The following is a 129,151-nucleotide window of genomic DNA, read 5'->3' on the forward strand; positions in this document are numbered from 1 at the left end:
TACTATCTTCTTATTTCTTTACAGTGCAGCTTAAATGTTTCTTTATTGATATACAGTTGGGGTTATCAGAATGTCAGCTGTCCTCTTCACTGTGCTGCTGACTCTCTCGTCCTGTCATCCTGTCTTGTTTATTTATGTTTTCCTTCTTGCATCTCCTGCTTGACATTTTTCCTTAATCTTGACTGTTCAGTATTTGACAGATCTAAGCTTTGTTGTTTTCATGTATGGTTTTTCTTGGTGTTCCACTTTTCTGCTCTTCCATGCATCCTGTACTTTGTGTTGCTTTGTACGTTTATGCTTTGTCATAATGTTTAACACGCGTCATTTTAATGTACTTTCTAACATCTGGACAGAGACAACTGAAAAGATGTGTCATTTAAATCTTAGGTAGCTCCAACTCGTTTGCATTTTTATGGTTCATTAATGGTCACTGTCCCCCATAAACGAGCTGAGAAATTGGAATAAATCGTGTTCAAATATGGAATTCTTCTCTAGCAAATAAAATTATTTTCCTGGCAGTCTGTCCTTGTTTCGTATGTTCTTTGTAAATGATAATGGGATAAGAGCACTTTAAAGTAAGAGCAATTTCACCATCAATCAACTAAGAAACAAAACAATCTACAAACGTATTCAGAAAGTCTTTTGCATGTGTAGTCAGTGCCGCCTGTTTTAAATGTTCTACCCTCACGGGTGCTGTCTTGACTGGTCGAACATTAAACAGGCTATTTTTTATGAGTCACATTTTTCTTTTATGATTTGTGGTTATAATTTTTTCTCACATTTTTTGTGCTCATAGATCCCTGCTTTCCCTTCCCCCAGGGCCAAATTAAGTTAGGTTTCAAGTACAGCACACCACTTATAGAAAAACAGAATTTTAGACACCACTCTGTGTTTTAAAACTGGATTCTGAAATACTGGATTTCAGAACTTCGTCAGAGAAAGGCTGCGGTATAGTGAATGGTGAGCTGATGTGCCTGCATTTTGACATTGTGATGCACACGCTGACTCCTAAGGCATAAATATTATTCTCCCGCATGCTTTTGAACTAACCCCTCCAGTCGCCCCGGGCATAGCATTCATCTGTTTGCGACTGAGCTGCCTCTCTCCTTGTGCGAGAAAAATTGTCCTTGTGAGTATGCATGACTCGCCTGTACCCACCTGGAAAACAAAGGACTCGACACACCTGACATGTTGCTTCTCTACCCCTCAACATGAAGTATTAAGGCGTAAGGCCGCTTCTGGATGCCCTGGCACTGTTTTTTTTTGTTTTTTTTTGTTAGTTTGTTTGTGATGTTACAGTCAATAACTACCAAAGAATATGACTGAAGTTTGGTTTTGGTGAGTGTCATGATTCTCAACTGTTGTCCAGTTGCTGCATTGCATTCTGCCTTCTTCGTCATATGTTTTCCACCATACGAGTGTGGATTGTTTGCAAAGCAAATGGAAGCTCTAGCATCAATCCCTGACACTTCAGCTGTGACACCTGTTGAAAACTAGAGACATTTCTTTGTATAAGTAAGTGGTCTCTACACAGAGTGCCATTAACAGTGTTACACTGTACTGTATGTGTGCTGGTTTCTGTTCCAAACACTACATTTGATTTCAGTGACTGGCACCTTTAACTCAAAAAGAGTGGAAGTGGTGGCTGTACCTACAGGACGGCTGGGATTGCTGCATTAAATTGCAAAATTGATTTACATTTACCCGACCCTCTTTTAGACCTGCACTGGTCACTTGTTATTCTCTGTGGTATATTTTTATACAGTTTAATGGTTGAACTTTGTGTTTAAACTTACAGCAGTGCTGTTGTTTGCATTCAAAATGTCCTAGAAATGTATTTAGTATACTTCTATCTAGACCTTGATAAGAAACTCCTTTTAATGCTGCAGGTCATTTAAGAGGCTGCTGTGCAACTTCACAGCAAACGTGATGTCAACTTTATGTACGGAGGACTTAAAACGCATAGAGTGGAACACATTGCCAGACGACTTCAGTAAGCAGATAAAAGTAAACCATAATAAAAATATATACATATATATACCGTATATATAACAGAACAGACACAAGGATGGTAAGGGAACCAAAGGGAAAGACAAAGAACTGATGATACAGTATTGATCTCCGTTGTATTTAAAGGCCAAGGAGAAGAGATGGGTTTTCAGCCAAGATTTAAAAATGTCAATAGAGGCAGCAAATGTATATGGAGGGACAGACCGCTCCATAATATCACACAGGTACTACAGGACTTAAATGACCAATGATATCATAGAAATTGTTACTTTTTGTATTTCCATAATGTAGCACGGTTTTAAGGAGACATATTCACAAATACTTGGGAGCTGTTTGCATGAACATTATAGAAACGTTACTTGATGTTTCTACTACATATCTGGCTCCTCTGGAAGAGGAAACCTTCATTCTCTTCCTTGTGTTTTTTCTGACAAAAGGACTGAGGGCGTCATACTGTACAGACTGTAAAGGTCTCTGAGGCCAAATTGTCATATGTCATTTTGTCACATAGATAAAATTGGCTTGACTTGAAACATTGAGGTGAGGAGGTTTGGCTGACTCTATTGCAAGGCATGATGCTCCTGTTCACACTCTGGTACCGGTGAAAACAAAATGAAGCTGACTATATAATAACATTATATATATTTTATATAAAGTGTAAAAAATCAAATATATGTAATATGATGATTTTTACAGAATGTTTGAAAACCCTAATTATCCCTCAACGGCTGATGTGTAATCCTTTTATCTCACATTCATTTCTTAAATCAATTTGACATTAAAGGGGCATTTCACTAATTTTATGATATGAAGAACAGTTTACTATTCATGACTGCTTACTGTGTGGAAAAAAGGGTATAATGATATCTGTGGCTCTGGGGAAGCTTTGCAAAGTGTGAGAAAATGACTCTGATACTCTGATGTCAATCAGGTTGCATCATGGGAAATGGGATCCAGTGTTTTTGGAGTAGTAGGGACTAAAAACTCAAAGTATTTCGGCTTCTGCTGCTTCAATTTTGACCATTCTTTTCCCAATCTGCCTCTCACATGTCCCCTAACTTTATGGAGGGATGACTGATGACGAAGTTGCTGATGTGACTTTGGACGAAAATGCCTTTGGAATAAAACTAATTTCTCCTTTTCTCACCTGTATTGGTGAGGCTTATGTTGCATTTGAGGAGTTGACTGTTACTGCCATCAGGACAAAAACATTTTATTTCTTTACATTTCTTTACTGGTTCACAAGGTGCTCAGGCAATATAGAAACTACAGGCTGTGGAGGTAGCTTTAATGAACTAGAATTAATTCATTGAGTGAGGAATGCAAGATCAACCTCAAACTCTGTAGCTTATTAAGCTTTTAAATAGCCTATTCAGCACTTAGGGAACTTTGCCACTGCCTCTTTTTCATTCATTAATTTTCTCGAGCCTCATAAAAGTCCTCCTCTCTGCTCTTAACCTTATGTCATCTTTGTAAATAGCTTATCTTTATGAGAATTTACTCATTGATTTTAAAGGAAATTCCGGGAAAATGTAACACCTGATAATTTCAGAATTTCCCCAAAGACCAACTCTTAGCCCCGAGAAGAACGATGCCTCTATTAGAATGATATTGGGGTTTTTTTACGATATAGACACTAAAGTGCGGATCATCAGTGAAATATTACAAAAGCCCATTTTTGATGAGTTGTCAGAGAAGGCAGAGGAGAAGGACAGAGCATAGTCGGAAGACATAAATCCTCCGCTCCTTTTCATGTATGATGCGTGTGCCCTTGGTTACCTAGTAACTCTCTCTTCTCCATCTCCAATCGGCGCTCCCGAACATCCAGCCGTGGTCGCGCCGCACGCTCCCGCGAATCTCGTGTTGAGCCCAAGAGTCAAGGCAAAAGCATCCAGACGCACCAGGACCAGGAGGAGAGCTTCCCGCTGGGGAAAAAAAAAGAAAAGAAAACATAATAACATGGGAGAAATGCAGTGAAATGACAGCGGAGCGAGGATAATGAGAGCCGTTATCGCTTCAAAGGAAGGTCATTCCCGAAAAACATAAGCAGTGCGCAGACTATATACGGATATTTGGAGTACATGCGAGACTGCAAGTGAAGACCCCGAAACAGTGAAACATTGCCCCGGCTTTTTATTTTCAGAAAACAAGGCATGGGGGGAATTACATCTCGACAAGGCAGGTGAGTCATTTCATGATACTTGACGAGCTGCTGGGGGGGAAATCTTAAGGCTGTCTGCGTGGTGAGTGACTTAGGAGGTTGAAGGAGAAATGGGCACATCGGGCTACTTGGATTAAAATTGTAAGACTTCTATTTCTATTTTTTCTTAGTGTTTTTTTTTTCTTCTTTTTTTGTGCTACATCGACGCAGCGCTGTAAACCGGCACCAAGCACGTATACTTCTAAAAACGCATTTAGATTTTGTGACTTGAGCGGACTACCTCGAGTCTTAATAGAGGCAGGGATTTGGATGCTGGATAACTGTGTGTGTGTGTGTGTGTGTGTGTGTGTGTGTTTTGTCCACACTGGCATATGTAACATGTCACAGCACCGCTGCGCTGCAAACGTCAATGCAGACAAATAAAATCCTATGATAATTGTTCAGGGCACTTGTTACTTGGGTATAAAGACGTATTGTGTGCGTGATGGAGCAATGACGCGCAAGCTCTCTCTCTCTCTCCCTCCCTCCCTCCCTCCCTCTCTCTCTCTCTCTCTCTCTCTCTTTGCTCTCCAAATCAAAAATGAAATAGCCCGGTGACTTGCTTGTGGGCAAATGAAATGGCAGGCATTAAAGTTTAACGGGAATTAAAGGACGAATTGTTGAATCAAATCGGCCAGGATGACACCAGATCCTAGATTTTTTTTTTCTAATGAGAGTGGGATCTGCAACCAGTTTGTAGCAATATATACCTCCATCTGTTGTGACGAGGAGCAGCATAACCTGCCACAGACATACGTGGGGATCCCGATTTAACAATTCCCTTTTGAAGTTTTGCTAATTAATAGATTTTTATTCTTTTATTTTTGCTGAAGTTTCTAGATGAAACAATGGCTTGCTCGTAAATGCCTCATTATAATGCATGAGCTTCAATGAGAGTTTGCCTGGTTACTTGCGGATATTGCTTTCTGTCATTTAAAGTGACAAAAAAGAGTGACCTCAAAAGAGTGAATGTTGGTATTATTCCCATGTGAGTCACTGAAATTCTTCCTGATGTAACAGCCTGTCTTTTCATTACATGATGGCGTTGATCTTTCAGACTTATTCCATGACTCTGCTAAAAAAAAAAAATTAGCAGTAAACAGCCTCATTTGTCCATCTTTATAAATCCTGTGAAAGCTGTAGAAACTATATACAGAAGTCTAATTAAATTTAAATCTCAGTGTAATGACCCTGCAGGCCTCTCCTGTCTGCTTCCTCACATTGTGAAACTCCTGGACACATGGCGTAAAGCTTGCAGAGCTAGTCTCATTGTGGTCAATTGTAGGAAGAATAATTAACTGTGAGGGTTGAATTCAAAAAAGGGAAGAGGGAGTGAAAATGTCAAGCAAGAGTTGTCATGGTGATTGGTTGAATAAGCAATGTGTCCCTGAAACCTAAGCATTTAGAAAATGATCCAGCCTTTTATGTGGTATGCATGCCACACTATTGATGAAAGAAGTCCCTTAATGGGACATAATAACACAGACACATAGAATTCCTAGTTTTTGTCGCACCCATTTAAAACCCTATGAAATTTGATTAGGACTCCTTGATTTGATTTGCAGGCAAATTGTGTTCATTTATATTGTATGTGCGTCTTCAATATCATGCGAAGGATTATGCATGCTGCTGCTGCTGTTGCTGCTGCTTGAGAATCCTCTCTCAGGCCCTTCGGTGTTTGTATCCTAGTCCAGCAAAGTGCCATTTTTCAAATTCCCTGCTGTTTTAATATCCATTCTTCACTTTTTTTTTCTTTTTTTTTGTGGGAGGGGGGGTTGAATTTTTCTGGGTTGTGCCTGAGCTGTGGAGCAATCATTGCAATTTACGATTAAAATAAATAAATAAATAAATAAAAAACACTGTTGAAGAATAACCACAGAGAATGCTGCTCCGCCGAATGTCTTCATTTGCAACTACAGATTAGACTGGAAGGGGTTGGGCCATTGAGAAGTGGTCAAGACATGATCGCCGACAGGCACCGCACACTAACACACACTCCTGAACACACACACACACACACATTTGGCAAGTGCGGCATTGAGTCTGTTGTTTACCCTGTGAGTCTCAGGACTGCTCAAGAAAAGCTCCATGAGACTCCCTGTCTGCTGCAAAGGTCAGCAAGGCTTCTTCCTGACCTAACGTGAATACACCTGAGTAAGTCTTGGCCTGACTTAACATGGATGAGCCACTCATTGGTCTCCGGCCCAAGAGGCCTCGTGTTTTTTAGCCTTCGGTTTCTCTTCTCTGCGTGCTCTTGCTCGTTATTGCTCTCACATCCAGACGCATGCATGGGCCGAGAGGTGTGTGTGAGAGCGTGCTTCTCTGTGTATACGCAGAGGTGTGTTGTTGCACATATGAGAAAAGCTTCTGGAAGGTTATTTGTGTTTTCTAATATTCTTCATTGTGTTTGACGTGTTGTCTTGAAGCAGCAGGAGCAGGAGCTGAATAATTTCCCAAATGGATACCTCTGACCTTCTGAAAATATGTCCTATCATTGCCTATCCCACAGCCGAGGAAAAGCCTGTCATTGTTCTAGCACTGTTTTCACAACTTTGCAATGTCATACGCACAAAAAGAAAAAGGCAGTTGTGGAGAATTTGGATTTAATGCAGATTAGTTTTCACCACATTACCAAGCAAACAAGATAATTATGCTGGCCTTGACAGCTGACGTTCATATAAAATACACAGTTTAGAAACGTCTTACCAAACAGACATATAGTTCACTTCATTTATGCTATTACTGCCTCTGTTGGTACCAGAGATTCATTTAGGAAGAGAATTCAGTTTTTATGTTATTACCACTTACAATGTAAATGATTTAAAGTCCCTCAGGTTTTCAATTGCCCTACACAATAGCAGCAGTGTAGAGAGCTCTGAAAACTGATGAGGCAACAAACAGCAAAATCTTTTAAACCCAAGTCAAACCGTGCATCATGACGTGTCAACTGAGCCCTTTGATAATCTAGCCTTCCACAGACATAGCTGTACAGTGACTAATGAAGGAGGATAAACTTGTCTCTTAGTATTTGCTCAGGAGGATGCGCTTTCATCATCATTAAATCACACCTTTTGTGACAGAATTGCCAAAAAACACCCTGATTGTGTGCTTTTCTGGATTATAACTCGAGACGAGACGACAACTCACCAGATACACTTGTGTCATATTCGTTTTAATAATGAATAAGACATATTTGTTAAATCTGTGAAAAGATGAAAGTGTCTTTGTTTGACTAACAAAACGGTTTTGGCCTGAGGCACAAAGATACGCCTCAAGTCTAGTGCACATAACATATTTAACAGAGATTTTACATTGTTCATGGCCCAAAAACATCTCCCCTGACTAACAGGTTTCCCTGCCAAAGACCAATGTCTGCTTAGTAAACAAGATTCTTTTGGACATCGCCATTCTAACTACAAAGCAGATGTCACACAGTATGTCTCCACTCACTCTCTGCCAGAAGTTATCTATTTATTATTTATTTATTAATTAGACCATTTACACTCAATAACACACAGGCCGAGGACGAAGCCGACTGAGTTTAAATCAGGGATGTAACCAAATATGCGGCAGCAGTGCTGAGCTATTTTTGATTGTTTTTCCCTTTTTTAAAGGAGACTTTTTAAAAATGCATCACATGGAGAGAAACAGTGAGCGATGGGGGTGGGAGACTGTCATGATCGGAAGAGAGAGCGTCTCTCAGATGTAAAGCTGTACTTTAGACTTACATAAGCTTAGACTGGGATAAAACTAAATGCGTATGTGGGACATGCAAATGACACAAATGACCTTTTTAACTCCGGCATACAAGAATCAATTCACTCAGGCAGCGAATGCAAGCCGTTTTTTTTTTTTTTTTTTTTTTTTTTTTACATTTAATTGATTATACTTTGTGAAACTGTGGCAGATATTTGCAGACGGCGGCTATGATTTGCATACTGTGGTGTTATTTGCTTTCCACTTGCACAAACTAAGTCTCAAATTTATATGTAGATTTCAGTGGATTTGACCGGGTCCTGTACTTTCTGTCCTCTAAAAGTCCACATTTGTAGCTTGCCAGCTCATTTAAATTTTAAAATGTCTGTCAAAAAATATTCAAGGAAAGTCTGAAATGAACAAAGGAACAGTCATTCTGTCTTTACTTTGTGGCTGACAGGGGTGAAACCTTGCCTGTTTGTTTCTGGAAAGTTCACCTTAATCTGTGTGATTCAAATAGCATTTTCTTTCCGCTTAATCCATCCGGAAAACATACAGACAAGTGACAGGGAATCAACACTTTTTTAAATCCACAGGGGATGAACGTTACTGTCCAGGTAAAGTTGATGTGGCAGAGTGTGCCTTTCGCCCGTCAATTCCCTAGCTTCTTATCCAACTAAGCAATCACTAAGCCCCTTTCTCTCCTCATTTTCTTAACATGGAGACAGTATTGTGTGGGTCTGGCAGGACAGAGAAGCGAGGGCCCGTCTAATTCATGGGGTAAATTAGTGGAGATAAGGCCTGAGTCAGTACCTCCAGCCCACCATAGATCCCCTGGGGCAGGCTCTTAAGGAGCTTAGTAAAAGCCTGTCGTATGAAGACATGACATGGAGCTGGCTAAATGGGCTACGTTGGAGTGTCTTCCATCAACCTAATATTCATATATGGGTCACTGTCGTTCAGGTTTTAATCCCATTCAATTTATTCATTCTTGGTTATTAATTCAGAGTTTTAGGAAAATATGGTACCATGTGTAAGAAAAGTGAAAGAGGGTGAATTAGTGCAGCTCTAACGCAGCTGTGCACCAATCTGACACAACACTTAAGTCCCACTCATAAGACCGTGTTGTGTAAGACTATGAGTCCGTGCCACCAAATCAATAATGAATGCTGGTTTATCCATAGTAGAAGAACAAGGAAGAACTCCTCCTCCAGAGTCACTGGGTCACATACACTGGGGAAACAATTAGGAGCTTTCTCGTGCTTCACAGTGCCCACCGCTTTTTTTTTTTCTTTTTTTTTTTCAGCTGCACGCATTTCCCGTAATTTTTCTCCTGGGTCCAAGCAGCATGTCTCTGCCGCTGCTGAGAAATTACAGACACCGGCCCGCAAAGTCTCCTCCAGCCAGAACGACAAAAGGCCATGTCAGGTCCCTGTGATATATGCGGGGGCCATGTGGAAGTGGAAAGCATGGTGAATGATAGTCAGACTAGTTAGACACCAGTCTTGCGGTGTGGGGGGGTGTTAACCTCATAATGCTGACAGATTACAGATTTAAATATTTTAAATCTCACAGAGCACATGCTACTGGTGGTGAAGAGAGTGAAAATGAGTGCAGTAATGCAAGAGATTAGTAGAGATCCTTCCCCTCTCTCTCTCACTCACTCACACACACACACACACAAAAAATAAACCTCGTCACTGCCACCAGTTGGCCACCGTACTTTCATAGACCCCTGTGACACAAGTACACCCTTGTCTTGAACTACAGTTGCTCCCTTTTGCATGGTCCCTTCTTTCCTTTATCTTCTTCTTTTCTCTCTGCCTATGCCTGTGTGTATTTTGGGAAAACACACGCACACAAATCTGCTACCCTGGTAAACAAATATTGAAGTTTTTTTTTTTTTTTTTAAATATTTTGGATTTTGCCAAATCAGTGCTGACATTGAGTCCAGCATCAGTACCATGCTGCTTCTTCTTTCTTTCTATCCCAAGGCAAGTTGTAAATAATGTAGAAGCGTTTATTTATATCCTTTTTGTAAAAATCAGTTTTTAGGTAGGATGGCACCACATTTTTTTTACCTGTATTTGTGAAGAAGTGTAAAAAGATAAGGCATTAGGCACAGATGTGACTTGTTCAAAGCTCTGGATGACCAAGATATTGCCTATCTAGCATTTATTTTTCATTTTACCATTCTGGCTACAGAGGATCCTGGAGACCAAATAAAATATTATGTGTATCATAAATGTAAAGTACAAGAATGTGATGGCTCAGTCATTTTACCTCATAGCAAAAGGGCCTGTGGTTTGTCCCTGTGTGGATTATGTTGTTTCTTACTCTGGGCTGTAGCCAGAAATACTGCAGCCCCACTCCCCTAAGACGTTTTTGACTAGACTCCCAAAAAGTGAATAATGTGGGTTTTATTCCTGCATTCTCTTTATTCATTAAAGTGTTAATAATACAGTACATACATTTTCTGTAAATTAATCTCTTTAAATGTTTGTTTCAGAGCACTCTACCCAGTGCCAGAGATACAGTTCCTGCAGACAAATATTAAATCCTCTCATTTTAGCTTTTATTTTTTGGCCTAAAACAGTGAATTGTTAGAATATCAATTCTAAAAAAAATACTACTCTGTCTTAAAAAACTCAAATGTGTCATTTATGTGTAACTGTAGAGTGTAAACACCTCCTCAGGACATTTAAAAAAGCCCAGATTCCTAAAAACAATAGTGCGGACATGTCCTTGGTGTCTTTAGTGGTAGCTGCTGCGGCTCCGTCTTTACTAGCGCTCGCATTTCCTCCCACATTCCACATACATGCAAATCAGGTTGACTGGAGACTCAGAATTGCCGCTAGGTATGAATGTGAGAGTGAGTGGATGTCTGCATGTTAGCCCTTTGATGGGTGTCCACTGTGTCCTGTTACAGCAGTAGTATCCAATAACCTGAATAGGAATGTGCTACATACATACATTAAACAATATATGGATCACTAAATTCACTAAATAGCAGGCAACCAAATCTAATGAGATTCTCTTAACAGCGCTGCTGTGTTTTACAGTGTGGATGCTTTTTAAATGTGCCTTAATGACATTGTAAACCCTCTGCCATAACAGGATAGTACCTGCTTTGGGATTGGTTTATTTTGGTGCTTACATGTAGACCTGCTCCTGACTGTAATCTATTTATATCTCTTGCCAGCTTGGCAAAGTTTCCCGATAGCCTTTGGGGACAGAGAAATACCTCCATCAAACTTGGGGCCCATCTGTGCCCAGATTCTTCCCAAAAGGAGCCATCCTCCACAATTATAGCTTTCGTCCAATGATACCATCATCATGCCATCACTCTGTGTAAGAACAGGCTCCAGGAAATTGACTTGATATTAATCTGACAAAATTACGAAGAAAGGAAATTAGACTGGGGAATTTTCCCTGGCATTGATTTGGTTTTAAAGGTGGGATGCACACTTACACTCGGCTGTTGGAGCTTAAATAATAGAACATTTCGTTTATTGATTGTTTCAAATATTCTATGACAGAACACATCAAGCTTTAAGACCCATGCAAAATAGTTTATTTGACCCAATATGTTCTCTTGCTGCAGCTCATTACATTGATACAGATCCAGCATCACCTGAAAATCTGGGTCATTACAGAAATAGCCTTGTGGCTTACTCTCCCAAGATGGCAGCTCTGATGAATTGGTGGCTGTGGGTCACTATGACAATGGCTTGAGTAAAAAAGAAAAAATACACAAAAAAAACGTGGGCATGAAGGGAGGAGTGCAGGGTTTTGATGAGTTTCCTTGTTGGTTTGAGGTTTTTAATCTAGAGAAAGTTTTGATGTGGTGATGTGGGTGAATGCATAAGACTAGAGGGATCCTCTGGGCACTTTTCTGATCCTTTAAGTAGTGCAGATTTGAGGGTTTTGCTAAAACTGCCCAAATTACGTGCCCAAAATCCATAATCATATATTATTTGTGGAATGCTGTAACTATGTGGGATGCTATTTGGACCATGATTATTAATATGCTGTATTTTCATGGCCTAAAAGTGACATTTTGAACACAACTTTATTGTGTTTCTTATCCAGTTGAAACTTGGAGTTTTTTGTCTCTCGAGTCTCAACAACAGGAAGGTAGATTTGGGCTGAGAGACTACGGAGTTGTAGTTTCTCTCACAGGTCCTTTTGGCCCGCAACCACTGTGAATTTCAAGCGGATTTTAAGAACAAGTGTTGAATGACATAATAGTAGTGGGCAGTTCAGTCCTGAAGCTGAAGAGTGAAATGATACTGTTAGATAGAAATGGTTCTCTGAGAGTACCAGGAACGGAGAAGGGATCAGAGAGGATAAGAGCAAGGACAGAAGGAAGAGGTGAGATTGAAAAGAAACAAGAGGAAAATGGTTAGGTTGGAGAAAGGTAAGCCTGGATAAGCCTTTTGACAAGTGAGCTCTAGGTTGGAGAGAGCCAGTCAAACAAAAATCTGCCAAGTTTGTTTTATTCATGCTGTGGACAACTACAGCTTTACTATCTATCTTTTTTGTTGTTTTTTTTTTTTTGTTTTTTTTTTTACAGTGATACACAAACAACAAGCAGAATATAAATGCTACTGAATCGTATCCTGGAGTTTTTCCGCGCTCCCTCTTTTATGTGAAGATTTTTGATTGAGGCAGATCTCCCTGCCATGTTGAAAATTACTAAATGATTCAACGTTTTCTGACACCCCAGAATTTACTGGCATTCTCATCTCTTATTCCCTTTAATCACATCCTCTTCCAATCCAAACCTGCTTCACACACATTTCATGCATTTAAAATTCTACAGAAGCCCCCAACTCTGAAGCAAACAGTGACAATAAGCATTTATTGTTGAAGCTTTTTGGTAGCCTGGCACCCTGTAATATGTTAACTAATGGGATGTTGAATGGAGTTATTTGTAATTGCTGCTGAAGAATAACAATTCACCAAACAGGATATTGAATCTACATTCTTGGAGCCTCCTCTTGATTCGTACAACCATGCTATCTCCCAAAGTCTACATCTAAAATAAATTATTGAAAGGAAGAAGTATTGTGTACTTTGCACCCCATAAAGCATCAGAACTGTAAAATACAGTGCATTCAAGCGGTACTGTTAAACTGCTACACTACATGTTATTTGATTGGCTGTTGAAAAAGGAAAGTCATTAGCCAGCCTACACACTCACTTTCGCGCTGCACCCGAAGACTCCTCGGGGTTGATTCTAATGATACCCATGTGACTTATCCAGCAGATCCATGATCAGTGTGTGAAAAAAGGAATCCAGAACTGACCTAATAAGCCATATCTTTGCCTTTGTTTCCAACTGTGCTTTTTGAAAGAAGACGTTAGGAAGCACGAATGAGGAAACCTTATCACAAAAGACGTTGGAAATGTGACATATTTCCTCAGGGATAATTGTGCTTTGTGTCTCGGTGGCCCACTTTTCCTTCATATTGATGCTTTGCTGCACACGAATGACAAACAGCTGCATCACATGTAAAGGTCTTTCTAGTCAAATCCATTAGCAAAGGTCCAGAGCAGAGGACTTGAGAGCAGAGCATTCTCCATTGAGGAAATGTTTACTCTTTGCCTTTAATTGTTGAGTGCAGTGTGAAAGGACTTGTCAAATTGGGTTAAATGAGGATCCTCGTTTTCCCTTTTAATCTGAGACTTGCACCCCATACCCACGCAAAAACAAAACGCAGCTGAAGATAAAAAGCAGCCAAAACAAAACAGTAGAGCTTGGATGTAGTGGTGAATGGCTCATAGAGGATATTTATGTAATCTTGGGGCACCAGGGCTGACTCAAACCCGACTCAGAGCCGCTGTTGCAGAGAGAGGCCCAAGGACAGTAGCAAATTTTCTAAATCCCTGGTAGACACAGAAAGTTAAGACAAGCAGTGTTGCAATAAAACAAAGCCCAACCCATTTATCTGAGCATCCCACACAACCCCTGGCCCAGATTTACAGCCCCGGGCATCGAGAGCTACCAAATCTTCTGGCAGCCACCGCCGCAGATATTGATAGGAAGAGCAAGAATCCCACCAAGGAATTCTGAGCTGGAGGGGCTAACTTCCCAAAACATGAGCTGTCCTTTAATGGCTCAGAATCAACACACCAAAAGAGTATGATATAAAACATTATATCCTATAATCACGTTGTAAATTGGAATAAATTGTTCCTCATTGATTTTTGCTCTTTCTCTGAACTTGTCCAGCAAGTATCACATGCTATGTGGCATTAAGGGTTTATGGATTGTTTGACAAAGCTAGGTCTTTGATGAGCATTTGTACCCTCCGGAGAGAGAACACAGCCGCTATTCCATCAAGAGCAAAATGCCTGTTTGAAAACAAATAAAAAACAGGCCCTCTCTCATCATTAGATCTAAAGCACTTAATCCTGCACAGAAGCGGCTCTCCTCTTCTGCTAAAAACCTTTTCTTTGTATCCATTGCATATGGATTTCCTTGGTGGAGGATGTCTGCATACCAAGTTTGCTGATGCTAACCTCAGGGCAACCCTCGCCATCATGGCCCTCTTTAGGTTGTCCCAAGGGTGCGGCTACAAATACTTTTTAAAATTATTCAGAAGATAAAAAAAAGTGGCTTATGGATTACAGCGGTGAAAAGGAGTCTAGCGCTGAGATAGAAAAAAAGTATTAGTTATTGAAACAAATGCTTTTGTTCCTGAAAACTTAAAGCGCTGCACTTTGGTGCTGTCATATGTAGAATCTTTGAATAAAAGCTGCTGAGTGAAAGTTTTCTCTTGATTTATCGCTCCATTTTTTCTCTGCCAGCTCATAAAACACAGAAAAGGATAATAAAAATCACCTACACACACACAAATACAATCTGAGACACACCTACACAGGCCAGCATTTATGCCAGCTGGTGTTTCTGTTCACCACAGGGGTAAATGTTGGTCATAGGTGACGCACCATGTTGGCTCAGAGGGCTCCGCTTTTAGTGTCTGTGAAAATTGCGGGAAGGCCCTTGTAGTCACATGAAATTTTACAGCAGGCATGGAGGCACTTTCATTGTTGTGTTCGCTCCGCGCAGAAGCTCCAAGGCTCCTCAGCTAGAAAACAACAATGGCCTCGTTGTTCTGTCTCTACATTCATGCCTGGTAAAAGGAACGTAAAACTCTCTCTACCCCCCCACCCACCCCCACCCCTGCGAACCCCTGCTAGTTGCACTCGTATCGGCACAGTTCAGACACAGAGGAATAGTTTTCAAAGTGTCACCGTTTAGGGCATGGTTTGGATGTCAGCAGTTAAATGAATAAATAATGTGCCCTCAAGTTGCATTTGATGTAGCGGGATCTGATCTGATATGACTATTCACTAAAGCTAGCTAACATCCAGATGTTAGAGGAAAACCCTTTTTTTTCCCCCTCAGGTTGTTAATGAAACATGGAACAGGGAGGATGTTTGTAGCAGCTCCACCGACAAAAACATTAAGGACGGGGTTGAAAAAAGGCAGTTGAGAGCGAATTTGATTTGCGAATGTTGCGTCGTGTGCATGTGCAGACGCATGATCACACAGCGGAGTATGAGTGTACATACAGTATCTATCTACAGTATGTGTTGTCATTGCTCTGGGCTTCTTTAGTTCAAAGTAGGCACGGAATAGGAAGACAGATACAGTAGTAGCTCGCTATGCATGTTGTGTGCGGTTTTTGAGGAAGTGCAGACAACCCGAGGCCAAATTTGCCTGCAAGTGTTTGGACATGGCCTACTTTTAAGTGTGCAGTCATTAATGTGGTCTTCTACTCTGTTTTAAAAGCACACAAATGGGATTTTAATTCATACCCAGAGTTCCATACGCAGAGTGTCTGTGCTGGTTCTTTTCATTCCTTTAAATTCAGTGCTGTAGTTCAAGATAGTGTGTATGTATATAATCTGGATAAAAATATTATGGATTTCAGAAACAGTGACATCCTGTATGTGTGGCGCCTCGCTCTATGACCTTGAATACTCAGAGTAAGCTGCAGTGTCTGAGGATGTGCGTGTTTGGAACCGTAGTGGCCTACTCATGTCTCATGGACTTTGTAGTGCCTGTGTTTGAATAATGTCCTGCAGGAGACACTCTAAGTGCAACGTCTAGGACTCAGGCGTCAGCAGTAATATCAGGGCAACCTCTCCTCTCCTCTCCTCTGTGTGCAATGGCATGGGGGATATTACAGCATTAGAACGCATGAATTATAGCCCATATTGTTAGCTCAATGTCAGGGGACATAGACGTGTTTCTGGTACCACCATGGCATCAGTCAAAAGCTAGAATAGGAGAAACGGAGATTATGAAATGTGTTTTAAGTGTATCCCCGTGCACACTGTTTTGGGGCTGTGTTGATAAATTTAAGCCAATTTCACTGAATAATGCTGTATTGAATTAGGATGCCACATTTGTCACAAACTGTTGTGAGCTTAAGGCAGCTCCCCTGTTTGATCTGAAGGCTGCTGTGCTATCATAGAGCCAGGTACGACTGAGCGTTCAGTATCATAGTAAATGGATCTGTGCATTTCCCAAAGACCAGGGTGGTGGGTGGGAGATGGTGGTGGTGGTGGTGGTGGGGGAGAGAGAAAAAAAAACAACCGGTGCAATAACAAAGGATGCATTACCTAATAGATTTGGCAGAAATACAGAGTTCAGGGCGGTCTGATAAAGCTGGGTTACAGTACTTTAATCAATCACTAAGAACACGAGCCAATTTAGGAAGAAGCCTGACATTCAAGATAGGCTTTCAGACAGGATTAGAAATAGTGAATGGAGAGTAGGCATATCTGCCAGGGCGAGCCGAAAGGACTGTTGTCAGGGGACAGTGTTCCCTCCTCCATGTGTGATATTGAGGCATGTCTCTGCCTCACCCACACACCCAACCAATCCCCCATCCTCCCCCGCCCCCTCTTTTATATTTGAAAAGTCACATTCTGTCTTCTCAGCCTTGCCCCTCAGTTACACTTGTTTTTTTCCAGGAATGCAGATGAGTATTAGTAACAAGACAGCGTTGGTCGCCTCTGTTGTTTACTCTCTCCCTTCAAGAAAGGGCACTGTCATTTAAAATGTCCCTCAGAGCTCATCATCAGCTGGATTCTCTGGCCTGACTAATAATATCTGGAATATCAATGTGAACATGCAATGAGTGGAGCAGAGACGACTGCTTTTCTAAACAGACAACTGGGAGAGACACTGGAGGAAAAACAGCTGCTTTCTTTCCCTCCAGGAAATCTTTCTGGTGTCTCTTTTACCTAGTCACACACAATCTAGCTTGTTTATCTAGTCTGTAGCACTTTCAAATAACCGGACAGCAGGATCTCAGTTGAATTTCAGATTAGATGTTTTCAGACTGTGAGGCTAAAGCTGACCCTGTCCTCAAATTTTGAAATAAAATTAGCAATTTTCCAAAGCTTAAGGATCCCCTGAGGGGAAATCCTAGCCTTTAGCTTCAGCCCCAGCCCTATAGCCTGTGCTGGATCAATGGGGGAAAGCCGCCAGGGACTGCGATGGTGCTGGATAAGGGGATGGTTCAGCTGTGGTGATTGATATCACCTCACTAATCCCTCTACATCTCTTCTAAATCCACCTGGCTGTAGCTCTGAATGAGCCTGTAATGCGATGAATTAAGATTTAAATGCTCAAAACCACATTTACATTTCTGTCATATTTTTAAATTTCAACATAATGAATGTACAATGTAATTCAGGAAGGAAGTCTTTTTTTTAATGATATTTTGTAGGTTTTTATTTACATTTATAGATCTGTATTAAAGCTCTCCTGATGCTGAGTGCAATGCATTTTCTTTTCAATATGTGAATGCATTCCCCAGTAAAGCAGGCTTTCTCTGAAATGTCAAAGACCAGTATGTCATATTATTCATCTGAATATGACAGTACTATTAATTTCTTAAACACCTCTTATTAATGGCAGATAGAGGCCATGTGGTGCAGCATGTGTTTATTTGGTCTTTGTTTACTCTGAAGATGAAGGTCACCCCCTCATTAGTGCAGCAGCATCTTTTTTGATGTTGTGATATACATAGTAATCAAGTGTGGCTCACATCGCTGTTTAGTGTTGACCTTTAGTTAAAAGCACATCACTGTTGGGTCGGTTTGAAACTTAATTATGCTCCCATGAAACTCCAGGCACCATGTACAGTGGACAGACCTCATTTATTCTGTTGTTATTAGGCTACAGTAACCCTGTGCTCCCTCTGTAAATAGGGCCCACACCATAATGCTTATGAATCCATTATGTAGTAAATAAAATAGATGCTGCGGGTTTTGCTGTGTCAAGCGCACTTGCGTACATCTCGGGCTTTCAGCTATGTATTCAGAAATCCTGCTTGTCACACAACAATACACTCTGGCACCTCTCACTTCTCCGCAACTACCAGGCATTTGCATGTCAATAGCATCATTCTACCACTGTGCGTTTGGCATTTGTGAATACCCTGCAAGGAAGCCAAGTAGTCAGGGCCTTTGAAAAAGAAACATCAGAACAATGTGCAATGCTGCGTTCATTAACACGTTACTTTCTCAAAATCCATCGCGGCTTAATTGATCATCAATCACAATTAAGGACTCTTAAACGTACATTTCAGGGGCCGTTTTAAAAGTATGTGCAACATTTCAGCGCGTGCCTCAAGGGAAAAGGTGAAGCTAAAAAACTGCTGTATACGACACAATAAAGTTCTTTTAAAGGAAAGACACAGTGTGATACTTTTAGATCAGAACAAATTAATTAATTTGTGTTCTTACATGAAGTCTAGAGTCTAACACCATATTTTACCTGAACGTGGAATATCTCTGTTTGCACATTAGTATAACAGCTAAGGCACCTAATGCATTATTAGCTCATTAATTTTACAGGCAGCATCTGGGTCATGTCTCTGCTTGGTATATGTATGCTTCTGTGGAGCCCTTTCACACCGAATGATAAAGCTGATCTTTCAATTTTCAATGGGAACTGCAGCCTACTTACCTTAAATTAAATATGTTATTTAGCTTATTAGGCCATGGAAAGATTCATTTTCTCAGCATACTTACAGAATGTGTTTTACATGCCCACACATACAGCGCATGCACATGCACAGAGCTATTACATTTCACAGTACAGCCCAAACAGCTTTCATTTTTATTGTAATAAATTAAATTAATTTCACATTCTTCTGGACAAGTTGATCTGAATTTTTAATCTTTGTCTGCAGAAAAATATAATTCCCATTGCAGTGGATGAAAGTGGTGAATTACATGTACTCAGTGCAGGGCTCTGCTGCTTTTTAAAATGATGCATAGCTAAGTGTTGTCCTCAGGATGATCAGCTCTTCAAAGGTCTTGGCTTTGTATGGTTTATGAGGATGCCTGTGTTTGTGTTTTAGTTTCTGTAATAGGGGGTGGTGTGTGGCAAGGACATTACAACTGCAAGAATTAATTTTCTCTGTTCCTCCCAGGAAATGTCCAAGAAATTGTCGACATTACTGCATCGTAAATTACCCACATAATCCCAGTTTTAGATGTATATTATATACTATTCATTGTAAACACAATCTAAATCATGTTATCATGAGAACCATTCTTAAGGCCCAGAGGAGCTGTTTTGTTCATTTTAAATAATTGCTCACCAGTGTGGGTTACTCTTACTTGCATATCTGTGTTTGATGCTGGCTCTGCAAATGCTTATTGAGGCCAAGGACAACTGCATGGTCTCTTTAACCCAGAGTAAAAGTAAAAGAGTCAATACTAGCCATAGGAGCTGATCCATCTAAGATTTTATAATGCAGTGCCAATGAACTTGGAACCCAGAGTGTGAGAGATCAAATCCCCATTGTAATTACTAGCCAGACCTCAATTAACTCACAGCAAACCCTCAGTTCAATTCTATATGTTTGTGAGGTGTTAATGGCTGCTTAAAGAAAAATGTTTCCCCCGCTCCCATCCCTGTCAATTCTTTGGTATTTGTGATCCACTTGGATCAATGTTAAATGCACTGCATATTGTTAGATACATTACTTAAAATGACATACTTTAAGCATTCAATACAGAGCTTAAATTGGAAATAACCCATTTATCCCAAAGATATCCTCATTAATCTCAAACTATAATCGATCGGTGTAAATGTGAGTGAGTCTCTTTTCAGGCAGTAACTCTGATAACTGGCAGGGAACTCCATGACAAGCAGCGTTTAGACCAAAGAGTGGAGCAGGAGTAATACACAGCAGTTCACGTTTGAAGTGATTGTCATAAACTTTGATTTGCTTTATATACGTAGTGCCATGCCAGCGCTGTTCAGGTTCCTTGCACTTGCCTGAATTTTATTAGGGATGCATCCCAGAAGGCAAAAAATCCATCCTCCTATCCACTGTAAGCCAGAAATTGATGTTAGTGCTGCCATGTTATATGTGCTGTCCTCACAGTGGAGGAGATGAGAGGAGCTGCTTGAAATATTTACTGAATTCTCCTTGGTAGGCTCGAGTGTATCCTCTCTGGGAATTCAATCATGTTTCACATGTGCCCACTGAGTCCAATCAAATGTGTTCCCACTTCACAGATGTAGGATGATTTGACCATCAAGTAGGAAACACGGCATTCAGAAAGGTATCAGTATAGTAGTCCATACATTGACGATCTGATTCTGCTGATAATTGACACTTGTGTGATAATACATCTGATGAAAATGCTCTTGTAGTGGATACTTATGCAGTACTGATGCTGATTATGTGAAAGCCTTAGAAATTCTTTTTATTTATCCTCTCCTCAACTTTCTCATGAGCAGTGTTTTGAAGTCTACAGCCATGCTAGTAGCTCTGTGAGGCTATACTTAAGCATGTTGGTGCCTTAAGATAAAAATAAAATCAGAAAGCTAACATGCTAGTGATGACAATGTTACTATGTTGCACCATCTTCTTTAAGTGTTACTATGTGCTTGCTAATTAGCTGGTAGAAAGTCAGAGAGTAGAGAGTCATTGGGATTCATTCATTCATTCACCACTGATGGCTTTACCAAACACAGTCCATACAATAACTGTCTTGACATGAAATCATAAAAAGACAAGAAAGCCAACCTAGTGGTAAAAGTCAAAAATCAATTAATCATCAATGAGTGATGAGTTATAATTATTAGATTCAAAGAATTCAGAATTTATCTACTTCTATTTAAAAATGGATATTCAACCTTTTTAACTATTGATGAAAATGTGTATTCATTTGAGGATGTTGTGAAAGGTGGTCTGCAATGTCATACATTCTGGAAACCGGAAAGACCCTCAGACACTGCTGCAATGGCAACTAGATAGCCAAAAACATTAGGTGAATAAAGCATGGTGTACAGGAGAAGAGACATGCAACGTGTTTTAAAGTCAAGGAAAATTAATGGCTGGACAAAATTTCATGGCAATCCATCCAGTGGTTGTTAAGATATACCAATCCAGACTGACCAACAGGCCAACAGACAGACAGAGAGCGCTATCCTTAGGTTAGCAATTCTCCAAAATTCATAATATATTCATGTATAATGCTACTATATGGTTGAGAACTCCAATAATGTAACATCATAGACATCCAGTAGGAAATATTGTAATGGATAATGTAAAATGTGTAATATAAACAAAATCATCAATTATATCTGGCCTTGTTTTTGGCCAATGATTTGGCCAATTCTGAAGACAGACACCCTCATCATCTTGTTGCTCTTTGGTTAACAGCAGTTTGGAGCTGTGCTGGCAGGGTGATAGAAATTACACACCAAACACTTCGTCAAGAGAACAGATCCCACCCTGCAAACGGCATCTGTGGGAGCTTGGATAATGAGTATGCCATGTGTAAAGCCTTAATGTGTTTACATACAGCTAGATTAGAGACGGACCCAATACTTGCCCCTGCGGTTTCTCAAAGAATCCCTGTGGGCTACTTGAGTGATTAGCTACTTTGAGTTTTTTCAGTAGAAGTGTCTAGTGGGACTCTGCAGTGGATCAATAGGAGTTTGGATGATGAACTGTTGGGGAAATTTCTTTATTTATCATTTTTTAAATGTAAGCTCCTCAGTATTTTTCCATCTAATTGAGTCAGTTAGCTTTGATTAATATCCCTGTGCCCCCACATATTGTTGCACATATCGTATTACTGCCTTAACTGTATCTGACATTCAGAGGCGTGCACACCCAGTCAAGAGAATGAGAGGCAATATAGATGTAGGAACAGGCCCACTGCCTCGACTTTCAGCTTTAGGACTTCTAGATCAAATCTGTCCCTATCATTTTAGTCACGAAGAGCAAACAGTTGTTTCAAGCACCGTCAGCAGTTAGCAGAATGGTCATTATTTATTTGCTGTGCAGACACAGTATCCATCTCAACATGTGCTCACCTGGAATCTGTCTTTATTTGGCCTGCCAAGCTCACCCCTCCATGTTTCCTTGGCCGTTTGGCTGATAATGATACTCATGGCAGCCTTTATCCGGCAGCCAGGAGAAGGGGTGGAGACACAGCTTAGCAGGCAGCCACAGCAGCAGTGCCGTCATTCCTCACCATCTCCCTTTTGCTTCTTTAAAAATATGTCAGCATCACCGTGGTGATTAGCAGTCAGAATGTACTGCGTCTTTGTCCTTGATTTAATGCCAAATCTCCTAAGTAATAATGACTGCACAGGCTCCGACTCTGACGGAAAAGGCAAAGGAATGGAAGAGTGGGCCCTCATCCCTCACTGTTATAGTGGCACTGGTTCCCAGCAGGAGCCTTATGAAGCTGCAGTTTGGTTTTGACATTTTGTGAATGTTGTTTCTGAAACATGCCAATCTCCTTGATTTAATATGGCATGCTGTTGTTCGTCAAGCCCAGGAGCTTATATAAAGAGTGTGCCTGCATGGGGAGACGTGCAGTATGTGTGTGTACATTCATTATTGATTTTGCTGTGTGTTGAAATCCATGTTTGCCAATCAGAAATAAACATGTGTAAACAGACAATTTACACATATATTTTCCACATTATTGACACAAAGGCCAGAGAGCAAGCCTACCATAAGTGTAGCTTGTCTCAAAATGGAGCCTTCACACATGTAGATTGGTGTCTTGCTGGAGCACAAATGGAAGGCGAAGACACTAAATTAACTTCTTGTATTTGCCTCTCACATTTTAATGAGTTCAGCTGAGGTAACCGCCTGAGTACATAGGTTTCTGTCTTCTGGTTCCTGTCTTGTTGCCTGTCTCTTATCATTTCTATAATGGCACGTTCAGCCTTGGTTATAATGTAACAGCACTAGAAGCATTTGTAATCAGTGATTGCACTCTTTCAGGTCAGGATGGCTCACTTCATTTGAAGTTAGATGTTCTAGAGGACTAATGCAGCTTTGTGAATGCCTTTGTTGCAGACTGGCTACTATAATAACAGAGCGGGGACAGTCAGAAGCCCCATCTACTCAGAACTCTTATTGGTTCCTTTTTTATCAGAGTCCATTCAGCGTCTCTCTAAGGGATGTCGGGGCGTAGGAGTACATTTGGCTCTGTGCTCAGACTTTTATTGCGATGCAGAGATCTCTCTGCTGTAGGAGAACAAAGGGTCTTCTACAGTAAGTGTACACGGCTGTGGGCTCGGACCAAAATGAAGAGGAACAAAGTCTGTGTATTTCCTTCTAAATATGGGATTTGTATGGGGGCAACTCACATGTTGTACCATTGGGGGTGCTTTTGAATAATGATGAATAGGGATTGGACATCCGGAATTTAACATGTCCTATTAATCAGGGACCAGAGAATTGGGTAGGAGGGTGTTTAACAGCGTGTACTTGGTGGAGTGCCGTCTTGCATTAAGGGCTAATAACCTCCCTTAGAGTCAGCACAGCACCCATACCACGCTCCCTCCCCCCACCGCCCCCTCCTCCTCCTCCTCTCCTCCCCTCCCTGCCTCCATCGCCCCAGTTGTATTTATTACGGGCTGCAAGGCCACGGTGATGAGACGATCAATATTTCTGGGATGATGAGGGAGAACTCATGCAATCTCTCTCTCTGTTCCTCCCTTGGCAGCGCTTCAGCAGGTAGAGAGATCAAAGCAGAGAGGACCTCTGAGATGGTGTTGGAGGGGAGACTGATGAAGTCCTCTGTGCTGTGTGTCCTCTAAACACACACACTCCATCACACTGTCCTATGTCCTTGCTATGTCCTGATTAAAAAGTTTGACCTGATGTATTTTATCTCGAGTAGAATTAGTGTTTTCACATTTATTCTGCTGCCGTGTGCACAGATCTAAACAGAAATAACTCCAGTTAAAATAGAAATGGAAAATCATGTGTCTGTGCATCAGTGTCTACTGGGAACTGTAAGGTGCCCTTTTGAAAACCTCCTTTCGGACAGACATCTTTCTCTGCTCAGGGGATCAATTTGCAGAACTCTTCACCCACAGAACTCATAATGGATCATAAATGTGGTCAATTTGAATTCAAGTTGTAACTGTTTTTTGTGAAGGATGTGGGCAATCAGGTGCCTTTTTATTAGATTTTAATGGTTCTTTTACAATCACCCAGTTAAAATTAATGCAGTCCAATACCACAGTTTTGCAACATATCCTGCCTTTATCAAGGTTAGGTCAGTTTTTGCTAAATATAATAATAATAATAATGATAATAATAATTGATAACTGATATACAGCATTATAAAGGGGGTGGTATGAATAAGGTGGGGAGTATAACACAATACAGTTCAACAGCATCACAAACCACATTCTCTAAAAAGAGTATAAAGTTGAATCAGTGCCTACCAGTTTCAAGTAAACTGAACATTATAGCCTTCATGATAGTAATATACAGTGCAGGGCTGTAGTATTAAAGTGAGGTAGTTTGTGATGAGTATATTGTATTACTGGTTGTGTTTTGTGTCTGTGGGTGTTTTCTTGTTGAGCTGCATGGATTCTTATAGATTAAGGTCCATATAGATTCAAGTGAGTAACACATTTGTGAGTGCTATGTACTCGTCTTTTATAAAATCAGAAATGAAATGAAATACTATTGTTCGTTATAAGAGTATATGGCAGTAATGTGTGCTAAGTTTCCTGTCTATGCTAAAGGGATCCTGGTGAGCAAGGAAGGGACTTTGTCAGAGTGACTTTTCTAGCATTTTGAAGCCTTTGCCAGCCCTTGGCCCCCAGCAATGCATGCCTTTTAGTCCCCAGATTGGATATGGATGGCTTTTCATGTATTATCACTTAGCAGGTGCTCAGCATGCCAGAGTCCCTGAGCAGAATTGTCCACTGCACATGTTCCCATTTACACATGTATTGGCAAAGGTGGGCTCATATTGCAGTATTTACAAAATGTATGTACGTGTTTTTTTTATATGAAGCGAGGGCTTCCGAGTACATGTCTGGCTTCCATTGGCAGGCTTTCCACTGATCCACCACTGTAGCAGATGGGAATAGCTGCCTAGCGATAACAGCACCTCCAGGAAAATCAGGATTGCTTTCTCTCAGTGGTTAGTGGCCCTCCAATGGCTGCTGATACATTATAAATCATTTACACAGTCATTTTGGATTGCAATATCCTCCTCTAAATGCTGGCTTTTCTTCTCCATTGTTATTAGAACGAACTCTGCAGTAGGCGCACAAGGCTGAGGGGGACCCTAAGCCACAGAAATTGAAAATTGATCAGGCAGTGTGGGAAGGTGTTGTTGCTGGTGCCACTGGCTCACCCTGGGACTGCTGATTAGCATTTGCAGCACTGGCACTGGAGCTGCCTGTAACTACATCATCCTCTGCCCCTTCTTGTGTTCATCCCCCCAAACAAGTGATCTCTTGTAAGCGCAAACAACAGAATTGAAATTTAAATTCTTTGTTCATATCTCTTGCAAAGGAAGATGCTGTATGACATTAAGCAGGACATTAAACTTTTATCATGTTATTATGTTCCTGTGTATGACTCTTGCTGCTGTTTTAGCAAATGCCATTATTAATTTATTTATTAATTTAACGTTGGAGAGTAATTACCCACCTGACAGTTGATGCCTTTCACATTTCAATTGTCCTATTAGCATTATTAGGCACATCTTGACAAGTTGTCCAACAGTTAATTGCAATATCCAAGTCAAAGGCAGGTTCTTGATTATGTGGATTGATGATAGCACTAAGAGCTCTGTCATGTTTATGTGGGCTGCTTTATGTCATGTCAGAAAAGGACTCCACAAGTCAATAAAAATGACGGACTAAAAATGGAAGTAAACTGGTGTGCTGTCAGGGAACTGTCATTAATTTTCCTGTCTTCTTGTGTTGCAGCACGGGCTAGAAGATCTGACGAGCAGAAAGAGGACATTGAATAAGGACCTTGCTGCGGAGAGGAACTGCATAACTGTGACCGTTTCTCCTCGCCTGTAAGCCGGCGGGCTCCAGTATCACAGCTGATGACTGTCCCTCAGGTGGCTGGACTGCAGGGCTGAGCGGGAAGCCTGTGTGTTTCGCTGAGGGGGGGGGGCCGCCCCGGCTTGTATGTTGGTCACTTGCAGTTGCACTCGCTCACAAGGACCATGTGGTTTTCTCCAAGGAGAAGTTGTCTCCCCTCGCAGAACTGGAAAGGTGCCCACAGTTGCACCAATTTCAGGGTGTCCTTGTGGGTATTAAGTTTTTGTTGGTGCTTCGCGGCCGTGAGAGGTCAGAACTACCACCCCACTGTGAACACACAGTATGGGAAACTCCGAGGGGTGAGGGTGCCACTGCCTAGTGAGATTCTGGGGCCGGTGGACCAGTATCTGGGGGTCCCATATGCCGCCTCCCCAGTGGGCGAAAAACGCTTCATGCCCCCCGAGCCTCCTTCTTCCTGGTCAGGGATCAAGAATGCCACCCATTTTGCTCCTGTCTGTCCTCAAAATATTCACAATGCTGTGCCAGAGATCATGATGCCAATATGGTTCACCTTCAACCTGGATATAGTTACCACGTATATACAGGATCAACACGAGGATTGTCTTTATTTAAACATCTATGTTCCAACAGAGGATGGTGAGTGTGTCGAGTATCCAGGACGAACCAAACCTCTCCTCTGTCTCTACCTCCTTCTCTTTCTGTCTCTTCTCTAAAATCTTGTGTCACCTCTGTATTTTGCGCGGAGCATGACCTGTTGTCTGGCGCATGCTGTGTCCGTGTCCATCATCTCAACCTCCCATCTTGACTTGATCTTTCATTTAGTCTTTTCATCAACTCTCCCCTTCCATGCCACTGTTAGAGGTTCCTCTTTTGATGACTAAATGACTTATTGATATGACTGAATAAAAAAAAGAAAGAAAAAGAAATCTAATCATACAAGAAACAGATTGGAAATACTTGGTGCACCTTCCTACCCTCACTGTCTTGACTGTTCTGGGGATTTTTAGCCATTAAGTGATTAGTAGCCTGCCTCATAAGTGAATGATCTACTGTAGGGTTGGTGAAATATTCTATCTGGTACACGAGAGGCCTGTGGCATCAGCCTGACCTATGTAAGACCCTTTACTCTCCTGGCTTCATCCAGTTTGTCCTTGCACAAAGCTGAACGCAAGAGAAGGTTTTGTGCAAAAGGCAAACACAGATTGGGCTCTACCATGACTAAAAGTCCTGAACAAGTTTTAGATTTCTTGATGTTGACTCTCTTAAATGGCCCCCATTATTTCACCACTTGAAGGAGACCCACACAGGAAAATAGGGCTTGAAATGTTAAGTGCTCTGAGAATCAAATGGGCAAAGTCAAATAACACTTCCACTTTACAGATTAGGACATGAACAGCAAAACTTTGGAACTGTAGCCTCTCTGCCTTCTGTGTGGCTGTAATGGGTCTTAAATAGAAGTGCATGTGAATATGGGCTTCCTGTGTCCCAGGATGCAGCAAATTCATTCCACCATTTTGGAATATTTCTGCAGCAACACCCCCAGTTACTTTCTCAACAGGTCCTCTGTTGTTCTTGTTGTTGATGATGACTGGGAGTGGGGTGGGAGGAGGAGGGTGAAGAGGGTGAAGAAGGGAGGGCAGGGGTGGGGGTGGGGTGTGGGGGGGTCTGACTCAGTCTGAGTTGTTGCATGTCACATGCGATCTTTTTCCAGAGCTCTCTGTTATTTTGTAGTTTTTCCATTCATTTTACAGTCAAAAGAATATCCAAGGAATGTGCCAGGAAACCCAACAAGAAAATGTGTAGAAAAGGAGGTATGTAAAAACAAAAAAAAAAAAAAAAAGAAAAGAAAAGAAAAGAAAAAAGCCAACATGGAACGAAAGAGAGGAATTGAAAGAGTGAAAGAGAGAGGAGAGTGATGGGTGCATCCTCCCAAAGCCGCCAATATCACCACCTATCAACTCCCAAATCAAAGTGCTAATTGGGATGAACGTGGGACTTGTGACTCAGATCAACCTTGACATGAGTGTGAGAGATGAGTGAGTGGTTGTGCTGTGTTGCATGTGTGTGTGTGTGTGTGTGTGTGTGTGTGCATGCATGCTATGGTGTGATTTTACTAGGAGAGTGAATGTCGAGTGAAAATGCAGGTCCCTAAATAAATAATGGAGCTTTGTAAAGCAATAGATCATGATGTCTAAGAATAACATGTATTTTTTTATTTTTATTTTCTTGTATGGCTTGTTCATGTTTAAGTATTAAGTTAAGATTTTAAATTTAAATACAACTGTTGATTAAATCAGAGGCATGAGTGCTACTTTGAAATGCTAGAACATAAAATTTGACTTGGTATGCAAAGAACTTTAGTCATGTTTCAGACTGCTCTGACAGCACTTAAGACACCAGCTTATTGGAAGTATTTGTCAAACACGACACCTGGAAGCGCCAGAGCCTTAGCCGTTGATTAAATTTATACTAAAAAGTGGAGGACCACCTTTCTCTTGAATTTATTATTCACAATTGTTCAAATAGGGGGGTTGGAGGGGGTATTTTATTGGCATGACAGCTTTTATCTATCCATGTGGCAAATGTTCAAACACACTGCGATGGAGAAACACAGTCCAATTTCATTAGCAGCAGCTAAAATCTCACTGTTGGTAACAACAGAGCACTAATTTTCTAAGCCTGCCTGAAGGCACTGGAGCACTTTCAGAGTAGCCTTAAGACTGTGATCCTGAGCATATCTCGCTCCGCAGTACAGATTCAGTTTCAGCTGGGAGACCTCTGCTGTTGATTTCCACGGAGGCAGGAGGCAGCTATTGGCCTCACTCTGTGTGCTCGTACATTCTGCTTTGGTAAACCAATTTTGTGAGAGACAGACTGGCCCTCCAGGCACTTCTGCTTCTGAATTAGTCCCAGTTGTGGAATATACACAGAGATATCTCTTTAATATTCCCCTTCCACTTGGAATTTTTCAATTATCTTCCCCATGTTTGGTAATGAGAAAATGGTTTATCATAAGTTTCATATGTTGGTTTTGTGACACATTATTGTGCAGAGAGGTGATTGTTGCATAGCTCCTCTGTTGCTATAAACATGAAGGTTGTAATTTTCAGTCTCATTGGAAACTCTCTTTTTATTTCAATTGCACCTTTTTTAAACTGCTTCTGCTAATCTTGGCTTATGTTGAATTAGCAGTGCAAATGAAGCATAATTTATCCTTCTTAGGCAATGTAGAAAGCAACCTCTGAAGTATGCTTTGGTTTTGGTTAAATGTTTCTAACAAGGAAGTTAAAGTCTTGTTTGACAAATTCAGAGTGAATTGAGAAATAGTTTAGCAGTTCATCAGTTCCCTTATTAAAGATTTTAATTGGTGTCATTTCCACAGTTAGATCTATTTCATAGCATTGTAAATACTAATGGGGTTATATTTTTTATATTTAGAAAAATGCAAAGCTTTAAACAGAGAACTGTATAATGAAACAGAGTCATACACACTGTGCATATTCAGTACTAATAACATACCAATCACCAATTTTATACCAGTTTCTATCACTATGAATGTACTTCCTCTGGAGGAAAGAGTGAGTAATTTAAAAAAAGTACTGTATTTGACTCTTGATGAAATGGTTGTATGATTGTTGCCAAGCAACAGCATGCAGTTGTGACGAAAGCAGAGTAAATGGCCCTCTTACCTAATGTGAAGCACCTTTGTTGCAATGGTGATGCAGATGAAGGAAGAAAACTACATTACTCATGAACCTCTGTAAAATGCATCGCACGTGATCTTTTTAGATTCATTTGTTTTACAGGAAGAGATCAGTATGTAATGCTATGTAAAGTGTAGAGCATGTGTAAATATAGAAGATAATCTTCAAGTTAGGAGTGGTATTTAGAAAATGTTTTTAGAAATGGGTTTTAAAGGATTAATTCTCATCTTACATCTGAGAAAGTCTTTCCTATACATCCTGTGCTGTTAGCATCCTACTGGACATTGTTCAGGGAAACTACTTGATTCAAAGATGTGGTTCATTTTCCTCCGTTAAACATGACGAAAGCCTCACAGACTTTAAACCGCAGAGTAGTACCCTAACAAAAGATCAAAGACATACGCATTCAAAAATGGTTCAAGACAAAGTTGTAGTAGCGGCTCCTTTTTTTCAGTAAGGTTGGTTGTTATTCAGAGCCATAGTTGTTGTGCAGCTAATTCTGGCAGTGCTAACTCAACAGAGCATTGGTCTTTGTTCAGAAACAATTTGATGTTTACACTGTATAAAACATCATTTGGAGAATGGCTGCCCCTTCTTTTGATAGACTGGTGCAGCACCGCATGTCTAAGATGTCTGAGCAGGTAGTGGCCGAGATCACGTGGAGGTGAGCTAATGTGCAAGATCAGCACCAATGCCCACTATTCTCCCTGTCACTCTCTCAGGAGTGGCCTTATAGTGCGCACACACACACACACACACACACATAGCACAGAGCAGTGACAGAGTTAGAGACATTGGAGCCTTGGTTATATCACTCAGTCATTTTCTCTGCTCTGAGTCAGAGTGAATGGAGTGAAGAGAGAGGTAATGATGTGCAGGGACACAGCTAAGCACTGTTCAGCCTCAGAGTGTTAGATTGGCTTGAGTTGGGTCAATTTTGTGAGGACAATCCCTGATGAGGTCAATCTTCATCTTTAAAAGAGGTTTACATTGTTAAATTGATTGACAAACTTTAAAAGAGATCCATAAAATCACATGCTTTTGATGAGATCCTCATTGAAGCAGAGTTCTGGCGATGAAGTGCACTCACTGTGCTGCATGCTGCCTGTTTATATAATATGCACATAATTTTCTACAAGATTTTACAGCATGTCTCTTTCACTGCTTGTAACCAGCTTGTAAAACCTGTCCTCAGAGTCCTTCACACTGGTCTCTCTGAATAACACTGCTTCTGAGAGATGCTCCGAGATCAACCTCCCTGACTCCTAAATTCGTCCCTCATCGTGAGTCTATTTGAGATAAGTGCAGCGAAATCTGTTGTACGTTTTGGCTTGATTTGAACCACTCAACTATCATTCCTATGCAGCCCTCACAGGCAGCAGGCTGCCATGTGTTACGCAGCCTGGTGCCAGTAGTGAACAGCCCAATCAGTTGCCAAACCTGTAGATTAACTACCCCGGCAGAAACACTGGACATTTTTTCCTCTTACCAGATGACCTCCAGATGCTAGAGAGCTGCAAAAACTGCAAAAGAGACTCAATGCTGGTTAGACTGCGTCTGGGCCATCGGCAGACAGTAACACACCATGGTAATCCCGTTGGTTGGCCGACTCAACCCTGCCTCAGGGAAGGAGGGGCTACTCCCTGAGTGCTGCCGAGGAAATCTGTACGCCAAGCAGACACGGCAAAAACTTTCCAAGAAGACAAGAACAAATATTGGCTTGTGCGATTTGAAAACAGAGCAGATGTCTGCCTTTGTTTGATAGAAAATGACTTCTATGATTTTCTGCTATCATATATCTGGGGCAGCTGATGACCCCAGTGAGCAGAGGCTGGGTGACGGGCCCAGTCGCACTGAGTTGAAATGCAAGACGCAACCTAAGCAGGAAGTTTCTATTCAGAGGCCTCCTGCTGCTGTGCTGTCCAGCTTCCACAGTCAATCCAAGGCTCAATATCTCTGTTCTGTGCTTTGTTTATCCCAAACTAAAAAGAAATAGAGGACACAGCCTGTGGAGTCCTAAAGCCCATTTAAAGGGGAAAACACAGTTTGTTGCATCTTGTATCCCTTGTTAGTTTAGGCCTAGCCTCTTGAGCCCCTGAAAATTTGCCTAAAGTGGAGTGAATTATTCACACCCATGTTTTCATGGCTGCACCATTTCATACACATTTTCCTGAAATTCAGCCTGACATGCTTGGTATCTTTATAAAACATTATCATTTTGAATCTGTGGTTTTTAACAGTGCTTTGCAGCACATCATGCATTTGTGATGATACACCTGTCAGTGCATTTGGCAGGGATGAAAAGGTTGAAAGTTGCCCTGTGGAGTTTTCTTGCAAACAAACAAAAATGATATTTATATTAAGTATTTCTCACCAAAGGGCATTGCTTATGTCCTCAAGGTCTAGTGAAGGCGTTGAGCACATTTCCCTCACCATAAAACATCTGCGAAGCTGATTTTTTAAAAACGTGCATTGTTTAAATCAGCGTCTGCTTGCTTGCAGTCTTTATCTTCACTGCCTTTGCTGGAGCTGTGCCACATTTCTGCATGTTTTATTGCCACCAAATGTAGAGTCAGTAGAACGGCGAGATGTGCGTCCTCGTGAACTTGCATGATGCAAAAAAAAAAAAAAAAAAAAAAAAATGGGGACCCGCTCGTAAAAACACAGCTCCATGGCACTACTGTGGCAGGAAACAAATCCGCAGGGGTACCTTTAACCACCTCTGTGTATTGTTGTCAGTTTAAATTTTAAAGCATCTGTGTGTTAAATATTTCAATTCTTGAAATTGTTCTATGAAAGGCTACATACCTGCATTGTTCTGGCTTCCAAAGGCTTTGAATGAGTCTGAAATCAGCAATGATGCATATTCAGGGGTGGTGCCGCTTATTTAAATAACTGTTGTGTCTGACAGATGCTTAAGAAGCTTAAAGCCTGGTGAGTCTTGATTGTTTTTGTAAGATATTTGTGCAGTGTAGGCTTTTTCGCTTAATATAGGGAATAAATGGTTCATTAGGGACCAAGAATAAAGGTAAGAGACCCAAGTGTGAAGCCTGTGGTCTCAGTTAAACATGTCTCTTTCCATTATCAAGGTGCAGACAGTCAGAAAGACAGCTTGGCTGCCTTTTATTTATTTATTTTTATTTATTTATTTTTTTTTTTGGGAACAGCTGAAGCGCAGTGTGAGTTTTGGCTGTCCTTTACTGCAGGATTACAGCCTCCTTAACCTTTTAGCTGCATTCTCCATCATTCTCTCTTATGTGTCCCTCCCAAGCTGTTCCTTAACCTCTACACTGGGAGACAGATTGAGAGAGATGGAGATAGACGGAGAGAGAAAGACGCGGAGAGCAGGAAGACGGGAAGAGAGACAGATCTAGGCACTCTGAAAGAGAAAAATGGCCACCTGAGGATTAGAGACTGAATATAACTGCTCTAAATTGTCAAGGCTGCAACATTTCACATTTCACTAAGTCCCTTTCCACATTCTGACCTTTCTGATATTTAACTCCAAGGCCCATCTATTGTCAGCGAACCTTTTTTCCAGCAAAGGAAAGGCAGTTAACATTCAGCCTTTCCACGATGTATTGAGTGAATTGTGGATTCAGTCAAGAAGTCTCTAGAGACTGGGAGCACTCTATATCTGTGTGTGTGTGTGTGAGTGTGTGTGCGGGTGTGTACATATGTGTGCATGTTTGGGTTTATTCATGTAAAACTCCACAGCCAACTACTACACAGCCTTTTGTTTGCAATTTCATCCTGTTGAAATGTAAAAATTTCAATACCCTTTATGTAACAAGTAAGCCCATCAAATGCAGTTTCTTTGAACCTGATTTGATAAATGCGACAGGTCTCTATTTTGCTTGTCAAGGAACATGAATAATAGCTGTTAGTCTAGATGCCGTCTGTTTTGAAGTGATGCAAATATTGACTCCAGGAGGCTGGCTACGCAAAAAGAAACTTGCCAATTTATCTGAGTTTTATTTTAATGTCACACTCTTTGGCTGCGACATCACTTTAAAAGATTCAAGGTCAAATATAGGCTCGCTTCCTGAGTCACTGCAGATGTCACATGTTTGCGCTTCCTATTATAGATCCAACGTTTGACACACACACACACACACACACACACAGGCTCACAGACAACACGATTCAAAGTGACAGAGCTTCCCTGTCGACACCTGCCATCCAATCTATGCCTGTCTGAAGCACTATCACTCAATAACCTCACTGTTTTACCATGTCAACAGCACAGTGAATGCAAGAATAACTGTAATCACTAACAAACCGTAAAGACAGCTGTTGAAGCAGGTAAATCCCTTGTGTTTGTGTGCTGGCAGTTAGTTCTACATGAAAGAGACGTAAAGGAAGATGCTCGCGACTATGCTGCTATGAAATTTGCTCAGCTTCTAAGTGCCAAACCTGCCAAACTCATAAAACAAAGACCATTTTCAGGCTGGTACTAGCACTGCATGAAAAACTGGAGTTCCCCTCATTCACTTCAATGAGATCACTGTGCTGGCATCCTTGCCATGCCAACACAGAAGGCTCCCACCAAAATGATCCTCTGGCCATGTTAACTGTCCAGAACTGTAAAAAGCTTTCCTCAAACTATTATAAACCACAGTGCAGTGTTTTGGCATCTGATAATACAGTCTTTCATCTCTTATTCAAACTGGCCTTGCTGAATAATTTTTCACTGCCTCACTGGTTCCTGAAACAACCAGCCCTCCTTGTGTTGTTTTGATCAGGATTATTTTCAGTTGGAACATCCCACTAATTCAGACTAAACTGACAAGGTACTACAACACTCCTAACGTGACAACACCAGATTACCCACCAATACAAACATGATGGATGAATACATTTTTTGACCAGATTTGGCCAATAGAATGTCGGTAAACAAAACATTTTGTACTGTATGTTGTTAATGGATCAAAAAAAAAACTAGATCTTTATATACATTTTGATTACATTGGCCAATGAAAGCCTATCTGCTTACCCTTTCCAATAGCTAACAAATTGAAGGTCCACCTCCATTTCCACACAACTTTCCACAACAGTTTCCACCACTGTATCAACATCAATCCAATAACCTCTTATCGCCAAACAAAATGATATGAAAGTTATGCATTTAAGCTTGAAGTTGTTATAGTCATATGATTGTGTTTGCATATACACTGCATTATTCACAGACCATAAGACAAATACGATGGACGCACTGAACAAGGTCATTTTACAGTGCAGGCTGGGGAATCAACAGATTCAAATGGCTTCTCCACTTTAGAGCTTGAATGTACTCAGTAAATGTCATGACTCTCCGCCTATTACATTATGCAATACACTGCATCTATCAGTTAACAATGGATGAGGTTTTCAAACACGGTGGCGCATTCATTCAAATAAAAGCTGTTTAGCCGGCGCCTATGCTAAAGAGGTTCATACTGCCTCTGTCTGCTGTGTCCAAACAGTACTACCTAACAGGACTCTTTGTGATCTCAAAGCAAAATTTGGATGTAGAGGCTGACATTCTGATCATTCAAAGAGTCTCTGGATCAAGATATTTGAAGTTTAATGGGACTCAGGCTTTTAGTCATCTTGTCTAAGTCAGTCTAAAGGCAGCAAGTCAACCAGATCCTGATGTATCTTGTCTCATGATCAATTTAGTGAGTAGATAACGAGGTAAACAGATAAAAGATTAATGCTTTACTTCATGAAGAAAAAAACAATAATAATAATAATTTATGATGTTAGCAGAGGTGGTGTTTGTTTCAGGTAAAGGTCAGGCTTCTCTCTGCTATAAAACACTGTGCTAGACATCTCATCTTGAAATCATGGTTCAGTAAATCTCATGACAATCAGCCCGTTAGATCTTGATATTAATTTGTGTTCACACTGGCCTAGTGATTTCGCTAAAGGAAAAGTCCAAGGTCACCAGAGATATTAGGATTTACTATATCAAGCATTGCTCAAGAGGAAAATCTGATCTGACAGTGGTGCTATATGAAAGGTCAAGGTATCACCAAAATTGTGAAATTCTCCAAAAACACCATATATCTGTAAAATCTTGTCAGAGGATGATGGGCTATTGAATGGATGGACTGATGGATAGACCAGCTCACTAACCAGCATTGATGACTTCAGGCTCTGCTGCTACTAGGACAACAAAAAATGATTATACATGGATATTAAACTTTAACCACTTAAGAATATCACGGTGCAAGTGGTAGGTCAAGATAGGGCTTGTACACTATATTTGTACATGGTGTGTAGCTGCCCTAGGGCGCTAGATTCTCATATCAACATGTAGCACAAGGACAGCAGCACATTACCTACTGTTTAGGCCAAAGAGACAAACTAAGGTAACTGCACACATCACTGAGTATACATGATACACGCAATCTTGTGATTTATTCAGATCTCACCCCCTCTGGGGAAGTTGCAATCCTGCATGTGCCTTTGCTTGCAGTTCTTTCAACAATTTTCTGCATCCTGGTTTTTATTTTCTTTAGCTTGGCAGTAACCACATAGTCTGTTAATATCCTTTTATTTGCCTTTTTATGGTGCGTTTAAGTGGATGCCCAAGTTGGAAATTGATGTCAGGTGCATATTCCAGAAAGAACAGAAAGTCACTAAGGTCTTGAGTAAACACTAAAACCTCTCTCCAAAAGTCATTTCCAAAATACAAATAAAAAGAATCCGAATCATACGGTCTACAGTAGCTGTTCTTTTCTGCAGAAATCCTTCAACCTATTGTTAACCAAACATTTAGGCTTGAGTTTTTTTCTGAAAATGCCAGTGGTGTATGACTCTGCTCCAGATATGCTGTGATAACAATTAGGTTTTGTACATTTTTTGTAACTCAGCGTAGTGTTTTTTGTTTTTTTGTACTTTATTTTAAAATTGTTAGTCTTCTATTATTGTATGGCTCTCTGTGTTGATATAGAAATAATGTATTTAAATTAACATTGCTATTATTCACGTGGTCTCAAATACTGCTTTTTATTGAACTGCCTCTTTTCCCATCTCTGTGTTGCCAAACATACTATTTTGAATTTCCCTGTGCCTCTCTATGTCTCTCCCTGCTTCAATAACAGGGGCCCATGCAAAAAAACAGGGCGAGGATTTGTCGGATAACGACGGTGATGAAGATGAAGGTATTTTCCATGGTGAACAAAGATGGTGCATGACTCTTTTTTTTTTCTAAAAATGTCACTGTTCTCTGATCTTTTTGTTTGATTTCGTTTTGTTTTCTAATTGCAAATGCAGTCATCAATTACCCCTGTCATGTTACAATGTGTAGAACAATACTGTGTTTGATCAAACGTTACAGTGTGTATGTGTGAGCGAATGTGAGGTCTGCTGTTCCTAAGCATCAAAATTCAAACGATGAGTAGAGTGTTTGGCTTAGGAGTCAGATGGGATCTAGTAGCTGTCTAGATAACCAAGCCCGGGTTGGGTCATTTTAATATCTCACACAGTGACTGGAGCAACTGTTATTACAAGGGCAGAAGCAGTGGGAGAGCCCCCCTCTTAAGGTGTGGCCACCAGCTGTATTGGTGGTGATAATGGCAGAGGTAAAGTGAAGCAGCAGTGTAATATCAGACTGTTCACCAGGTCTGCCAGCAGATTTAGATGAGGAGCGGCAGTTCAGGAGTGCTGCTGGAGAGGATTAGAGGCGAGAGGTGTAGAAAATGGGAAGTTGCTGCTCAGCAATCGCATTGTTCACTTTCCATATTTATCTTGGGATATTCCTGGCTCAGGGTGGATCTCTGCCGAGATTAGAATGAGAGACGATTCTTGTGCTGCAACAGAAACGGCTTAAGTCTCTGAATCTAAATCAAACCCCTGATATTGCCCCGCCCTTGTCTTCCTTTGCCACTACAGGGCAGGTGATGCAAGCATGATGTTGGGAATCAAGGCAAAGCCCTTGATTTATACTCCAGATGCTAATTATGTGTGCATCTGGTGAATGAGATTGAATTGTATGTCTGTAAAGAAACTGTTTGTGATCTTAGCATGTGTTCAGGGCATATCGATCTTCTATTTGGTGGGAAAACTGAGATGCCTCACTAAATTGCCATATCCTTTCACCTACTTGTCTTGAATGTTGGCAGAATGGACCACAGCTTTGCAGCAGGTCCTGCATTGGGTTCAACCCAGCTGAGGCCGTCTGGCCAGGGTTCTTTCCAGATGTTTAAGGGTTTGTAAGTAAGCTCCTTCCTCTTTGCCAGTGGGCTTGTCTCTCAAAAAGGAGCCTCATGCTGGTCTTGATCACAGAACAGGAAGCGTTGCCATGGCACCACTTTGACACACAGGTGTTTCCTCATTCAAGCCCAGGGCGAGCTGTTACAACTGAAGCCAAATTGCCTTCAGTCTTCGGCTTGACTGCGTGTGTGTGTGCATGTGTGTGTGTGCACGTTGCACATGTGTGTATTCTTCCTTAAAGCAAGCCCACATGTATCAGTGTTGTAGTCCTAAGTCTGCTCAGAATTGCTGACAAGTGCCGATCCCTTTGTCTGGCAAGTCTTTGCATGCGTACACAGTGGCTTGGTCTCCAAGCTGTTGTGCAAGACTAGCCTCACTGAAAATGTGACAAGTCTATTCTTTACTGAGCGCAACTAATGCTATTTACAGAGCATCACCGTGGAAGCACAATACAGTCCCAGCAGAATCTCTGCCACAGCACTGTAACTAATGCATGTGTGACAGGGTTGGCTATCAATCCCTAAGCATGATCCAGAAGATTTTCATTGTTCTGGTGAATGTGTCTGTTTTGAACTTTCATGGCCTGACACAGGAAGCCAATGTTCAGGGACACCCCCTTCTGTTTTTCTGTAATTCCCTCCAAAGGGAACTTCTACTTCTGTGAAAACAAGACTTCTCTCACTGAAAGATGGTGGAGTACACTCCACAAACTACAGCGTCCTTGTACGCTGTCTTACGTACCACTGCTCTCACAAGTGGCTGTACTACTATTGTAGGCAATAGCAATCTTTTTGTCTACAGTAAATGTACTGCATGCACTAACACTGAAAATCAAACATTTGCATTCAAGTTAAAGGGCAAGTAGAATCAGAACACAAGCAGAACTCCCACTCTCGCACTCTTTTAGCTCTTATCCACATATTCTCATTCAGTTCGGAGAGCTGCTGTCTTGTCTGGTTTCTCTGTCTAACCCCCCTCCATCTCTCAGTCTGTTCATCCCAGCATTACCATGCTGTCTCAGTTGGCAGTCTGTCTATCCTGGGCTAATTCCCTCCCTCCCTCCACCATATTTGAGCTGCCCCTCTTCCCTGTTATAACCCTCCAGACACGCTCTTAAATTCTAATTCAAATAAGTTTTATTGGAACAATAAAGGATTTCTCACACTGCCAAAGAAATGTAAGTAACATATGTAATGGAATGGTAATATATAAATTTACAATAAAAAAAAAGGCTGCGGAACAGCCAATAAAAACATTCAGCTGAGACGAGGAGATAAGCAAAATGAAATATGTAACGAGAATATAATGACCTTTCTGCACTGTATATCTCTTTTTGTCCGCTGGCTGCCCCCGAGGCCCTCCCTCTTTGCATTTCTGTCTGTTTGTCTCTTCCGGTGTCTTGCTGTCGTCCCCTTTGTGTGTCCACCTGTCTGTCTGAGCAACAGTCAACCCCCTGGCACCCCCCAAAGTGCATTCAAATTCTACGCGACGCTCCCTCCAGCAACAAGAGCGTGTGGGCCAAGTTGCTGTGATTTACACCAGCCCACAATCAAGACTCAATTTTACAGAGGCTGTTATTGCACTGTAAAAGGGAGCGCAAGCTTTCAATCACCTACCTGCTGTTGTTAGATAAAGGTGGGCATGTAAATAGAGGAAGTGAGGCTGTGTAGGAGCTAAATCTCCCAGGTGGAACATGGCAGTGTTGCTGAGCTACTGTGCCCAGTGTTAGGCAGAGAGAGGCAGCCGTCCCCACTCCACCTCCAGAGCGTCTCGCGCCACTTGCTGCCTCGGCCCTCTCCCACTGATGAAAAATAGATGTGTGTGTGTCTGTCATTTGGCACTTGGAGGCTTTAGCTCTAATCAGGAGGAATGCTTCCACCCAGCGTGAGTGTGCACACACTCAGACATGTACACCCACATCCATAAAATCAGTCGAGCGTGCACGCATGCACACACTTGTACACATAAACAATGCTTGCTTCCAAGCTGTAGAAGTGCGCACTGAAGAACACAACACACACACACACACACACACACTCCCCCACCCCTAGAGAAGCTCTCCAGCGTCGCTGTGCCAGGGAGCAGAGCTGAGCTCCACCTGCCTGGGTATTACCATTAATTCCATTGCAGAGGCCTGACTGGATCCCCATCCAGCAAAACCCTCGGCTCAGCTCAGGCAGCCTGGAGAGTGGTGAATCGACAGTGGGGGCAATTCACACACTATTCTCTCCATTCTGCCACTATCCTATTCTCTCTGATGTGGCAGGGATGAGGAATCATGCCCCTTGAAGCCCATTTATGTAGGGATATTTGGAAAGCAAGCTGCTCAGCTTCTTTCCAAGATAAGCATTGCTGCTAATGGCTGATCTACAAGGGCATCATCATTTGAGCTATTTCACAGGATGGGAGAGCCAGATTGCTCCTGTCATGTGTTTCTTTCCCTTTGTCCTTTACTCTTGAGTGGCACGAAATAATTGGCAAGGCAAAAACATGTAAAAACATGCTGCTTTTGAAAAATATAAAAAAAATGGAACAAGAGTGGAGACTGGCTTTGAATTAGTTCTCTGAGGCACTTTGACCCTATCTTTGTGCAATGCCACAGCACATCTGGGGTTTTTTAAAACTCTGTGCATTGCTTTAATATGTTTATTGATGTGCCGTCTTCAACCCCTCAGTGTGTTTGTACAGTATATTGTCAGCTTTTTGTGACTCACACCAAGGACAGCAGGCTTCCCTGAAAGACTAAAGGGGTGAGTCCTCCACTCTAGAAGTCTTAAGGATGACAGCACCTCTGCAGCTTCCTCCTCTCATCTAGATCAAGGCCAGCTGTGGGGGGCTCTGGGTAATAGCCTTGTAGGCCTCTTACCGTGTCAACCCTTTTATTTTACTCATCTATCCCCATCTCTCTTTTCCCTCTATCCTCTGATATACTGTACACACACCGCGATCCGTCTGCTCCGTTGCCGGCATCACATTTAACAGGCAAACACACCAGCCAGAGAGCAAGAGGCCACCTTCACACAAAGGTCATTCCTCCCATTACATTTACTGTAGCAACGTCAACATTCATAGTAGAGGCATGTGCCTCTTTCCATATACCCAATGCTATGTTCAGATTTTCTTCATTTGCAAAAAGACACATCTCAGTTAGTCTCTTAACTGTCAAGTGCTGTAGTGAACACTGTGCAGTCTGACATAGTTCAACTATAAGGTGCTTTTTCCTGCCCATCCCAACACTCATGATGATGTGCAGGCTCTGAAAGTCCACTGGCTTAAAATAGCAACAGCTATGCAACAACTTTTTTTTTTCCATGGTCCTCCTTCCACTGTCTTCTGTGAGTCCAAAATAGAAAACTTCTTACTATGTTTTCCTTCACTTCAGCCTTTTTCCCTCAAAGGCCTAGTCACAAAGAGCGCTAGTTCATTTGATTCTGTATTAAGGGAATATTAAGCAGACATTCAGAATACTGTCACTGACTTGTACAACGGCAAAGGCTGCTGTATAATTCGGTGTAATTACACTGGCTGTTTTGCAAAGAGCTCCCCAGATAAACTATATGCGGTTCTTAAACATGAACATGGCCAGTAATGGACTTGTCATGAGTGAAGCGTGAAGCTTGGCCCGACAAGAGCACTACAGTAGGGTGCATGTCATGTCCTGCCACATCAGGACATTGTCACCCGTTCCCCCTCCACCTCAGACCTCACTGATAGCCGCTGACAGCCACCATGTTTCACCAAGTGTTGACACAGTGAATGCCACTGACACTTATCTCCACTCGTCCTTTCCCACTCTGGAGTGTAAAGGCCGGTTCTGACTGACTGTTTTCAGCAAACGGAGAGGCAAAGGACAAAAAGGTGGAGGTACAGTGGGGAGAGAGAAAATAAGATAGAGGAGGAAGGAAGGAGTGCTCCTAGCCCTCCTGGTGGGTTTCACTTGCAGCAGCAACACTTTGAGGCTCAGCTCAGGCCTGAGTTATGCCTCCCACTGATACTCCAATCAGTCCAGAGCCGCCACTGTGATGCACCTATGAGAGGTTGTGCTCCTCAGGCCCTGCTAAAATTCATGCCCTGTGATGTATTTGTAGGTGTGACTGTCCCTAGCCCTTCTATTTAGCCGGAGTGAAGTGCAGCGAGCTGAAAACCTTTGATTTATTTATTCATTTATGGGCAATTTTCAACGTATATTCTCTACTGTAATACAATTATTTGCTGTTTGCAGTGTGTGTGCTGAGAGTGTATGGGTGTATGTCACTGTATAGTAGATGCTGCATGTTCTCACTTGTCTGGGTGAGAGAAATATGTGAGAAAATGATGTGCTACTGTGCATAAATTACGTTTCTGTTCAGCTCACTCTTCACTGCACATCAGCCTTCATCTACATTTCTATCATGCACATTCTTTTTTTGTTCATCTCCAAAACATGAGTTTATTTGTCTTTTTTTTCCTTTTTTTCCAGCTCATTGTGCATGGAGTTCTATTGCAAATGTACTTGTATGTGCATTAATAAACATGTCTCTGTTTCTTTTCTAGCACAGAGCTCTGTGCTACATTGTGATGCTATGAACATGTGTGTTGACTGTAACGATATGTTTGCCTCGGAGAAGTAGTGAATCGGGAAAGCAGCTTTTTCGAGGTAGCCACTTAGTCACCTGTTTCACCAGATTAGTCCATCTACAGCGACCGATAAAGCTCAGATCTGATTGGTTGAGAAGGAGCTACTCACTTCATTACCTCCAAGTCATGCTGTGCTGCAGCCCAGATGTGGATGTATCCAGAAAAGGATTATTATTTCTCACAGTAAAGTCCAATTGGGATCTGCTGCATGCATATTTTCCTCTGGCACAAATCAGTGTCAGCGAGAACTGTATATATCACATCTGTGTGACACCTCCCACATCAGATCAAGTCAATAAATAGATTAGAACAAGTGGAGCTTCAATGTCTTGTATCGCTTTCCCAAAGGGATTTAACTGTTGTCATGGAGACACGATGTGAATCAACAAAAGAGGTGACTGATAACATTGACATGACTAATCTCTTTTTCTTATTTCTGCCCCCTGTTCCTTCTTCCTCTCTGCCATTCTCTTTGTATCTGTGGCCCATTTGTTTGAGTAGCTTGTGAAGGATATCGTTTTGCTGTTTTTTCTCCCTTTCCCTCCCCCCTCCCCACCCACCCCCAGCCCTTTCCCCTCTCTGACTGTACCTTTCATGCTTTCTCACCCCATGCATCCCCTCCTCCTGTCTAAGATAAGTGTGTGCATAGAGAAGTGTCAGCTATAAATCACATTTCACTGTGTAGCCTTCTCAGATACCAGCAAGATAAAGAAAGCCATAAATAAGGCCACATCATATACAAGTTATTGCTTTGCTTTTAAACGTAACAGGGCCATGAATAACCAAGGGAATAATGTTAAAAAAAAAAAACAAAACTGTGGATCAAGGCTGAGCTCTGCTATAGGGGTTACAGAAAAACCGTGTCTCTACAAAATGCATTTAAGTAGTTGTCCTCGGTGTTGAGCATGCTAATGCGATGGTGTGCATAACGATGAGCAGTGCCTGCAGATGGATGCAGATTGGGCTGTGCAGGATGTGGTCTGCGATTAGCTGTTCTTGAGGATTTTGAAATTTGGCTCTCAGTCACCATAGCAACGAGAATACAATACCACCCTTTTAAATCTGAGCTCATAGCTTTTCTCTTTTTTTTCCCCTTTCTTTCGTTCTCTCTTTTTGTCTGTATTTCTTTCTTTCCTTTTTTTATTTTTTTTTCCTTTCTTTCTTTCTGTCTTTCTTCCCTCCTTCCCTCCCTCCCTCCTTCCCTCCTTCCTTCCGGTCTGTCTTTGTGTCTCTCTCCCTCTGTCTTCCTCACTCTTTGCCCTCCCACCCCTTCTCTCATTCTCACCATTCTCAGGGCTTAGAGTGAAAAAAAAGAGAGAGAGAGTGAGCGAGAGTGAGGGAGAGAGAGGCAAGGAGTTGGACAGAGATGGAGGAAAGGCGGGAGAGAAACAGGGAGAGACAGGGGAGAGTCTGTGAGTGAAAGCGATACAAAGTGAGGGAGGGGAAGGCGAGAAGCTACACAGAAGGGGGGGGGTGCAGGAGTGAAAATGAGAGAGAGTTTCTTGTCTTGTCTCCCAGCTCTAGCTAGCCAGTCAGTAATTCAGTCTATTCCTCAGACAGAGGCTTTTTTCTTCCCGCTACCTCTGGATGTGCTTTATCTGGCTGGAGTGTCGCTCCAGCTGGGTATCAAGCCCTGGTTCGGGAATAAAATAAACATCATTTTATCAAAATTGAAGCACAAATTTAACTGCCTGCAATGCCAAGCAAGACCATGCAAATAAATTGCTGCACAGAGATAGGCCTGTGTGAAAAGGAGGCGCATGGTAGCATTGTGTAATTAGCCGGTGCGTTTTCCCTATCACTGTCAAGCCAGATTAGCCTTCTCCCTGGTTAGGAGATGTGTCAGAGTACCTCTCTCTTTATTCTCCCTAATGGCTTCCTGCGTGCCTATATTGGGAAGTGGGTCTGCCTCCTGGAAGGCAACAAAAACCAAATACAACCCTAATAGTTTGGTTTATGAGGTAAATGACAAGCAACATTTTCAGCCGAGATGACCAATTACTATAATAGAGTTGAACTCAACATCATGAGTGTACATTAATTTGTTTCTCATAGAGTAGATATGGTAGAATATTGCTTCCATTTCCATTAGTAGGCCAGCAGACTGTATCCTTACAGCTGGTATCTGGGAGGTGACCGTCAGCTTGTCTGTTTGTGGCCACCATGTGCTGTAACTGCTGTATCTGAATCTGAGCTGAACCCTTGAATCGGAGTGGGTGGACGACAATGTGAACGTGTTAATGATGGCCGCTCTTGCAGACATACGAGATACTGGTGCCAAGCCCGTGATGGTCTACATCCACGGAGGATCCTACATGGAGGGGACGGGGAACATGATCGATGGGAGCGTCCTGGCCAGCTACGGAAACGTCATCGTTATCACTCTCAACTACCGCGTCGGAGTTCTCGGTAAGCATCTTTTACTCGCCTTCTTTTTTTTTTTTTCTTTTTGCCTTCACCTCCTTCCTCCTTCAAGGACATTTTTCTGGGGCATCTTTGTAGGGCAGCTAGGTGTAATGAGCAGCACTGCTGATTGCCACATGCACTCCAAATAAGGCAGAAGGAAAAAAAAAAAACACAACACTGTGAATACATGGACTGGTTCCTGTGCCTCTTGTTGATGTGGTGCTCGTGTATCAAAATCACAGTAATTGAGTGTGCTGAATGTGGGTTTGTTGATGTGACTGGGGTTTAGAATAAATTAAGAAATTATTGTAATGAGGTTGAAAAAAAATGATGAGATGGGCGTGATGCTGGAGAGATGGAGGAGAGGAGAAGAGTCTGTTAGAGAGAACGAGGGGTTCTCTCTCAGAGTTGCAGTTGGTTGCAGATTGACTCACACAGCTGAATCCTCTTTCAGACACTTGTGTGTGTGTGTGTGTGTGTGAGAGAGAGAGAGAGAGGGAGAGAGAGAGAGGGAGAGAGAGGTGGTGGTGGTGGTGGGGGGGGGGTTGGAGAGGCAGAGAAAGAGAGAGAGAGCGAAAGAGAGGGAGAGTGAGCTCCATGGAAACAGCTGCAGCAACACAAAATGGAGTTTGTTAGCACACTACCCAAGCTTTGTACCTTTTCCATCCATCTCTCTGACACCGCTGATTTCCCTCCTCACACATTTCTTTACATTTAGAGTGGTTGTGTACCAACTACAAACACTTTGAATATAAAATGAAATTTCCATCTTGTTGTTTGCATTTGTTTTCCTCCAAATTGTTGGCAGCTGTTAACGTACAGGATATTGCATATCTTACTGTCCACAAACCCAAAAGACCAAAACCAACAATTTGTAAGTCTGCTTCTCAATACCTTAAGACTTTCCTACCTTGTCATTGGTTTGATATACTGTTGGGAATGAGTTGGGAATATATAGTTTAATACTTGTCGAATTTCCTAAAACAGCACTGTAGTTTTTAGCAAACATTACTTAAAGCAGGCTAACTATTATATTTGTCCCAGTGTGATTACTGTATGTGAACAAAATTCTTATGTCAAAATGACAAAACTATTAAGTTTTGCAAACATTAGCTAGCATTAGCCTCCATAAGCTAACGATCATACCAGAACAAGTGAGCCTGCAGCTGCAGAAACCGAGTGTATTATCAAACTGGCCTTTTTTTTCCTTTTCTTTTTTTTTTAATGAATCCAAGTTATATTTCTTATTTAAAAACTTACACAGTCTCACTTCAACACACATTTGATGATTAAATGAGTATTTAAAGCAGCAGGATGGTGTATACAGCATAGACTCAAATAAACTACAGTGTCCAAGATAATCATAATGAAGGAACATGTCACCCAGTACGACAATGTGGCTCACTGATGCTGATGTTTTTGTGCACACAGGGTCATGGAGTAATTAACAAGATCAGAAAGATATGTTCTGTTTTTTTCTCAAATTGTTTCTTTCTTTTTGTTATGTCTTGGATACTTTTACTCGTTCAAGCCTTTCAATTTATTTGAATGAAACTGTTTAAGAGGGACGGGAAATTTTCTCTTTGATTCACAGCTCAGTGTCATATACAACTTGTGATGAGTTGTTACAACTAGACATGGATTTGTTTTAAGGAGTCAAAAGTCCATACTTTACTATATCAGGCTTTGCTTGGGCTTTTCATAGTCTCTGTTGACTGTGAGAAAATTATAGAATATCATCAGCCTTATCCTTAAAAGAGCAGGCTGCCTCACCTTGCTGCTCAGAGAGCTCCACATCAAGAGCAGGAGGGTGACAGAGGAGTGCTGCCTCATCCTCCAGGACATTGAGATGACTGGTGTGGTTGAATCACGGAAGCACAACTACATTCATCCTGAGATTCTCTTTTTGATGGAGATGAGAGCGCTACGGCCTATCGATTTTGTCATCAGAATTGCTCGCCTTGAATGCGCTGTGTTTCCCCCTCTGTCATTTCTGTGGAGTATCATTTTGAGTGTTGTAATCAGCCTTCAGGGTGGTGGGGTAGTCGGAGTGCTAGCCAGGCGTGCTGCCTCGTGCTCCTGCTGCTGGTTTGAAGCTGAGCACATAGGGCCTAATACAGATTCATGATCATATTTCTTTCATGGCACTTCAATTATGAGTCAGATGTTTCTTCTCTCACTGCCACATTTCGCTAAATGTCATTCTACATGCATGCACACACACCCTCGAACGTCACATACGAGTGCTGCGAGCATGTGCTAGCTCACGCACATGCTAGTGTTCACACACACACACACAAACGTACTCTGAGGACAGACAGCGAGACACAAGCAAAAACAAACCACACACGGGCAAACACACACACACACTGCGAAAAAGTGCACACACGAACACACAAATACAGTTCACAAAGCAGCTCTCTTGGTGAGCTCCCCAGCAGCCATTCTGAGAAATGAGCATAGAAGAAGTGATGCATGTAGTTGAGCGATAATGTCCATCGCTGTAGCATGGTCTGATAATCTCCCCATGGTGCGGCTTTAAACAGTTATTACAGACACACTCATATAAACCAAATAAAACCAAGGCCAGAGAGAAATCAGACCATGATGGGCCAATTAACACTAAGCTGTCTGAAGATTTTCAGCCATAAAGTGTGAATTGCAGTACTCAGAACATGAATAATTGTAATTACATGTCTTCACTTTATTTTTGTTTGCAGTTTTGTATTTAATATGGGTGTCGCTAACAGTTTCAGTATTAATCTAATCTAAACAGCATTAAGTGGAGTAGATTAACTGTTTGTATTGGACACTGTACATTAGCCGCTGCTCTCACAGTTGAAAGCCACACACTCGCAGTGTAATAGCAGGTCAACTGACAGCAAGATGAGAGAAAATACTCCAGTTTACACTTCTCTTCTTCTGTGGCTTCAACTCAAGTGATGTGCAGTAGGAATTCCTTCATTTAAATAATAATAAAAAAAAATCTTAAATTTAGATTCTACGCAGGGTGAAGCTGTTTCATGTAGAAATGCAGACTAAATAAATAAATAAATAAATATTAATGGAAAAATGAAAGCTCTTTTAATTAGGCTGCTTAAAGGGATGAGGGAATAATGGAGGCAGAGAGAATTAGACAAGATAATGAGTTTAAAGTGAAAGCAGACAAGGCAACTCAAACTACGCTTTCTGACACTAATATAGCTCTCCCACCGTCCCTGGGCAATCTGAATATGGCATTAATAATGCAGTAAACACCTTTGAAATACACACAACAATCTGAATATTTAACTCATTTCACAGAAACAATAAGCCTAAACTATTAGGCAACAACAGCCCTCACTAACAAATCTGTACTGAAAGCATTTTTAATGTGGAGAAAGGAAAACATTTTCACCAGCGAATTTCAACAAATTGGACAGCACCGAACCTCACTAAATGTCAGTGATGAATGTTTTATTTATCTGCTGCATTCATTTCATTTCCGTTACACCACTTTTTAACATCATTTCCATTTACACAGAGCTTTTCAACACTTCACTCAGATGGAGCAAAATTATTGAAAGATGCTCACTGTGTTATGAAATATAGATTTAGCATTTGTTTGGTGATTTCCAAAAGACAGGCCACAGTGGATTTAATCTATATTTCATCGTGATTTTATAATATGTGCGCAGCGGCTGCAGATCCTAAAGTTTGAGATGCACTTGCAGAGAGAGAGAGAGAAAAAAAAAAGAAACAGACTTAAGGACACAAGAGAAATACTGAAAAAAGTAACACGGAGGAGAGTTGTAAAAATTCTATTCGGAGACTCTGATGTGTCGAGTCGCAGCCACCCCTGTTCCAATTAAAGTGGAGTCCACTAAGTTTCTAGTGCCGTTGTATCATCCCCCTGCAGCTCTTAGCCCTACGCGGCTGTAATGGTAATTATTGCTTCAAAGGGTGGACCACAATCCTCCTGAGGCCCCATTTGGAAACTTTCATATCTCAACCTTTCACTATTTAGATGAATGAGAATTCATTTCAGATTTAATCTTTAATTACGTATTGACCCACCGCAGCATGATTATCACCAGATGAGATATGGAGAACAGAGTTTCACACCGACCCAGACAGACTGTCCTGTCAGGACTCGTCGTGCTCCGCTCAGGTCAGGGGCCTGAAGAGCAGAGTGTGTTTACCAAAGAGAAACAGTGTTTGGATTTCTGCTCATTGATCTGTTATGTGTGTGTGTGACCGAGAGAAAGAGACAATGTGTGTTGCGTGTGTTTCAAAGTCTGTGACTTGTCTACCCACATGCATGTGGAGGGGGGGTGTGCGTGTGTGGTCGATGCACGTGGTGCGCATGCATGTGCCTAGTTGCCGCGCCTCTCTAATGATGTGTAATGAGTCCCAGTCAGAGGGGAGTATCTTGTATCACTGCTCTTTACAAATATAATTACTCACTGGCTCTCCAGAGCATGTCAATTTCCCAGTCCATTGGGGGGGGGGACTTAATTACTAGTTTCCAAATGCATTAAAAATTAACAAAGGCTGCTTCTCTTGCCAAAACCCAAGGTGAGACACTTCCTCTCAGCCAACCGCTCTTAAAAAAAAAAAAAAAAAAAAAAGGAGAACGGTCAAGTACAGTCTGTACTTGTGGAGAGTTTTCACCTCTGACAGGGTTTATTTGTGACCTTTGATGCCTATCTCCCATATCTCTCTGATCACAGCCATTTTTATAGTGGCGCCGTCGCCGCTGTGGACTGTCACCTCAGTCTACCCAAGTTATTCAGGCCTTCAAAAGAATAGTTTTAGATCCAATCAAAATAACCTCAACCTACTGTATGAGTGTACGTGAAAGCGGCGCTGAAGCAGCAGCGCGGGTGATTTCGCATTGATTTGTTGAACTGCCAGAGTTATTCTGTGTGCGGTAAGTGAGACTGCCTTTCTCTGTTAAGTCCCTCTCCTAAACTAAAGATGGAGACGGTTGGTAATTCAGCCAGGGATTTGGGGAGTGGAGGACATTTGTGGATATGTGTGAGCAATATTGTAGAGCAAAATATTGTATAGTCTATCACACAAGTTTCTACAGGTGTTTTTCACTACAGAATAACTGCAGAGATCTACTGAGAGCTGAGCAGCACCCAGTGTGCTCATGGCCTCCTGACCCAGTCGCTGTACTCTGCTGGATGTTGGTTAAGTAGTAATACTATAGGCTGTCATCTTGACATATCCCTCTGAGGCCATGTGCTAAAAAAGCATTGGCTCCATTCACACTTGTCATCTTGTATCTGAATAAAATCTAGACTTTTATTTTCACACAGCCATGTACAGTGCTGTGCATTTAAGATGTTCTTTTAGATTCTTCCATCAAACCATACCATCAAGTAGGAGTCTGATCGGTCCCAAATTCATTTTGCAGCATCACAATGATCCCAAACGTACAGCCAGTCATAAAGATCTATCTTTAGAGACAAGAAGAACAATGAGTCCTGCAACAGATGGTCTGGCCCCAACAGAGCCCTGATCTCAACATCATGGAGTCAATCTGGGATTACATGAAGAGATAGAAGACAAAGAGATAGCTTATATCCACAGGAGAGCTGTGGCAAGTTCTCTCAAGATGCTTGCAAAAACCTATCTGCCAAGTACCTTGAAAAACAAGTGTACAAGTATAGCTGGGGGCGGTAGTTCTGTTTAAAGGTAAAGGGTGTTTACACCAGATCTGATTTAGTTTTTTTTTTTTCTGTTTACGTTACTTTGTATGGTGTTAACTGATAAAAACTATTCATAGCATTATTTTTGAAACCATCTGAAAGATGGTGCTCACTGTGTTATGAAATATAGATGTAGTATTTGTTTGGTGATTTCCAAAAGACAGGCCGCAGTGGATTTAATCTATATTTCAGCGTGGTTTTATAATACGTGCACGCCGGCAGCAGATCCGACAGTTTGAGAATACACTCGCAGAAAGAGGAAAAGGAACAGACTAGGAAAAGGGGAGAAATACTGGGGAAAATTCTATTCCGAGACTCTGATGTGTCGAGTCACAGCCAGCCCTGTTCCAATTAAAGTGGAGTCCACCAAGTTTCTAATGGTGGTCTATCATCCCCCTGATAGAATGGCACTAGTTCTGTATGAGTCCCCATTGCTCAAACTGCAAATCTGATTGCAATCCATCTTGGTTTTCCAAGGTTACCTGCAAATTTCAATCGAACCTACTCAGTCCAGAGGGTAGTGATAATGCACCTGAAGCTGTTTGTTAACTGAAAAACAGCAGAGGAAGAATGTCCTCTGCACTGTAGCAACAGTTGGCAGTAACAGCTAGCTACACACACAGATAAATTGCATTTATGGATAACAAGCAAGACAAAAGTTTTATCGCCTTCACAGGTTCTCACTCACGGCACTATAAAATAAAATAAAAGTCTGCGCTCTATAACCCACACAGATCATTCAGTGGTCAAGCTGATCAGGGATCAGATAAATGCTACAACAGCTCAGTGGGCCTTCTGTATGATTGTCAGTGATGGACAAAGTATAAGTTCAGAAACTAATTCCTGAATGCTTCTTAGATTAATTTACACTTAGTGCCCAAGACCCAGGACAGGAGTAAACAGAGTCCACGTTGTTGTTTGTCTTTGATCGCCCATGGTTTTATTATATTCTTGCACTGCTTCTATAAAATGATGGTTATGAAAAGGACATTTTTTTACTACAAGTTTGGGTGCAGGATATAGTCTGACTGGGTGCATATCATTTGTCACGTCGGACGTCTGGGATCACAAAAATCACTCTCATGAGTTACTACGGAATAAAATTCGACGTGACAACCTCCTGTGTGGTGAGGGTGAATCGACTTAAAATAAACCCTTCCTATAAAATGAGCCTCCCTCAGTAAGTGTTCCCAGTCTCAGTCATTTCGGTTATCATCTGATATATGAGCTCGGAGCCGAGCAGAGGAATTCTCAAACAGTAGGTGGAAGAAAAAGCGAAGGCAGAGTGAGTTCTCTTTGTCTTTTATTATCAGGAGGGGGGCTGAGATGGATATTTACTTGTTTTCATTGCCATTTGGATGAATTCATCCAAATTAAGCAGAGAACAAAAACATTTATTCATCCTATTAATGTCAGGGAGTGAGGGATTGAAGTAATGGTTTTCATGCTCCAGTCTGCAGCAGCTTGTTGATGCTGCTCTCCTACAAATCACTGCCAGGAAATTAACTCTTAAGCCGCTCTTGCCAGACACACTGCAACAAACGCCTGGCTCTGCAAGACAGGCTCGAGATGGGGCCTATTGTTTCTCAGTGCTTCACTTTTCACTGTCCCAAGAAGATGTTTCCTCTCTAGCTTAAAACTCTTGAAAAGTATTGATTAAAACTGAAAGGGTATAATGCTGACTAGGACTGAGCTCCAAGAAATAATGGTGTAATTGATGGCAAACAGCACTTGCACAGCAGGACCTAGAATATTTTTCATGTATAATGATTTTTAAATACAGCTCAGCTCAAATATTTAAAGGTTTCATGTTATTAAATTTTCATGATTGTTTTTAATTATGTTGTTTATGGAAAAAGTTTAATGTGCTTTATGATAATTATTCCCGTATTTCTTCATTACATTTGAAAATTAAGGTCTCAGTAGCAGCCTGGCACTGGGTTTTGATTGGCACCACAACAAAATCTCCACCTCATCCAGAGAGTGTGTCATTTCAAATGCTGGAGACTGCCCTGATTGAAAGAATTTAGTCAGTTGTTAAGGGAGGGGAACCAATCAAGACTAATTGTGTTTGACACACACTGACGGGAAAGTCCAAAATCTGGAACCTCCAACTGGGTTGCCTCACAGCATTGCCTTCATGAGGTATTTTGGTGGAAAACCCAGACAGACATGAAACAATACGCATAGACTGACATTTTGAAGCTTAACAGACTAATGTTATTTAAGTGAAATCATACCCTGTATGATTTAGCTTTTCTTCAGCAATAGCCATTTAGTGTATTTATAATCTGTAATTACCTCACGATATAGTCATTTCCATTGTAAGTGGCGGGGTCCGCCATTCAAATTACCTGCCCACATACAAGATTCACAGGAAACATGCATGCATGTAATCCAGCATTACGGTTTTAATTTCATATATATCTGCCTCCCTGTGTACTGTCTAGTCTGCTGCAGTCATATCACAGCAGTGTTGAATTACTGCTTTGCTAATGTAAACCAACGTCTTCTACTGCCACTAGCTCTCATTAAAAGCAACTAACTAAAGACAAGGGTTGGCTTGTATGTGATGCAGTCACAAGAAATGCAGTGTATTCATCAGAGACTGGCGATGACAGCGATCGTTTATCAGAAGTGCACCTACATAACTTTTGATTGGGGAACAGTTTTAGGTAACACAACAATCTGCATATTAGATATTTTAGGTTTATTTTTCCAAAAGCAGTTACCATCTGATCATTTTGAGTTCACAGCTGCAGAGAACAGTTTCTACATTGGAAAATGAAATATGGATTCAGCAAGGCAGCTGGAGCAATCTATTAGGTAATTTATTTTTTTTTCCAACTTTGATCACACAGAATCAAGTATTTGGGCTGATTCAAAATTTGACATGGTCAGCCCAACCCCACTGCTCACAGTTACAATACTAAATTCATTTTTCATTTTCTCTAACTTTCTGATTCTTCTTATGTCAATTTATGTCAGAAATGTATTTTTTTAGACACATCCAGTTGCTATGAATCATAACTAGCTGTGATAATATTGAATGGCTGGTATATGAAATACCTTCAAGATGTTCTGAGGTACTGTTACTTGAAGCCTAACCACCTGCTCAGAATCATAACAGCATTGTAATAAGATGTTCTACACTGAATGAACAAATTTCCCCCTCGCTGTTGTGACTTGAACTCAGATTGCTGATGTATTGTTAATGAGAATTTGTCCTTCTTTTTCATCTTACAGCAAATGGAAACAGGAACAAAGCTCATTATCTTTCATAAGCATGACATTTCAGAAAACTGTGACATTAAGAAATCAATTTCTGCGGTACAGTAGTGCTTTTCACTATGCAAAACAAGCTTTGCTGTAGCACTGCCCTGAGATGAAAACATGTTTAGATGATCGCAGTACTTTCGCCAAAACAGTAAATATGCATTACAAAGACATCAAAGAACTAACTCGACAATTGCTTTCATCTGGTCAAGGGGTCCTTTCTAGCGTCTCATGTAAAAATGGAACACTTCACCCAAAGACGGCAATATGAAGTGCACAGATGGAACGGCGGTTCACTGAAGGAAAATGTCAACCTTGTGTCAGTGTTTGTGGTTGAGATGCTTTATTGCCGGATGTTTGACCTTTACCGTTAGTGATGGAGGATGTGCTTCTTGTGAAGCTTTCATTTGCATCCCCAACATTATTTCTATTCAGTCTAGTGGTACACGAAAAATTAAGAGTTTCGAGGGCAGAGATTTGGGTGGTTCCTCAAAGACAGAAGACTAATATTTATGAAGTGGCTATCTCGTGTGCGCTGACATGGCATGGCACAGGAAAAAGAGATGGCATTTCCAATTCCACCTCAGCACAATCTGACCTAACACTGATTCAGGGCTAAAGCTGCAATTTCCAGGCATGCCACTTGCTGCCAAAACTTTTTTTTTTTTCCTATTTTCAAGTGGCCCTTAAATTGAGTGTATTTGAGTGTGAGACTCAAATAAAGTATCCAGCAGGCAATTCATAATGCAGTGCATGCACAGTGGCAGGTGTTGCCAATGCAGTGATTAAGCTATTCTTTCACCTTTGGTTTTTGTGGCAGGGGCTATTAACTTGCACAAATAGACGTTGCAGAGTTTTGTGTGAATCCCTGGCTGGCCTTCGCCTTTGCTTTCAGAGCCAGATGCCCTTTTAATAGCCACACCAGTAAATCCCAAAATATATTCCCACCAACAGGGGCTTTTGTGTGACCTCCTATACTTAGTGGTGAATGGACTGGTTTATTGCCCAGCAATTGCGAAATGACCTTGGTTTCTCAAGGATATAAATTGAAGGTCCCCTCAACCTTTAATGTGTCATTGCATAACATATAAGCTATATAACATCACCACTGTAGAACATGTAGCTGTTATAACTGATGCGTTCTCATATTCCCTAGGTCACACTAAACTACATAAAAACTGAACTAAGATCTGCTCATGTCTGAAAAGTTCTAGATGCATATAAAAGAGTAAATGGATCAAACCGTAGTGCTGAATAATGCAAAATCATTAGCATTACCAAGCTAAAGTACATCAAGGGGCACAAAGTGCCACAGAAAAAACAATGCAGTCTGGGTAATGGGAACTGCAAATTACTGTTTTGTTTCTCCGCTGAGATATTGACACGGGGACCGAAAATCAATTAAATGAAAACAGTACATATCACTGTATGAAGTCTTTGAACAAATATCACTCTGTCAGAAGATGGCATGGACAAGATATATTGTATACCTGAAGGTGAATATTTGTATTTCTGAGACTTATAACTTCAGTCTATTCCCATCTCGTATTGGGCTTCTTGTTTATGGTGCCTGAAAGATCTATCTGTGGTGATTCATTGCTTGAATGCTTTGTTTTGCTTTATACTCTGCACTAGGAGGGAGTATGGGGCTCCTAATGGCAGCACGGCTTTTTTTCTTAGTGCATTTGTCCTTGAGGGATTTTTAACTTCACAACCAAAAAATACACAGGCGCTTCTTCTTCCTCAGGGTAAAATACATACAGGTAACAGCCTTATCGAACGAAAGCCAGCATGTACACCTTCCAGATGAGCCCAGTGCGGCATGTTTGATCATCCAGAGAAGGAAAAGAAAAGTGTGAAAATCTAAAACTCCCTCCTTTACAGTTTTTTTTTTACTCCTTCAACAGCATTGTGAAGGTTAGGAAGGGGGAGGATTAGAGCACAGGTAAAGGCAAGAGAGGGAGATGGAGGTTAAGATTTGTCCATCATCAGGTGTGTACTGAGACAGGAATGATGTGTGTAAGAAGATATATATTGGCCAGGCAGGTAGAGGTACTTGCTTCTTGTCTTGTAGAGGCATTAATCATAGCAGCGGCCAAGCCTAACCGCCAAGGTCAGCAGTCCTCGCATGTGTGGGAGGCACTCTCCACAGCTGCCACCACAAAGCGCTGCTGCAGAGGGGCTAACAGAGGTGGGAGGCAGGAGTCTGAGGAGGGCGAGGAGCGGGATGTTGAACTGACAAGGTGAAAGTAGGAGGAGAAGAACAGGGAGGAGAATAAGGTTGGATTAGCGACGACCTCGGGGGCGTGGTTGGTAAAGAGTGGCACTTGAGGTGGTAGTGAAGGGGATTGCTAAGCAAAGGTAGGTGGACATTTTGGAATAATAGATTAAAGTGGGCAGCACAGCAGGCGTGGGGTGGGGAGGGGTGGGGGGTAAACAGTGTGTGATGCACTTGTACAGTGGGTGGAACTGCACCAATCAGAGGGAGGAAGGTTGGGAGGGACAAGGTCTGGTCACAGTGCTTTTAATCACACCTCTCGAGTAGGAGTTTGGTATTATTAAAATAGGACAGCAGTGAGAGTTATGCCCGCTCAGGAAGAATCGTGACTGCTCAGAGCTTTGAGAAAGATGCCAGATGATAAAGTTGCTGTTAATTTAGCAGAATACAGAGCCAGATATCCAGTGTAGTGCTAATACTTAAAACAAAGTGCCCACAGAAGGACGATAGTAAGCAAATAGGTGGCAATATATCCATGACAGGTTATATTACACATCGGGCAAGTACCATCTTTCTCCTATGAGAGCTAATTTTATAGGGTCATATGTGGTTTTGAATGTGTCGTAACCTCAAGGAGGTCTATCAAGTGTATGGGAGGGCTTTTCCACTGGAAAATACAATCATTTTCTGCTGTGGTGTGAGACAGAGGTGCAATATATCCTTACATTCTGTATTGAAAGGAGCCGTGGCTGCTGTCCAACTTGGTCCAACTTCATCTCCCTCACTATTTAGGAGCCTTGATTGGTATAAAATTGATCCAAGTGGGATTTTCCACCATCCCCTTTGCCCATCCATTCTTTTCAACCCCATGAAAGAGGAGATAGTCTGGAGGGAAATGCAGAGAATTAGAACACACTGGAGGGGCTTTGTTGTAGTAAGCCAGCGTACAAGGAATTCTGCGGGCGCTACCTTCGCCTGGCTGCCTTCTGCTTATGTAACCTTTGCGGTCATTTCAGGTAAGGGGAGGAGGGATATAGTCTTTAGGCATTACAATATTATGTGCCTGCCTGCCTCAGTTTTCTTTTCAGGAGAAAAAGTTGATAGAAACTCTGTCTGTCAGTGCAGGAATGACCCTTATGAGCATTTTAACTGACCTGGCAACACTATTGGAGAAAGCCACACTAAACTGCCGAGTTAAGGTTAACATGCGGTATGATTCAGGAACTACAACTGGTTGGTTGGGATAGATAAGAGACCAACACTGACTACTGATAAGAGACAGGATGTGAACCGTGGCATCCAGAGTTTAAGTCACATGTTTTGGGGTCTAACCAATCACATTGATCTAAGACTTACTGTTGGAATGTAACATCACAGTATTGTTATTTTTGCTACTGACAGAGGCTATTTGCATGTAAGAAGAGGTCATTTGAATCATTTGACAAATGTACCAGTGTCTTATTTTCTTATAGTTATGACAAGCTCTTTAAGATGTATGCCTATAATCAGTGGGTAACATTATTAGGTTGATGGTGGCTACTGAGGGGGAATTATTATAAAGAAAAAAAAAGACAGACTGTGAATCACAGGAATCCTTCGAGTAGAATTCTAAATTACCATATGAAAAGGAAATTACAATGTGAATGTATCGTTTACCACATTAGTGGTACCACATTAGTAGGCATTTAACAGTCTATTTTTTTTTTTGTACAAGTTAGTTTATATATTTATTACATTTTTCTCTTTGTAAGGTAAACTCAAATCAAGAAAATCTACTGCCAGAATGAGCAGAAAAGTAGTCTAATTGGCAATATATAAAAGGAATAGAACAGACTAAATAACTCTCTTCTATGAGGTAGAAATGACTGGTATAGAGGAAGCTTGGTAGTGTCTCCAAGAATCAACAACCAGAGTCAGAATCAGAAAGAGTAAGGAATACAGAGTGAGCTTGGCAGGTGAGGCAAATGATGAGGTTGATCAGTTAAAGTGAACCATAGGCTGTCAGCCCCCGCCAGAGGGATTCCTGCTCAGCAGCACAAATGTTAGGGAACACCCAGGACAGCACCAGATTCAGCACCATGGACAGCGGTCATGACATTTAGTGGTTAAACTCCACGTTTGCATTCATTCTAATTATAGATATACAGTAGGGAAACTTAGAGACAGAAACATATAAATGTGTAATAATTATGAATAAGAGAAAACAAAAACGTCTTTAATGTCAGACTCTTTTTTTTTTTCCAAAATCTACGTATTTATAAATGTTGATAAATGATCAGAAACACTCCACCAGTATCTATTTTCAGCATTAGCTGAAAATCCTTGACTGTGCATAGCTACACACCTGAATCTCATCATGCCTCATGACCAGAATTCAAAATTTCTCATCAGTGTAGGGCAGAGGATTGATTTGTTTTGATTCTAATGTAAGCAAACAACAACAACAACAGCAACAAAAGAAAGTTGTGTATCAACAGCAGCCTGAAGGGGGGAAATGAAATTACAGCATGACAAAGCAGCTTACAGAGGAAGGGAAGTAGTGCAGATGGTTGATATCTAACAATTCATTTGAAAATTACATATTTACGGAGTAAGTCTGACGTGGTTTGCCTGTAAATAATCTGGGAAAAAATGAAGGGAAACAAATTAAAATGCCATCGTAACATGCAAAGGGAATCAGGTTAAACTAAGGAAGCTTTTTTCATGCAGTTTTTGTGTGTCTGTGTGTGTCAGTATGTAGGGCAAGCCAAGACATACCTTTAATAAAATGGAAGTGAAACGTTGATGCCACGCACAAGCCACACAGTTCTACAATTTTAGCCGTTATCACTTAATTTGATTTGTTATGTTTATCAGAGGATTAAATATGTTTTTCAAGGGTTTGGGTCTCCAGCAAAAGAGCTTTAAGGGTTGTTCAACAGAAATATAACTTGAAGTTTTGTAAATCGGTGTATCGGAATAAAAAAAATGTTTGTTGATGAAATGATATATATTGAACCAGATATTCAATTTCAGATAAAACTAAAATGCACGACACAGTTTAAAATTCTAAGTTACAGAAGTAGAATTCAACTTAATGGAAAAAAGAAAGACAGGAATAAAAAAAAAAAATACTTTCATTCAATCTGCCTCATGCTGTTGAATTTGGCTTTTTCTTTTACAGTGTCCATTCTGTAGTGAAAACTGTGCACAAGGTAATCAACAGCAGGGCTTAATTGAGATTAGTCTGTAGAACAGAAAGAGGCTTTGTTCCTCGCAGGCAAAAGAAGTTCAAGGGACTCTTGTAAATATCATGCGGGACTGATGTGAGCGTCAGGTGCTGCCGAATGCCAGTTTCCTCATGAATAATAGCAGTGAAATGTGTTGATAAATCCTGAATGTCTTGTTGGAGTTGCGTGGCTTCAGGTGTTGGCTGACATTCTCTCTGTGGAGCTGCCTGTCAAACTGAACGCCGGGCCTCTAGAGCGCCGTTCTGTGTCTCTTTAGCTGATATTTTTTCAATAGCACAAGTCGCTGTACTTGAATATCCTGCCTCTCTTCTGCAATGTGAGTGTAATGCTGAAAAACCTCACTCCCTGGCATACTGTACCAAGATTGCTGCTCCCCTCATATTCTGAGTTCTCATCTGTTCCTGTTTTGTTTACACAGATATGAGCCTTGCTGTGTTTTCCCATATCAAACTGTATTAGTTCCTGTCATCGCTAACACGACGTAGCAGGCTAATAAAAGCATCAGTGAAGTGTGCAGCACATGGCAGCCGCTCTGGGAATGGTCGCGGCAGAGTAGCAGCTTGCATCTGGTTTTTAGAGGACTGTGGGTCCTGCTCCCATATATTGGCCAGGAGCCCATGTGAGTTGTGACCCCATGCCACTTGTCCTTTACACTCACTGGCTGCATGCTGGCAAGCTGACCTTTATCATTAACCCTGCTGCGTGCCTGTCATTTGAAGTCTTTATTATTCACGCTTCCCTTTGGGTATATTGTATACCAGGGAGCATGGAGGAGGGATGCAGAGATAGTTAGCACATTTACACTCGGTAATTATAGCACTTAGCTGCTGCTGAGAGAAACCGACACAGAATTTTCCAGAAGAGGATGAAATAGAAAAACAGTGCACTTTTTACCCAGTTACAGCCACCTTTCAAACAAGTAGCAACACACCAGCAGAAAAACATGCTCACTTTACTGCTATTCACACCCACATGCACTTGGCTTGAGCACAAAGTTGTGCTGTGATTTCAAAAGAATACAAAAGTACAAACAGAACCTTCAGCTGCACATTTTTAAAAATACTATCGATTAGTCTAATTTCTTTATAAAGTCACATATATACATTAATACAACAACATTTGTTCCATTGTCTAACTTTGATATGTAGAGCCCAACCAGACGAGAGGCACACGCCAAGACCGAGGCACTGTTGATATTCTTTGGACACTTGTCTTTATCCGCAGGAGCGTTAATTAGCAGCCATTCTAATTAAACTCAGTTTGCACTTGAAATGCTTTAAAACATGTTCAAACACTTCTGAACGGCAACTGTTTGATAGGACACATCGCCGCCTCCGTCCTGTTCGCAGGTGATAAGAGTAACATGTGCAAAGTAGTCGGCAGGGATGTGTTTTTAAAGAGCAGATTGTCTGCGCACAATCGGACCAAGTCAATCCACATCGCACACCTTCCCTGTGATATTATTCATGGATGGTTTTTTTTTTTTTTTTTACCTTGATCCCACATCCATTACATCTTTATCACAACTATTTTCATTATCATCCGGCTCTGCCACTTGCCTTCACTCAGCCCCATTCTGCTGCGTGCTAAGTCAGCAGTCTCCCACAAAAAAGTAATCCACTGCCTTCACTGATGGGCAGTGATACAGCTCTCATCGTTTCAGTGCTGCGGCGGAGGCTGCAGAACGTGGCAAACAGGCAGTTGACACCCCACTTCTGCTCTGTCAACTATTCAATTTGAGCGGAAACACTATCAAAATGGAATCCTATCAAATTACCTGATTACATTATACATCCAATTACAGTGTTTGGGTGCAGCTAGCGCCACGGCATTTCCATTTGTAAGGGAGGTGAAATATCAACTTTGCACTTGGAGCCAAATGATACAGCTTAGTTGTGCATGCTGTTTGCATGTGTACTTGTTTGTAGTCCTGTCAAAGCCCTAACAGTCCTGCGTTACCATATTACATAAAAGTTAGCCAGAGGACAAACTGCAAAATGCTTTCGCCTCACAGAATTTTCCATCATTAAAAACAGAGCGGAGGAATGCTATTCGGATTACAAATGGGAAAATTGCAAATGCATGTTTTTTTCCCCCCTCCTTTACCCTGTCAGAATCAATTGAACAAACCGGCATGATATTTGATGGCCTGTGAGCTCCAATTATTAGAACAATATTATGGCTGGGGTAAGTCAGGGGCACTCCAGTGGAATTCCAATAGTGTTTGGAAGCCATTTGTATTGGTGCTAGTCCTTCAGGGCTGGGAGAAGGGCATACAGCTCAATAACTCAATTCTTAACAATTAGCCCCTGACATGTCCCCCAGAAAACAGATAGAGAGGACTCTAGTGGATAATATTTTCAAAAGTATCGGGATTGTTGTTTCAAAGGCCCAAACAGCATCGCAAAAGAAGTTGCGGCTCTGTTTTCAAATCATACATGCGAGCTGATAGGATCGGAGTAGATAAGTACGCAATTCTTCATCTCTCAACAGTTGAGGTGGCTTTTAATTTGTCAGCATCAGCATGGATCTCAGCACAGGCACCACCCGCCTCTCGCTGTGCTGTGAAAAAAAAGAAGCCTGCCTGTTCTCCTGGGTCACTAATTATCAGCAGCACGCTTGCAACATTTTAAATGGCACAGTCCTTATCACTCTCAATTATAAACGTATTATACTGTAATCGGAGGGGCTAGAGGATCTGAGATCACATCTCATCTAACTGGCCGTGTGCTCGATGCCCCCCTCCCCCCCGTCCCGGCCCCTCCTCTGCTGAGAGCACCTCCTCAGCCGTGGACCCAGCAGAGAGTGACCTTGGACAGGGGCCGACCTTGCTGCATCACCGCAGTCTGATGTTATTAGATTGTCGAGGAAGGAGAAAGGTTGAAAAAGCATACACAGTCCATCTCGCCTTCGTTTTGGTCTTCGGTGCACTTTCAAGGGGATAGAGAGAACAAATAGAGCTGTCTGGGGGTTGTTTGACTTTTTGTGTGTGTTTGTGCGGGTGCAAATGTGTGTTTGTGTGTTTGATTGACACAAGCTGCTTGTGTCTGTGTGCAGCCACATAAAGCATGACTCGCAGACAAACGTGGAGGTGGCATTTGGAGTTGTCTGCTCAGGGGAGCGCTTGCATGCCTGAGGGGGATCATACTCACTTGGGCTCTCCTTTGGGTTCTGATGGACCGTGCACTGTGGTCTGATTGTAAAGAGGTCATAGCTTTGTGAAGAAAGCCCCAGAGGCCAGCTAGAACAATTAGAAATATGTGTTTCTGGGTCACTGGAGCACAGTTACACGTCTGGTAATACTATTCTATTTCCTGACAGTGGAGGCAGAGGAAGTGGCTTTACCCTGGCTTTTGTCTGATTTGTGATGCGATAGCTCCGTGCTGGAAACACCACGCATGCTGCTTTGTTTGAACTGGTTTACACTTGCAACAATGCTGTAGATTTCAGGCTTTTACTTTATACTGTATATTCTAATCTCACTCTCCCAAACCCAGTAGTCCTTAAGTCAACAGCAAGCTGTGCTGCAAACACGGCACTGACAATACCAATGCGTGAGCAGTAACCCAGCTACAAGTGAGCTAGGCCTAATGTAAACATGGCCATCATACCACATATGCACAGTACAGCATGTACCAATGTAAGCAATATATCCATGAAAATAGACCTCAGCATTCCATAAATATTTGATGAAATCAAAAATACAGGGTTTGCAGACTATTACAGAGGAACACGCATGTAATTTAATTCATGTGTCTGTAACATTGCTGTGAGCCTAATGCTTTCATTGGAATTGCCACAGGCAATATACAGTACCTCTATCTGAGACAGCATATCTGGTGCTTAATAAAGCAGTAAACAAGTTAACAATGCTTGACAGGGATTAAAATGGATATGGATTCCTGAGTGGCAGAAACTCAATGACACAGATCATATTAGTTGAACTGTTAAAAGTGTCAGACCATGTAAGTTGAATTCAGATTTTAAGTTGCGTGTCACTGTTGTCCCCTGACTCATACAGGAACCCATGTAATTCTTTGACTTAAAACGTCAAGATCACCACAACTGGATTTACAGGGTTTTTGCCCGACAGCGACAATAGATGGGGAATTTTCACCTTTATATTTCTCTTCATGAAATATGAAAGGCCAATGGCAGAATGAGTCAAGCTGTGCCTGTGATCAGTGCATCCAGCTGTTATGTATGAGTGAAAATATGGAACGATATGAATTATCATAAGTGGTATAAGGGCCGCATCAAAACAGATTATCTCCTGACTCAATAATTTCACCCGGTTGTATCACACCAGTCCAACTTGATCATCGACCCCCATCATTTCAGACATGAATTGTGTATCAATTATCTCCCCAGCTCGAGCAGGCTGGGTTCTGAGAACAGCCCGGTGTGATTTGGTATCCTAGTTCTGGCATCTAGATGCATGTTCCTCCGAAGGAAACATTTTTCATGCAGGATTATAAAATGCTGACTGTATGTTCTTAGATGCTGCATTTGCATTTTAATGTAAACCCCCATTTACATTTACTAACAATACCACCATGGTCAAATCTGTGAATAAAATCATCATTAATGGTAATACCAGCAATTGGGTGAGTAAACAGTTTGGAGGGGGGAAAAAACATAAGCTTTTAAGGACAGGGAAAGTCCCAGCCTTTTTGAGATGGAAAGCTAACACATTTTTCTGTGCAAACAAGTCAGGGTCCAGTGCCATTTGCTGGTGGCACCACTGCTCTAATGCCCATTTCCCCCCATGTTGTAAAAGGCTAAATTAGCCTCCTCTGGAGCCAATTTAGCTGAATTAAGGAGCTTAGAAAGGTCATAGTTACATTTCATTTGAACTTAATAGACATTGCAATAAGAGTGCTTTTCAGTGTTTGCCTACATCACCAGCAGACACTTGCAAATTAGATAGGACCAAATATTCAGTCATTATTCCTGATCCCTCATCATCCAGACGCTTTACAGGTGGCTAGGGTGAAAAACCTCAGGTATCCAATATCTTCATGGCATTTTCCCAAATTAGGCCTCCAATCCACTGTATGTTTGGCCACTGAGCTACCTCGTTAAGTTAAATAATGAATGAATTGCACGGGTAATTATGAAAACTGCTCACAAGCGGGACTAATGCTTTCTGCCGGTTTAATTAGAGCAGGAGCCTGCCACTCAAGGCTGTTCCCCATGCCAATCCAGAGGACAGAATCATGGATTCTCGGGCTGGGGGAGATAAGGCTCAACTCAGGAGCTCAGTATGGCACAAATCTGCCACCGTTGCACAGGCTGCTACAGGTAGCGAGGCTGCAGGATTTGCGGGCCACAGGTAGGGATGTTACAGGCACACAGCCTGGTCCAGTTATTCTGGGCTAGAGACAGGAAGACAGTTAACCACCTGTTTCCCAACGTGGGAGCTATTGCAGTGCAGTTAACCTGTCAAAGACAAGAGGAAAGTATTGTCATCAGCATATGTCTTGATAGCACTACAGAGAGCATTAACAGACATTAGAGAGCATTATCCATAGCACAGCCAGTTAGTGGACAGTCAAGTGAAGGAATAGATGTGGGGTGGAAGGACAAGGGATGATTCGATGAACACAATTGGCTTTATTTCTGCTCTGCACCTGCTAGCTGTTTGCTGCTGATGTTATCATAGAGCCAGAGGGGCCACTGGAGCACTGACTGAAACAAGATGTCCCGCTAATAAGATTCAGAATCCTTCCTTCCATTAGAACGTGTCTGTTTCCCCTCCCATTATTGGCATTGTTGTTGGGTCAGTAATCCACCCTTGTATTACCTCTAGGCAAACCGACTCTGAAGGATACAGAGTTAACAACAAAGTACGTCAGCTAGGCAGTAGCGAGCAGGGTCTGCGAGACAGGAAGAGATGCCCATTCACCGAGGCCAGACTGAGCAGAGGTGACACTGGCCTCGACTGCCCACAACCACCACAAAGCAATCTGTATAATGAGTGGTTTCCACTCTGACTGAGATGACTTGTCATTCCATTCATACGTCGTAGCTCGATACATCCTCCCCAACTCCAGTCAGCCCTCTCAAGCCTGAGGGGAGAGGAGAAGACACTAGGGATGACATAAACACGGGAAGATTTGAAGAGTTCACCAGGGGAAAAGGGAATATATATATCCGCTATGTATTAAATGAAATAAATTATCACATTGATTCAGTTTCTTTGATTGCAATTACAGAGCAACCAAGAGAATTTAGCATTTGAATCCTTGTATGAAGTTTTTTTCTTAAATGCTAATACAATTCCCTTGGCACATTTGGCAGAAATTGGTTACACTCATTTATGTCCTTGGTGTATAACAAATGTCTGAGCTCATGTTGTTGTTTACATTATGTCTGTTTTGAAAAGTATAAGCATGTGCCCCAGATAAGCCTTAGGCTTATGCAGCTGCGGTTCAAACATATGAACTCATAAATGTCTGCTATCAAATACAGCAAAAGAAACTCAATTAAGGGAAGAGATCTGGTGGGGATTGCATCAAATTAGGTGACTGACAAGCCCAGTAATCTGGAGCATATAGCATTTTTCATCTAATAACAGTCAGAGATGTCCTTGGAAAATAGAGTATGTGGTGATGCTCAGCTGACAGAGAGGGAGGATGGCAGAGATGCCGGGGCGGGGGTCATGTTCGAGTACAGTGACAATTTCTCCCGACAACGTCCCGTCATATTTTTGCTTCGTAAGCACACTCTTTAAAGCAGGGATGTCGTATTTAATCAAATTACCTGTGGGAGCTGCTCCTTCTTTTATTAATTTATTGGGGGGTGAGGGGAATCGGGGGGGGGGGGTGGAGGATCACGGATGAGCTCCTTTGGGATGAGTGTGTTTGTGCTTTCTGAAACGTGAACGTGAACCAGATAGGGCTGAGCTAACAGGAGCTGACAGCAGCAACCGCCCTACTGCTCGGCTGTGAGAGGACCAGTCGGCTTTTTCGCTCCAGCCTCGTTAGGGAAACAGTGAGAAGAGTCATCTGAGGCTCGGAGACAGGAGCTCGGGTCTGGTGCTGCTGCCATTCAGAGAAAAATGGATCAGGTTTGACTGTAGATGTCAAGAGTTTGAGGCTCAGAAGCTGTTATGTTAAGTGATGTTGAGGATAGCGGGCTCTTATCCAATCACATCTCCCTGTAATGCAGGAAGATGCCAAATTAGCACTGTTGATGAACCATATATGATTTATTTGTGGTTTAATCTTATAGCTCTAAGGTTAAAGCCTCTAATCTAATTGTCCATCAAGGCTGATTTTGTCAATGAAGATAAAACGCAGCTGGTTAACAAAACGCGGTGATGGCACAGGCAGTAAAATTAACAAGACTGGATGCTTTTCAGTCTCCACACCACCTCTCTCACACCGGTCTCACTCTGTGCTTTGGCCTTCGGGCTCTCAGGTGTACAGTGCGTCTGGCCAGCCTATAGGGCGCGTGGAACAAAGCCATGGTGACATTTTATCTGACGGTAGCTCCTGTGGGGCCTGAGCCATGCTGCCGAACTGTCAGGCAGATTTTAGCGCGATGAGGAGGGGGGAAGAAAGCCAAACAAACAGAGGCCTGGCACAATCTCCCATCGCCAAGTAGTGCAGACGAGCACAGAGAGACGTCCCCGGGGATTGCAGGAGGCCGAGATGAAACAGAAAGCTAGATCTAACCTTTTTGTTGTTGCTGGAACCTAGTTCTTTAGGGCCTGCTAGATTAAAAGGAAGAACGGGCGAAGTGAAATGAAAAAGGAATCACTTCAGCTGTTTGAACGTGAAGACCCTTGCTGGAAACACGAATTCAATATCAATTGAAAGGGAAGAAAATAAAGCAAATATTGTCATCCTTTGTAGGACATTGGGAACAAGTGTCTTTTGTATAGTGCACGCCCTTTGTGTTACATGCAACAATACATGACAGGCACACTCCCTCTATTGTAGAAGTGTTATGGTAATCATACGCACTATTTCAAAAGCTTTTCATCCATTTTTCATTTCCCACTGTTCTCAGGGTGAGAGAACAGGCATGTTTCATCAACAAAGGAATATGTGACACCATGCAAGTCAAGCACCCTCACAAGGTGGAAGGTAATAAATTCTGCATATGCAGAAACATAGTGGTTTCAGTATCTATGAGACAGAAAGGCATCCATCTGCCCAAACTGACATAGTAAATATGTTCAGTGATGGTTAGCAATGTTAACAAACCACATAACCACAGATTCACGTTCCCATATCACCCATCTTGATTGCTTCTCTTAGAGTAGGTGCCTCTCCAGTGATACATCCTCTTTTGATTATGCAATGAAAAAAACAGCCTTGATCGGAGTTCACAGAGGGGTTGCTGCACTGACAAACAACTGTCTCACACAACAAATGCAAATATGGAACTTAGCTCTTGAATGTGCCTGTTGTTCTTCTCCAGTTTCAGACTTTTTGCATTTACTTTTAATGTGCTAAATGCAGGTTTGGAGGGGGCCTAATTAAATATGTGGCAAGATGAAGTTCCTCCCCCCCTCTATCTGCTCTCTATAGGGTTTGGTATTAACCTCCTGATTCTTTCACGGGCAGATGAAGAGATACCCACCACTGATGTTAAGCTGGAACTGGAGCTGGAACCCCAGGAGGCTCTGATCAAATCCCCCAACTTAGCGCTCCGCTGTGCACTGCACAGCCCAGTTCAGCCTCACATGGCCTGGTCTGCCCTAGCTTACACCAAAGTGATCCTTTCGCAACCATCCTCCTGGTGTGAAGGAGAGGAGGATCGCAGCCGGAGAGAGGCAGAGATCAGATGAGAGAAGAAAGAGGGAGGAAGCAGAGAGCGAGAAGGTGCAGAAGGAGCAAGATGGTGACTGAGAGGTACTTTAGCATCAGTGGCCTAGAGGAAAAAGTCCATGGTATAGCGAAGTCCTCCAATGTCAAAGTTCACCCAAGACCGGCAGGAGTCTCAAACGAGGCTTACTGCCTCTGGTTAGCAGCATCAGACCTTTGAAAACAGGGCTTAACACTTCTTGTATAGGTGACAGACAGTTTAAAATCAGCCTTGGCTCCATTAGTTAGTGGTGTCAGGCTCTTAAGAATGAGGCTATAAACAGCTAGGAGGAGGTTAGACCTTTTATATCTGAACTCAGTTTGTCAGAACTGCAGCTCAGTGTGATGGCTGCTACAGATCTTGTACCTTTTTCCACATCAGAGAGTAAATGCACGCTATTACCACTGGCCCAAGCGACTGCTCACATTGCCATCGTTCCGGCACTTCATTAAATTGATATTGTGAGAAAACATGCGGGCAGTGCCCAGTCTTTAGTTCGTAAACACACCCAGACTCTCTGCCAGTTCCCACTGGCTAGTGTGCTGGCCGTAGACCTAGTCAGTGCGCTTGGCTGATAATATGAATGGTAATGAGTGACTGGCTGCTGGGGTCGAAAGCAAAAGTGCTGTCATAATTGAGTTAGATTAATTAAAGGAGCTCTACTGTATTCTTACAGATCAGTGCATCTTGTTAGAGGGCTGTGCTACGGGTTGGGGCACCAGAGGGGGTGTGTTTGTGGCCAAAGTGTATGTGTTTGTGCCTGTGTAACCTGCAGATTGTGGGTTAGGTGGGTTGTTGTGTGAGGAACTAATTGAAATGAGAGGCGATGTGCGAGTCTCAGCCAACATGGCCGGTCCATTTGTCAGGGTGACATCACTGCACTCACACCCCATCCATCTCCGCCCGGCGCCACAGAACCATGCTCCTCCTGGTGATTAATATCCATACCTCCCTCACCGTGCTGCATACACCCCCCTCCCCGCGCTCCCAGAGCACTCGCTGCTCCACATGCGCACACCCGCAAACAAACAAATCCTCGCGCACACACACACTCTGTTGGAAGCCCTCCTCTTCACTTATGCACACAGTGGCTGTGCACTCACCCACACTCAGTGCCATGGCACTCCCATTTACTCTCTCATACACACATGGCCGGAGCTCAGAGCCAAACCAGTTACACACAGTAACTTCCTAATTGTTCCAAACACAAACTGTCCTTGCTCTTTAGTAGGTTTGGGCATTGTATAGATTTTACTGATTCTAATTGGTTCTCGTGGCTCAAATATTTTTTAGGTAAGAAAAAAAATATTCTGAAAACAAAAACATCTATATTTGATTTATTTAGACTTTAGGCTGCTGTCATGTGCAATAACTAATGAGGTATGTAGAGATTATTTTTGGTAAAAAGGCCAATATTAGCAGAATGTTAATATTTCACTAAAGTTGTACCCAGTAGCATTAGCATATTACAACTAAGTTGGGGGCATTAAAAATGCTGCATTCTTATACAATGCTGCAGGGAATACAAGACTAGTTTTCTTAATTAAATATTTTTTGAGCAGTTATTACATTTTGCTGTATCACTGTACTGTCTTTGAGAAGCTTAAAGGATAAGGCTGGTGATGCTCTGTTTTTCTTCAATTGACAACAAATCCTATGAAAAGGCCAAAACCGACAATATGTTAATCTTGCAATACCAGTCTGTCTGTGGCACTCTGCTGCAAGGGCGTTTGTTCCTACTGAAGATGGAAATCTTTAAAAAGAGGTCATTCTTACAGTATCTACTTAAATTTTTTAAAAGGCTTAGTAATTTCCTGAAACAGATGGACACTAGTTTTTAGCAAATGTTGATGAAACAGGAGTATTATATTTGTCGGAGACTGGTGGTGCACTGGCGAGTATTCATAGCAGCAGGATGGTGTATGTATCAAACTCAAAGTCAAAGACAACTTTATTGTCAAGCCTGCTATATGTTCAGGACATATAGAGGATCCAAATACCACTTCTCTCGGACCCCCAGTGTTCAGACATTAATAAGAAAAACCAATAAATAAAAAACCAGAGCGTTAAAAAGGGTAAAACAAGGCACAAAGTACAAAAAGTAAAAAAAAACGTGAGATTGATTCTAAATTAACTACAGTGTCAGTGTTCATTGTAACAAAGGAACATGTCACCTAGTGAGACATTTATGATTTATGAGTTTTTCATAGTTTTTGAACAACAATGGAGGTCAGTGGCACAGAAAAATATGTTATATCGGGCTTTGGCTCCACAGGGAATACATAGGATCGATTTATTGCTGGTTTTGGTCTTTTTGTGGCATTTGTTTACAACAAGAAAAACAGAATCTCCTTTACACTTAAAGTACTTATTATTGTCTGCCATATTGGAAATGCTGGACAGGTACACTAACACATGCATAACAGCGATGTAGACAAAAGAGGAGCAGGTCCAAACTTTCAGTGTGTGATAAGCAGAATCAAAAAGCATGTTTCCCAACAAATCCTCGCTTCTTGTAAATTTGGAGCCAGTTCCAAAGCAGAACACAACCCCACTGGCAGCAGCTCTACTTTTTGTAGCCAAAAATATTATACCCTTCCGAAGACAAATAAAACATCACTCATACAGTACACACCACAGTGCTAAACCTCAGGAAAACAGATGTTCGTTTAAATAGCTGTCGTTGATTTACAACTAAAGTTGGCAGGGATTTACAAATGAACAAATATAAGAAGACAGGATCTGCAGTACGAGGAATAAAAGCTGTAGAATGGGCTGCTTGGGATTATTTTAAAAGTTCTCGTGAGGAATGGTCAACCAAAACTAAGCTCATTATGACCAGCTATCAGAGCTATTCCAACCTGAGGAGAAGAGGAGTCGGGCTTTGAAGATCCTCTAAATGATGACCTTTCTCTCCTACTCTGCTCCACTGATGTGCTTTGATAAGCCGGGCTCTGATCTCCTCCGCGGTATCACGGCACATCACTGCACACTGCCCCATCCTCCTCGTGCTGGGTGGTGCTAAACTTTCTCACCACGCCCTCAAATTACATCACCCAAGCTTGATGTCGTGTTTCACACCGTGCCTTTGAACTTGTGCAGCCACAGGCCAGAGAGTGAGACAGAGCATCCTGCACGCAGTGTTGTTTTGTTTGCACAAAGGATGGTAGATATACTGGTAAGAACAGGTTTTCTAGTAATTGCCAAGACTTAAATGAAGGCAAATTATTGTTCATGAAATTTCTCCCTGCGATGCATGTTTGTCAGAGTGGAACCAAAGTGCTGCTTAACCTCACAGTTGTGACTCTCCAACACCAGTCTCTCCCTCTCCTACTGCAGGAGCACAGAGGCCCGCCTCCGCACCAGCTGTGAGATGCAAAGCTTCCCTTAATGTAAAAGCATTTCGCTGTCTTTGAGATTCCACTGTCTGTGCTACTCGCTGAAAGGAAAGATGTTGAGAGATACGGAGAAGAGAGAAGGTGATAGGTAGTGTGTGTGTGTGTGTGTGTGTGTGTGTGTGTGTGTGTGTGTGTGTGTGTGTTTGAGGGGGAGGGGAGGCATATATGGAGAACAGAGAAAGACGCTGAGAGCACAGGGAGACAGGAAACATGACAGGGAGAACCAGCAAAGGGAGAGACAGCGAAGGGAGGGTGCAGGAGAGAGGGAGAGGCAACAAAGCCGAAAGCCGACGGCCGCTATAGCCCAATGCGTGATTGATTGAGTGGCATTCAGATGCCAGGGGTCATACATATGCAAACTGCTCATTTGTAGTTGCTGCCAGGGCTGCTGTTCACCAGAGCCCTTGAATAGTGTCGCCTGACCACCGGGACACATCACACAATCAGATTAAGCAGCCCCAGAGTCACATGCAGGACGACCAACAGCTGCCACGTGCACCACCAGCCCTGACTTACAGTATCTGTTTTTCATCTCTGTCTGCTATAACAGGCCCTCGTCTGTCTGTAAGAGATCTGGGTTTTAGGGGCTCAGATATGTGTCAGATGAGTTTTGGTGTTTGTGCAGCACAAATTTTCCCTCTTGACATTTTGTTGTTTTTTTTGTTGTTTTTTTTTTTTGGTTGTTGTTTTTCTCTCGCAGTGCTTTGTTGCACACAAACCGCATTTTCCATTTGAGTGGCTCAGTCTGCATAAAGCAGCACAGTATGCATGATGCTCTATCTTCAGCATCATGCACCAGACTATTCATCCACCTTTCAGCGCACAATATAGCAGCCGTGTTGGTTCACGCTGCACGCTCTTCATCTATCTGTGTCAAGACAGATGCGAGAGAGTGTCTGAGACTAATACTTAAGCCAAAGCATATACTGTGGGTTTCTGTTAGTCATCGGTCTGTTCGCATTTTCGGCAAAGACCGGCAGTTTAGCGAGCGCGTACATCATTCAGTTTGAACTCGCCTATCGTCCAGTGGCAGGCCCCCTGAAACGTCAGATGACTTTGTTGCCATTTGAGGCCGTCTGATATTTTCTTCAATTATTGATTGGTAATGAGGCCAGCAGGAATCAGGGGCTCATACATAAATTCCTTTTTACCATCTTCTAGTTTGATTCTGCAATCATGTTATATTCATTCATATGGAACTAATCATTTGTTGGGGTGACAATCAAAAAGTTTTTTTTTTTCCTTCTGCCCCCCCACCACCCCCCCCACCCCAAAGTCTATATTCTTTTCCACCGGAAACAAGGATGTGGTGTTGGGTAAATGGCCTTCAGTGTTCAGGCTGCCATAAAGAGGCTTTCTTGTGCTTGCCTGCACTTCTCTCTTTCTCTGTCACTCTCTCTGTTTCTCTATCTCTCTCTCGCCCTCCTGCTCTCTCAGATCAGACTGCGCTCCAGCCATGCTATTGGGCAGCGAGCTGTAAACAGGAGCTGTACACTGATCCAAGTGGCAATCACCTTCATTCAGGCCCACACCCCCCACCTGCCCCTATTCCTTCATCCAGCTTTTTTTTTTTTTTTTGAGTATTGTCAGTGTGCTGAAATCCTAACCTCCCCACCCACCAAAAAAAAAGAAAAAAAGAAAATGAAAATGAAAAATCTTGTGGGAATGACTCCCTGAGCAGAGGATGGACTGCTGGGTATGTCCCTTGCTCATCGTGAGCCTGATACACAGGCCCTTTATGTGGCTGTGCGGAGGGTGGCCCCCTTTCCTCCTCTGCTTCTCATCCACACCCCAGAGGCTTCCATTCAGCTCGGGCCTGGCTGGGGGGGAAGTTGGAGCTCTTTTGTAGTGGGGAATTCTTAGGGGAGGCTGTCAAGGCTGCGACTGTGTGGGCTTTTATTTCCCCAGAGAAGAGAAGGGGGGGAGAAAAGATAGAGGGAGAGGGCAAGAGGGAGACGCAGGGGGAGGGGGAGAGTACGAAAGGAGAGTTTGGACACAGACGGCCTTGTTAATCGGCAGCCCCTAAGAGGGACGCGATGAGAGAGAGAGCGAGAAAGAGAAAGGAATGAAGTAAAAGCGAGAATGAATCCAACAGAAAACCAAAAAACTTTCCCCTCTGTTACGTCACCGCTGTTATTCCCATCCTCCCTCTCCACCTCCCTATCCGTTCCCTCCATCTGTCCATGTGTAAGCTCACTCTTCAGCTCAATAACAAGCTTTTGCCCTCCCCCTCACCCCTTCCTCGCCCCCTTCTCACTCTCCACCATTACTTTACACACATTCCATTATCTGGGAGACCAGGCTAAGAGAGATGTCTGGGGTCGGAGCGATCATTATCATCGCCTCTTTCCGCTACACTGTGAGTTATAGCCCGCCGTATAGGAAACAGACATTTAAATCATAATCAATAGAGCAATATCAATGCTGAGAGGCATAGGCTAAAGGAAATCACTGCCACGGCTCAGGAGGAAACAGAGACGCGCAGTTTAGACTGAGATAGTGGCGTATGCTTATTGACAGAATATGATCAAGACCACAAAATGCGTTATGTGGCATCACGCTCAGCGCTGGCCTTTTTCGAAAAATAAACTCTCTTTTGCTGATATTCGGGCGATGCAATGATTGTGGCTGGTGTGTGAAAATGTGCGGAAATGGAGAGGTGCTAGATTTGAGTGGTGATCCCCTGCCCTCCAAGAATCAGTGCCTGCTGCTCACGCACCACTCCCAGCACGACAGCCGAAGCTCAAACACTGGGGGGGGGGGGGGGGTGCGCCATCATGCTGTATACATTAACTGACCCTCCAATCACGTTATGGTGACGAGGGCGTCTAAGTTCCTCGCAGGGGGAGCTGTACTGCCGTGCACACAATGTTTCGTCCGGGTGAGGGGCGATGCAAGGTGACAGGTGCGACCTGACCCAGGCCACGACCAGACCACGGTCAGCGCTGCCACTCCGACTGAGATCAGAACTGAATCTCGGACTACGCGCTGCCACAAGGAGGAAAATACCAGTTCCTCAAACGGCAGAAGTGCACCGCATCACTGTCAGGGAAGAACAGCTTTGAGACACGATACAAAAACACATCATGTAATCAGTCAGGACAAATTACAGTTCTAACATGCGGAGAAAGAGCACAAAATCACTGTTATTAACTCATACAGTCTGCTTGCAGCGAATAAGAAATGCTCGTGTAAATCCCACTTCTAATCCAGCCGACGTGTTCAGACAGGTTAGAGTCCATATTTGGAAATCTTTGTTTCAACTGACAATTTTAGATGTTATTTATTGGTATGACCCTTTTCAAGTGATGCTTACATAACCAGTTTTCTAAATACTTCTTATTAAACACATTTTGGCCTTGGTGTACTAGACTTAAGAAGGCTGTCTTAAATAAAGATCAGTTATATGATTCCTTCCCTCCTGTGTAGTTCAACTTGAGGGCATTTTTTCCTTTTCTCAATATTCTATTTCCTTCATCTAAACATTTCCACTGAACTACTTGAGCTTGATATACAAATGTGTCCTGTATTTCAAGAGAAAAAAAAGTTTCTATTCAACCCATAGCCATAAAGCTTGAGTTCAGTTATTGAGAGTGAATTGAAAAATATCCCACATTTAATCTACAGTCTGTTAGAGAACTCACAACAGGCAAGATTAATAAAGTCACTGAGAAAATTAAATTACTTCCAATTAATTTGTATGCACTTTACTTTCAAAGTATCAGATCAACTTGAGCTATTTACTATTTAATGATTACTTTATGTTTGTTGAATTAACTTGACTGGGACACTGTAATTGTGTATACTGTTTGTGCCAAAGTTAATTGGTCAGATCATTTAAAAGTGAATTTGCATATTGATTTGAATTTAGTCAGCTAACAAAGATGGATATTATGTGATTACCGTTTATAATTAAATGCTTATTGTAAAGCGGCACCTAGTGTGTATTAAAAAAAAAAAAAAAAAAAAAAAAACTCCAGCTGAATGTCAGGTTGAGTAGCGCAGTCAAGCACATAACCAGCCTGACCAAGTAGTTGAGAAGCACAGAGCTGCAGCCCAGAATCCCAAGGTCCTGTGTAGGTGTGAGCTGTGAACAGATAGTGCTCTGCACATCACGGTTCATGTACAGCCAAAGCCCACACAGTGCTGATCAGACGGGGATCATCTGCTAGATCTGGAAATCTATCACCCAATCCCTGGTGGGAAAGGAGATATTTAGATAACTCAAACCAGACACAAAGTGCAACTATATGGTGTTTTATGTGTCATTGTTTAAGTAATCAGAGTGTGTCTTAGGTCAATAATATGTATATTTTTCTGTATGCTATTCTAGCAAAGTAAACTGAAAGTCTGTGGGTGATTCATATAGGTGATGGACATTAAGAAATATCCATAAAACAAAAAAAGCCAAACACCTGCAGAGCATACATGCATAAAGACATCGGACCACTATAAATATAAAAATTGAAATAACTACGCATAAAAACAATTATTCTGCTATCATAATTGCTTTCCAAAGAAAATACTTTCTGTCACCTTTCCAATTAAAACATAACCAGCAGCTATATTAGATGTATTTTTAAATGGTGCCCGCAGCGTGTCTTGTCTGAGATATTGGATTCTACGTCTACATTTTAATGACCAGTTTCATTTATAGATGCAGAAGAATCAACACGGCTAAACAAAAAAGTCACAACAGACTAGAGCATTGAGCAGTGTTTTGTTCTGCCAGATGGGGATCCAGCTCTAATGATTTACATTTTGTCATTTAGTAATGCCTCATATTATACTGCCAAATGGATAATGTTTACTATATCTTTTCAATTAGGCTAACAGTTGCACAGAATCCCCTTTACAATGCCAGTCTCCTGACATTTCTTAACCCATCTGACATATACTTGGTGAAGTGTGAACCATTTTGCAAATCACAGTTATTCTGGGAGAGTCACGTATCCTCTCTCCCCACAGCACCCGGGCAAGGGTTGTAAAAGCTGTTGTCCTTTAGTTATGATGGAGTGCGAGGAGAAACCGCCAGAGAGAAAGAAAAGAAAAAGCTCTTCAATTGGAGTCCTGCTTTCTCCTCTCTGTCTGTGTCTGTCTCTGTTCCTTTGCCTGTCTCTTTCACTCTCTCTCTCTCTCTCTCTCTCTCTCTCTCTCTCTCTCTCTCTCTCTGCATGTGCCCTGCTGCTCTGTCATCCTCAGGGATGCGTCTGAAGGAGACCATCTGTTGATCCATTTGTCTCCCGCTTTGCTTCCTGTGCCACCGCCTCTCTCCTATCGATGATCAGGCCTGGCCTTTCCCCTGCCCACCCTCTTTGTTGCTGCCAACAGGCACTCGGTGCGAGGCGGGTGTGCTGCCGGGGGTGGGGCAGGGGTTGTGCCCTCTATAGTCTCTGATTCACACGACAAGGGAAAAAAAAAAAAAAAGCAGAAAGCAGACACTGGCAGACATGAAACCTTTTTGTACATACATACCATAAACAGCTAATGAGCCTGGAGCAGCTGCTTTCTAATCTGTGTTTATCTAAAGTGAGAATCGCCGTACTGACCTGAGTCAAAGAACACAGATTTGATCCTTTCTTTGCATTGCTGATATCAAAACTATTCCTGTCTCCCCCCTTAGGACTTAAACACAGAGAGCTCATCATTATATGGAGGCATAGACCATGGAATAGATGTTAGAAACAATTCTGAGAGACCATCACTGGAGGCTTGAGGAACATTCACCACCAACACATTTATTGCTTGTGAAGTGTTTGGCGCTATTGCCACTAAAGAGAGAGGGGGTCCACGCATGTCTCCTAGCTGTCACCTCTTATGCATGTTCAGGGGTTTGATGGACACTGAGTCCACCTTGGGGACTTCAGGGATTGCTTGCCTTTGATCCTCTCCCGTGACTCTCGATTACCCATCATTCAAGTGGGGCTTTGGCCCTGGAGAGCAGCTGGGAGAAGGCAGTGTGTTAACATGAGCTCTGATGTACCCAGGAGAGGCTCACTGTCCAACTCAGGCATCATATAGCAGATTACACAGACACGGAGGAAAATGTGCCCGGATAGCGCCTGTTGTGAATGTTTAGAGTGAAAGTATGTGGCACTACAGGGTGTGTGTGTGAGGGAGAGAGAGTCCAGACACTCTCAGCGGAAGGTGGTTAACTCAGATAGGAAATAAAATGAGGTCGCAGTCCATATGGAGGAGGGTTGCAGCTTCAGAATGATTGTAAATCTTATTATCACTTATTGTCTTTTTCTGTCTCTGTCGGTGGAGTTTTCATGGATTCGTAAGGTTTTCATCAGGACTGCTCAATATATCTGATGATAGGTGTTCACCCGGGGAGACGTGCCATCGATTTCCCATAAGGTGCAGATGACATGTGGTCGCACGCACTCCTATTTTACCAACAGCCGTGTCATCTAATAAGTCATGATTTCACTGCTGCTGTCACCTAGTATGATAGTTCCTCTGACAAAATCGTGGGGTAGGGTCAGCCATTGCAGATAACCTTTCACGTTGCTGGCACACATGGAAAGTAAGCAGATACTGCATGTGCAAGTTGCAGTCCACCTACTGTACTTGTCCATTTGGGCTCATGTCAGTATGGAAAACAATATTATTTGTTTGATTAGCTCTCTCTGCGTGAGTTTTTAATCTCTTAATCCCTGTATGTATTTGCAGGTTTCCTCAGTACTGGTGACCAGGCTGCTAAAGGGAACTACGGGCTCCTGGACCAGATCCAGGCTTTAAGGTGGATCAGCGAGAACATCGGCTTCTTCGGCGGAGACTCCAACCGCATCACTGTGTTCGGTTCTGGGATCGGAGCCTCCTGCGTCAGCCTGCTCACCCTCTCCCACCACTCTGAAGGTATGGCATAGCAGGGAAAGGGTGGGGGAGGGGGTAATAGATGGTACAGCTGTGGAGCTCATGCCTGCTGGTGTGTAGGCTGCTCAATATTAGAAACTGGCGATGCAGGTCACAAGTTATTGAGTAATGTATTCTACTGTACTGTGCAGCATAGCAAATGTTTTAAGAGGCAGGTGTTTGCATTTAAATTGCTGTGACGTTCATTCCCATTGGGAAATTGAAAGTCCACGGCAGATTTCAAACCCACACGTGGTGCTAGACGTACTCTGCTGGTTTGCTAGTATAATGCATGTCAGAAATAAACATGTAGATATAATGTGTTTTTGTAAGCAAGATTTAAAAAAAAAAAAAAAAAAAAAAAGGACATGGTGTACCAGGGGGAGCTTTTTAGTGACATACACACACACACACACACACACACACACACACTGCTCTCTTTACAAGCAATGCTGTTTATCTGCTAGCTACCTTAATGCTACTTCATGATGATTTACTGCCCATGCCAGCCATGTCTTTAATACTAAATGCAGCATGTGCGCTTAACCTGGACATGCGATAAACATCCCTCATACTCGTGCTCCTCTAATGCACCATTGAATTAAGATGGAGCCCAACTGCTTCAACTGAAGTTCTTGCAGGAAGGGCTTTGGCTCATGCAAATAAACTATTGCTAGGAGTTCCAGCCATGAACGTCAGCCTCCAACTGCACCCTGCAGAGCCAAATGGACACTGCATAATCCTTAACCTGGAATTATTACTGTCATTCACATAATCATCCATCCGTTTAAAAGCTGGCTGTTTTCTTGCATGTAATTGATAGCAGTGTTGTGTACATAACAGGCTATCAGCACACTGAGGTGCTGTTGTGCAACAGTGTTTATGTTTTGCTGCATTGTTTATGTCGCGGTAATATTCCAAATGAGAAATCTTTACATTCGGCCACGCTCACGTAGCCTGGCTTGTGAACATGTTAACAAGCCACAGACATTCTGCTTTAGACACACATGGTTAGAAATGTGGCATGGGGCTTTTACCATACATTACATGGAAATGAACTGCATTAAAGAAATCAGTCTTGCGTTAGAAAGAAGACTGGTCTTAGGCACTGTTGTGGTCAGGGAACTATTAAGTGGCACAGCTGCAAAAACACCAAACACACCAACACACACTAATACAAACACGTGATTCTTCTTCTTGTCACTAGGCAGAGTAAAATCTCTCTTTGTGGATTTTTGATTCGTAGACCGACGTGCATTTGAAAGAGGTCATTTGAGCTGTTCTTCCCTGTGCTCCATTTCAGTGCCAGGGATTTGTGATTTGTTTTGCGTTCTCCAATTTGCATTAAAGTGTTACTAATTGCCTTGATTTCCTCCGATGAATGATGACTGCTTTTCGATTGAATTTTTACCATAAATGCCTTTTTTATTCATACTCCATAATGCTACGCTCCATGTAGCATGTTATTATACTGCCAGTGAAACCATCTCCTCTGCCTCCCAGTAAATTGGATATTACCGGGTCTGTTTTTTCCCCTGAATGGAAATGTATGCCCCACTGATGGGATAAAAAATAAAAAAAAAAAAAGAGCGAGTAAAACTTGAGGGATCCTAGGAAATTGAAACAGGAAGCCTTCTATCACGCCAGGACTCTTGCTGTGAATGTTACCAATGGCAATCAGATTTCACACAGTCTCTCTCGGAGGACAGATTGTTGTAATTATATAAAGTTTAGGACTGGAGTGGGCTGCTGGATGTGACAGGAAATCCAAGTGAAGAAATGTCTTTTTGCACCTGCTTTCACAACCTCCGCTGTACTCTGCCCCTCCTCTCCTATAGTCTTAACTGCTGAAGTGAAAACTGGTAGGATGTTCTTGTTGCCAAGACAACGCAGTAAACAAGAAAGGAATCAAAGCATCTAGATCTGCGTGGCGATGAAAATTGAAGTAAAAATCTATAATCAAATGAATTATACACTGTGGCATGAGCACACCTGGTTTCAGGTGGCCTCTAGTAATGGATTTGTGTAATGATTTCCTATCCATGTTAGCAGACTGTTGCATCTCAGGAAGAGCGCCTTATATTGAGTTTCCTACTTTGCACTCCGGATGGAAATTAAGTCAGGAAACAAGATTGTAAACAATGCGTCATGGCTACTCCCTCGTCTCCTGATTTGACTTTTTATTACGATTTGTTCATGAATGAAAATTCATGCGCTCGTCCTAGAAATAGAGGAAGCGGTGTGGCATTGAATGTCACATATTTGAATTCTGGAGTAGAATAAGGTGGGATATTGTAACATAGGATAGAATTCACATTTCTTTGTGCACACAAATCAACGCTCGCGCTCACACACAGGATTTTCCTTCACCTGCTGCTCAGATGCAGGAGCGTGAGGCCAAGGTAAAAAAGAGAAAGTAAATCAGCGATGACACACTGTTCTGGAGCTCCCTGGTGTGTCGGTGTATTTAATGACAGTATTCCCACTCTTACTGTACACAGTCTGTCATCACTGCCTACAGTGCATAGACTTTCCATCTAACAGAGACTCCTTTTATGCCTACTGGTGGCAGAGTGACAACTTACTTCAGATGCTCCATGCTCCTCCTGAAGCCTATTTAATAAGCTGGATCCTCCTATATCATCCTAGCCCTCCGGCCTCTCTCTTTGATTGCCTGCTCCTCTGGCCTGGCCTTGGTGGCGTCTCCATGTGGGCGTGCCGAGGGCTCCAGTCGCAGGGTACATCCATCAACCGAGCCTCCCCCTTCTGGCCTGCGTGGAGGCTGGTCTGGATGTCCTCTCGTGAGGGCTGGATTTTCTAGACCCCCGGTCCCTGCCCTGCCTCCTCCATCTAATCTCCTCCTCACTGCACCCATCTGTCTCCCTGCCTTCACAGACAGTAAAAGCATGCGAGGGACACACGCTTTCTCTCCATGTGCCAGTGTGTGTGTGTGTGTGTCTCTCTCTCCCTTTCTGCCTCTCTGGGTTTGTGCTCCCTAGTCTGCAGCATGTGTGGTGCATTGCTATTAATAAGATGGCTGCCTTGTCTGCTGTGTGGCAAGCAATCTAGCTGCACATCTGAGACTTTGGAAGCAGAATGGTCATTAAAAGCACAGTCTCTCTCAGCAGGAGAGTGTTTTTGACCAGCTTATTAAATGTAGCTCAACAGTTGTGTTCCCACAGAGGGAAATCTCTGTCCCCATCTTCTTTTTCTCCGGCTTCAAACAGAAAACGGCTGAAGAAGTTCAGAAGCAAGGACATTAGCCAGCCCTATGTATTATCTATCTGGCATCGCACAGACATTAATTGAACATGCAGATTTGGCTTTTTCTCTATCTCCTAATAATCATTATGATATAAAAAGTTAGATGGTTTCTCTGCGCATGAACAGAATATCAAGTAGCCAATGACTAAGACATGTATTTGTAGATCTATCTCCTATATAGCTCTTACTGCATGTGTGAAAGTCGATATGTGTTTCACCCTACACAACCTACAGGAAACATACTGTATATCTACACACATCGTGCACGTGTGCACAGGGGTGTCTATCCTCAAAGCACTCATGAGGGAAGGGCTAGTTGTAGAGGCGCTGAAGGTCATTTGGTTTCTTTTTTTTTCCTCTCTTCCTGTAAGCAATCAGGATAAAAGCTCCGCTTCTAAGGAAGTGCTCCCCTTTTAATGGAACGTCTTGGACATTAAAGACAGCTAGTGTGGAGGATCCTTCATGCCAATGTCAGCTTTCATTTTTATTAAGACTTCTGGGTTATTGAGGACCATAAATGTGCATGTTAAATGCTTGGGTTTTATTACAGCAGTGCAATGTGAACCAAGGCTTTTTAATGCAAGACACCACCAGGCAAACACTGAAACCCCTTTAACCATGAGTATTAAGGGGGCAGTGTGACAGGTACTCAGTTTTCAGGAAAGGGTAACAAGTTTTTGAAACCATTTAGTTTGAAGGATAGCATAGAAGGTGATTAAATGAAGGAAAGCATCGTGGGATGTGTAGAAATAGAGGATCAGAGTGATTGAAAAAATCAAATGGCGTGGCAGGACATTTTTCTCAAATCAAATCTGAAATATTAACTTTATTAATGGCTGCTCTTCATAGTGAACTACTTGCTGTGGAGGAGAGTTTATGATTCATGTAGTCTTGGAAAAGATGTGACTTGGAAGTCATAGGAATTGATGTATCACTGTACAATTTCCTTCAGCTGATTGGATAAGAAACTAGGGCTTCTGTTAGAGTGACTTGAGTGTGATGTGATTATTACACCACTGCCTTGTCCTTTATGATCAAGTTTGGTCAAGTATGTGCAGTCGATGAATCATCTGAAGGCAAAGAAAAACTCTCATAACCTAAACTAAAATGACACACAGCGTTGGTGAATGTGGCAGTATCTTATTACCACAAATTATAGCCCAGAAATTTAGATCTGCACTTATTAGAGGATTAGTAGGTTAAATGGGAAAACGAGTTGATGAAAGTTTAATCCAGTGGAAACATTTGGTCTTACATTTAAACTTGATAAAGACTTAATTTAATAAATTTACAGTGTCTAACTTGATTTGATTAACTTAATCCATCAACATTTAGTCATTTAGTGAACTGGTCAGTGTTACCATCAAAAGCTACACCCAGCAACACTCATCACAGTTTTGTTATTTCTGTTAAAACGCCTTCTTATCCCTACCACCACCCTCCGTGTGGAGGACATGACCCCTTCCTGTGTCACGCAAACGAAAACACCCATTTCATAAAGAAATGACACTATTACACAGAGGCAACAAGTGAGCAGGAGTAGCAATAATAATAATAATAATCATGATAATAATAATAATTTGTAACAAATTAAATCATGGCTTTAGGCTAACAATCTTCTAATATGTACATACACAACTGGACCCCTCTTTTTTTTCATTATATCCTACGAACTGCTTCACTAATCCAGAAATCTGCTTCAGTATCACATTGACTGCAGACAAGCAGTATTCACATACAGCTGAGTCTGATGGAGCTGGTTCAGGGGGGAAAAGTCATGCTTCAAAGAATGATTAATCATCACATTTTTTAAATGATTTTTAATGTTTCACCCCTCATACATTGATAAAGTGTATTTAATTTGGTCATTTTTATTTCTTTTATTCTGTTTTTATCTTTTAATAAGTTATGTCATTTTCCTCATAGTCCCATATCTACTGCACTGTAGAGATACTGGATTCTGTATACTCTGTTTCATACAGTGTTAGTGCATAACTGTGAACTGTACATACAGTGTTTCTAACGTGTATAATGATCACAATATGTGTGTAGAGCTTACATAATAAGCTGTTTAATCAGTTAATCAGTTAGCTACATTCACTGGCAATCATCTGGATAATCAGTGAATCATTTAAGCAATTTTTAAAGCAAAAATGACAAAAAAAAAAAACATCAGTGATTCTAGATCCACAGATGTGAATATTTGCTGGTTTTCTTCTATGATAATATCTTTAGGGTTTGGGGTAGTTTGTCAAAACCAAAACAAGCAATCTGAATGTGCAAACTTTTTTTTTTTTTGGTATTATTATTTAGTATTTTTATATTTATATTTATGTATATTTAACAGTTATTTTGGAAATGCTTAATATTTAGAGGATAAATGACATTCGGAGTGACTCCACCTGCAGCAGGGGAAGGTTAGGGATCAGACCTCCTTGAAAGGTCTTGTCTGGGCCCTCTAGTGATTTGTCTGCACAATCACTGCAAATGACTACTGTGCTGTTTCTGGCATGTATTTAACTCGTGAACCTATAGAGGAAGGAAATAAGACTGACAACAACGTTTATTGGACCACGAATCAATCTGCCTCTGTCAGTCTTGCTGATACAGTGCTCCCGGTGTGGGATTCAAAGCTTGCGTTGCCATGAGCACCTAACCTCTGCTCTGACAATCATTTACCATGTACATGCAGGCTTGTGGTTGTCCTCAGAGGGAACAACACAAACTCTCTTGTAGTGCCGCTGCTGCTGGGAATTGTGAGGATGTGTTGCATTTCAGAACTTGTGCACTCATTTATGGCTGTATCTGGAAATATCGACACTAAATCCAAGGCTAATGCAAATGCTGCTCCAAATTACCCTATCTTACAGCATGGAGAAAGAGGCCAACAGGCCATATAAACCAAGAGTTGTGAGAGTTACATTACATCACTGCTTTAGCTGTAATGTTACATCTGGCTATGACCTTTGAAAATAACACGTGTGGGTTTCCTCTCTGAAATGAGACCCATGGGAGGTTCTCCTTGCGGAATGGCCTAAAGGCCTGCACACCCCCCACTCCATAATGTTCCTGTGCTGAGCCCTCATCGTATCTGGATCGGGAGGTGCGATCCATCCGCACTCAGTGTCAACTTCATTTCTGTGGGCTCAGGCATCCTGTAGCAGCCATCCATCGCCTGTGGAGTTTAAGCATTAAATAAAGGCACCTTGCAAGAGCCAGAATGTGAATTGGAGTCACCGGGAAAGATAGCTGCATAACCACATCCCTGGGATGTTATTCATACACGAAGCAGCTGCCATTGTTGTGCAAATGCCTTGTGCTTGAGAAAAACCAGGGACAATTGTCGAAGTTGAATAGACCCCATTTCTGAGGTGTCAAAGGCATTCAGCAACTCGACACTGTAAAGTTACCTGGGTGTTTGGGGCAACAGAGTGCCTCCATCTCGAGGTTTGATTTGGCTGTTTGCTGAAGGGTGTCTGTGCATCTCAGGGTGTGAAAAAGGCCTATGCGAGATGAGAGAATGGGGACGCGCCTTGTCAGGTGCCGTATTCTTCCACCTCGATTGACAAGAGCGATAATTAAACCAGGGGGATGCCATCTCTGTGGAGCAAGAATGCTTGTATTTATTTACGCTGACTACTCAGCTTTGTTGTCTGCCATATACTGTGGCCGTCATTGTGGGGAAAAAGCAAACTGATTTTAACAAGTGGCCTATGTGGCATTTTTCCGTCACTCTTTGAACGGCAGTGGCTTTGTATAGCAGAAGAAAATTGCTTTATTTTTACAAAACAAAGATAGAGGATTACCCACCAACTAAAAGGTATTACTCTCTTTTGAACTTGAAAGAAATTGGAAATGGCCTAATTCAGGCAGCAAATAGGTTTTCTCTCCACTACTCATCATTGCAAAGAGAAAATGAAGGCAAAGTTGTACTGAGCAGAAGAAAAAAGGGTCCTGCAGAGTAATTTGAGGTGGGAAGGGGTGTTATTAGGGTAAAGATGACTCCAGTGAGGTCACATAGCCAGTTTGAGGTAACACGCTTGAGAATAATATCCAGCTGGGCTGTCCATCAGAGGCAGCCAGCTTTACCCTATCCCTAGCCAGAAGAGAGCAGAGGAATGAAGAATTGACAAATGGCCCGAAAACGGTGAAGGCAGTTCATTCAGGTAGCCCAGCCATCAGTCTGTCTCTGCTTGCAGCAGGTAGTTGAGCCTATAAAGCATGGAGTTATAGGTGTTAAAGAGCCAAGCAGCAGGTCAGAGAAAGAAGCAGGGGATAATTGAGTACTTTGGTAAATCCATGCCTCCATCAGCCAAGGTAATAGCTCAGTGCATTGCATATACCTGTAGCCCCAGATCCACCACTGTACCGACAGGCTTCAGCAGCTTGAGCGACATGTGGCACACATGGGCTGTCTCAGCAATATCCTCCAAGACAATACAATGAGACCCATCTGGTGATGTATCGCTGAGATTACTTTTGGAATCTAATCGTAGCTGATGAACGAGGTGACAACAGAATATGTCATCTGTTGATGACCTGCAATCCCCAGTGAAGACATTGGCAAGTCATTAGTTCAGGTAGATGCCATCTATGAATCATTCTTGATAAATCATTGTCAAAGGTGCATTCATACACCTCCTAATGGACAGTGACAGTCACGGTGGAGGGGGAACGGTGGCTGCAGCTCCTGGACGTGCTCCGCCATCGTTTGATCCTGCTAGGCTTTAGATCAATTAAACCAATAGCTGCATCATACTGCTCCCAGACTGTCTCGTCTGTTTCCTCTCTTGATTGGTATAATGACTTGATGGAAGTTTCTGTCTGTCTGTCTGTCTATCCATTTCCTCGCTACACTCGCTTCGACTCCACCGCCTTAATCTCTGAGGCATTTTCTTCAGCTCCTTTTCCCTGTTCCTCATAGCAGTTTCTTTCTTTCTCCAGAACCCCCCCCCAGTATCTCGCTTTCGTCTTCTTACCATGTCTCCCTCCTTCGGCCTCACTCTTTCTCTCTCTGGCACCAGTGTAAAGCATCCATTATAGAGCGATGCATGGGTGTCTGTGTGAGTGGGAGAGAGGGACTTGGCACTCCTCCTGCCCCACCTGCAGAGGAAGCACTGACAGCTGAGCACTGGGGGCTCATCTCTCCCCCTCCTCCTCCGCCTATCTCCACAAATCTACTGACCTCCCTCCTCCTCTCACACCTTCTCCATCTCTCCCTCTCTCTCTCTCACCCTCCCTTTATTCCCTCTTGTTCCACACATATTGGCCCAATTTCTGCCACCGCTCACTAGTTTCCCTTACGCTATTTTCACATTTCATTATGTCCATCCATCTTTTCTTTTGCACTGTCTGCTCTCTTTTTGTCTTCCTCACTGAACATTTTTATTTGTTTCTTTTTTTTGTTGTTTTTTTACCCATGACTGTATAAGTGTTTATTCATTAGGCATTTCTCACCAGGCAACACAAATGGGTAGATGTTGAACCGTATGTTGTTAAATGGATTGTTGTTTCGGTGTTTGTCTGCCAGATGAACCACTATGGTGTAATTAGCTGAACCTTGCCCTTTAGTGATGACCATGAGCACTCTGTGTTTGCTTGTTGTTGCTGACAGCTCACCTCTGTGGCAAGGCTAGGTCAGTCCTTCAGTGTCCGTACATCTGTTTATCTCTGCTGAGAGAAAAGCGCTTTGTGCCTCTGCACAAATAAGAGACAGATACTCTGGAGTTGCTCCAAAGCCACGCCATGCTTGAGAGCACCGTCGCGTTCCTCATCAATTTTACAGGTTTCCATAACATGTGATTTATATACATCCTCTGTGAGCGGGAAGGGAACATTACCAGGTATTTCAAAATGTTTTCAGGTGATGTTTTTTTTCTTTTAAATTATTTTTGAAATAGGAAATGTATAATTCTGAGCTCACTTAATTCTGGTGTAACCGCTTCATCTGCACAGAGAGGAAAAATGCTTGTTTACTGCGTGATTATAGGCATCCAGGAATGTATCTTTCTGTTTACATAGAGCCTGCTTGCTACACTCTCTGCTTACAGACAGAATGATTTGGAGGGAAAATTGTTTTTTCAATGTGTAATAAGAAGTGTCGCATAGGAAAAACATCAGTCCAATTACTTTGCTTTAGGACTAAGCAGGTGTGAGTTGCTTGGTGAGAGCCTATAAAAATGTGATACAGAGAATGGCATTTATGTATGCCATCTGGATCCTTATCACTAATATAATGTGCTCTAAGTGCACATGGTAACTGTCCACTGTGCGCCTGTGTGTGTGAGTGTGTGTGTGTATGTGAACATGTGCATGTGCAGTCACAAGCCGTAGCCTGCCTACCAAGACGTTCAGTTCTGGGCAGTGCAAATGCATTAGCCTTAGCTGTGAAATTTGCATAGTCTGGGCACAATGAAATCCCCAATGAGAGGAACTTCAGCAAACATGCTGACAAGCAGAAACCTCTACTATAAAGGGCCAACATTGTGCAACCTGACAAAAAAGACTAAATCTTTAGCTCTCAGGCCTGCAAGGCTGTAATAGATTTTTAGCTTAGAGAGGTAACATAAGCTATAGATCCTTCTCAGTGGTAAAAGAGAGTGACTCACCAAATCGAATGCAACTGTTAGAGAACAATACTGCCAATGTGCTATTTCACAACTTGAAGACAATTCCCTTTTCCTGGATAGGAAATTCTATTTCATGTTACAGCGTTCATATTTGGTAAATACCTGGACTGAGAGGCTACTGTTGACAGACAAAAATGCAATCAGACTTGGACTTAAATAGAAAAATTGCATCAGCATGTCACAAATCAAATATTAATCACAGGCACGAGGCATGCTTTTAACAAACTAGCTTGTGCAACATATCATCTGACCACATGTGACAGCAAATCATTCACACCTTTTCTCCAAACTAGCTAAATTGGAGGTGGGGTGAGAAGCTGTCTGACATAGAGAGGTGTTGAATCATAAACAGAAAAAATAATGAACATGTGCAGCTCTGGGGTTGCTGTTGGAGGCGTATGTACTTTTTTTCATAGTGAGATTTTCACTATTATCTGTCTACAAAGAATGATCCAAAAATGGCCAGCTTGCACAGCGTTGACAATATTACAAGATAAGTCCACAGTGGCTGACCTTAGAGATACAATTCAACACTTGGTGCAGCCGCTTAGCAGAAAAAGCCCTCCTGGGGCACCTTAAAGCCCTCATGTGTAGGATTTGAACATTTTTGACAGTAGCAACTGCAGAATCTGAACTGGAGACACCATGGCCGTAGCTACTGAGGACACTCATGTCATGTTCTTGTATTTTGCTTTGGGAATGTTTGGGTTTTCGTGACCTTAAGGGAGTTTAATATATAAATGGTGGCTATTTTATAAGCTTGCTCCACTGAAATAAATAAAATAGAAAGAGTTCAGTGTCCCTTCACCACAATTTATTTCTCGCAGCATGGACAGGGCTTTGACGCCTTTCCTGTTGAGAAATAAAATGGTAACCCTTTCTTCTACAAATCCATAATTTTCCTGGATAGAACAGTGTCTTTTTTTGTCAAAATAATTGCAAAAATAGAGAATGTTTGATATAGCAATCAAGCAACAAGAAAAAGGGTTTTGGCTAGAAAATTGATCATGTCCCCTGAACAGCTGGGACACTTTTATTGTGAAGCAGCTGCAGGAAGTGCTGAGGAAGTGTTTGCTGACAAAGCACAGCAATGAAATGGATCAAAAACCAGTGAGGTGCTCTATCTGTTAGATGAAAAGTAAGAAGGGAAATGTAGGAGTAAAACAAAACTCCCAATGCGACTCCTACCTTATCCTTGAGCTAACAAACGCAGATTAAAGCAAACACTAAAAGGAAAGTTTTTCCTCAAAGCTGTTCGTGAGGAACAGTTTAGTATTCAACACAGTGACAGAAGTAGCTGTGTGAAGAAGGAACAGAACAGAAAATTGCAGAGTGCTCAAAACTCAGCCTATTTTCACACCTTAGCACACCTGGCTAATTGCTGCAAAATATTATAAGTGTAGACACCTCCCACCCGAGCTGTGAGCAGACCCACGTTCAGACCAGACCTTCATTTAAAGCATGGCATGCAGCAGCCTTGACAGCTAAAGTGACTGCTCAACAAAGGAAAAATAGGAATCCAAGGTAAATCTCAGCCCATGTATCATTAGAAGGTGACCCGGGCCTCAGCAGACAATCAAGACTTTGACAGACTCAACATTTAACCAAAACAAATACTGCTTTTTGCTAGCCAAACATAATGCACCATCATGTGTTTAGAGAATGAAAAATAGGCATCACTCCTGAAACATTTCTCCTCGTTTAAGTGAAGGCTGTTTGGAGAGCATGCATCCTCCGCAGTATTTCAGATGTTGACAAACCCATATGGCATGCCACTAATCTTGATCGATGCCCACCACTGTGAACACTACTCACACTGTAGAGGATAATGACATGTAGCGTTGCAGCATTTCACAAAAAATCATCACAGCGATCTGCTTATTATCCATTATGAAAGGCATCATGGCTTCTGCCGTTTTCCAGTCGTAAAAACAATAGCAGAGTGTTTACTTTCCAAACATAGAGCAGCGCAGAGTGTTCATAAAAAATGTCTGCTTTTGCCCAATGTGCTATTCTTAGGGTTCCCCTTAGAGCCACTATCTAATTGGAGCCTTGCTTGTCCTATCGGTGAAGATATCCTCCACACAGACTTTTTTTTTTTTTTTATGAGGCCTGTGAGTGACTGAGATTCCCTGTCTGGGTATCTGTGGCTTTTCTCTGGCATGTCCCGGGACTCCTGCTCATCTGTGAGGGCTTCATTAGTTGGGGATGGGAGGTGGCAGCAGAGAGAGAACAGCTGTTTAGCTAACCACTTGCATTGTTAGCCAGCCTTCTCCGTATGCCTAACTGCCTAAATCCGTCCCCTAGCTGCTAATAGAATGCTCATTAGGAGAGGGGAGGGAGACACGATGGGAAACAGCGCCACTGTGCTACAGCCCTACCAGCTTCTGCTACACTGCCTCTCCCTCTGGTCTCTATTAAAGAGCTATATGGAATAAGCTTTCCCTCTGTGGATCAACTACCTATTCCAGCCCATCTTCACCTCTGACCCTGACCTCCTGGGAGTGTATGGGTACCTGAGTTCTCCTTGGAAACAGGCAACAGCCTCTGTGATACCAAAACATGTTACAAAACAGATACAAGATTACAAAATCCCAAAGGATATACAGATGATCCCCCATGCTTCAAACCCTGAGGAAAGAAAGGGTTAGTTTGGTGTGTTTTTTCATTTCCCCCAAGCAATCCACTGTTAAATTATTCAAACACTGTAGATTGGTGCTGCCATAATTTGCCAGGAACCCAAAAGCACAAGTCTATTTCTCTGTGTCAAAACTGATGAAGCTGGCGAGGAGGATGGAAAGCTGCGACATCAGAGATGGCACTCTGAATATCTGATGGTTTTCATGGGAACAGCCACAGATCAGAGCCAAAAACACTGCACCCCTGGTTGAAAAGCCAAAAACACATCCCTGGCTAAAAAAGGGTAGCCCTTGTTTGATTAAAATTCAAACAGGAAAACATGTCACCATGGAGGTGTTTCATTGGGTTATTACAGGCCAGTTGCAAACGCTCCCCATGCAGAAATGCAGGCAAACAAGGTGCACAGCAACGTGGGGAGAGACTGACAGAAATCAATGTGTGGTAGAACCGATATGCTCCAAGCTATTTACAGTAAATGACAGCAACTGTAGACACTGCTGTCATATAATGAAATGTACTCAGGGACAGTGTACACAGAATATGAAATATTCTCACCTGTGAATACTAATACCATAATGGGCAAATATAAGGCAGCCGAGATAATACAACAGTGTGCAAAACCTGTCTATTGATAAAACATGCTTTTAAAGATAATACACACTCAAGGCCGACACATTTGTAAAGCTTTCATGTTTTAAATTGAGGATGGGGAATATAATGATATACACTGAGAGACAAACTGACAGAAATCCAGTGTTGCAAATCAATAAGCAGGAACGATTTCTGTCAAATTAGAATTTTATTAAATTTTTGCATCTATCTGATGAAGTACCTTGTGATTTGTCAGGTATTTAATTTGCTAGATTACAGATATTTATGTGTGGCTATTTTATTCCTCAACAGTCTGTCAGTTTAGTCTGTCAATGCACTAACTCACTATAAATATCAATAAGACTGTATAAAACTACACGCTGTGATAGTGGATTTTATCCATATGTTCCCCTCCTATTTTTTGCATTCAAATGAAAACAAAATATAGTATATCCATGAAAATTAAAATAAATATTAAAATAGATTGATTACATTTTGAAATCAAGTTATTTAAATCAGTAATTATGAAATACTATAGCATACTGGTTTGACATAATCCCAACTCAAAGTCCACCTACTATCTCTTTTTGAAGTTCAACTATTTTCATCAGTAGTTGTCGATGGAGATGGGTCAGCTTGCATGTTTAGTTCACTAATTGTTAAGAGTTCCAGCATGGCACATTAAGAACTTCTCATCTGTCTGTGAATGAAGACCCTGGAATGAAAGTCCCGCAAAAGGCTGGTAAGTATACCTTGAGTTAGCGAGGGTTGGTCAGATTGCTATTCACAAAGTCAAAAATGAAGTTTGATGATTGATATCCTCATGCCGACTGGCATTGATCAGGATCAAGATATTAATCAATGATCAGTGATCAATGATTGTCATCACACACAGAATAGCTAGCAGTTTATCCAGGAATTTTATCGCCTGACTGCTGCTCTACTTTTCTGTGCCAATGAGGGGGACAGAGGCAGAGACGAAGACAGCACACAGTCTGAGTGACTGACTGAGTTTGAAGGTATGATGATATTTAGGTGTCATCCACAAATTTAACATGACATCTTTTCTGTTAAAAAAAAAATAGTAGTTTTATATTTAGGTATGGTGATAGCATATCAACATTATACCACCCGACAGTACCAAGAAACTTCGCCTTATTCTTATTAAGAGTTTAGCGTTATTATTATTAGTGCTGATGAATAAATTATAACTTTTTTAAAGAGGTATTTCAAAAAAAGGATACTTGTAAGTATATATATTTATATAATATATTTATATATTATAAATATATTTATAGTATATATTTATATAAAGAGCAAGCACTGTGAAATCAAATAGCTCCATAAAACGTTATTAAAACTGAAACACAATGCGCAAACAGCTTGTCTCTAGATCTATAACAAAAAATTCAACACCCTACACCTGGCCTTTTTACAGCAGACATTTTGACTGTGGAAGCAAGAAAAGCTCAGGTGTTATTAAAAACATTAATAATTGCTCTTTTCTATTCAAGTGTCACAGTAAGCCATGATAGTGTGACAGTGAGCCAGCATGCACAATACCAGGACCCTGAAATCTAAGCAGCTAAATGAATTCAGTCATTGTTCATTTTATTATTTACATGTGTTTTTCCTAACATTTCATGTCAAAATGTCTTTTATGACAAAGGTCTGCCTGTTGCAATAAATTGTACATAGCTAATGTCAGTACCCACCTACCCCATATCCCCTATCCTCGTAACAGCAGAAAAGAAGGAACAATATAATAATACTCAGATCATGAAAATTGTCAAGCTATTGTCATATTTCCCTCTAATAATTTCAAATATTAAAAAAACCTAAAAGTAATAGAAGTAAAAGTAAGTTGAGTGAAGAGAGAAAATTTCTAATTTGTGTCCTACAGACCAGACCTGTGTGTCATTTCTTTATACGGTGATGGGAGCTGATAATGACACATTCTATAGTAATGGCAATAGGCTTACCGATGCCACTCTGAATGTGTGCTGGAAAAGAATGTCTGTGGGTGAGATATGTGTCAAGTGTTGTGACGTTAGTTGCTGTTGAATATGTGTTAGCTTGACATTGAGAAAGTGGAGCGTGCCAGCATGCAGCCTAACTGATAGACGAGCACAGTCAAGTCACACACACAGGCCCGTACACACACATCAGTCATCTCCGCAGACTTGCATCGATAACTGCTCAAACACGTACTTATGGGCACAAGTACTGGTATACACATCCTGAACACACATAACACACAAAAACACATGCAGCTCTGGCTATAGCAGGTCCAGACCCTTTGGATCGACTGTCATTAAAGACTGGCCTTCGTAAATACACACAACCCCCCCACTCCACCCATGTTCAGCTACCCTCAGCTCAGCTCCGTGCAAACACACACACACACACACACACACACACACACACACACAGTCCATGTGTACATGTAAGTCCACATACTCTCCCACTCCAGGGGATTTCATGTGGCTACAGCTGTGTGCCTACTGGCACTGGCAGCAAGAGACACAACAGAGAGAAGAGAATATAGGAGAAGATATGAGAACGGACAGATTGCAGTGAAAGGCATGTTACCATGGAAAAGAGGACAAAAACATGAGAAAGGAAACTGTGCACTCTCTCACACTACCGTAATATTATTTTTTCCTTTTTTATATTCTCTCCTGCACTGCCTACAGCTTGGTTTGAATGTAAAAGACTGATAATCTGAAGTGTGACCACTGAGGCAGAAAGGCAACTATTGAATGCCTTTCTTACCGCGGTGAGGCGGTCACACAGCTCCACAAGCAGCACGAAAAGTTCACCAGAATGCAAGCGCGCGTGTACACACAAGGACCTGCACAACATAAGCAAATAGAATGATGATGGCGAGTACGGGCAGTATTCTCTCTCTTTCTCTCTCTCACACACACACACACACACACACACACACACAAATAAATAGTGAATGAGGCTGCCAGGGCGGGGACGCACTGTTCCTCACCATAGCTCAGCTCACAGCTCTCTGCCCTTGTGCCGAGACCTCGGCCTGTCACTCTGCGTTTTACTCCCTGCACCACCACTCCACTGTAAGCAGCCAACACAATTTTGGGTATTGAGGTGGTGAAGAAACTGTCCACCACTACCCATTTGGCCTTTTCAGAGCTTGACAGGAGAGACTGGAGGTAAAAATACACTGTATTCTGTCCTGCCAAAATTGAAAACTGGCTGGAGAGCTGCAGTGGAAGGGGAATGTATATAGTCCTTGTTATTAGACCGACCCAGTCTGAAATGAGGTTGACACGGCGCCAGACATTGAGATGTTTTCTGTCACTCCATTTTTTTTGTTTCATCTGAAATTCAATATGATGCATTAATGTTCCAAATGGAGACTGCGCAATAGATATTAATTACTTGTCCATTACAGTTTGTGACACTATCAATCTGTTATCAGCTGGCTACACCAATGACTGAAATTAACTGTCACTTCTCAATATCAGCCAAGTCATCTCCATGCTTTATTGCCTTCATTACAATATTCAGTTCTTAAATGGTACCCTCATGAGATTGGACGGTAACCAAGGCGTTGGCAATCGCTAATTCAAAAGATGGACGTCTCAACGTGTTTATCAACGCAAAGCGAGTAAATATCAAAGTAAATGTCAGCGTCTGCATCAAACACCTTACAAGGAACGAAAATGTGTTGTGGACTCGAAGAAATAATGGTGACTGCAGCCATATCATGATCTCCTGAGGTTCATGTATATTTGATAGGGCCTGCCAGATGTGGACTTCGATGTGTGGATGTGTATCAGCAAGCAATCTCTCTCACTGTGCTCAAAGAAATTAGATTTCATCTCAGGCCCCCAAATCTAATACACAGGCTTATATTTACTCACAGTTGCAGAGCATCATAAGCCAATATGACCCTATAGAAAGGGTGGCAGAGCTGCGCAAAATACAGTTAAATGAAAATGCTTTGAGCAAACTGTTCCGAAAGCTATCGAAGCTTCTTAGCCGCGGACTAGCTCAGAATGGAGTCGTTTGTCCACCGCATGGGCTTAAATTCACATGAAAATGATTAAACACCTACTAAAAAAATATAATAACACAATTAATGAGACTTTCTTATTGTCTTAAACTTGGTAGATATTCAAATCATTGTTAAATGCATCTGACAAATATACATCAAACAGAAAATAGTTTCCTTCAGCTATAGTGATTAATGTTTTTCTAACCCATATAGAAATATCTTGATGTTTAGAAATGTAATTCAACCAGATCACACTGAAATCATTTCAGAGCCCTTGTATTGAGCTCAAGAACAGGGCACGTCGGAGATGAAATGGTTGCATGAGTCACCCAGTGCATTGAGATGCTTCTGTCTTCCTCACAATGAATGCAAAGTCACAGCTAGCATGCGGAGTGGCATTTTCCTATGCAGAGAGCCTTTGCCTGCCTTGAATACTCTTCAGGGAAAATAGCACCCACAGAGGAATTTTAAGAGTCTTCGCTTTTCTTACCCCTCCTCTCTTATCCTCCAGTGACCTCCCCCTTTTCTTCCCTCCCTCCCCTCTCTGTCTGTGACACAATGAGAATAGATGTCGGCAGCTTAGTTCATCCATATGTCTGTCTGTTTGTCTTGCTAAGATGTATTTTCTAGTTTGTAGTGCAGATAAATGTGTAGTCAGCACGCTTTTGTTCAGTGAAGGCAGAAATGAAGGATCTCAGATTGATGAACCCTTTGGTCACCACATTTTTAATCTCTATTACTAAAGTCAACATCTCAGCAACTCAGTGTATTTCCTAATCAAAATAAAAACATTTGAATGGATTGATTTAGATTAGTTTTGCAGCAGATCGATGCTCAGTGGGCGAATGCTGAGTTCAGACAGGCTGCACAAATAGCTCTTAATTGTTGGGATTTCCAGTTGACTTGATTTGTTCGAGTAGATATTCAGGGAGCCGCTGCTGCCAATGGAACTTGTCCAAGGCTTTTTTTAAAGCAGGACATGTCATAACCCAATTGTCTCAACGTCCACTTACAGTAAGTGGCCGTGGTGGCTAAAGACTCTGCCACAGTAATTGACTCAATGGGAGTTTACAGTATGAAGCATGAGGCAGGGAAGGCAGACATAGTGCTCTCCAGGGATGGGCTGCTGTGACAGTGCTGCTACCTCTCCATTGCATTTCTCTCAGCACACAGCATACAGGCCACTCATGCACACACACACACACATATATATATATAGAAGCACACATGCACACACACCCAGTAAATGCACAAACACAGCAGCCTCAGGTAATTCCATAGTCAGGTGCTGGGATCACGCTCATAGCACCGTCCCATCCCAGACCCGAGTTTCGCTCTCAATCTTTAATGTGTGCCCAAGAATGAGGGCGAGGCAAGGGCAATGCATATCCATCCTATTTTTGTCTGCTGTTTGCATGGTGTGCCGCCTTGAATTAGACCGAGCTTGTGTGGCTTCTGGCTGCAGGGCTACTGGCAAAATGGGCAGAGCAGGGAACAGTGGTGTCAGCCGCTGTGAGAGAGGAACACACAGAGTGACATAGGCACAGCTAGAAGAATATGTTTACACTGTCGGAGCCCGCGCCCAGGCCTGGCACGTTCATGCCTAGTACAATAGTTAATCAGCTCAGACGCTGCTGCTGGTGCGACCACTGACCCTAAAAGGCATCGGTAATAGGGGGAGTATTTCTAATAGGAAGAGCACTATAATTTCAAGTGGGGCACAGGAATTACAGCGCATCAAGGGGAGTATTTTTTTTTCCTAACATCTCCTCTGATTCTGGTTAATTAATGGTGGTTTAGATTAAAAGAGTTGTTGATGTTCTTGGTCAGAGAAAAAAGGTTGCTGCCTACTAGGTGCTCTGTGTGTGGTGCCTAATGAGCTTCCTGAATTATATGAGTGTGTGTATGTGTGTGTGCATGCACGCTGGTAGCATTTATGTAGGTGGGTTGTATAGTATACTGTAGATATATTATTACACGATGCCTGTAGGCATTTTCTGTGTACACGTGTACGCCAGAGTAGGATTGGACATCCCTGGAGAAACAGTTGATATTTAGAGAATGCACATGTGCAGCTAAGCCAACATGTTTATTGCTCTGTGTGTGCTTGAACATCATGCACATTGTTTGCCTTTGTGTGTGAGCTACAATCAGATGTAATCGGGAACTTATCCTTTGCTGAACCAGACTCAAAGGTTCGTAAGCTAGTGATCTGCTATACTGGAGGACTGTGAAAAGGGCTAGGGTAAGCAGTAAGCTTCCACCCACCTCCCGCTTTTAGCCGGGATGCGCGTATCCATCTCAGTTTCACCTCCCATACCCCTACAGCTCACAGCTAATTTGTTTCTGCAAGACTTAGGCACTTAGACTGGGCTCTCTCTCTCTCTCTCTCTCTCTCTTTCCCTCTGTCACTCTTTCTTTTCTTCTTTGCTCTGAATCCCTCCGATTCCCCTCAGGGGGGTGTACACCCCTTGCGATAATTTGTCTGTCACAAATGCAACTGCGCCCTCTCCGTGGCTTTCCTTGGCCCAAAAATGAGTTTCAGCCATCCCATCTGGCTGTCACAGGCAAGATGTCGCCAAGAATAGAAGCTTCCCATCCTTCCACATTTCATGGCTGAATTGTCATATTTGTGTGTGACTTATGTCTTTGACCCTCCCATGCTAGACGTATTTTACATCTGATTTGTACTTATGGAGCTTTGAAGTCAGTGCGCTCTTCGTCTCTGGCTGTCACTGCTGGCTGCATATATAAAAAAGAATCAGGCTTTGGGGCTGCTATACAATGCAGATGGGGTATAAAACATGGTGCATATATTTAGAAACAACAGGAGTCAGATGTTTTTCACTGTTACTACACAGCAGCACAGTTCTCCCATGAAAACCAGTTTCTGTGGGAGCTAAAGGCACTAATCATTTCCTCTCAGCACACTGATCTGAAATCTATTTGTGGACGCAGTAGGAGAAGAGAGAGGAAATCAGAAAACATCTTTAACAACTTGTCTCATCTAATAAGATTAGCAGAGCCGCTTACACAGTCATGACATGGAGATACACACAGATAACCCTGTAATAACTCATTATTCTTCCCATTTCCACATCGACGCCTAGTCAAGGCTCGCTGACAGCGCGTGTTGTTGTTGTGCGTACACAGCTATCAGGCCAATCTAGGCACTGCAGCAGCGTGGGGTGAGCTGGGTGAATTCTGCCTCGAATGCCAGAGCACAAAGAGAGCTAGCAATAGAAGGACATGGAGATAGCATTCTCTGCTTTTCAGAGGCTGTGGCATTAGTGACACATGCATGAGTGCAAATGGAAAAAAATCACCGTGCAGGCTCTCGGTTTCTCTTGGTTTGGCAGAAAGGCTGCGAGGGGAGAGTAGGACACAAATCAATTCAGTGTGTGCGCATGCACAAATGTGTAGTCATAAGACAGACACAGATAATGTCCCAAAAAATACAGGAAACAGCTGAATGAATAGTAAGTGCAGTAAAGGGCACTGAAAATTGTTGCGATTTCTTCCTTCCTTTGTTGAAATTTTCCTATCTTCAATACAAATTTTCCTTGATAACAATGGGCCCAGTTGTACAAACAAATTTGTTCTTACGAGGCATGTGTGAGCATTTTAAGATCATTTGTGGCATTCACCAATTTTCTTTTTAAATTTACGAACGGACAGACCACTCCTCTTCAGAGGGGGAAAGTACATTTATTTAAAAATACAGTGGTTTTATGTGAATTAATCTGGAGTTAAATATGACATTGATTCAATTAAAAATTCTTACAAGAAACTTAAAGGAGGAATTTGTAAGTTTTGCTATTGCTACATAGCCAAGGTTAGCATTAACAGCTGTTTACTTACAAGTCTAGAAGAAATGTAGCAAGTTCAGCATCAAACTTCATTCCTTTACTTGCCAAAAACTCTCTCCAGAGCAACAGCAGTGTTTTGCTTCTTGTTTTATCACTTCTTTTCTTCTACTGAATTTAGCATACTAACCAGTTCACGGTCTGACTGGCCTGTCTCATCACTTTCCGATAACACTTCATCGTACTGTCCAGACTGCCCTGAAGAAGTAGCGCTGTTCAGACGGCGTATTCTAACCTCTTGTATTCTTAACCCAACAATGGCTGAGGCTCTTGGCAAGCAATCATTACCATTATCCACTCCCGGCAAGACACCGCATTCAGCAGCAGAGAAAACGTACAAATTGCCCCTTTAATGCAAAGTTAATATTCTGTTTGCCATATAATAATCATCATCATGGCTTGCCAATTTACATAGATAATTTTTTAGATTTTAATATTTTTACTGGCATATTTTGTCACAGCAGCTTCTACATTTCAGTAGTTTTTTTGAAAATCCACTCACTCCTCTTGCTGCCTTAGGGTCTTTATGCAGATTGCTGTCCAGTATCATCATCTACTGTAGGCTGTAATATTCTTTAGCCTGATATGCCAGTTGTCGCTCCGTTGATGGTCTTGCATATTAGTCATGGACCACTTTGCTTCAGAAAGACATTCTTTAGCATTTTACTTAAAGATACCTAAACAATTCCATCTTTATTTCTGTCACTGTGCTGTGCTGCTCCAATCGTTGACAGGGACACTTTTTTCTAATTGCTTTGTGTCCTCTAATACAACTACTGGCTCTGCTACATTTGATATATAGCAATTTTAGGGGTGTTGATAATGCTAATAATCAAATCTCACGAACGTGCACATCTTCTTAAAAATGTGGGATTTATCAGTCTGAAAGGAGCCATTCACAACAAGTTTGTGCAATTAAGAGTTTGGTGACTTGGAACATTTGTATGAATATATGTCTCTAATTATAGATATTGTATGAATTGTATTTCTTTTGTAGAATTTCAGAACATAAAAGCATGACTTTTTCAGTTGCTAAATGTCAGCTACAGAAATATACTACTTTCACCTTGTGGTTGTTGCATCCATCAAACACTCATCCATACACATTTCTAGCAATGGCAAAGTACTTAAAAGCTGCCCTAGCCTTCACTTAAGTGTCATAAGATGGTTTTTAGTGTGAGTGGGTGCATGCCTATTTATGCTTGTGCTGCTGTCTGTGGGCAACATAACTGGATCACATAGCGTTATCCTGCTAAGAGTGCCAGATCCAATTTGCAGTATTGGACAATACAACACAGAAGCACCAAAAACTTTAGACAATCACAGTGAAGTATTTGAAATTTCAGTTTAATCTGCTTTACTACAAATGACAACTAATCTGAAATGTCCCGATGTAGTAAACCCCACCCACGCCCAAATCCTGGGGCTAAAATAAATTCAGAGATTTTAGTCCACAAATACTGTTTGACTCAGGTGTGGTGTGCATGCCTGTGATTAGCAGCCAGATTGATGACTTCAAGGAGGAGCAGTGGCCCCGTTGTGCTGTGCGTGCAGACAGAGGGAGGCCATCGTGTGCGTGATGATGAGGCCTGGAGTGTGTGGTATTGACCGGAGGATGTCACGTCGTGATTAGTAGGAGATATCACACTTGCCGGGCTCAGATGCACATCGATCCTGGAACCCGGGTACAGCCTGTCAATGGGGTCATTTTTATCCTCCTCTCCTCCTCTGGCTTTCTCCCCTTCTGCCTCCTGCTATTTCCATTTCCTATCCTCTCCTTTACTCATACCTTCATCTTTCCTCAGCCTTCCTCTTGTCTCTCTCCCATCCTTTTTTGTCTTTTTTTTCCCCTTTCTTCTGTGTCTCCACTGTTCTGCTTTCCCATTCCCTCTCTCTTCCCTCCATTCACCCTCATGGATCAAACTCTTTATCTGGCCTAAGCCACAGCCTGCAGGCAAGCAGGCAGTGTCTACAGAGGCTAGAGCAGAAGACCAACAGCTTCAAACAACATTATATAGGGCTGGCATGAAGCATGTCTCACATTGATAGATGAAAACACTGGCCCTTCAGACACTGCCTCTATATGGACACGATGAAACATGAGCAGGGCAGTCCTCCTGTTTTCAAAGCCCACTGCTCTTCACTAAAATATTGCTACAACGCCTCCTGGGATGTAAGACTAAAGTTTTGTAGGAATTAGGACACAGTGCACTTTTGTATTCTGATCCATGCAAAACAAAGCAGTTGGTTTCTGGGAAGAAGATGCATTTTTTTGTTGTTTTTTTTTTTTTTTTTTTTTTTTGGCAGCTATCCTGTTGGATCATCTGTTACAAAATCAGTCCAGAGTAAATCTGGTTTAGAGGAAAAGTGAAGCCAGGTAACAAGAATAGTTGCAGCCATAAAGGAGCAAGAAAACAAATCGAGCATGCAATGAATCATAAGTAGAAAGTCTTATATGGGTTGTTTTATGTCATGTTTCATTTTTAATATTTAAGCAAACAAATACTACTCATAACGCTTTTACTTGGATTAATGCTCACACACACACACGCGCACATTCGCATACTGACTGGATGCTTTTATGCTTTAACTTACAGTATTATCCTGTAGCCTGAGGGAATCCAGGACATGTATTCTGTGACACTACTACTGTCACAGAATCAATGGCTTGCCCTTTTCCTTATTCCATCAGCCGTGATCATTTTGAAGTTGACAAGTTCGATGTTGGACAGATATTTTAATGGAACAGAAAAACAATGTAGGTGTTGTTTCAGGGCCAGACCACTGTGAAATTATCCATGGACTAATGCATGATCAGACCAGAGGCACTTGTGTTTAAGTGGATGCAGCCTGTGGTACTGTAGGCTGTAGCCATGGAGACAGCAGCTTTAACCCTGTGTTATATGACTGCCAAGTGGCCAAGGATGTACAATTAGGCAAATGTTATAAGTATTCGTCCCCCAGCTGGCATTAAATATTCCAGATGGGAACAAACTATGTCATACATCTTTATCATTTAGAAAAACAGTAACACTTTGTGGAAATAGATGAGTGTTAAGAACAAAAGGCAGCACTGAGAGAGGAAGAAAATAAGAGAGCCTGAGTGAAATGCAGCAAGAGAGGCAGCGCAACATTTATTGAGTGTGTCCAACTGAGTGCTAGCCTAGTTTGATTGTAGACTGGAGAGAAATGTTTGCAGCAGAGGGGGCTCTGCATAGTCCACGGGTCTATGGAGATTTGCTTACAGTGAAGAGATGGTGGAGGTAAGATGGCTCAGAGGATTCAGGCTCCGCTGAATGCAGGCTTATGTCTAATAATCAGCAGGGAGGGACTCAGCATGGTCCCTCTGAGAAAGAGAGACAGGGAGAGTGAGAGAAAGAGAGAGAGAGACGGAAAAACAGCAGAGGAAACATTGAAGGCGAGGGAGAAGCAAGTACAAGATCTAGTAGTTGTGGGAGATGAAAAAAGAGAGAAAAAGACATGTCCCTGTGGCCACGTTACTTCTCTCTTATGATGGCTTTTATGCGTATGAGAAGAATTTAGATAAGATTTTGCTGCTTTACATATTTTCACCCCATTACCTCTTAAAGCCATGTGAAATATTGTTAAGAAAATGAATTGCTGACCTATAAAATGAGACTCTGCCAATCCAAACTTTCAAGGTCATCTGATAGATGTCTCATTGATGTCATCTTCATTAAGCTTCCTTTTTTTTTCTTTTTTTTTTTGTTTAATTTGGATGACATTGTTAAGGTTGTAGTGGTTTTGCAGGATACATTTTACAGTCACATATATCTCAGGGCCAGACTGATAAAACTCTCCGCTGATGCTTCAGTGATTTTTGCCAGCTGTTCCAGATTACAAAGTACAGTCATTTATGGCGCTTACTGGCATCATCACCAACACAACATCCTTGTCCATTAACACGGACTGAACACTCACACATGCCCGTATTTGCCACGTAATACATCAGCAGAGATTCAAAGCACAGCCACGTCATGGTACCCTCTCTCTCTCTCTCTCTCTCTCCAGTGAAGCAGCATTGGCACGTTAATATCAGCAGTTCATCCCTATTGCAGTTGTCACAACATGGCCTAAACTTATGTGTGCTTGTTTGAGCCTGTGGGTGAGTGTGTGGCTCTCTAACCTGTGCGGTCGTCATCATACCCTCAAGGTCAAGCTTTTTTCCTTTTTTTTCCTCCCCCCATCAACGGTGAATTATCTCCACAAGCCGCTCCACCAATCCAGGGTCTGAACCGCATGCCCATTTAACAGGTGTCTAGTGAGGGGGCAGCGCGGTCGAGGTCGGCAAACAGCAGCGCAGAGGCGGCTGCAGAGCGACGCGACAGCATTTTAGCAGGGGCCCAATGAGTGATTACCTCGGAGCTCCAGTCATAATTCAGCGTGACCTCAATCTGCCAGCAACGCTATGCTTTGATGGATCTGCTCACAGTTTTGGTGTCGGGTTCTCGCATGTCAAACACAGGCAGATAATGATAGGGCTATCTGTTGCTTTTACAAAGTTAAAACATGCTAGATATGAATGTGACACACATGGTGATAGTGTTGCATCATGCTCTTTCTCTTTAATTCATCTGGATATTGAGTGAGGAACTGTTAACTACGTAGATGTCAGAGTAGGTAGCGAAGACAAAACAATGTCACAAATGGTTAACCCACATCATGACGATGCCTTGTCGTCTGTCGGTCCATTCATCTTTGCCGCAGCTTATCAATCAAAGTCAACACAAATACATGTGCGCTCACAGACGCACACATACACCTCCCAATGTGGATAATTAGTGGATTCCCTCAGTGGGTGATAGAGCCTGTGCTCTTCTCTCCTCTCTCTCTGACCTTCCCCAGTGAGCTTCCTACCACAGTGGGGCTCATCACACACAGCTCTAATACATATTTATCGGTACGATGACAGCTCATGTGAGCTGGATTTATATGTTTCTTGACGAACAATAGTAAAGCCTCAGTCACTCTTCCTCCCTTTCATCAACGAAAACGGGAGATAAATCCAGTAGTGTCAACCTGGCTCTTCTGTGGGAGCGTAGGTACAGACAGACACGGGACCAAGCCTACTTGCATTCAAGCCGCTCTCCTCAATTACGACAAACGGATTTGATATACGTAGGTCTGTCAAATCGCCTCGGCAATCACAGGAAATGCTCTGCTGGCAAACGTTTTCCTACAGCAACTTCTGATCAAAGACGTTCAGAGAGTGGCTGTGGCATGGCTGGCAGCATTGGGATTCAGGAAAGACTCCCTGCACCATGACTGGTTGTGTTTGCACAGCGCAATCTGAGTTGAGATGTGACGAGAGGCAATACCACTAAAGAGTGAGGGGAGGGGAAGGGAGGGGAGAGGAGGAGAAGGAGAGGGGAGGGATGGCAGGATTAAGCACCCCCACCCCCTCCAAACTCTCTGCCTCAGAGCGGCCATCTTTCATCTTGCGGCTGCCCCTCTAATGCTTTCAAGTGGTTGAAACCCTCGACATCTGCTTCCGCTCCCTGGGACACGGCATAGGCCGCCGTCCTGCAGAGATGCACAACCACAGGACAGCTCTGGAGGGCAGTGTCAGGGCAAGGCCGCAGGAAGCATGTAGAGTGAGACACATGATGCAGAAACACAGAAAAACAAACGGGATTTCTCGCACTGAGGCTGAATTTAAACAACTCAGACATGTATTGAAATCTTCACTGTCAACAGCTGCTTTCAGACCCAAAAATAATTGTTCAAACACACAAATTGTGGCTTATACTAGTAAACACACTCACCACAGAAACATTTCACAGTTCACTCACCCAGACACATTAATTCTACTTACTACTTGCGAACAAATAAATGTAAATAGCTCTGTAAATAAACACTTCATCTTCGCCAAGAAGAAATAAGCCCCCCGCCGACTCTGATTAAGACTACCAAAGTGATATATCTGGCACTTAAGTCTGCTGTTTACCTCATAAACACAAAGGCTTCAACACAGCCACCCACACTGACGCTGAAATATCACAAACTGAGACTGCGTGCCTGTGAGTTTTTCTGCTGGTCTTTGTGGCTTCAATGTGCTGTAGAGTCGTCTAATGACTTCTTTTTTTTTTTTTTAATGCGTGCCATTTCGGGAGCAGTTCATCTGCCGTGGTTTCCAATATCACGAGTTCAGTGGAATCCCTTGACTCTGGCAGTGATAGTGCCATGAGCAATAAAACAGCATGGTCAAGTGGTATAAGCTTTGCCTCTGATTTTCTTTGAGATGGGTATAACAGCACTTGTGAATTCAAAAAACCATATCAGGTGGGCAGATGAGTGGTGCTGTCAACACAGAGATGGCCAGGGAGCTCTGCCGAGACAGAGAGGATGTCATGTCACCTTCACTTTTTTTTTCCCCCCCAAAAGGGGGACGCAATTCAATTATTCTTGAGGAAATGATGTTTGTTATTTGGGATCTGTTCCTTGTGGTGAAAAGTCATTTTAGATTTCCTTCATACTGCACTGCAACTGAAATGTAATTTAATTTGTAAGAGCACCCCATGAGACTGTAGATTTGCTCGCCTTGGTTTCTGAACCCCCACCATCACTGCAACCCCTCCTATATGTAGATTCAGATGGTCTCTTGACTTTTAGTGCAACACATTTCTATTTCTGTGTATCACAAGCAGGAGACTATGGTGTTCTGTACGGTTTGGTCTTCTTTCATTGTGTGCCACCATGCTGCATTGTATTGCCGGGTGAATATGTGCAACTCCATTCCTTCTGCAAATGTAGGGAGTAGGAGTCTAGTTTTATTTATAGCAATCCACCCACAGACTCCTGTAGAATTTAGTGATCTTTCAGGTAAAAAAAAAAAAAGAGACTTTTAACTTGCACAAGGCATAACTGATGCAGAGGTACTCTGTGTGTGTACGTAATGACTGCAAAAAGGAGCATCTGTGTCTATAATTGCAGTGTTTGAGGTTCATCCAATTTCAGATACCTTGCAAAGTACATTAACAGGAAGAGGCCATGGGCATGGGGTTCATATATTCAAGAGCACTTAAATTGGACTCACATTTCATGTAAGGAAAGGAAATTCATGTTTGGTATGGCATAGTCTGGTTTGCCTGTTTTGATGCCACACTGGCAGCATCTGCTTTAGACAAACATACAGGGACTATTACAGAGTGAGCGTATAGAGATAGATGGAAGAAGGGTAGATGACAGACAGAGTGCTGATTCCCTCCTCTGTCTGCGAGCTGTCTGTGAGACCAGGCCATCTGCACATTCATTATCACAGCCATGATTCCATTATTGTTCTGTGTGGCAACAAGGACTTGTTCTGTCTGGCCTTTGTTATTCTTATCAACTGAGTAGTTGACAGCCTCCTTTTGATCATGGCAGCAACGAAATTAACAACTATCATGTAGTATTGCACATAACTGAATTATCCTCCGTAATGTACCGACACACTAAACATCATCCCGTCTCTTCTTCCTGTGTCCTTGTGCAGGTCTGTTCCACAGAGCCATCATTCAGAGCGGGTCAGCTCTCTCCAGCTGGGCAGTGAACTACCAGCCGGTCAAGTATACGCGTCTCCTGGCGGAGAAGGTTGGCTGTAATGTCCTGGACACCTTAGACATGGTGGACTGTCTGAGGAAGAAGAGCTCCAGGGAGCTGGTGGAACAGGACATACAACCAGCGAGGTACCATGTGGCCTTTGGACCCGTAATCGACGGTGATGTGATCCCCGATGACCCCGAGATCCTGATGGAGCAGGGCGAGTTCCTCAACTACGACATCATGCTGGGGGTCAACCAGGGCGAAGGGCTGCGGTTTGTGGAGAACGTGGTGGATTCAGAGGACGGCGTGTCTGGGAATGACTTTGATTTCTCTGTCTCAGACTTTGTGGACAGTCTGTACGGGTACCCAGAGGGCAAGGATACCCTGAGGGAGACCATCAAGTTCATGTACACAGACTGGGCAGACAGAGACAATCCAGAGACCAGGCGCAAGACGCTGGTGGCTCTGTTCACCGATCACCAGTGGGTAGAGCCGTCGGTGGTGACAGCTGATCTCCACGCTCGCTATGGCTCGCCCACTTACTTCTACGCCTTCTATCACCACTGCCAGAGCCTGATGAAGCCTGCCTGGTCAGACGCCGCCCACGGGGACGAGGTGCCCTATGTTTTTGGAATTCCTATGATTGGTCCCACTGACCTTTTCCCCTGTAACTTTTCAAAGAACGATGTCATGCTTAGTGCTGTGGTGATGACCTACTGGACCAACTTTGCCAAGACTGGGTGAGTAAAATGACTGTTGACCAATTGAAAATGAGCATCATTAGGATTTTATCAATACCAGTACTGATTGGTATTTTTTTATCAGTACTCCTTTCTTAATTTTGATGAGATTACAAGATTACTGGACAAGTAGCTAGTTGCTTCAAAAACACATATCAAATATAAGGAAGCACTTGAAAATAAATGGCATACAGAGTTGTTTTATTCTGACCACGCTGCAGTTAACATTAAACAGTATTGAAGCTGTTTGTTTAAAGTGTCGGTGCTGTGGGGTTGTTTCGCCTGATATCCAGTGTTACCTTGACATGAGGTCGACCTGTTGAGTTATTCGGGGCAATGGTGCCGCTTGCTTACTCCAGCTGAGGGGGAGGGATGACTGGCCGCAGTGATGGCTGTTACACATAGTTGTTATAGGGTTATTGTGATTTTCCTTTGGTTTGCTACAGTTAGCTCAATCTACAGAGTACTTTAACCTTTCCACTACGTAGATCAGAGCGTAAACTCAACAATGACCATCCCTGATCCCAAGTTAAATCAGACAGTGTTTGTATCAGGGGTCTAATGATAGTGGCAGTACAAGATACTCACACATATCACACAACAACCTTTTAAATGAGTTAAGCAACAGGACTTTCACATTAGTAAAACCAGTGATCACACAATTACAAACTTGTTAAGTTATTATTAGGGAGAAACATAGAGACATCCTATCTCAGCTCTAATAAAAGAACTCCTGTGCCACAGAATAGAAGCTGCAGGAAAAAGGAAGCTCTACAATAGATAGTAAGGGACAGAAAGGACATTTTTTCAGAGGTGTTTTTTGCCTGGACTTCCTGGGTCTCAGTCTGAAAACCTGAGACATATTGAATCTGAGGAAGATTAAATGTTCCTCCAGAATGTGCGTTGTGCTATTTGTGCTTGGCTGACTGTTTGGGTTGAGTATGTGTGCATGGCTCTCTGCCTTTCTGTATACTTCTGTGTGTATGTGTGTATTTGTGTGTGCATGTTAGGCTGGAAATACTATCTATGCTCTATTATACCGAGGCCCAAAAGACACAGAGACTTATCAGGGAGGCATATCAAACTCTTGCCCTCGGCGGTATCGATTCCCTCAGCCTGGACCCAGTCGATCACTCGTGCCCTGGGTGACTCCCACTCCCCACTATGCTCAATTTCACCCCCACCCATCACAAAGCCTGCCCATTTTGTATGACTACTAGTAATCATTTTTAACAACTAAAATTTAATTTGACAATCCCCGTTACCAGAGGTATTGATCCCATCCTGAATGGGATGCAGTCTGAAATCTTGTTCTGTTTTTTATCTGTCTCTATATCATCTGCTGTGCAATCAGGTGGCATTTACATCCAGTTGTCTGGCTGATAGGATGAGCCCCGGGGCCATCGCCTCTGTTAGATCCTTCAACTGCTAATGGCAGACTAGTGCAGATGGACTGATGTCAGCTGTTTTGGCTCCTCAAGGAAAGCAATGAGGTCCATCAGTGATGCTCGGACTAAACAGCTGTCTCCCCTGCCTGGCAGCCATCTTGTGTCAACACATACAAAGCTGAAATTTGTAGATACAGATGGAATTTATTACTTGTCCTTCCAAGAATATTATCTGCTGTTAAGAAGAGAGGATGTGTTTAACTTTAATGAGAAAAGTTTGAGGCCTAAAGGTAACAATGCACAGTGCTTATGTACTGAATCACTCTGAACTTGGATCTTGCCATGTCAGTGAAATTAATTCTGATGGACGATGACAGCCTTCCCATCTTATCTCAGCCACTCAGATTCAACACAGTGCTATGGGCAGTGAGTTTGCTGTGACCCTAACCTGGCCTTCACCCTTGAAAAAGCAGCAGAAGTCGAAACGACAAATTGCACTTTACTGTTGACCCCATGTCAGTTTTGTAGATTTGCACACCACTGATTGATCGAGATTTGAAGCAGAGCAGTGGGAGGGTAAACTGGTTCTATATCTGTGTTGGCCATGTTACGGGTGGTATCCACCCTATAGTGTGTCACCTTGGCTTAACTCCAGACAAGGGATTACAGGCAGACCACAATTAGGCACTCAGATGGTAAAGAGCCTGGGATTAGATCCCTGGATAATAGAAAACTCAGTGTGCTGATCCAAAGGGCAATTTTACTCCAACCCAAGTAAAGGAATCTACCACAAACTCTTTTCAGGGGGGGATGAGGATGTGAGCTATTTCCCATAGATTCTGAAGTTCAGCCTCCTCATTCATACCACACTAGGGGATATAGATCTCTCCTCTAACACCACCCAACCCTGTCTGGCTCTAGAGGACATCCTTTTAATTAAGACCCAGTTGAATTCCCTTTGCCTTCGTGGCCTGTCCAACAGCCATCTTCCCTATATTTGTAAAGCAGCTCTCGCTCCCCCTCCAGATGTTCGTAACGAACTGACCCAGATTGCACTTCCTGCCCCCGTCTCTTAATCGGTTGTAGAAACATGTGTGACATGATGTTGAAACACTTGGGCTGCATGTCAACAGTGTGTATCATAGCAGCATCCCCCCCAAAAGCTCTTTCTGTCCCTGGCTCTCATGTGTCATCTTTACAGGGCAAATCCCTGCCCATGCGCCTTTTTTTTTTTCTCCATCAGTGTCAGTGAAGCATAAAAGCATACAGAGAGTGCACGCTGTCAAATCTTCTTACTGCGTGTGTGCGCATGTGTGTGTGAGTGCGATTGTGAGAGTGTGTGTTTACACTATGAGGCTGTTCTTTCCTGAGAGTTAGGGATGTTTCAGAAGCCGGGGATTTACTCAGCTCAGAGTTATTTTTCTGGCTGCAACATTTGTTTTACTATTGACAGGCAAAAATTGGCCCGCGCTTTATTGCCACAACAACTTCTTCTGCACAGTTTCTTCAAAACTTTTACTGCAAGTCCACATATCATGACTTCCACACCTTCAAAAAAAAAAAAAAAAAAAAAAAAAAACAGGCATGTAGGCACAGCAACACGACTATACACAAAAACACTGGCAGAGCACTTCAGAGAAAGCCCAGATCAATCAAGACCTAGATCAATCATTATATATCATTAGTGCTATAAATATGTTGGTCCATCTCCTCGCTTCTTGTTTTTTTTCCCTGCTGGCTGGTGCTCATTTCCCCTGTTCTGTGTGTGAGCCATGCTGAGCCACATGCTGTGCAGGGCCTTGCTTGGTAGTTAAAGAGCAGAGCGCTGTCATGTGCTGAATTTTCTTCCTCATTCTCCTCCACTGCTCTTCCATCCTCCTCTCTCTCTCTCTCATTATTCTACACAAAAAAAGAAAGTCGACTCATGTATTACATTCACAACATGAGCTAAAATATGCAGTATTGATTGCTTTGTCTTTAGTGACAACGGCTGTCAACCAAACAAATGTAGATAGAAGTTAACTACAATGAGTCTATAGTGAAGTTTAACAGCCAACGCTTTGATTTACAACCCTGCTGGTTGATTTTTTTTTGTGTGTTTTCCTACCGCTTGTCAATCGAACAACCCTCCTCTGTGGAGTTAACGACAAGTATACATCAACCGTCTCTCCCATCTGACCTCATTCACGCACTGCTTCAGGGATTTTTTTTTTTTTTTTTTACCCCAGCTGTCTAGAGGTTACATCACTCATCCCTGATCCCCCTTCCTTGTCCTCTCACTGGATTATCCCCCATTCCCTTTAGCTTCCTTCGTTAGGGCCAACTCAACCTGTACCAGGAGCCTGTGAATGCTTGTGGAACAGCACAGCCCCAAACAGCCACCTACCTACTCCATTAAATAGGCACTCACTTGATAGGAGATTTGTAGCCAATATCCTGATTTGCATTAGAGAAGGTAAGGAAGTGGTGTGGCTTGTTAAGGGGCCTGGATGCCATTGATCGGTGTCCATGCTGTGTGCTGAATGTAATGAGGAGGACAGCGGGGGAGAAGGTGGAGAAGAAGTAGATCTGCATGTGTGCATCCATAAGTAAGTGGTTGTCTGATTAAAACTGGGATAAATACCAGTAATATTAACATTGAGTGATCAAAAATTGCAATTTAGAAGGGATAGAAAGCTGTTGTTAGTTGAAAGAGAGGGAAAGGGAATGTAGGGAATGTGTCAGAAGAGGGGGGAGGTGTTTGGTTTGCTGCCACTCATCTAATCAAACAAATCAATAGTGTCCATAATAAGGAGTGGTCTGAGAGCTGTGTCCTCCAACACTTCTGCACGCCCCAAAGTCACAGCGCCTCGCCCTGCATCATTTAGCCTGCTGAACCGAAGGCTGCCATTAAATATGAACCACGCATCACTCAGCCCTCTGCCCCAGCATGCAACCACATGAAGGGTAAAAGAGCACAGCCTGATAATTTGCCCACTCAGTGCTGAAGTTGCCCCCCTACACTGTGCCAAGACAAAGTCTACAAACAGAATTAGATTGAGTGTATTTATTAAAAATTTACACAGAACGCACGGAAAAGGGCGCTGGGAACCTTCTGTTGGAGTGAAAATTACAATTAACTGCTTACTTTGTGTTACCTGCAATGTAGATAAACAACTCCAGGGGATGAATTTGTTACACAACAGTGACAATAACTTAAAATAAAAAAAAAAACGACTTTCCATATTTTGGCAGCTTAGCAAAATGAGCATTGGTGTCACTGAATTAGTACGTGTTCCTTGTTTTATATTGAGAAACTATACTCAGCTGAGAATTCAGAGACCTTGAGTGTAGTGAAAATAGATTCTTGTCATCTGCCTTAGGGCACCGAAACGTGTCTTTTCAGATTTGGTGATGGCTAGGTCTATGATCATTCAAGCGCTTCAAATTACATCAGGATGAAAAGGGGAAGGAGGTACATGGGAAATGAAAAAAAGAAAGAAATGATATTCATTCTTCCCCCTTATCTACCTTTTACATCAGTGCTCGCAGATAGGCTTGGAATAGCTAATGAGCTAAGTCCCTGTTCCGCCACATGCATAAGTAGAGCTGAGAGTCGTGTCTGTTAAGAGACAGGGTGTCTTATAGTAGAGCTGTTTAACACAGAAGCCGCTTTTTTTCATGGCGGCATGTCCGGCTTTGTGAAATGTGACATGTCTTATGTTCAAGTGCTGCACTTGCGTGGCCCCAGAGGTCATTACACCATGATGCCTCACATACACAAACACACATACACACACAAACTCCCAGTCAATCACAGATACAAACACTTGGGAGCACTTAAACACGCATGGCAGACCAAGGTTAGCGTGGGTCAGCGGGTCATCATGAGGGGAGGGGGGTGGTCAGGGGAGCTGACTGAGGAGGAGATGAAGGCGATGGTTTATAGTACCACAGCCATATGAACACATCAGAGGAAATCTGAAAGGCCATTAAAACGCCTGCTTTTATGGGTGTAATAATCCCTCTCCTCTGCCTGGGAGTCCAGCCACAGCTCCAATGACCATCCGGATTAAGAGGGAGGCCTGACAGGAGGCAGGCTATCAGCTAATGCAGGGGAGCTCTGAGAGCCCAACAGGACCACAAACATCACATTATATGCCAGAGCCGTTTATACAAGTCACGACGAGGCGTTTTCTATAGAGCTGAACATATACAGCGTGCTCGGGCAAGTGTTTGGACAACGTGGTACTGTTCAATACATTTTATCACCAGACTGTTATAATATTTGAATGTGAAATGATAGGATGAGCATGAGGTTCGAGCACAGAGTGTCAGCTTTAATATACGGCTATTCAGGCACATCAAATGATCGGGCAAAACAGTGCAGACTTTTTTTGTTGTTGTTGTTCTCATTCCCACCCCCCTCATTTCAGCTTCCCAGAAGTTTTCTGACAGGTCAAGATAATGTAATGTTCAGTAAGCGTTCTCTTTTTTTTTTTTTTTTACATTTTTTTATCTCTAATGAAAATTCTTTACTTTGCAGCAACTTCTAATGGTATTTGGTCCATCAAGATCAGCAGACTGTTATATATCTTATCGTCAAGTTTCTCTTCCTGCCTATTTAATTCTATTTTCTTTGTCTGTATCTTTGAGTATTCGACTGGGACTAGTCTCAGCTGACTTTATAGTCATTAAATTGTTTCACACACAAACTAATAAGAGCACAGAGGCAAAACAAAATATCTCTGTTCACACACTCATGGAGCTCACCATACAGATTAAGACATTGTGGATGGTAAAGGTAGAACAGCTTGAAAGTTTACTTATTTATTTATTGCCTACAAAGGGTGAACACAGTATTATTTTGGGAAGCTTATAATTTTTTGTGTGTAAGGCTGAGACTGAGCTCTAAATCCATGCTACATACTAATTCTATACAGTACATAATGAATACTAATCATTGTAATATACTGCTTCAGCAACTAATATACAAAAACATCAGTATACTAATACATTTTACAGCAGCCATGATATTGTTGTCAATCACTTTGCAACTTTGCAATGTCACTGCCACTCAAACTTCACAAAGAGACATCAAAATGTTCCCACTGCCCATTTAATACTTTTTTTTGTTTGTTTGTTTTCCAGTATCTTTCTGGAGCTGTCTAATCACCATCCATCCATAGTGTACATCAATAGCTCAGAAATCGGTCGTTATCGTTTTGTCATTTTTCTAATGTGAACACACTGTATATTAAAAAGCAGCTTAAAGTCCTATGCAGTATGGATATGGGGCAATGGATTGACTGTGACTGCAAAGATAGACTGCATACTTTGCTATAGTTTTCTTCCGATTTCGGTTTCCATTTTATTTTGTTGTCATATTCAGTCTCATAAACATGCATATCATCAGCTTCGCTCTGGCAGCATTCATTACAGGACTGTTGTATTTGATTATGTTGTACAGGTGTTCTACAGTGAACCACCTGTGATTTCCACGCAGAACTGAGATAGATTGCCACCTGCAGAAATTTTGGCAAAAAAAAAAAAAAAGCACTATTTTACAGTGTAGAAAAAACACAGCAGCACTGCTCTCAGGAAATATTATAAAGTAGATGTGACTACATTGCATCACACAGTATCCAGGAAGCCTCAGTACAAATAGAGCAGGGTAACCTAGTAGCCCTCACCACAATGAGAGGCAGGAACCGAGCTCAGATCACTCCCTCTGACTCTACTGCTCTGACTCACAGCTCAGGGCAGGACTTCAAAGCCAGCAAGCAGCCCAAAGTTGAGCAGCAGTGGTAGAAATTGTTCAAAGGAATGTAGCCTGTTTACTATTGACTTTGCAACAATTACCCAAGCATATGTGTGTGTAATTAGATAAGGCAGCCAGTTGTTCTCTAATGCGGCAAATCAAATTAACTAAAGATGCCACATTGATTTCTTTGTGTTCCCTAAATTATTCATCTTCACTTGCACTGAACCAGCCAGCCAGCCACCAAAGAGCTTTTCTAACTCCTCTGCACCATCGCTCCCTAGCTCCCCTGCATATACTGATTGTTTTGTAAGATCTATCCAAGTACCTTTTCAATGTTTTCACCATCACAATTCAGCAAACTGACCTTCCTGAACAGAGAGCATTTCCAGTGGAAATGCCCGGTATTCCCATCAACAGAGATGGCTCTACCTCCATCATCACATCATGTGCGTGTATGTACAGTATACTGAATATGTGTGTGAGAGAGGGGGGAGAAAATTTGCTTGCACGTGTGTGTGACGGCACGCACAGGAGTGCTGTGAGAATTCATGAAGCACGGAGACTGCAGACAACCACGTCTCAGGCTGCTTCATTGACGTCCTGTTCTCTGGCATGTTGCACACAGGGAGATCAATATGACCTTACCTCCACCACCCGCTCCTTTGAAACTTAATTACTGATATTCAGCTACAAAGTCATCATAGTCTGGCTGTCAATATTCATTGGGGATCATTACGGGCCTAATAAAAGAGGTTATTTACGGGCTGCTCTGCTGACACCGGCCCAGGTCCAGGGATTCAGCTCCAGCCATCTCAATTTGCTTTACCGCTCTCTTGCTCGCTCTCTCTCTTTCTCTCTCTCTCTCTCTCTCTCTCCCTCTCCCTCTCTCACCTCTCCCAGAAGCACTGACCTGAAAAAGAAAAATTGACAGCAGAGAAACGAACAGGAGAGAGGATGGAGGGTGAATTCTTCTGGCATGGCTTTTAATTCTCTTGGCCATGTTTGGGGGTTTTTCAGCACGCGCCAAAAAAACACTGGAGCCGCCATATCCCTAAATCCCTGACTAAATTTGAACTTTGCTTCCCACTGACATTGCAATCAGACCCGCGAAGGGATATTTCATGACATTTAGAGAAATGTCGCGCAGATCCTTGCCTCCTTGCAACAACACAGTGTTAACTTCTCTTCTCCCAACATCAGTTATTGTGTTTTCAAGGCTGCAGCACTATTCTTCAGGTTCTTCCACTGAAAGTCCTTTCATCAGTACCAAAAGCAATACCAAGGGACGCACAACTCCCACTCCTGGAATTGTACAGTAACATGGCTACAAGGACTTGTGTGATTGCGGGAAATTGCTATATGTTAATTCATTCAATAAATCAATAGCTTCACTGTAATTGAAATGGTTGGCCATCCAGTGCTGAAGCAAAGTGTCGAAAGCTGAAAAGTGGAACAGTGAACTCTGTAGGCCAAAAGAGGTACTGCATCCAGAAAAATCTCTCTCTCTCCCTCTTTCTCTCTCTCTCTCCCCCTCCCATCTCTCTCACACTCTTACTCAGTCTCACACACTCTCACACATCCCCTTTGTCTCTCACTTTCAGTCTCATACACACAAACATCCTTATATCCAAATACACACACATAAGCACGCAGCTCTGCAGTTCCCTTTTAGTGTCTTGATTAATATGGTCCACTTTACATCAGTACACTGGATGCCAATGCACACTGTGCTGCCTTCCCTGAGCAATTAGCAGAGGGGCTCCACCAGTGCTGGATTATCAACAACAAGATGCCTCCTGACGCGAGCCCTAAAGCCTGCTGACTTATTCATATGTGTTTACTTTAAAAGCCTCTGCCCTGGTTTTTGTGGGTGGGCTGAAATAAGAACAACATCTGGGTAGAGAGGAGAAAGAGAGTGTGTGTGTGGAGGTGTTTGTGTGTGTGTGTGTGGGGGGGGGGGGGGGGGCACATTAGCCAGGCACATTATGCCCACAGAGAGGTGGCTGAGAAGGGCAAGGGACTGGTTCCTGCCACACTGGGCTCTTGTGGTTGAGATAAAAATAAGTATGAATGGTATTAGGAAAATGATTAAATAGGAGAAATCAGTGCCAGTTGATGCGGTTACACAAAGTGTGATACATACCGCACTTGAATCAATTTTTAACTGCAGTCTGTTGCTGTTTTGAGTTTCACCAAATAAGATCAATAAATTCTCTACTAGTGGCAGAACGCCTTTGACGCCAAAATATAATCTGTGACTGATACAGTTATGTTTTCTTTTTTAGTGTTTTTATGTGCTTCCTATTCCCGTGTGAATATCAGAGCATGAATAATTAAATGTAGTCTCAAAATCTAATTTAACACTATCGTGTCTGGATCTTCTCTGTCCACAGGGATCCAAACAAGCCGGTACCCCAAGACACCAAGTTCATCCACACCAAGGCCAACCGCTTTGAAGAGGTGGCCTGGTCCAAGTACAACCCCCAGGACCAGTTGTACCTGCATATTGGCCTGAAGCCACGTGTGCGCGACCATTACCGTGCCACCAAAGTGGCCTTCTGGAAACACCTAGTGCCCCACCTGTACAACCTCCACGACATGTTCCACTACACCTCCACCACCACCAAAGTGCCCCCGCCAGAGACCACGCAGAACACCCTGTCCACCAAGAGGCCCAACGGGAAGACCTCCTGGCCGTTCAACACCAAGCGGCCTCCCATGTCGCCGGCCTACAACAGCGAGGACAAAGACTGGAGTGACGACGAGGAGACGGGGCCGCTGGTGGTGGAGAATCCGCGGGATTATTCCACAGAGCTCAGCGTTACCATCGCTGTCGGAGCTTCGCTGCTCTTTCTCAATGTGCTGGCTTTCGCAGCCCTCTACTACCGCAAGGACAAGCGGCGGCAGGACTCCGGCCATGGGCAGCCCAGCCCGCAGCGCCAGACCACCTCCAACGACATTGGCCACCACGCGCCCGAGGAGGAGATCATGTCGCTGCAGATGAACCAGACGCACCATGAGTGCGAGGCGGGGAACAGCAACGAGGGGGCACTCCGCTTGGCCTCCCTGCCCGACTACACGCTTACTCTCCGGCGCTCTCCGGACGACATCCCCCTCATGACCCCCAACACCATCACCATGATCCCCAATTCCCTGGTGGGCATGCCCAACCTGCACCCTTACAATACCTTCACAACAGGTTTCAACTCCACCGGTCTGCCACACTCTCACTCAACCACCCGCGTATAGCTTTAAGGAGGCCAGGGGCAGCCGGCGCAGGCGGGAGGGGTGGTGGAGGAGGAGGAGGACGAGCAGGAGGATGAACGAACGGAGGAGAGGATTGTGTTTTATAAATATCACAGGGAGAGGGAGGGCTGCGAGGGGGAGGGGAGGGGAAGGGCAGGAGTCGGATTAAAACGTGAAGAGATTTAACAAGACTTTTACTACGAGGAGAGTTGCTGAGAGCTCTCTATGGATGTCAAGTTGTGCAGAGCTGCCAAAATCAAACTGCTTCCCTTCTCCTGATCAGGGGAGTGGGTCTTTCTGCAGTGTTCTTTTCTAAAATAATCATTTTAAAAGCCTTTTTAAGCAGACTGAGGAGATATCAACACTTTTTTTCTTGAATTCATAACAAAAACAAAGAAAAGTGCTTTTTATTTCCCATCCCTTCCTCCTGCAGGAGACACATCTAGAACAATGGCCTCTACGTCAATATTCGCAAAATGTTTTTAATTGCTTCTTTGTTTTGTTTTACGTTTCAATGCCTTACAAAGCTTGTTCTTTTTTGTCATTATTTCTATTCCCTGAGACTATTCCAAGAGGAGTGTGTTACAAGCAGATGAGACTCAAAGATGAGAGACTGAATCCAGGATGGGAACCTAGAGGATATGCAGATGTAGAGATTTTAAACCCATTTTGGGCAACTCATTTTTTTTTTCCCCTTCTGTTGCGTACCAACACAACAACAGCCACACACACTTTTGTTTTCTTTTTTTTCCGTATAGAAATGATTTGTCTGGGACAGCTCTTGCCAGGAGATGAGAAGGCAGAGATAAATACTATGTTACTGTGATTGTTTTGTTAAGAAAAAAAGTGCATCTTTTACAGCCAATTTATCTGTTAAGCTATCTGATATTATCTCCACAAAGTGTGCACGTACACATGCTGCTTAGAGCACCTGTGTGTTTGTGTGCATGTGAAAATGATTTTTCATTCCTTGCGTGCAAGTGCGGTTAAGAGGCTGAGATAAAGGAAGAGACACATTGTCGGAACTTGCAAATGCGAGAGTAGTGAGCGAGCGAGCGAGCGAGCGTGTATGTGTGTGAGAAAGCGTGTGAATATGGGGGGGAGAGAGAGAGAGAGAGAGAGAGTGTGTGTGTGTCCGTGCACCTGTTTTTTTTGTTTGTAGGTTGTATAATGTGGTTTTGGGGGGGTGGGGGGTGGTGGGGGTGGGGTCGTGGGGGCTGAGTATTTTCTCATGTTGTTGATTTTGGTTCACCACCAGTAGTGTTTCTGCTGCGTCTCTGGGTGTCTGTCTTTGCGAAATAGCACTTTTGTTATTTTCAAAGTTATATATGTCTAATTTTGCTTAAAGATTACAGAATAAATCTATTATTTTACGTGTAAGAGAAAAAAAATAGCTAAAGATTCAACCGAACTAACTGACATGATTCCATTGACTTTGTAAGAGTTCCTCTTCGAGAGCAGACAGTGGCCTGTTTGCACTGAATAAACCTACATCAGTGCACACTTGTATTTCTTTGAATATATATATAAATATGGGCATACATACATATATGTATAGGGCTTCTATGGAGATATCACTCCCACTTACAAAACATTTAAAACACTGTTCAGACTGAAAAGCACCAACACAAATAATTTCTATGTATTGTTGTTGTCATTTGAAACATCCCAAGCCAAGACAGCTCTAGGTGTCTTTGTAAGAGCTCTATATGTATATTTATGTATAAAATATTTAATATTTATTTATGTATACCAGATGCATACATGCTGATTGTGCCATGTGCCAAATTAAAACTGTAAAAAAATGAAGAATATAAAGTTTCACTAAACTTTTTTTTCCCCTCTCTCGATCAAAGTTCTTTTTCTCCCTTTTATGACTTTTCATTATTTCCATTTTGAATGAGTTAAAAAAGAAATTTTCTTGCAGCAAGTGCAAGTCTCCCCCCAGGACTTCCTCTTTACCTCCTATCTCCTCCTCCTCCTCCCTCTCTCCTTTTCTCTCACTGAAACCTTTGAGAAAAACAGGCTAACAGCTTGGGGCCTATCGTGCATAACTCCAGATTTTACTGTAATTCATGCAAAGTAGTGCTGCAGCAATGGGAGATTGTGAAAAGATTGCCTTGATGTACTCACATTGCATCCTATTATATGTTATTCTCGGGGAGAAACTGGAGTTATTGATTCTGCCAGTAAAACTGACAATTTTCATTAAGAATCTCGGCGTAGCACAGATTGTCTCCTGCGTTAGGGCGAAGTGCAGTAATACGACCTGACCAGTGATCCTAGATCAGTGTTGCAATTCTTAAGACACTTCATGCACATAGACATCAACATTTTTATGAAGTATCCCATTACAACTTCCCCTGGTATTTAATGATTGGAGACGCAGCAGAGCGAGAAGCACAGTCTGGTCAGCTCATCACCGATCCTGCCAGTGGCAGAAAGAGAGAGGGGGTTATTTGAGTGAAATTGCTTGGAGACTGATCTATACGAGTCATCTTGGTTTTGCTCATCCTGCCTTATATGGGGCTCACCTCCTAATCAGCCACTGTCTTCAAATGAGCCGCAGCCACTAAAGAAACAAGCAGTTCGCTTCCACCTGGAGCCATCTCATACATACAGAAACATTTAATAATGTCTCTGTGGTTGTGTTTATGTAAGGAGTAGACTATGCAAATAGTCAAACTTGTTTCAGTAGCAATAATATCAGCAGAACCTTGTTTTCTGGCAGAAAATGATCAAACATCAGAGCATCAATGACATTTTGATGAGCAAAGATATTAGTTTAAATACTCCTGACCACAAAACGGATGTCAGCTTTTCTTATTGGAATATGTCCTTAAAGGGTTGATTGATCCATATTACTTAAGAAAATATTTTCTAACATACCTGTTATCAACATACATTCTATTTTCTGACATACCTACTATCTAGCCATGCACAAATGTTTTGGTTTTGAGAAACTGAGATTTCTGCTACCATTCCCATACAATAAAAGTGAACAGAATTTAATTTGTGGCGCTCCAAGCATTGAAATGTGGCATTTTAAAAAATGCTAATAAAAAAATGTGACATCTATTTCCAGGTAAAAGAATGCCCTTGTTACTCTTATTTAGACTATTTCTTCAGTAGAAAGTAGTTCCATTAAAAACTGCTTACAGTGAGGACTGTGAATTAGTCAGAATAACTGCAGAAAAGCAAGTCGCTGCTGAAGCTTAAGTTGCAATTATCAGTGTTTTTATATGAACAATGGGTCAAATGGCTACTTGTACATGAAAAAGGGTCACTCAAAGGACAAACCCACAGATAATTATCGCCCGTTGCTGCAGTCCACCTGAGCTCTCAGAATCTTTTTTGCAATAAGTGCACCTTATGCATCTTGAAGATTTCTAGTCAAATGACCCTTTAAGCCAGAAATTGAAAGAATTGAAGTCAACCGTCCCCTCGTCTAATCCGCCTGCGGTGGTGGGAGGTCAGTTTCCGTTGGCTCCAACACACACACACATACACACACAGTGGCACAGGGCTAAAAATTGAGTGGTCGAGTTGAGAGTGAACTATCAAAGGGAAGAAATGTCATGGGAGGGCAACTTGTTTTTTGCCATGTAATTTTCCCATATGCCGTTAAAGCAGAGCAGATGTCACTGAGTATTGGCAGGGGTAGACCTGGTGGCCTCAGGGACCTGGTTTGGGATACATGGCCCTGTGAAGATCCACATAATTAAGTGCCAGACCAAAGGGAAAGACCATGGAAACCGCAGTGGTGCGGTGCGGTGAGAGAAAACAGGGTCAAACTCCTTCTGCAATCAGACACCTGAAGGCTCAACGAAATTAGCCCCTAACTTCAGTAGGAAAGAATCACCACCAGTAGAAAAATGGGACAGTTATGAGCGAGACACTTTTGCACAGTCGAGATTTGTTTGCAGTTCACTGAGTGTGTTTTGAGAGTGACATCATTCAAGGATTGGCTGGAATACCCCGATGGGGTTTGTGACTGCCTCGACAGCACTGAAGACAAACTCATCCTAGGAAATGGATGTGCCAAATTACACAGTGCCACCCGCTGGGAGAGAGCTGCAGGTGTGTGTTTGTGTGTGTGTGTGTGTACGTGTGCTTGTGCCCAGTATGTGTGTGCAGATATTGAGAATTTTATTTCTACTGCAGTGAGCGTGTTGTTACCTATATTTCCTCTCACCCTCCTCTTCACCCTCATCTTTCTCTTCCTGTGTCTCATTCATCTTTGCTCCCTTCGTCTTCTTTTTTTTTTATCCTCCCTCACACAAAATGCAATCTGAGCAGCTCTACCTCTGTCTCACACAGACATGACTCGCCCATTTTCTCTCTCTACTACTTTAAAGTGCCATAATCTCAACAACTTGCTCATTTCCAATCATTTAAGGTCTAATTTTCTTCAATTGCTGAGTTTCTCTGCTGACTAAGGAGCTAATGAACATTACTTATTGGGAAGCAAAGTGGAACCAGTCACTGAACCAAAACTCTTGTACTTTAAATTCAAATAGCCTGTTTTTCTCCAAAGGGAAATCATACTGAATTTGTCAAAACATCAATAATCTATTATTTCCATGTGAAAAAAGCACCCCTGACAATTTTCTTTTGCACCCACAGAGCATTAGACAAATCACTGGCATATTTTTCAGGTTCTCCTAAGAAGGAGCATCACGCAGTGGAGCTTTTTTTGGTGCCGTCAAACCCAGATACTGTAACACATTTTTCACTAGAAGCTAGAACGGAAATCAACAAAACCAATGGTGTTTGAGCCCAAATACATCATGATAAATCTCTGTTATCTCAGTGTCATTGTACAGATTACTAAAGATGCCCTGTTACTTCTATGTTTATGTCCATAGAATGTATTTATAATCTCGCAAACTGGAGTAATCAAAATAAAAATATCTATTCTTTCTGTATCTTATTGTGGTTCTCATGAATATAGAACATGACATCCATTTTCAGTGGGCGTGAGACCAAGAAGTTTGGTGCTGATAATAGTGTTTTGTGTATTTTTCATCCTACAAAAATGATTATACAGAGAGCATTGCAATCCAAGAGAACATCTCTGTAAGTGCTATGTTTGAGTGCTCTGTTCCTCCAAAAATCACACAGCTTTTGCATTAAAGGATAAGGCTGGCATATTTAATCTTTTTTATTATTATCAACAAATCCCACAAACAGACCAAAACCAAACAATGAATTTATCCTCCTAACAAGTGCTGTCTGTGGAGCCACAGCCAGATGTAACATATGCCTCTGTGCTGCTGAACTCATTGTCGTCCAGAAACTATTAAAAACACAGAGAAAGAGAGCCAAATAAGAGCCTGACTGCTGCACTGGGTGACATATTCTTTAATTACAATGAACACAGACAGTGTAGCTCTTTCCTCGTAGCTCTTCAAACTAAACAAGGAGCTAAGCAAGGAGCGGCACCCCCCCCAGCGCGCCCAGTGACGTCTGCCCGACATGGAGCTGCCGTCCGGAGAAAATGCTGCTGGAAAGTTGTGTCAGAATAAAGTAGAATATCACCCAATGGTATAGCTGTTTTATGTGTTTTTAATGATTGTTGGATGACAATGGAGTTCTGTGGCACAGAGGCATAAGCTCCAAGCTGTGGCTACACAGACACACTTGTTAGTAGGATAAATTCAAGGCTGTTTTTTGAGTCTTTTAATGGGCTTTGTTGGTAAAAATAAAAAAGATGAAATAAAACCAGCATGATCCTTGAAATGCAGCTTTGAGTGCAACAGACTGTGGCAAGCATTCCAAGAATAGAACAAGCTCAGGTGTAATGTACTATTCAACAGTAAAAGGGGCTGGTGTGGTTTTTATGGAGGTCCAGTAAAGAACAGTAGCAGCCTATGGTTCATCTAGTACAAGCAGTCCCACCTGCCCCCGGCCTAAAGCTGCCTGTCGACTACATAATGATCTGCCCTCTGTAAGATGGATGGCCTGGAGATACCACTGAGGCTGCTGGGACTAAAGCCTGTACAGTCCCTGTGTGTGTGAGGGAAGTAACAACAGCAGGCAACAAGCACATTTTAAGCCCCTACAGAGTATCTATCCTGTTTCCTGCCCAGAAAACCCTGTTACCATGAGACGCTACTTGATGGCTAATTTTTCCTACTACTAGTTGGTCCAGCTCTGATGGGAGGGATGGGAGAAGTTTCATGGCAAGATTCACACAACTTCCAGGAGGTTTCATTTCTGCTGTAACTGCTCTCATCATTCACAGCATTATATCTTGCACATTCAGAGCTATTTTGCAAAATCGTTCCTCGCCAGCTGAGGCCAGGCCCGGCGCTATCTCACAGTTGCATCAGCTGGAGTTCACCATCAGATGGCAGTCCACTAATGCCTTTCTCAGATGTGGGTTACTGGTGGCAGGGGAAGGTTGCGTCAGTGAACCTTTGGTGTCTGAGCTTGCCGGCCTGTGCCGCACTGGTACAGACTACAGAAGACTCCCAGAGGACTTCCCGAAAGTATCTTATCGCTTAGATCACATTAAAATGACTTTCAGCGGCACCAATTTGATCTTTGGTGCTAATCCAGACTACCAGGCTTTTACAGATCTTTCAGATCAAATACACAGTGAGTTTGACTTCAATATCTGAGCTTACTAAAAAAAAAAAACTGCACCATTTTTTTCTGTGAAATACTGGAAACACCCTTTGAAGTTAAGCCTATTTTAGCCCCAAGAGGCAGACACATTCATTTGTCAGTGATGCCTAAATGTTAGTCCTGTGCAGTGAATTCTCCTTTTTCTAACAAACTGAATAGATGTTTGAATGGTATTTTTTTACCCATACAGACCCAGATATATGTTAATACTTTACCATAAACATCTGACCTCATGAAACTTTAACAAAATTAATTTTAAAGTTGCAGTAGTTTTGCTTATGGAAATTAATGTGAATTATAACATATCTCAAGATGTGGGCCTATAATCACTTAGCAAGATGTATCATCACAGCCACAAAAAGTGTTTCATACCACTAAAATATATAGAAAACTCTTCTGCAAAGCATTCTAGATACCACAGGCAACTCTAAAGCCTACTCTTGGATCTTAAAAATTGTCCACATTTGTTTCTATCCGATCTACTGAGGCTACTAACGCACTGGAAACGTTTTCATGGCAGTAAAGATGCACTGAGACTCCTTGTGTGACTGACAGCTTACTAGCTCGCTACATTACATTAAGGAACAGTTTTTCCTGCCCACTAGGTAGCCCATGGCATTTGCTAAGACTATGTTCACTGTCACTTCCATTCATGCATCCACATCTTCTCACAGTTTGTTTTTTTTCCCCCTTTTCTGACTAGTGTTCAATTTATAACTGGCAGTTAAATTCAAAGTTATTGAAAATAGAGAGGCTCTCCATAATCCAAGAACAGAGTGACATTTTTTTCAGCCCTTTGATGCATTTTGTGTTGTTTGCTTGAGATTCAGCACTGAATTCAAGTAAATGGCCTGTCTGAGCTGAAAGAGGAAGGGTGAAGTGGCGTCAAGAAATCCCCAGTCAGCAGTGATGTAATGGCTCATTTGAAGTCCAGGGAAGACTGGATGAGTCACATTCTTTAGGAATGAAATCCTCTGAAAGGAATTACACTGGTTTCCGGCCCCTGTACAATGTCTGGGGGAGTCGGAGATCAAAACAGGAAATGACCATTGCGATAGGTGGAGGCTTGAATTTACGTGACAGTAACCACAAAAATCCAGATAAGCCATTAAACTGTTTCCAATGAAATAATCAGTTCAAAATGGGGAAGTAGTGATTTTTTTTTTCTTTTGAATGAGTTGAGTATTGCATTATGGATCCACTTCACTTCTGAAACCCAAGCAGCACTTTAAGTTATTATTGTTTTCTGATAGTATTAAAGTTTTGTTTATGTCAGTACTTACAGTAAACACGGCAAAAAAGCAGGCCAACAACATTCTCAGTTATGATAATTTGAAAAAAAAAATGCAGATTTTGCATCATTACGATAAACTTAATTTACAAATGTAGCCCACCCACTCAGTTTGATACAGGCTTGTTATGGTACTAACCTTTTGATTACTCTTTTGCATGGGAGGTGAACTGGTGAGAGCAACTAAAATATAAAATAACTGACTGCGGGGCACAGAGGACACGTTAGCTTTCTGGATGGCTATACTGTTATCGTGAGTTTTAACTGCAATGCATCACACTTAACCTAACTACAGCTCTTTTTTAAAACCATGAATCACAATACCATCACAAGAATTACACAACTGTTGTCGAGGTCAAAAAATAAAAATTCATTGCAATAACAGAAAAGTATTTACCAACCCAAACAATATAAATGACAATAATAATACCCGCGGTTTTGTTACTTTGTATTTGATACCATACACCGTAGCGTGCTGTTGTAGCTCATTTGAAATCCACAAGATAAATATTATGTGTACTCACTGTTCCTTGGAGACTGCAGAAGCTGTTAGTAACAATCAATGGAAACCCTCGGCTGATGAGGAAGACCCGTCCTGAGGCTTGGTGCAGGTGCAGGTGCAGGTGCATAATAAAGCAGGTTTCTCTGGCGGCGCTAAGTCCTGAGCACCTTTATTGCAGCAACTATAAATAAAATTCACAAACTATAATAAACTTCCTGTCTGCTAACCTTAAATTTCCGTATTATTACAGTTTTCCATACTCACTCGGCTTGATGAAAAGCTCTCTGTCTGCTCTCCTCTGGTCGAGCTACGTTAACAGGTGGTTGGCTAAAACAGTCCACGCGCAGCTATGGTTTTTGTGCTAATTTAGCAACATTACTTAATTAAAACCGCCCCAAACACACTTCATTCTCTCGTTTTAGCTGGGTACACACCCTTATAAAACACTGGCTCTTCACTTGGAACAAAAACAATAACTTTAACTTTAACAGCGGTCATTGAACTTACAAACAGCGGATGGCATAGCACCGACTGTCCTCTACTCTAAGTTTGGTCTCACCTATTTAAAAACTCAGTAGGGCCCTAACTTGGCACTGATTGGCTGATAGTGACTAATTGACACCTGGCTACCCAATACACAAACGGACATGAGAAGTTCAAAGTCGACTCAAAAAAGAAGAAATTTGATCACCAAACAAAAACGTTTCTTCGTACTAATGCCAAAATTACTTCACACTTCATCTTAAAATATAAAGCATAAGGACTGAACTGAAATTTATATCAAAAGAAGACAATATTTAAATAAAATTAGTAGGGTACTACACAAATGTCACTAAAATTTTGCAAGGGCAAAAGAAAACTGGACTAAGTAGACTGAGAGTCTACAGGAGCTCTGTAAGGTTGTGTTTAGGTACAGTGGCACTTTGACCTAAAGTTGAGAAAGTAAAGAAAAATTGAGGGATCACCAAAGACATTAGAAAGTATAATTTGAGCACCATGAATCTCTGTCCCAAATTTCAAGCCAGTTGATGCAATAGTTATTGAGATATCTCAGTCTGAATGAGAGTAATGGACAGACCAACCCTTAGACAATATAGCTATTCCTAGAACCATACTGCCATTGTAGTTGAAAAAACTGCTGTTGTCAGCCATTAATTCTGCGACAGATCACATCAATGTTTATTGTCCTCGTGGTTATTGAAATGGTTTTACAATATTTACAGCCTGCATGAATATCTCACGACTCTGAGGAGATGTCACAATGAGAGATATTATTTCACAGCACACCACCAAGTCCTTTTATGGTTCAAGCACCTTGCTCTGCCTTGTGTGAGTTCTGCAAGAATAACAAAGCAGTGATCTGAGTCCTTGATCCAGGCTCAGGCATTGACCTCAGTTATATAAGGCCCAGGCAGAACCTGGCATTCAGCGTGTATGTGTTGGGTTGGTGGGTTGGTCGGGCATGTTCATGTGTGCATGTGTGTGTGTGTGTGTGTGTGTTTTGGGTGGTTGAGCCAGCTAATTCCTTGGGAGAGCATTGTTAGCCTGGACCATTTGGGGAGCTCTCAGGGGAGAGGCGTTGCTCCGGTCTCTCATCAGGCAGATGACAGAAGACTGCGTGCTCTGCATGCTGCACTCATCTCGGCCATGATAGCCTCACTGCACAGGCCATATCTCTGCTTCATTTACTCATTGTCTGATAATAACAAGTGTCTCCTTTCTACTATACTCAATTACATCTTCATTAGCTCACTAACTACCTTAAAACAAACCAGCATTGTGTGCAGAGATTTTAAGTCTATGTGACATTTATTACCAAGATTCCTGAGTCTATATGATGGCTGTGAGGGGCACAACATGATCTTTATTATGTCTTCATCTCTCAAGACCATTCACTGTCTCATCATAACATCAATTCATTTTAATTTATCAGCTAATGAACTCAGTTCATTCATAATTTACTCTGTCTGTTATCTAAACAAGGCAACTGGCTGACATATTGGCCTCTTACTTTGGTCTGCTGCCAATCAAATATCAGCCTCATAGTAATTAGCGGCTAAACAATGGGGAGGTGTTCCCATAAGACACACTGATATATTACATCAGATCCCATTGAAAAGCAATCTAATAAAAATCATACAGCATAATTAGCTGTCGGTGACTTTTTGTGTACAACAAAATGACAGCGTGGATTACAGCAGGTAGGTGTGGCAGCAATGTCAAGTACCAAACCAGCTACAGAGCTACAGATCTGAGACATCCTGTTGCAAAACTGCAAAGTGGGAATTCTAATCAGATGCCTTTCAGTTTCATCTGTACCACACTGTCACGTTTCCTGCATTGTTGCAGTTCCTCACCTC

The 129,151-nt window shown here is 42.3% G+C and overlaps 1 protein-coding gene across 2 annotated transcripts; it reads left to right on the forward strand.

Annotated features, from left to right (window-relative positions):
• The first annotated feature begins 3,830 nt into the window (after positions 1-3,830).
• On the forward strand, positions 3,831-119,555 carry nlgn3a (neuroligin 3a). 2 transcript variants are annotated; one of them, XM_018675646.2, is made up of 8 exons: positions 3,831-4,192; positions 26,172-26,891; positions 28,007-28,066; positions 37,051-37,110; positions 45,038-45,187; positions 78,501-78,686; positions 107,199-107,988; positions 117,513-119,555. In XM_018675646.2, exons 2-8 carry the CDS (start codon positions 26,420-26,422, stop codon positions 118,366-118,368), a joined length of 2,574 nt encoding a protein of 857 aa, XP_018531162.1. In that variant the 5' UTR covers positions 3,831-4,192; positions 26,172-26,419; the 3' UTR covers positions 118,369-119,555. The 2 variants fall into 2 exon arrangements, with proteins under 2 accessions (XP_018531162.1, XP_018531163.1); XM_018675647.2 differs by lacking the exons at positions 28,007-28,066; positions 37,051-37,110 and having other exon boundaries at positions 3,832-4,192.
• The last annotated feature ends 9,596 nt before the right edge of the window (positions 119,556-129,151 follow it).

This window comes from Lates calcarifer, linkage group LG8 (assembly GCF_001640805.2).
Source record: "Lates calcarifer isolate ASB-BC8 linkage group LG8, TLL_Latcal_v3, whole genome shotgun sequence".
NCBI classification, from domain to species: Eukaryota; Metazoa; Chordata; class Actinopteri; family Centropomidae; genus Lates; species Lates calcarifer.

Excerpts from the sequence above, each read along its gene's own strand:
- nlgn3a (XM_018675646.2), top strand. The coding sequence starts at position 26,420 with ATGTGGTTTTCTCCAAGGAGAAGTTGTCTCCCCTCGCAGAACTGGAAA. Across the intron at positions 45,188-78,500 it reads CTACCGCGTCGGAGTTCTCG|GTTTCCTCAGTACTGGTGAC; the intron begins GTAAGCATCTTT and ends ATGTATTTGCAG. Across the intron at positions 78,687-107,198 it reads CCTCTCCCACCACTCTGAAG|GTCTGTTCCACAGAGCCATC; the intron begins GTATGGCATAGC and ends GTCCTTGTGCAG.